The 143,682-nt window shown below is 42.3% G+C and overlaps 5 protein-coding genes, 1 non-coding gene and 2 pseudogenes across 7 annotated transcripts; 2 read left to right on the top strand and 6 right to left on the bottom strand.

Annotated features, from left to right (window-relative positions):
- Nucleotides 1–10,781: 10,781 nt before the first annotated feature.
- Trnat-agu (transfer RNA threonine (anticodon AGU)) lies at nucleotides 10,782–10,854 on the top strand. The gene has a single exon. It is a non-coding gene; the product is annotated as a tRNA-Thr (tRNA).
- Nucleotides 10,855–15,651: 4,797 nt separating this feature from the next.
- On the bottom strand, nucleotides 15,652–45,835 carry Ppm1f (protein phosphatase, Mg2+/Mn2+ dependent 1F). The gene is made up of 8 exons (XM_076864052.1): nucleotides 45,758–45,835; nucleotides 39,872–40,143; nucleotides 35,005–35,147; nucleotides 30,650–30,852; nucleotides 29,412–29,600; nucleotides 27,067–27,210; nucleotides 21,905–21,998; nucleotides 15,652–19,930 (listed from the first exon to the last, which is right to left on the bottom strand). Exons 2-8 carry the CDS (start codon nucleotides 40,072–40,074, stop codon nucleotides 19,551–19,553), a joined length of 1,356 nt encoding a protein of 451 aa, XP_076720167.1. The 5' UTR covers nucleotides 40,075–40,143; nucleotides 45,758–45,835; the 3' UTR covers nucleotides 15,652–19,550.
- A 4,164-nt stretch (nucleotides 45,836–49,999) lies between these two features.
- Top3b (DNA topoisomerase III beta) lies at nucleotides 50,000–75,394 on the bottom strand. 2 transcript variants are annotated; one of them, XM_076867198.1, is made up of 18 exons: nucleotides 75,324–75,394; nucleotides 68,081–68,259; nucleotides 66,818–66,949; nucleotides 64,814–64,920; nucleotides 64,098–64,172; nucleotides 62,520–62,716; nucleotides 61,687–61,843; nucleotides 60,588–60,701; nucleotides 58,769–58,859; nucleotides 56,914–57,068; nucleotides 56,680–56,785; nucleotides 55,865–56,011; nucleotides 55,568–55,741; nucleotides 53,665–53,793; nucleotides 52,954–53,103; nucleotides 52,421–52,521; nucleotides 51,562–51,763; nucleotides 50,000–50,547 (listed from the first exon to the last, which is right to left on the bottom strand). In XM_076867198.1, exons 2-18 carry the CDS (start codon nucleotides 68,148–68,150, stop codon nucleotides 50,066–50,068), a joined length of 2,589 nt encoding a protein of 862 aa, XP_076723313.1. In that variant the 5' UTR covers nucleotides 68,151–68,259; nucleotides 75,324–75,394; the 3' UTR covers nucleotides 50,000–50,065. The 2 variants fall into 2 exon arrangements, with proteins under 2 accessions (XP_076723313.1, XP_076723321.1); XM_076867206.1 differs by having other exon boundaries at nucleotides 68,081–68,180; nucleotides 75,324–75,367.
- A 4,993-nt stretch (nucleotides 75,395–80,387) lies between these two features.
- Nucleotides 80,388–83,827, bottom strand: LOC143398961 (melanoma antigen preferentially expressed in tumors-like). The gene is made up of 3 exons (XM_076855660.1): nucleotides 83,538–83,827; nucleotides 82,551–83,165; nucleotides 80,388–80,919 (listed from the first exon to the last, which is right to left on the bottom strand). Exons 1-3 carry the CDS (start codon nucleotides 83,825–83,827, stop codon nucleotides 80,388–80,390), a joined length of 1,437 nt encoding a protein of 478 aa, XP_076711775.1.
- A 20,561-nt stretch (nucleotides 83,828–104,388) lies between these two features.
- On the bottom strand, nucleotides 104,389–108,014 carry LOC143398972 (transcription initiation factor TFIID subunit 2 pseudogene; annotated as a pseudogene).
- Nucleotides 108,015–108,715: 701 nt separating this feature from the next.
- LOC143398982 (clathrin light chain A-like) lies at nucleotides 108,716–109,305 on the bottom strand (annotated as a pseudogene).
- A 13,493-nt stretch (nucleotides 109,306–122,798) lies between these two features.
- On the bottom strand, nucleotides 122,799–126,030 carry LOC143398989 (melanoma antigen preferentially expressed in tumors-like). Its single transcript, XM_076855692.1, has 3 exons — nucleotides 125,744–126,030; nucleotides 124,729–125,319; nucleotides 122,799–123,114 (listed from the first exon to the last, which is right to left on the bottom strand). The coding sequence occupies exons 1-3, from the start codon at nucleotides 126,028–126,030 to the stop codon at nucleotides 122,799–122,801; spliced, it is 1,194 nt and encodes a 397-aa protein (XP_076711807.1).
- Nucleotides 126,031–140,437: 14,407 nt separating this feature from the next.
- Vpreb1 (V-set pre-B cell surrogate light chain 1) lies at nucleotides 140,438–140,992 on the top strand. The gene is made up of 2 exons (XM_076855705.1): nucleotides 140,438–140,494; nucleotides 140,586–140,992. The coding sequence occupies exons 1-2, from the start codon at nucleotides 140,449–140,451 to the stop codon at nucleotides 140,990–140,992; spliced, it is 453 nt and encodes a 150-aa protein (XP_076711820.1). The 5' UTR covers nucleotides 140,438–140,448.
- Nucleotides 140,993–143,682: the final 2,690 nt, after the last annotated feature.

Below are 143,682 nucleotides of genomic sequence, written 5' to 3' on the forward strand. Positions count from 1 at the left end.
TGTTTAAATAGAATTTCCATTCTTGTAATGTATTTGTTCTTTTGGGAGCTAATGTAAGATTCTTGAAGTCAGCATATTAGTTGGATTGTTTTTTAAATTCAATCTGTCAATTTATCTTTAGTTATAAATATTTTTATTTATATTTAATTACTGAAAGGAAGGGACTTACTTGTGTTATTTTGCCTTTTTTTTTTTTTTTTTCTGTTCCAGGGATGGAAACCAGAGGTGCTTAAACACTGAGCCACATTCCCAGCCCTTTTTTATTTTTTATTTTGAGACAGAGTCTCATTAGATTGCTTTTGAATCGGCAACCCTCCTGCCTGAACTTCCTGAGGTGCTGGAGTTACAAGTGTGTGCCATGGTGCCTGGATTATGTGGCTCAGTGGTAGAATGCTTGCCTTGCATGTATAAGGCACTGGGTTTAATTCTCAGCACCCATATAAATAAATAAAATAAAGGTCCACTGACAAGTAAAAAAACATGTATTTAAAAACAAACAAACAAATAAATAAATAAGTCTTATAACGTTTTTGGCCCGAATTATTGTATTCTTTTGTTTTTAGTTGATTGTTTCTGTAGTGAGATATTTATATGCCTTTCTTATTTCTTTTTATGTATTGTCTTTAGCTATTTTATGTGTGGTTACCATAGGATTACACTTAACATCCAAAGTTATAATATTGTAATTTAAAATGATACCAGATCAATCACAATAACATAAAAAAATGGTTCCTTTAAGAGTTACATCCCACCCTTTTCAATTTTTTTTCACAAAATGACTCTTTTATAATATTATGTTTCCCAAAACACAAACTAATACTCTTAAATGTATTAACCTCTAAGATTATGCAGAAAATGAAACATGGAGTTATAAACCAGTTATAATGATGCTAGTTTATAGGTGAATAATTTTAAAAATGTATTACCTTTTTTTTTTTTTGGTACTGGAATTTGAACCCAGGGGCACTTTAACACTGAGCTCCATCCCCAGCCCTTTTTATTTTTTGAGACAGAATCTCACCAAGTTGCTAAGGCTGGCCCTAAACTTAGTGATCCTCCTGACTTAGCCTCCCAAGTTGCTGGGATTATAGGTGTGTGCCACTGTGCCTGGCTCTACTGTATTATTTTACTATACTTATTTATGTGGTTTTTTTAATTGGCCTCTGTGAGGATTACAACATACATACTTAACTTTTCACGGTCTATTTATAATAAATATTTGATTGCTTAAATGAACTGTAGAAACTCATCATTATATCCAGATCTCTTTATACGCCCATCTTCATATTGTATTGTTTTATATATTATGTCTATGAAATTGAAAGTCTCTTTAGACATTATTTTATATATATATATTATGTTACATAAATATTATACATTATATATTATATAAAATATTATACATATATTATGTATATATTGCTTTCAACCATCAAACTGATTTTTTTTTTTTTTTTTTTTTTTAGTTTTCGGGGGACACGACATCTTTGCTTTGTATGTGGTGCTGAGGATCGAACCCGGGCCGCACGCATGCCAGGCGAGCGCGCTACCACTTGAGCCACATCCCCAGCCCCCATCAAACTGATTTTAAAGAAGTGTCACAAGAGGAAAATTATCTACAGTATTATTTTGTTATTCCTTTCTTCCTGATGTTCCAAGTTTCCTTCTGACATTAAATCCCTTCTATATGAAGAACTAGTTTTTTTTTTTTTTTTTTTTTTTTTTTGCGTTTGGCTGGTGGCTAGGGGATACATTTCTAAAATGACTTCTGGTCTGGGGTGGCTGAAAGACAGGTGCAGTTGGGATTATTAACTAGAGCCAACAACACGTAGCCTTCCCTTGGGGCTTGTGATTTTTTTTCAGCATAGTTGCTGGTTCTGAGAGGGAATGTTCCCAGAGAGAGAGAGGGAGTTCCAAGAGATGAGGCCAAACACTATAAAGCCTTCTGACCTGGCCTTGGAAGTCTACGGTGTCTCAAGAAGAGAGGAACTAGGCTCACTTCCTGATGGGGAGGGGCAGGAGAGAGTGTGTGTGTAGTAGCGATTTTGTTGAAACAAATTTTGGTTTATATTTTGTAATATTCTGTTCCTTATCAAACCTTTATCCATTAGCTTTAGAATCCATGAATCCATGATTCTCCTGCCTGAATCAATCCACCACTATGATGCTTACCAAATTATGGTTTCTCCAATTCCATCACCCCTTCTACATTTATGAGTTGGCTTTGTATGTAAGGAAGAGCCTTTCCATCTCTATAATTAATATGGATTTGTGGATGCCTATATTATTTGTAGTTCATAGTATTTTATTATGTTTTATTTTGTGGCATTACAATTTTATCTGTATATATAGTTTTTATATATGTATATAAAAGTTCTCTCCTCATCTGTTTCTGCCTCTCTTTCTCTATCTCTGTCTATATATGTACATATACACATAACACATACATATATTTATGGGTTGCATCTGAAATGTCCCCCGAAGACCATGTGTTAGAGGCTTGGTGGCTAGTCTATGTTGATAATGGGAGGTAGTTGAGACTTTACAAGGTGGGGCAGAGTAGAAAGAAGCTAGGTATTGGGGGTGTGCCTTTCAAGGGGATATTGAGAGGATGGGGCCTCCTCTCTGTCTTTGTTTCTTGGCTGCCAGGAAGTAAGCACAGTTCCTATCACAATGTTCTGCCTTGCTATGGAACTAAAAGCAATGGATCCAAATGAGCATGAACTAAAATCTTGGAAACTGTGAGCCAAAATAAAATTTTCCTTCTTTTAAGTTGATTATCCCAGGTATTTTGTTGCAACAATGGAAAGTTAACACAGGAAAGAGAGAGAGAGAGAGAGAGAGAGAGAATTCATCTCCATTTTTCCCAGTGTTCTTTATAGTCTTTCTCCTTCCTGTATTTGTAATTCTGTTCTTTGATAGTGAGAATCCTGACTCCCATTATGCTCAATATATTTGCTCAATTTCCCTACCGTACCAGCTGCCTTCTTGGCTTCTAGCCATGTTGCCATCTCCAAGGGAGAAGAGAGAGGAGAAGGATCTGCAATGTTTCACAGCCTGGTCCTCCACTGCATCCTACTGTCCCTGCCATGCTTAGTTCTGACCCCTAACTGCCTGGCCTCTCTCTGTCAAGCAGCTCTTGTAGCTCTCCCGGCCTCGTTCTCTTCCTCAGCCTATTCACTCCTTCTGGCTTCCAAAATTTCTTTACTTTTATATTCTACTTTTTTTTAATTGGAAAAATATGTCATGCTCATTTTTACAAATTCAAATAATGCCACACATATAAAGCATGACGTGAATATCCACAGCTACCTCATCCACATCACCTCCAAGAGGCAACCAGACATCTTATGCTTTACAGAACACGTGCATGTGTTATTTATATAATTCTTAATGTTAAAATAGGATGGTTTTTATATATTTTCATTGCTTTCTCACGCAGACTGAGTATAATAAATCTACCATGATATTTTAAACAGACACATGGAATCCACTAAGAGAATGCACCTTAATTTATCCTTTTACATAGAGATCATATTGTTAAAGGTCACTTTTATCTATGCCAATGCCCTTCATAGCCAATACCCCCTGAACCCTGCTCTGCACCCTCTGGCTGGCTCTCACTTGACTTAGCAATGAGAGGTAGGGAGGAGACTGATGAGTGGAAGGAAAATGAGTTCAGGACATTTATTCCCTCACTGTCTCCTTGCAGGGTTGTGGTTGGCTGCTTAGTATTCTCTAGAAGATTGAAGATTGAAGGCTGCAGTTCCTGTAGATGGCCCTGTTCATACAACCCTCCTCTTGTACCTCCGTGCCTAGGTAGGGCAACAGTCTCCAGCTCTCTCTTGTTGGCCCCAATGGTACTGCATTATACCTTTGGGTTCCTGACACTTTCAACCCCTTAGTACATCAGTACCTGTGCACTTGCCATGGTTTGATTTCTGCAGTTTCAGTTATCTTCAGTCAATCGTGGTTTGAAAATATTAAGTGGGAAATTCTAGAAATCAACAACTAGTAAGTGTTAAATTGTGTGCTGTTCTGAGTAGGGTGATGAAGACTTGCGCTATCCTGCTCCATCCCACTCAGGATTTGAATCATTTCTTTGTCCAGCATATCCACACTGTATATACTACCCACCTATTAGTCACAGTAGCCATTTTGGGCATCAAATTAACTGTCTTAGTATTGCAGGGCTCTTGTTCAAGCAACTCACATTTTACTTAGTAATGGCCCCAAAGCACAAGAATAAAAAGGTGAAAATTCTTGACATAATAAGGAAAGAAAAAAAATCATATGCCAAATTTGTTATGATCTACAGTAAGAACAAATCTATCCATGAAATTGTGAAGGAAAGACAAACTCATGCTAGTTTCTGTCATATCTCAAACTGCAAAAGTTTTGGCCACAGTATGTGGTAAGTGCTTAGTCAAAATGGAAAAAGCATTAACTTTGTGGTTTGGGTACTAGCTTCAGTTTCAGACATCTACTGAGGGTCTTGGTATGCATCCATTGTAGATAAGAGGGGATTACAGTAAATAGTCCCTATTAAACTCAGATAATCTTATTTGCATGTGCCTTGTGTTTGTATACAGTGCAAGTGCAGTACAGATCATGTTTAAAGCATTCTCACAAGCACCATCTCAGGCATTTTCACATACTACAGAGGGTTTTTCTAACTTATGAATGCACTTACTTCCCCTGCTCCTCTTGCAGAGCCAAGGGGAGCTTATTATTCTTGCCTAGCAGAGAACAAACCCTCAATTGCTGCATTCAAGGTCCCTGGTCCTCCACACACCATATGCTCTGCTGCAGCCACAGCAGGAGAACCTCCGCACACTCTCTGTGCTGATTGAATATTTGCTTTCTAAACTGAGCAACTGATCATCTCTGGAGATGTAAGATTTCAATAAAGCATCCTGAAGACTAACTGCTGACACAAGTCTGATTTCTAAGAGATTTGTTCTATTTAAATCTACTTGGCTACATGGCCAACCATGCAGCAGCACTCCCCCAACCCCACCTCTCTCTCTCTCTCTCTCTCTCTCATAAACATAAACACACACACACACACACACACACACACACACTCACTCACTCATTTACCTGCTATCCTGTCCTTTCTACACTACAGCAGGTGATGACCAGAGGTGGGAACATTCAGTTCTGACTCTCAGGAAGGAGGCATCCTGGGGTCTACTGTATGCTACACTCACTCACTCATTTACCTGCTATCCTGTCCTTTCTACACTACAGCAGGTGATGACCAGAGGTGGGAACATTACTCTCAGGAAGGAGGCATCCTGGGGTCTACTGTATGCTGACCATGACCTTAAGTTTCCTCTGCCCAGCGCTCTCATAATGTCTGTTAGGTCTGCAGAGATAACTGAATAAATTGCAGGCTGTCTAGCCCAGGGTCTGGCTCATAGTAAGCCTCAGTGCTAACTCCTGTCCCGACTCCATGAGGATTTACCCAGGGCCACTAGTGACTGTCTCAGATAAGTGATCATCAGTGCAGGCATCTGATTGATCAGTGGATACAACCTCTAACATCACCTCTCTTGGCCATTGGCCTACTGACCACTCACAAGTGTGGCTGTCTCATAGCTCCTCCTGGGGTGTTGCTCTCTCTACAGTGAGGAGGTCTACAGATCCTATTGCTTGAGATTACCAGAGTCTGGCCTGAGTCTTTTTTTTTTTTTTTCATAAGGAAAAGAAATTTATTACAGTTCTGGAGCCTGTGAAATCCAAGATATAAGGGTTATACCTAGTCAGGGTCTTATGTGCTGCATCACGAGAAAAGGCAACAGAGGATCCAAGAAAGAGCAAGAAGCAAAAGAGGGCTGAACTGGCTTTATAACAAGGCCTCTCTTGCAATAACTAACCCACTCCATGGCATCAATCCATCCTTGAGGACAGAAGTCCTCATGACCTAATTATCTGGTATTAGGCCTCAACCCCCAACAACATTGCATTGGTTAATTATGCATCCAACACATGAACTTTGAGAGTACAAAATCAAACCAAAGCACCCACCTAACAGGGAAAGAATATTTGTTTTAGTTTATAAGCCTTAAACTGGCTAGGTAAATTTTTCAATTCAAAAGTAGACAAGAAGGGGGGGGCACTTTTTCAAAAGGAAAAGTTTACTTGAGCATTGTCAGGTTCTTCTTTAATTTTGTCCAGAAGCCCCTGTTGAGGTATCATTGCTTTGACACATCCACCATCCAAAGATTCTTTCATTCTACTTTTTTATGTAGAGGCGTTCTAGTTTTATAACCAATAGATTTCTTCTTGGCAATGGATAGTTGGACTCCTTTCAGCGTCTCCATAGGGGTCAGGCCCCTCTGAATGCAGGCAACGCCATCCTTCAGGTGCCTCCCGGTTCCCGGAGGAGTCCCTAGCGGAGAACGCAGAACAGGAGCTAAGGCCTCGCGCTGGCAGGAACAGTATTTTCTCCTGCTGGAATTCTGCGGGATCCAGCTTAACGCAATATTCGGCCAAGGGCGCGTGTGCAACCCTGGTCTCCGCCCTTCTTTCCCGTCATACCCGAGACTTGAGCCCAGTGGACCTGTCCAACCCTGGTCTCCTGGCCTGAGTCTTTTTATTTTTTATTGAGGTGTAATTCACATACTGTGCCAATTTTAAGTCATTATCTAAGGAGTTTAGACGAATGTACTTATCTGTGTTTCCAAGTTCGAAATTAAGACAGAATGTTTCGATCATCCTAAATTGCTGGGATGACAGGCATGCACCACCGTGCCTGGCTATCCTTTCAAGTTTTTTGCCTGGATGCCTCCTTTGCATCATTACTTTTTCACTTTGGACTATTATTAGTAAAAAATAAGGGTTACAAGCACTGCAATACTGAGGTAGTCAATCTGATAAATGAGACAGCTAAATGAGACAGGTAAGGAAAGGCTAGCATGTACAGTGTGGAAACACTGGACAAAAGGATGATTCATGCCTCAGATGGGCAGGGACAGCACAAGATTTCATCATTACACAGAGCATGCAATTTAAAAGTTATAAATCGTTTATTTCTGCAATTTTCCATTTAACATTTTTGGATTGCTGTTGACAGCGGGTAACTGAAACTGTGGAAAATGAAATGGTGGTAAAGGAAGAACATACTTTAATTCCTTCTACACTTTTCTGTGAGTATAGAATTGGTACATTTCTACCAAAATTTGTGTATATATATATATATATATATATATATATATATATATATATATATTATACATATACTTTCATATACTTTGCATTTGTTTTTGAAATTTAAAATAATTTATTTTCAGTTTTCTTACTTATTTTTCCTTATCTTCAAATTATTTAAATTTCCTACTTGTTTTATTTTTTTCTACTTAAATTTCCTAAAATTATTTAGAGAGAGCATTTTCAAATGTGGAATGAGATTCCATCCTCTGGCTCCAATTTGTGGACATGTAAAGTGGTGTTGTATTTTTGGCTATTATAGCAGTGCCTGGTAGTTATCATTATTCATTGTCTTTGTCTCTTGTGCACCATGGCCAGATGTACTGGTATTTTCCTGTTGTTCTAGCTCATTTATTAATAGTGCCCTTGCTCAGGCTCAAAGGTGTCATGGCTTGGATGATAAATTATTCAGATCTTTAAAAGTTCTCAGAGGGATACAGAGAAGATGAGGGATGGTCAGGGTCTGGGGAGATAGGAGGAGGTGGCTCCCAGGCTTCTGCCATGGGTGTATGGGTAGAGGAAGGTGATGCTAATCGCTGGGATGATATGGAACCTGGTGTCAGGGCAGTGAATTTTGGACCTGTGTAGTCATAGGTGTCTACATAGCTTGCAAGAGACATTATCCAGGAGGCAGGTGGAGATGTGGTCTTCACCCACTAGAGGTCATTGGTGTGGGGGATAGAATTAGCAACCCTGACCCCTGCTTCATGTGGGTCACTCAGCAGCTGAAAGGATGAAGCCATCCCAAGTGTTTCAACAATTCTTCTGTTAGAGCATCAGTGGACTGTGGAAAAGGGGGAGGAACATTGCAATTTCTCCCCTAAGCCTATTACACATACACAGGTCTCAGATGGTTAATATCAAAATATAGTATTGTGTAAATTGCAACTGAGTCCAAAACAAAAGCAAAACCAAAAAAACTTGGGTGTGTGTGTGTTGACCATCTCAGGCAGATTTCTAGCTTAATGGAATTTAATCTTTTCCTCCTGCAAATCCATCTTGGAAACTCTGTGACCCAGGGTGGACAGTCAGTGGTAGGTTCACCCCGCTCACTGACAACAAAAAGACTTGAGCCCAGAGAGAGAGAGGCGTGATCCCCAAGGTTTGGTCTGTGGAATGTCTCTTACAACTTCAGAGGCAGAGTGAAAAGAACAGTCACTGCTTCTACCACTAATTTAATCCTTGCTCTAACCCTGGGAAGGGGATGTCATCATTCCCATTTGCAGAGGAGAAAATAGGGGCATAGAGAGGTGAAGGTACATTGCTCACAGTGGTGGAAATGGGCTGAGCTCAACTTGAGCCACGTTTCTGCACATCTCTCTGCCATACTTCCAGCTTCTAGATGGAGGCTCCCATCCCTGTCCTACCTTGGTTGATTTCTATTGACTGACCTGGTGTATTACATGCTTCATTCAGTAGAAGCAATGAACTCATGTGAACACCATTTCTTAAGCCCTTGGCTAATTACCCAAAGATGAAAAGAACATATCCCCTGGCCTGAAGGGACTATACTACCAACGCTACATGAACTATGACATAGCTGGGTGCAGTAGTTCATGCCTATAATTTTAGAGTCTCAGGAGACTGAGGCAGGATGATCCCAAGTTCAAAGCCAGTCTTGATAACTTAGTGAGACCCTGTTTCAAAAAGCAAAAACAAGAGCTGGGGGTGTAGCTCAGTGTTAAAGCATCCACTGGGTTCAATCAGTACCAAATAAAATAAAATAACTACAAAACATATTTCTTTAAATTTTTTTTAAAGTTGTACATGGACACAATACTTTTATTTGTATGTGGGGCTGAGGATGTGCCTCACACAGGCTAGGCAAGCACTCCACCACTGAGCCATAACCTCAGACCCAAAACAACATATTTCTATTGTTCAAATGAGAAAAATGAGACCTCAGGATGGGAGTGATCTATCCAAGTCCACAAGGTTTTCAAGGAGTAAGAACAGAACTAAACATGTATAACTAAAAATACAGAATAAAAAATAATATTAAAAAAAGAACAGAACTAGAAAGAAACAACTCTGCCCATAGTCTTAAAAAACAAAACTTGGGGTTGGAGTTGTAGCTTAGCAATAGAGCACTTGTCTCACACATATTATGAGGCACTGGGTTAGATTCTCAGCACCTCATATAAATAAGTAAATAAAATAAAGGTCCATCAACAACTAAAAAACATTAAAAAAAAAAAAAACTCACCCAACAGTCAATGCACACCCAAGTTGCTCACCCTCTTCTGTGGTTTGAATGTGGTTTGTCTTCATAAAAACTCATGCTGAGGCTTACTTTCCCAAGGTAGTGGTCTTGAGGTGATGGGGCCTTTACGGGAGATAATTAGGTCATGGAGAAACTGCCCTTAGAAGGGATAATATGCACCTCAAGGGAGTGTGTTTCTCAGTCCTGGATTGGTTACCACAAGAAAAGATTGTTATTATAAAGCAAGTCCCCTCCATATGCTCAGTCTCTTTTGCATAAGCTTGCTTGTCTTTCTGCTTCTCTGCCACATTATGATGCAGACAGGGGGCCCTTGCCAGATGCTGGCACAATGCTGTTGGACTGTGAACCAAATAAACCTCTTTTCCTAATAAGCTTCAGGAATTTTGTTATAGCAACACAAAATGGATGCAGATACCCTCTTAGGTAACTAAGGTAATGCAAATTGAAACCACAACAAAATGCCATTTTACCCTTATTACATGGACAAAAATGTTAAAAAGTCTGATGGTATCAAGTGATGGTGAGGTTGGGAAACAGCAGGTGTGCTACATACTGACATCAGGCTGCCTCTTGTATTAGGCACAAACCATTGTATGACCTTGTTGAGTGGGGATGAAGACTGAGGGAGGGTGGCCTCATAGCTGTGCACCTGGGCAGTCACGTGGGGCTCACACCTGGTCTGATTCTCTGCTGCTGCTGTCATCTTGAAATCCCTAATAATTTATCAAGAGTACATGTTTTCATTTGCACTGGAGTCTGCAAATTACACATGAAGCAAGCCCTACCCAGTAGGTTCACTTCTTGGTATAAACCTTAGAAAAACTCATGTTTATGGGTACCAGAAGACTTGTCAAGAATGTTTATAACAGCTCTGTCAGAAACCCACACAGCATGAATAGATCCACAAGCATATGCTGAATGACAAAAATATGAAATATAAGAATACATACAGGCCAGATGTGGTGGTGCACACCTGTAATCCCAGCAACTCAGGAAGCCTGAGGCAGGAAGATCGAAAGTTAGTGAGGCCCTGAGCAACTTAGTGAGGCCCTGAGCAACTCAGTGAGACCCTGTTTCTAAATAAAATACAAAAAAGGGCTGGGGATATGGCTCAGTGGTTGAATGCCCTTGGGTTCAACCCCTGGTACCAAAAAACCAAACCAAACCCAAACAAAATGGACAACAAAACAAAAAGGATAACATGAAAGCAGAAAGGGGACAATATATATATAATATCTAATTTTCAGAAAGTTAAAAGACAAGCAAAACTAAATGTCAGGATGTAAGGATATATGCATCAAGGTAAATCTATAAAGAAATCCTCCTTAAATGAATCTAGGGCTGGGGTTGTGGCTCAGTGGTAGAGCACTTGCCTAGTACGTGAGAGGCCCTGGGTTCGATCCTCAGCACCACATAAAAATAAATAAATAAAATAAAGATATTTTTTTTTTTAAAAAAGATGAATCTAAACATTTAGGATATTGGTCACTGGGGTGAAGAGGATGGACAAGCAAGTGGGTGAGCGCTTGAGAAACTTCAATATTATTGGTAACATTGTTTTGTTGTTGACTGGTGGATCTGTTTCATTATTATATATTATAGGACATTGATTCTTTCTGTCTTTCTTTTTTTTTTTTTTTTTTTTTTTGAGTGTGGCTGGTGACTGAATCTGTGGCCTCATGCAAGCATCTACCAACCAGACCCAAAGCAGTTCTCCCTTCCCCTCCCCAACACCTCTGATGAGATAGGGTTTCACTACCATAGCCCAGGCTGTCCTTGAACTCCTGGGCTTGAGAGATCCTTCTGCTGGGGCTATAAATATGTGCCACCATACTCAGCACTAAATTGTACATTTTATTTTATCTGGTATTGGAGGTTGAACACAGGGGTGCTTTACCACTGAGTTCCATCCCCAACACTTTATTTTTTATTTATTTAGAGACAGGGTTTTGCTAAGTTGCTTAGGGCCTTGCTAAGTTGCTAGGCTGGCCTTGAATTTGTGATCCTTCTCCCTCAGCCTCTCGAGTTGCTGGGATTATAGACATGTGCCATGGCATCCAGCTTTATATTGCATTTTTAAACACCATGACCTTTTTTGTTTTGTTTTTGGTGCTGGGGATTGACCACAGTATTACCATACATCTACCACTGAGCTATACCCCCAGCCCTGACCTCGATTATTTTGTCCTAAGCTCAAAACTAAATCTTGTCTTTCCTCTTTTCCAAGGTTTGTCCTATTGTAATATTATTTTTATAATTTCATAAATGCAGAAATATAGTGGAATCTAAAAAAACAAAAAGGACAACATGAAAGCAGAAAGGGGACGATCAGGGAAGGGGAACAGGACTGGGGGAGAAGAAAAGAGTGAAAGTGAAATAGAGCGGGTGGATGTGATCAAAGTACATCATGTGCTCATATGAAACTGTCACAATGAAACCCAGTTTTGTATAACTAATATGTACTAATAATTATAGTAAAAAAGAAATAACACACACACATACAACTTCATATATGGCCCTGGTTACGATCTCTGGCATTGCTGAGAAGAAAGTAGAACATACTTTAATCATTTGAAATACTTGCCAGGCACGACAGTGCACGCCTGTAATTCCAGTGACTCAGGAGGCTGAGGTAGGAGGATCGAAAGTTCAAAGTTAGCCTCATCAACTTAGTGAGTCCCTGTCTCAAAAAACAAAAGAACCTGGAGATGTGACTCAGTGGTTAAGTGCCCCAGGGTTCAATCCCTGGTACAAAAAAAATTCATGTAATGGCATCTGTCTAGATAATGCTTTGAAGCAATACTGCATGGTGCTGGAGTGCATGTAGTTTTCTTTTTTCTTTTTTTTTTTTTTTTTTTTTTTTCGGGTACTGGGCATTGATCAGGGGCACTTGACCACTGAGCCACATCCCTAACCTTATTTTGTATTTTATTTAGAGATAGGGTCTCACTGAGTTGCTTACCTCCTCGCCATTGCTGAGGCTGGCTCTGAATTCTCAATCCTCCTGCCTCAGCCTCCTGAGCAGCTGGGATTACAGGTGTGAACCACTGTGCCCACACAACTGCATGTGGTTTTCATAAGGGTGTGGACATAAATCATCAAATCCTTGGGATGAGAAGTGACCTAGATAAGATCTGGGTAAAGGGAGGGAGTGGGCCTGAGGTAGGCATTTTGAGCCTGCTGGGATTGTAGGATGAGTGAGGAGTAGGTCTCTTCCACTGTGGTGAGAATGACTAAACAGGACAGTGGTTTGAACAGGGGCCTGCCTGGATGGGCAGGGCCACCAGTGCCCCCTGTGATGCTTCTAGGCCTGGCACCTGTCCTGGATACTCTACTGGGGTTGAGCAAATCCTCAGAACTGGCTCCCAGGGGGCTGTACCTAGTCCTTTCCCTGTAGCCCCTCATAAATCTAGGACTCCAGTGATTGAAGTTCTAGAAGAAAAACTAAGTTTTCATGTGCTCTAGTTGAGAGCTCTAGTTGAGGATCTCTCTTTGACCTGTCTTTGGTTCAGAGCTAGGTTCTGCCCCAGGCAAGCCAGCTGGGTCTCTTGAGGAAACTCTGGAGGCAGGTTAGGCATCAGCCCTTCCAGTAGGGATTCCTGCCTCTTTCCCTTGTTTTGCCCCAACCTTGCCATAGTCCGGTGGACTTGGATTTCAGGTTCCTTTCCCCAGGCTGAAGCCCCAATTCGGTGGATGTGAATCCCAGTCCTGACCACCCTGACTCTGTGGCTTAATCTCTCTGTGGACTTAGCTGTCCCCCTCCTGACAGAAAACCTAATTCATGCCTCCCCAACCCCATCTGCCATCACAATGGCCTGGATTTATGGGTGAATCACATTCAGCTACCAGGCAGCTTCAGGCCCCGACTGCTCAATGTACCCTTGGTGGTTCCTCAGGCTTCTTTTACCCAGACCCAGTGGCCCTGAGAAAGGGCTTCAAGCTCCATGAAAGTGAGGGGTGGGAGGAGAATAGAGCCACCATCTGGAGATTCAGAAACATGAGACAATTCATTAAGGAATAATAAGACAGCATATACTTAAGAAGGAGACTTTGCAGGAGCTGAGTGGGTGGAGGAGTGGGAGGACAGATGGATGAGTGGGTGGTGCTGGGTGGGAGCAGAGCCTGGTTGGAAACCCCAGGCCTGTATCCTGGCAGAATTTCCTTCTGGGCTAGTTTCCCCGCGTTTCCAAGGATTGCCCCCACCCCTCTCTGAGACACAATGGAGGTAGGTAAAACTGCCTTCCTTGCAGTGTGGTCTGAAGCATCAGAGGCTTCAGCTGTGGGCAGAAGGTGCTACTTGGAGCAGAAGAGGACACTCCAGAGTAATTTGGGAAGGGATAGGAGAAATCAAACAGACAAGGCTGGGAGGCCCATAGGCAAAGACAGAGTCCAGGACGGGGTTGAGGAGAGGAAGGAACACAGCAGGCCTAGGAGAGCTTTCTCCAATGAACTGGAAGGCACATGTGCTCCATTTTGGGGAGCAGTTCAAAGCAATTTTGGGGCTGTGATACCATGGAGGCATTTTTGATATTTTCCGTGTCCTTTTGAGGGCCAAGCTTGGCCAGGAGCACAGGAAGAGATCTCCTTGCTGACTGCTCATCTGCTTTCTGTGGTTCTTGCTGGAGAAAGGAAAGAAAGACTAAATGGCAGGAGCTACAGAGTCAGGGACTCTGAAAAGTTCAACTTTTGAAGACTTCAGGCTCAGACTCCATAGTGGCCCTGCAGCCGGGGAGCACTTGGTGGACCACTCGGTGGACTACTCAGTGGTCTGCCTTGTCATTCCTCATTCCAAGGCTGGGAACAGTATAGCAGATATCAGACCGAAGTCTGCCAAAGGGGTGGATGACAAAGTCCTATGAGTGGTTACATCTCAGAGTCATTTGGATTTGAAATGACAGTATTGATCCCCTGAAGGCACTGAGAAGCAACTGAAGTTGGTCTCAAAGAGCAGTTTCATGCACTCTGAGGGCCACAGCCTTGGACTCTGCACATGTGCACTGCACTGGGGGCCTTTGTGGGAGTCAGCCCTTCAGGGTCTCTAGCGTACTAAATCTAGCTGTGGTGCATTTGGCTGTTTGCTGACTGGGAGGTGAGGGAGGTGATTGAAGTCTGTGCTGGATGGTTGGGGACCACATATCTGGAGCAAACTGTGGCAAGCTGGTGGACCCTGTGATTCCCTTAAAGTCTAACAGCCTACCACCTAAAGCCTCCTGTGGGGAGGGGGCTGCCCAGGTTATATCTCCAAATCAGCCCAGCTCTCCCAAATCACTGGAGCTGCCTGGCCATTCCCCGTTCCTTACCAAAACCCTGGGTCTTAGCATCACCCTCCTTTTTGCTGCTGGTTGATCTTCCTGGATCTTTTCGTAAAAGCATTTTTTTGGGGCGGGGGGATTGAACTCAAGGGCACTTGACTACTGAGTCACATACCCAGCCCTTTTTTGTATTTTATTTAGAGACAGGGTCTCACTGAGGCTGGCTTTGAACTCTTGGATCCTCCTGCCTCAGCCTCCAGAAACACTGGGATTACAGGTGTGTGCCACTGCACGCAGCTATAAAAACATTCTTGAAGTATATTCACTGAATTGAGAGAGAGAATCTTGCCCCTCAGGAACCATTAGTAGTAAAGTCTTCATGTGACTTCCTTCTGGGCTTTTTCTCTTTAGCCCCAGCTGCAAACCTGGCTCCCTACTAAGTAACCCAAGTCTGTTGACTATGCTTCTATCCTTGCCCTACGTGGGAGGTCCTGCTGCAGGCATGCAGCTAGTCCTGGTGGGAGTGGTGAGGGCAGCCCTGCGATACAAAGGGTAGAGTGGCAGGCAGGCAATAGTAATGGAGGCAGAAGAAATGCTTAGTGCTTTGATTTTTCCCCTGAGTATTTAAGGAGGTATTATGAAGGCATATAGCCACCTGTGAGTCCAAGTCTGACATGCTGGAATGGTCTCATCCTTGGTAGCGAAGTGCGGTTCCTGGAGTCACCAGGTGCTTCTGGGACTCCCCAATGTCCTGGGCCTCAACCCTTTCCCATAACCCTTCTGCTGCTGGTGGGAGTGGTCTTGAAGCCTCTGGGATGAAAAGCAGGCTGAGTTGGCTAAAAGGGATGCTTCCCAAGATTTGTAGACTATTCCCCAACACCTCAGGAACTTTTAAACATACCCTGGATATTAATGGTATTAAGAGGTGAGAAAAGAAAGCACAACTCAGGAGACAAAGAGTCTCAGAATTCATAGTTTATTGACACTTCAGCATGGTGAGTCCCTGGGACGAGACCACCCTTCTGGCCTTTTCACCTTGGGACTTGTCCCTAAGACCAGGGGAAACAGTCATTATGTCTTGGAACAAGACTCCCTGTCACACAAGAACACTACTCCCAGGAAGCCCCCTGAGGTGTGCACAGATAAACCCTTGGCAAGGCCCACATGGCACGTGAATGGCAAAGCTCGGCGCATTTGGCAAAGCTATGGAGTCTCGGCAAAAGCACAGGACTCCAGGGGCTGCCCCCTTTGGACTACGGAGGCAGAATCAAATCAGAAACAGCTTATTTTACACAGGCCTACCTGGCTTCCATATAGTTTGGGTCAGGACCAGGCCTAGGAAAGGCCAGAGCTGTCCTTCCAGCCCTGGGAATACTGCTGAGGTAGCAGGGATGCCAAAACTTGCCACAGCAGGGGAGAGGGTGAGGACTGGGGCTGCATGCTGACCCCAGGGAGGGCAGGAGGAGCCAGACCATGGTCAATGGCAGGGGCTCATCCAAGGCTGACCTCAAATCTCAGGAAGACTGTTACTCTCTCAGGGGGCCTGAGACTCCATTGGCTGCCCTGCCCACACTGTGTCCCTATGCTCCCTAAAATATACCCACTTCCTATCTTGGATTTTGACCAGAACATCCTTGAGAGTGTAGCTGTGGCCTCCTGCCCTTCCTACACCTACAACCCCTGCAGGCCTCAGCTGGGAGTCAGCCTTACCTGTAAAAGCAGGGTTTGGTTTCTCCAGCTTTTGTATTCCATATAAGGCGCTGGCATCTATAACTCGATTCTTTTTCAACCCACTTAATTTTAAGAATAGACACTAATAATACTTAATCTGGTTCCTGCTGGCTGTGGGGGAGGGGTCCTCTGCACTGGTATCAGTGCATCTTCCCCAGGCCCACTAGGCTCACCTTGAGTAGCCCCTGAGCTTCCAGGATTCCAAAAGGTTGAAGTCATTCCAGACACTGTGCAACCCTTGTGTCTTACAAAAGGGAAACTGAGGCCCAGAGAGATGCAACAACTTGTTCAGCTCATAGAGTGAGCTGGTGGTAAAGCTGAAACTTGAGAAGGATTTGGATTTTTCAGACCAGCATCCCTCTTGGGACTAAGGCCCAAAAGGAGGTGGCCCAGGAATCTAGGAAGCTAAAGATACCTGGTGACTCCTGGTCCAGCCCCAGTCAAGATGGAAGGGCCTTCCATTGCCTAGGAGTTGGTGTAAGGCCAGTCCCTGACAGGAGAACAAAGCCTCCCTTGGTCCCAAGGTAAGGATGGAGCAGCTCTGAATGTTTACTCCAGACTTCTGCCAGGCAGGGGCTTGGACATTCCCATGGCAGGACAGCCTGGCTCAGGGTAGTGGGAGGTGCTTAGACAATCCTGGGGAAGGGGTTTCCTCTCTGTTGAGCTAAGAGGATATCTAGTAGAGACTCAGACCACAGTATGAATCATACCACCAAATGGTTGTGGCCTAAACCCCTCAAGGGAGAAACTCCACTCTTGGCAAAATGAACAGAATAAGATTATCAAAAGAATAGGGAAAAACAGAACCAATAGCTCCCTCTTTCTGTCAAGGTCACCGCCAGGGCAGGATGCTAGCATGGATGTGGGATGCTACATCCCAGCATCTTGTTCAGCCTTGAGCTGAGAGGGCACAAGGGGTTCTGGTTTCTGGCCCTCAGAAGGCAACAGGGCCTTCAAGTTAAGCAATACCTGATCATTGTTGGTCACCAACCATTCTCTGAATAACAATGTTTAAGATGCTTTCTATCAGGGGACCTTGAGCAAGGCTCTGACCGCATAGTTTAAGACCTTCATCCCTGCTCTGGGACTAGGGGTGAACACTGAGTATGCAGCCGCATGCTCTACCAAGGTTGGCTCTCTTCCTTCCTGTGGATAGTAGACCTGTCTTGGGTTGGGCGACTCTTGAACCCATTCTGTGAACTGAGAGAAGGGCCAAGGCAATCTGAGCACAGCTGTGCAGACATTTCTGGGGCCCTGCTGTCTTCAGGTGGACAATGATTATTACTGAAGGGATCTCACAGCCAAACCTCCTATTGCCACTTCTATAAGCATTGGCTGAACCATCCATTGCTCCTTGGACCTGCTAGCCTCTGCTGGAGCAGCCCTGCTCATCACTATTCCTTCCCACTGAGGCTACTTCTGAAGGGCCTAAGTTGTTCAACCCACTCTGTCCCCCTAGCGTCCCTGCCCTCTGCCTGGCTTCCTTACCAGTCCTGCCACTTTTGCCCCTACACACACTATGTGAGCTCTTTTAGGCACCTAAGTATCATCGCTTATGAGCCTCACTTTCCAGATGATCTAGGGAATGTGGGAATCTCTCATGGCTGTTCAGGCTATAGGGCAGAGCCCAGCAGGGGAGGGTACCAGTCACAGAAGCCAGATGAGGAACTGTGGCTGGTGCTGTCAGAGTGCCAGCAGCATTCCCACTGCCTTTAGTCAAAGCTGGAGACCCTGGGCTGTCTCCAGGCTTGCCAGACCCTCTTAATTGTTTATACCAAAGAAACCTATGTGATTACAAATACACAAAGATATTCTGGAACATTCCAGTCAAATAGCAATAAGGTTCCTCTGCCTGTGATTGGGGCCAGGGGGTAAGAGACAGATGTCACCCGGGATCCCAGAGCCCTGTGGTCTAGGAGTGGTCCCACAGTAGCCGTGGCTCCTGCCAGTCACCTCAGGGAGGCTCCTAAGGGTGCTTGGCATTACAAAGAGGCAAAAGAACTCTTCCAGAAGGATGTCTAGCTAAAAATCATGACTCCCTAACAAAACAAATGCTGCTTTTGTGAGAACTTCAAATCACCTATCAAGATCCATGGCGGGATGAGCAGTTCTCATCTACCCCCAAAGCTGTTTAAGGCACTTGAATGGCTTATTAACACCACCTGGAAAAGTTTCTATTTCAATCCTGATTTAGAAAAAAATTCAGTAATACTGCAACAAAAAAGTTTCCACAAAAAAATGGTTTAAAAAAAAAAAAGAGTAAATACTTAAGTTTTCTAAGAAGTAAAATAAACACCAATCTCTGCTTAAATTATATGACACTGTGGGTCATCTTGGCACTGAAAAAACAAAGATAAACCTGAAATACTGCTTCTGGATCAGACTTTTCCCTGGAATAAAATCTGAACTTACACAAAAGACAAGTGTGTCATGTCGAAGGTTTTGAACTCCACCTCCTCAGGGTGCTCAAGGGAAGAGAGAGGACCTGGAAGGCCTTGGCACATCACAGGCTGCCTAATGGCTGCTGTGAACCAGAGCCCTGGTGTCCCCTTTCTTTCCAGCAAGGCCACTTTCTCTTCTTTTGGAAGCTGGCATGACCTGTGGACCTGTCATACCCAGCCACAGCCAAGGCCATAGCCATAGCGAGAAGCCATGAGAAACCTGGGCTGGACACCCTGCCTACTGGGCCTGACCCAGGATGCTTGAAGATGTCTGAGGCTCCTGGATCTGTCTGAGGGTCCCAGGCACAGGTGCAGCTTGCTGTTCCACATACACACCCTGTGTCTTTGATTGGGCTGTCACCAGGTGCTTATGGCCTCTGGTCTTACCCCTGCTCTGATGGGAGGTGGGATAAAGAGCTGACTCACTTCCAGGGCCATCTTCTCTTTGGTGAGGTCTTTCCCCTATGTTTCCTTCTGAGACATACCAGCTGCTTGATGCAGTTCTATGGGTGCCACCAGGACAGGCTGCAACACGCACCATGAGCGGCTCGGGGTACCGGGGGAAGCGCTGTATGGGTGGGCACCCTCTGACCACTACCGCCTGTTGGGTCCTAAGGCCTCTAAGGGGGAGAATCACAAGGATGGAGGGGGAGGGGTCAGGATGGGATGATGGGGGCCCTAGACCACCTAACTTCTCTGTGGAGTGTTGGTCTCAGGCTCTGAGAAGCCAGAGAGCAAGTTCTGGCTTCTCACATCTGCCAGGGAGTCCCCTGCACCCTGGATCTTGCTCTTCAGCAGCTCTTGGGGGTCTCTGAGGAAGACCACCATGACTGTGATGTTGTCATGGGAGCCTCGCTCCCGGGCTGCAGCCACCAGATCCTCAGCGACATGAAGCCCGCATCCCTGCTGCCTCACCAGGTGGTTGTGGACAAGGCTGGTGACTTCCTGGTGGGAGACGACATCGAAGAAGCCATCACAGGCAAGCAGCAGGTAGTCCTCAGAGCCTGTCAGCTCCCAGGAGGCTGCATCTGCCTCCCCAGACACATAGGGCTTCTGGAAGATATCTCCTGGGCAAGGGAGGAAGAGCTTTTTGTCAGAGGACCTTACTTCTTTCCTTCTGCCTAGGCCCCAACCTCAGTGCTGGTTACTGCCCCCAAGCCCTGAGAGTACAGAGCCCACCTGTTCTCACAAAATCTATAGCCCCCATATGCAAACTATCCCAATGTTTCTAGCCCTCCTTGAAATCCCCTGACCATGACCTAGCCCAATCTTCCCAATTTCCACTCAGATAGGGCTTTTGTTGCTTCCTTTACCCCTGCTGGCCCTCTCCTGGTATGTCCAGAGATACAATGGCGTCAGCAGTATGAAGATGGGCTATTACCTCATCTGCCAAGGATAGGACATTTCAGGAGGGTGAGATGGGCCAGTGGCAAATTCCAGAGAATAAGCTGGGAAGGGAATGATTCTTAAGTACTTGGAAGGGCCAGGTGTGGTCTCCAGACTGAGACCTAGCAGTGATGGGATACTGAGAAAATGGGATGAGAAACTGCTGTGTTTTTCTTTCTTTCTTTTTTTTTTAAATTTTTTTTTTTTAAAGAGAGAGAGAGAGAGAGAGAGAGAGAGAGAGAGAGAGAGAGAGAGAGAGAACTTTAATATTTATTTTTTAGTTATCGGCGGACACAACATCTTTGTTTGTATGTGGTGCTGAGAATTGAACCTGGGCGGCACACATGCCAGGTGAGCGCGCTACTGCTTGAGCCACATCCTCAGCCCCCTGCTGTGTTTTTCAAAAAGATAAACAGGAATCATTAGCATGAATGTGTGTGTGTGTAACCTTACTTAAGAATTATTTAGAGACCCTGTCTCTAAATAAAATACAAAATAGGACTGGGGATGTGGCTCAGTTGTCGAGTGCCTCTGAGTTCAATCACCAGTTCCAAAAAAAAAAAAAAAAAAAAAAAAAAGGAATATTTAAAGGTTTCCTACTAGACTTTGGGGGGACCTGTTTTAATTAAGATTTAACAATATAGGGCTGGGGTTGTGGCTCATGTGAGGCACTTGGTTTGATCCTCAGCACCACATAAAAATAAATAAATAAAATAAAGGTATTGTATCCATCTATAGCTAAAACATAAATATTTTATTTTTATATATATATATACAAATACACACACACAAAAGAATTAACAATACATAACTTAAAATGCAATTATGGTGGGAGATGAAAATTTCTTAGGTGTTTAGTTGTAGTTTTTAAATGTTTCCTATACCTGTCACAATCTGATAACATAAACACAGTATGGATGATCCCTGATGTATGATGGTTAAACTTATGATTTTTTTGGCTTTACAATGATGTGAAAGCAATACAAATTTAAAAAAAAACCTGCAGTTTGAATTTTTTAAATATATATTTTTTAGTTGTAGTTGAACACAATACCTTTATCTCATTTATTTATTTTTATGTGGTACAGAGGATTGAACCCAGCACCTCGCACATGCTAGATGAGCGAGCACTCTACCGCTGAATCACAACCCCAGCCCTCACAGTTTGAATTTTGCTCCTTTCGTGGGTTAGTGATCTGTAGTCTGATTCTTTTGGTACTGCTGGCAGCAGTGAACTGCAGCTTCCAGTCAGCCCCATAATCGACAGAAAACAACTGAAATCCAACAGTAGATTGTATTGCTAAGCTAGGATGCTTGCTAAGGTAGCTGCATTAAACACATTTTTGACTTAAGATATTGTCAACTTACTAGGGACTTATTGGCAGTAAATTCTACCATAAGTCAAGGAGAATCCTTGCAAACCCTTTTTGGCATCCTCAGGCTTTCCCTTAAGAGGGGTGGTGAGCCCACCCTTAGCTTGTGCCCATGGGAAGATTAGTTGAGAATTGTTAGCCTTTCTCTGCTTTTAGCTCCTACATGGTTCAGCCCTCCCCAAATCCTTAATGCCACTCTATCCTAAACCACTGGGCCATAGTTTCAGGTCTGGGCATCCAGCAACCTCCCTCTGCCTGTGCCTACTTCTGTATCACCCTTACCTATGGCTCTGGAGACGGCCAGGGTCCCATTGACTCTCCAGCAGTCCATGAAAGACACGAAGCCGCCCAGTGCTTCAATGCGTGCCTTCTCATCCTATAGGGAGACAAGAGTTTGAGGCCTCAGTGAGTCCTTGGGACAGGGCCCCCCCCAATGCCAATGCCTAAGCAGAGAGACTGAGCTGGTTTCTAAGACATGTTCAAAGACCTATCTCTTAAACCAAGTCAGGAGGTTCATACATGCATGCAAATTAGACATCATTAAAAAGTGAGAACTATAAATAACATGCAAGTCCTTCAATTGCAGGAATGACTAAGTATAAGGAATGGTGTAAACATAACTGGATCACCTGAGGCCAATAAGCCATGACTCTGTCCCTGAGCAGTGTTTTGGGACCAGGGAAGTGCTTAAAGCATCAGAAAGACACGAGTCCCAGATTTAAATGATAGATCTTTCAACTTAGGCCTACTGTCCTTACTTTGAAAGTTGCTGGGACAAGATGAAGCATGTGATACATATATGCAGCTATAGGGAGGGCCCATGAAACCTAAGCCGGGCCCTGGCTGGCAGTCCTGCGCCTGCTTTGTTCTTGTCCTTTTCCCTCCACCTAAGCTCATTTCTAGGTACTCTCTCTGTTCACCAGAGGACCATGATGCTCCAGTCCAACTTCTTTCCACAAGTCTCTCAAAAACTTTCTTTGGTCCTATTAGTTCCCCCAAAGAAGAGAGGTTTTCCAGATGTGGATCTGTTGCCTGAAGGCAGGTGACAATAGTTGAGTGCATCCCATGTGCCTTACTGGGAGCAAGGTATCTCACACGTCTACTGCAGGAGGGAGGATGTCCTTTATCCCTAATTTAATTGTTGGGTAAGCTGCCTGACTTTGCAACATGCTCACATAGTCTCTGGGGCACAGCACTAGCTGAACAGGCTGGGAGACTGTCCTGATGCAGACACATTACAGGAGGCTGGAGGACAGAGTCTTTCATGTGGCTGACAGCACTGAAGACTGGGCTTTTGTGTACAGTTCCCCCATAGAGGATATCACAGTAGGGATGATAGGAACTCACTTTGTAGGCACTCTGACCCAACAGAGTGAGCTGCTATGGCCCTGTACAGTGAATGGATGGGTGCCTGGTAGGCTGAGACTCTTGGTCACTAGAAGCAGTCACCTAGTCCAGCCTAGCGTGGAATTCTTAAAACTGTGAAGGAGGCAGGATTAAGGGACCTCCAAGGCTCCCAAAGTTGCCCTTGGGTCTAGGCAGGGCCAGAGAAAATCATGAAGGCCAGAAGGAGCATATGGACAGACATACTATACAGGCAAATTCACAAGTGTTCATGCATACGTGTGTTCACATATACACCCACAAGGAACCTGAAGACCAGCTAGGAGCTGCAGATGGGAGCAGACCCCTTATCCCCTCAGGCTTTCCCCTAAGAGGGGTGGTAAGCCCACCCTTAGCCTATGCCCATGGGAAGATGTTGAGAATTGTTAGCCTTTCTCTGCTTTTAGCTCCTACATGGTTCAGCTCTCCCCAAATCCTTAATGCCAGGAGGTGGGGACAGTAAGTGGGGGTTACCAAAGGAGAACTATGAGATTCTCTCAGGGTTCCCCATAGGTAGGGCACATAGCCCACATTCATCCACCTTCAACCTTGGGATGGGTGGTGCCAAAGGACCTGGGCTTACCTACTATAGTCCCTCTTGGGAGCAGGATTTTCCCAAGGAGTCTGAAAAGCAGGGAGCCTAGGCCTTCCAAATAGCAGGACCCTCCTTCCTGAAGCCCCAGACCCCTGAGGTGGCTGTGGGGACAGGGCTGGGTTGGAGGCTGGGAGGGTCCCTGGGCCATGCTGCTCTCCTGGGCCTGTGACCCCCTCATCCTGACAGCCATGCAGTTTGGAAACTAACAGGGTCCCCTGGGCCAACAGACACACTCTGTCCATGCAGGCTTCCTAGGCTTTGGGACCTAGAGCACTGTAACTGAAGCAGACCTGCCTCATCACCCTTGGTCCTGTAACCCTGGTCTTGTGTCCAGATCTCCTTCCCCTTCCATGTCTTCCACTTCCATTTGTACTAGCCACAGCAGCCTCACCACAGCCACAGGCTGGACCAGCTTGGCTTGGTTCAGGCCCACAGTGTCTTCTATCTCCTTGGATACCTACCCTCTCAGCTCTCCTTTGTTCCTTCTGCCTCATCTTTCTCTCTCTCTCTCTCTCTTTTTTTTTTTTTAATATTTGTTTATTTTTTTTTTAGTTCTCGGCGGACACAACATCTTTGTTTGTATGTGGTGCTGAGGATCGAACCCGGGCCGCACACATGCCAGGCAAGCGCGCTACCGCTTGAGCCACATCCCCAGCCCATTCCTCATCTTTCTGATCTCCCAGCTCAAACCCCATGCTGTTGGCCCAGCAGTTCCATTAACAGTCATGTTCTCCAGGGTTTACAAGGCCCTAGTGATAGCTGTCCACAGCATCATTATTTTCTTGGATGCCTATGCCCTCTCATGTCTCCATCCTTAAACCTGAGCTTTTCCTTCTGTCTCTCCTAAAGTAGATCCTTGCTGCAGCTTGTCTGCCATGACCTGTGACTGCAGATGATTCTTAAAACTCTCCTGGCTTTAGTTTTTTTGTGACCTAGCCCTTTGGTGGTCTGAACATTTTAGAAGCTTCTAGTGATTTCTTACAGAATTCTTCTTTGCCCAGGGCAGTCCTGCAGGTCAGTGTTCTTTGAGTCTGGTTCTTGCTTAATCTCTCTCTCTCATTTCCTGGACATTGTCACTGGCCTGCTGAGGTGGCCTGCCTTCAAGATGTGGCCCCATGGTCCACTCCCATTCCTCTCTGCCTTGTCTTCTCCAGCACTCTGTCCATGTCCTGTACCCTCACCAGTAATTCTTTGCTTTTTCATTAGACAGGGAGTTACTGGGAGATAGGTCATGGGTTCTGTGTTGTCATCTTGCCACCTCAGCAAGGTACCTTGAACAGAGTAGGTGACAAACGCCTGCTGGCATGAACTGACTCCAGTGGTAGAAGAGGCTCTGTTTAGACAGTTACGGTTAAGGCAGCAACATAGGTCCCCACACAATCCTCAGGACCAAGCAACGACACCTTTCTGTGCTCTGTCATGGCACCACAATGTAGGGACTAAATGATGCTTTACATGCTGATGTAAGATGGCTTACCAGGTGCATGGTAGAGAGAAATGGGAATAGGGCACTATTTGGAAAAGGTCCCCACTGGGCTTCAGAGGAAGTGCTGGACATTGGGTCTGCAGAGATGTGCCCAAGTGCTCTAAGCAGAGGTTTGCACCTAATCCAAACCTGGTTACATTTTACCTGTCTTGGGGAGAAGGGCCCATCAGGGAGCAGGTAACAACTCCCCTCCCATGGTTATGGTGGCAGCAGGCTGTCAGAGACTATCTACCACTTTGGCTATATGCTTTAGAAAAATGACTAAGCCTATCTAAGCCTCAGTTCTCTCTGTACAATGGGGAGAGTACATGTGTGGCCCATGTCAGAGCCTTGGTGGTTATCAATACCTGATAGTCTGTCCTATTTTCCTAATCTAGAAGCCACAAAAAGAAAAGATTGTTCAACCCCACTGCAGGAAACCCAAAACTCTTACATGGAAAAAGCCTATAAACAGAGACAAGGGAGAAACGACAAATGCAGGAAAACTTTGCAAATCATCAGACAAGAGCCAAACTCTGCAACATGTCTAAGGTGCCTACAAACTGTAACAAATAGGCAAAGGACGGGAACAGAGCACACACAGGAAAGGCAATGAAAATGACCTTGAACTTTTGAAAAAAGTTTAAACTTGCTCTGTAAGATGAAAAAGCAAACTAAACAACTGCCCTTAGATATCTTTCTGATCTCTCAGATGGGTGGAATCCCACAGGTTGGTGGGACTAGTGGGTAATGGAGCCTCTCAAATGATTTGCTTAAGCATCCACCAACTGGCTTAGCCCAAAGAGGGCAGTTGAGCAAAATCTATTAAGACTGTAGATTCTTCTATTCTGACAGAGCAATTCTACTTGTAGAAATCTGTTTTAAAAATTTACAGGGGGTGGGGTTGTGGCTCAGTGGTAGAGCACTTGCCTAGCATGCATGAGGCACTGGGTTCGATTCTCAGCACCACATATAAAGAAACAAAATAAAGATTCATCAACAATTAAAAAAATATTAAAAAAACTATATATACACTCAACAATGTGAAGTACAAAGCTATTCATTGCTGCAATGTTTTTAGCACTGGAAGATTCAAGATCTTAATACCTATCCTAAAGGGACTAAATGATGAATGAAATGCCATAGGTTTCTATGAAAGGATGGAGTGCTTTACATGCTGATGTGAGATGGCTCACCAGGTATATGGCTAAGTGAAAAAAGCCAGTGCAGAGCAGTGTGTGGAAAAAACAGGGTTTGGAGTGGGACATACAGGCATTCCTTGATATCCAACATTTCCACTTTGACCTTTGGGGACAGACAGACATTTGTGAAATATGGTCTGGGGCCGGGGTGGTGGCTCAGTGGTAGAGTGCTGGCCTTGTATGTGTGAGGCACTGAGTTCGATTCTCAGTACCACATATAAATAAATAAAATGAAAGTCCACTGACAAACTAAAAAAATATATTTAAAAAAAAAATATGGTCTGAGCAGGAGCATGATCCTAATGTCCAGGTAATGACCTTGAGGTTCAAATAGGTGAGTGATCTCAGAATCCCAGGATCCCAGTGTAGCCTGTAACTAATACAGTCCTATGCCCGTTCCTCCTAGTCCCAGTACAGCGTCACCTCTTTGCCCCTAGCCCATGGTCAGCCACTCCTTGTTCATGTGCTTTACAGGACTCTATAATAGGATAAGTTGATCCCACTTGTTGTTGAGGGAGAGGGCCCAGCTCTTGCCGGGACCTCTGGGCTCCATGTCACTGTGACCTACAGAACTTGGGGCTCCCTGGCCACTCAAGTGAGGGAGGAGAGTCCTCCCTCTGCAGGAGAGCCAGTAGTTTCTAGGGCCCTTTATACTTTATTATCTGCCCCAACAATACCTTGCTGTTCTTCTGGAATTCTGTTTCCCTTTGAGGTTCCCTACACAGGGAACTTGAGTCCCCTACACAGACACAAGCATGATGGGTATTTGGAAATGTCCTGGGCTTAGACATTAGCTTACCTGTCGCTCAGGTTTGTGTGGTTCCATCAGCTTCACCACTTGTCCCTGTTGCACCAGGATGACCTGGGAGTCCCCGAGCCATGCGATGTGTAAAGTCGTTCCTGTGATAAGTGCACACACGCCTGTGGTGCCACTCTGCAGCCGCTGCAAGAGAGGGGACCCAACTGGGTGAGGTGTGACCTGGAGCCTGCATGGCAAGCGCATGCTGAATGAGACAGAACTGCTGCTGGAACAGTACCTGGTGAAAAAGAGGACTACAGAATCCACAGTAGCAAAGATGAATTGAATTGTGTAATGATTACACCACATGGAAGGAGAGCACACCTTATGGAACCCCAGTGATAACAAACTCTGGAACACCAAGCTTGTCTGTAGCAGCAGGATACAGAAGAGCAAGTCTGATGAGTGGGCAGAGAGGGCAGAAAGAGGACAGGGATGACATAGGGCAAGAAAAATTTGGGGGTGTGATGAATATGTCCATTACTGAGGTGGGGATTTTATGGGTATACATATAAGCCAAAGTTTATCCAATTGCATACTTTAAATATATGTGATTTATTATTGTCAGTTATATTTCAATAAAGCTGTTTAAAGAAAATAATGGAGGCTGGAGGTATAGTACGTGTGAGGCCCTGGGTTCCCTCTGAGCACTGCCAAAAAACAAAAAAGAAAAATAAAATAAACACCTGCTTCAGAGACTCTGTTCTGTACGCTAAGAAACAGTACTAAGCTCAGAGGCCTATTTTACCTACTGAAGGTAGAGTGGCCAGGAGAAAAGAATTATCAGTTTCCCATTAGGCTCCCCCTTATGATTTTAGGTGCTCTATAGTTATTTGTTAGGATGCAAAATCCAGCTCAGCTCCACTGAATTTCACTAAGGTATGTGGTCAGAGTGTGATGACAGAGTGGCTCCTCAATGAGGCAGGACTTTTAAGCAATCTGAATCTTAGTTTCCCATTGTCTAAAATAGGCCCAATAGTAGAATGGCCCTCACAGGGTGGGGAGAGCACAGTGAAGTTAGGGCCAGTGGGGATACTGCGCTGTTTCTTCTTTCGAACCAACGGCCTCATTCACACACACACTTGAGAGCAAAGTGTGCTCTAGGTAGACATCAGCAGCCTATTGAGACCTTGCCCAGAAGAGCAAGGGGAGGTAGGATGTTTATTGTTTTACATTTTCTGTATTTTATGATGGGCTGATATCTTAGAGCTTTTTGATCCTAGAGAGACTGCCCTCACAGCTAGCTAATTCCTAGAGACAGCATACACCTGGCCTGTAAGTGCACCTTTCATGGGCAAGCCAGCTGATATTGAGTTCATGTTCCCCTAAACCTCCTTCCTTACCTACCAAGCAAAGTTCACCCTGCCCTGGATGACTTCAGAGCCTGATACTGGAAGGCTGAGGGCCAACCTATGTATAAAACTGATTGAGGTTATTCAAACCATCCAATTCTGAGCTTGCTGGAACTTGCCTGCCTGGCCTCATTGGTGTCTTCCTTGGAGGCCATATTGGCCTCACTCCCTATGCTTCCTGACCCACCCTGGTGCTTCCCTGGGTGGTCCTTATGACATGGTATGCCTCCTCCTTTTGGAAGCTGGAAGTAATAAACTCTTCTGCCAAGTCACTTGTTGCCTTACCATGTTTGATTAAAACAAAACCCTGAGTACATCTGAAAACAGTCTGCCTTTCCTCTCATGGTCTATAGACCACTTCAGGCTTACATTGTTGAGGGCTGAGCAAGCTGAGTCAGGGGTAGTATGGCTTGGAGACTGCTCTAGTGTTTCACAAAGCTTCAGGTGTTCAAATTTAATCCCCTTCTCAGGTATTAAGGGGGCAGAAACTTAACTATAGTGTTTATAGGTGGGGCCTTTGGGAGGCAATGGCTTAGATAAGGTCATCGGTGGTGGGGTCACAATGGTTGAATCCTGGTAACAAGGAAAGGGAGGAAGGCTGGAAGATACAGCCTTGACATCCTGTCTCTTGACATCTGATGCTCTGAGGGAATTTGACAGCAAGACTATTAACAAATGAAGTTTCTTGACCTTGTACTTCCAGAATCATAAGTCAAAATAAATCTCTTATCTTCATAAAGTTATATAGCCCCAGGTTATTTTGTTAGAATAATGAAAAATAGCCTAATACAAGGGGCAAGCTTTGTGCTGCTTCCACTCAAATGAGCAATGATGCCCTGTCCTACAAGAATGAAATGACATGACTACCAGCAGTATTCAGGGAGGATCTTCCTGTACCATCAATCACTTTGGTTTCTTTGCCTCTGAAGAGGCAGGACTCTTTGATGTTATTATCCCCCAAACCACAATTGAGATCCAGTTGCTGGTTCCTACCTCTCGCTTGGCTTTCCAGAGAAACATTTCATCTGTGCGCCGGAAAGCTTCTTTGAGGGCTCCTGCAGGGTCTGTGGGCAGCTCTGGCTGGTGAGCAGCATTAGCATGCACATGAACAGCAGCATACCTTGCGGCATCCACACCTCCATGACCATCAAACACAGCAAAGTAGGCGCGGTCTACGGGGTCCTGGTGGTGAATGCAGTGGGAGTCACAGACTTGCTGGCCTTGCGCCTGGCTGGGGCCCCTGGCCAGCTGCTCTCATCTGGGGAGAATGCAGCCCAGGCAGTGACTAGTAGCGCTAAGGTTTCAATGTTTGCTACTTCCCCCACCCCCAGAATTCATGTGTTGGAAATGTAATCCCCCAAATCTTGTTTATTTTGTGGTACTAGGGATTGAACTCAGGGCCTTGCACATGTTAAGCACTCTACCATTGAGCTATATCCCCATTCCCAAAGTCTTATGGTATTTGGAGATAGGACCTTTCGGAGGTAATTGGAATTAATCCATTCGGGGATTAATGGATAAATGGTTTTCAAGGGAGTGGCTTTGTTATAAAGCAAGTCATTTTTGGCAAACTTGTTCCATCTCACCATGTGTTTCCCTATGCTGCCCCAGGACTCTGCAGAAGACCTTCATCAAATGTAGCCCTTGACCTTGTACCTCCCAGTCTGCAGAACTATAAGAAATAAATCTCCTTTATTTATAAATTACCCAGTCTTGAGTATTGTATTGTTGAAATAGAAAACAGACTGAGACAGGCAGTATCTGGAAGAATCAACATGATCTTTACCATCAGAAGGATAAACCTGTCTCATGCACTTATGAATTGGGAGATTTGGAAGAGGGAAGCGTTTGAAGCCTTAGTTTCACCATCTGTACTGGGCTGCTAAGATGTACCAGGGTGTTCTTAGTGCAAGGGTAAATGTGGCACTGGGGCCTACTCTTACAATAGATATAGGCCAACTGTTGCCTTTTTTGGTTCTTCCCTGGGAAAGCAGGGTACCTGGCAACTTGGCCCAAAGTTGCTGGTACTATTAATTAGGGCTTCTAGATTCTCCCTAGGAAGTGCTTTTAGAGCTGCCCAGCACTTCAGTCTTGAGATTACAGCCAAGAGATGTTCTTCCTGGCTTAACTGGCATCTCTTCTTAGTAGGCAAGGTCCCCACCTCTGCTCTAGTTTTTCTATGCTGGTGTAGGATACCACCTGCCCCTGGACCCTGCAGGTGGAACACTTACAGAGAAACCAAAGAGCTGGTTGAAGGTGGGAAGGAACACATGCCGGTCCTCCATCTTGCGGCGAGTGTTTCGGATGGCATGGATGGAGACCAGCCACTGTCGCTGCGGGGTCCAGGCAGTCAACGGCACCTGCTTCTGCCACTGGCCACATACTTCCCAGAGCTGGTTAAAGAAACTCCGTGCCAGGCCTTTGGCATCTAGCACTGATGGGCATGATGAAGGAATTGTTAGGGAAGCACAAACCATGCCTACTGAGGCTTTACTGGCTCTCTATTCCCCTTTCTTGTCATTTCCCTTGGTATTCCAGATAGTACCCACCACTAGTCTTCATGGACCCCACAAGCCAATCACCTATCAGGACATGCTGAGAACACCAATCTAATAACCTATGCAGTGTGTTGTCAGCAATCAGAAATGTCCATTAACTACCAAAAAGTCTCTGAACCCATGATGGGGTAACTCCACTCATTGGAACTTGCCATAAGTAAATATGGGACATGCAAAAATAATTTAAGGGCAAAGTACAGAATCATTTTATAATTGTCCATTAATTAGAAACAATATATATCTACTGACAGATGAATGATCAAGTAAATTCTGGTCTATTTTCTCTTTTTGTTTTGTTTTTGAGACAGGATCTCATTAAGTTGCTCAAGCTGGTTCTAAACTCATAATCCTTCTGCTCTACCCTCCTGAATAGCTGGGATTACAGGCACATACCACCACAACCAGGCATTGGCTTATTCTCTTGATGAAGAATTAAGTTGCTATTTATTAAAAATTATTTTCATGACTAAAGCATACAACTATCATATGACCCAGCAATTGTATTCCTGAGCACTTACTCCAGAAAAATAAAGATTGTTCACACAAAAACTTATACACAAATGTTCATAGTAACTTTAATTATAATAGCCCAAATCTGGAATTAGCCTAGTTGTTCAACATGTAAATGTTGCTGAGTGTGGTGGCACAAGCCTGTAATCCCAGTGACTTGGGAGGCTGAGGCAGGAGGATTGCAAGTTTGAGCCTGGCCTTAGCAACTAATGAGGCCCTAAGCAGCTTAGCAAGACTCTGTCTCAAAATAAAAAATAAAAGGCTGGGGATATGTCTTAGTGGTTAGGCACCCCTGGGTTTAATATCCTACCCAGTACCAAAACCAAACCAAAAAACCCAAAAAACCAAAATAAAAAACCCAAACCAAAAAACATGTAAATGGTTAAGCAAACTGTGGTTCATCCATACCTTGGGATACTACTCAGTAAAAGGAAAGAATGAATTACCAACATATGGAACAATCTGGGTTGATCTCCAGTGAAATAAGCCAATCCCCCAAAGCTATACACTGTATGATCCCATTGTGTAGATTCTTAAAAATCACAATTTGTATCATTTAATCACGAATACATGAAAAAACACCTGGACCCAGAAAAAAAAGGGCGGAAATGGCACACAACCAAGATGTCACAGGGTAGGTGCCTACTGAGGCAGGTTCTATGGGTGATTTTTTTCCCTCCTTATTTACACTTGTTTTAATATTTTCTCAATTTTCTTTTAAAGTGTTTGCTTCATGTGATGACTTTAAAATACATTCATCAACTCTTTGAAGTTGGTGATTTGTTTCTGATAAATGGATTAATATGGAAGAGATCATGTGTGGTTTCTAAGAGGTACTATGGCTTCCAGCTTGCATGCATGCTTTCTTCTCTGTGACTGAATCATTTTGGAAGTGGATTCCCCAGTGCAGTGGCACTGTATGACCACAACCTCATGAAAACCTGGGCAAAATCACTTTCCTAAGCTTCTCCCAAATTCCAGGCCCATGGAAACTATGGGAAGATAAGTACCAATAAATAATACAACTTATAATACTCATTTTAAAAGGAAAAAGGGAAAAAAAAAACACACTTAAGGGTCAATGTCTTCAGGGACTCACTTCAGTTTAGTGTACAAACCCCTCCCAGGACTCCTGCCAGTCCAGGTGAATATGATAAATAAAGATGAGTCAGAGCTGATCACCTAAGAGGAGAGTTCAAGGTCAAGTAACTGAAAACAGGCCACACTCAAATGACCTGAGGAATTGGGGAAAAAACAAAAACAAAAACAAAACAAAACTCTCCCAGCCAGAGAAGGAACCATGAGCTGGCAGACCTGCAAGCACAGAGAGCCATAGAAGGATAAGTTTGAGGGAAATCATATAACAAGGCAGGGATGTGTATATGTGTAGTGGGCTCTAGTGGGCTGCTACCACCCCACCCAGGACAGAACTCCAATCAAACATTTGACAAGAACTGTGGGACTAGCAGGGCCAGGTTGAGGGTCATGAGCTGGAGAATCATCATGGGAGGGCCTATAAAGACAGTAGCTCTATGTGCATTTGGCCTAGCAGCTCTCCTGCTGACCAAGGGAGACTTCCTCCTTCAGCCAGTCCTCATGGTGCCACCTCCCTTGTCTTCCCCTTTCTCCTCTGTAGAATATTGTAGTCAGAAAACCACTTGGAAAACTGCTACAGGTTCCTTCTCACTCTTGGAAACTGCTGGTGCTCATCAGGCCTAAAGCACACAGGAGGAACCCAGGCCTAAGCTGCCTGTTTCTTTCTTGCATTAGGCATAATGCAGCTATTTCCACCCACGTGTGCTGTCTTGAATCTTGCTCAAGCAAAAGGCACTAACAGAAGAGGGCAAAAAGCCACAACAGTGATGCCCAGCCTGCAGGCTCCTGATGCCTTGGCCTACTCCTCTGGTCAAGGACTGTATCCCAGTGCCTTCAGAAATTGCTCCAGTTTTGTTTTAAGAACAATCACTGGGGAGAGTTGGCTGCTTTAGTCACATCTTTGCCCTTCAGTGGTGATTCTCACAATGCCTGCCCTGACGTAATTTTGCAAGAATGGCTGAGAGATGACAGACTTTTTGATGTTCTGCTGCCATGAGTGATAAAAGCCTCTAGCCCAGGCCCCATGAAATTGCTCTGGGGCCTTCAGGGAAGGCAGAGGCAGTTTGCTATTTCCTTCTGGTTAGGCAGGGTCCCTCATTTCCAGATGCCAGGTATAGGGTTCCGCCTTGCTAGCTATAGCAGTTCTCCTAGCCACCAGCAGGTGACGCTGTATTCTGCCTGAAAGGGCAGAGAAACCAGCAGGGGGTGGGGGGTGGGGGTGCTCCCTTCATGGAGCTGTGCAGTGGCAGCTGCTACCAGCAGGAAGCCTGCTGGCTTTGCAGAGAACAATGGCTGCCTGTCACTGAGGACAGCTGTCTCCCAGGCAGGAACACAAGGCTGTGCTCTGTGCTCTGATGGAAGGTGGGCAAAGAGCCAAGGAAAAGAGGACTAGAAAGAGGAGGAGAGAAATAGCCTGGCAATCACTGATGCTAGAGACTTATGTATTTTTTTTCTCTTTCCCTCCACATTGTTCCTTCCTTTTCCTTCCATGTATGCACTAATGTTGAATTTAAAATAACACAGAAAGGAAATGGCAAAGGAAGGGAAAATCTGCTTTCCATTGCCTGTACAGAGAGGAAATTCTAGCTAGTAAATGGACCACAGAGGCCCCAGGTGGCACCTCCCCAGCATCCTGCCATCCTTCCTCTCTCTACTTCTCTGGTCCAACATGAACCAACACTGATGAAAAATAATAAAAAGTAATTACTAGGAAGAAGAAAGTCAGAATAAGAGCTCTCTATTTTTAGTAGATTATTTATCAAATGGCTCTCAAACGTCCCAATTTCTGGGTTCCTCTGGCTGTACCATGCTGTCTGTAGCCTGGATCCATTGATGGCTGTCTTAGGGCAGGCTGATAGAGAAGCCTCCATCACCACCTCCCCAGAAAGCTCAGGGACAGGCAGGAAAAGGTATTTCCATCTTGAGGCAAGGGGCCCATGCTCTGCCTTGCTACCATCTGGACCATGATGCCTCCAACAGAGCAATGTTGCTTGGTTTGCTCATGCAACACCCTGCTGACCTTGACTTCATGTTGCTGAGAGTGGGAGGGGCAAATGCATTTGAAGTTAGCCACCTGACTTTGGCACTTTGAATTCCTCAAGTGTAAAATGTGACAAGCATCATTTATTTCCAAGGGCTTTCCTGAAACTTCAGGGAGATGGGACACAGAAGGGTGCCTGGTTTCCACTGAACACTTTGTCTTGGCTGACTTTGAGCAGGACCCTGATGGCCATACTCCCCTTGCTGGGTTTGTGCTGCAGTGTTACATTTTGTCTGCACCTGGATCCTGCCACCTTATCATGGATGAGTGACCCAGTGCCAACCCTTTTGCAGCTCTGATCAATACGTTTCTAACAATATCAACCTAAATTCTGTCACCTGCTAAGCAGCTCTGGGGTCACCTGAGAGGAAAGAGAACTCACAGGTCATCGGAGTCTTCTCTTCTTCCTCCTCCTCATCTTCTTCCTCCTGGCTGGGCACTTTCTTAAATTCGGAAAGGTCTGTCTTTAGCAGATGGGAAATTGCCTCATGGGTCAGAGCTGCAGCAAGTGATGGTGGAGCATTCCTTGGGACAAGAAATAAAAGGTAAAGCTAAGGCAGCTCACCAACAGAAGCCCATGAACTTGCACTCCCCAACCCAGAGCTTCCAGAGGTAGAGATGATGGCTTGCACCCTGCTGTGGGGTCACAATAAGCATAGGGACCTGTGTCCTTGGGGAGTTGGGAAGGGATGTTCACAAAACAAGCAGATCATCTACTGGAACCTGTGTGAACCAAATGCAGTGCTGAGGCTGGTGAGGAAAAGGTGTCACTGAGATGTGTGGCCTTGATGGTGGGGAAAACTTTCTGACATTCAAGCAGATGATGGCTCCTGGTCTATATACCACAGGAGGGGAGAGGGAGTAACCAAAACCAGCTGAGGACACCAGGGGTTAGGGCATGTTATGAGTTGAATTTGGTCCCCTTCTCCATTCATATGTTGAAATCCTAACCCCCAGTAACTCAGAATGGGACTTTATTTGAAAATAGGACCTTATTTGCAAATGGAATTAGTTAACATGAGGTCATATAGGATTAGAACGGGCTCTTACTTCAATATAGTTGATGTCTTATAAAAAAGAAAAACTTTGATATGCACACATGAATAAAGCTGTGTGAACATGAACCAGAGATACAGATAATAAAACTATAAGTTAAGGAATTCTAGGGATTCTTCACAAATCACCAGAAGGAACCAGCCCTGCTGTTACCTTCATCTCAGACTCCTAGCCTCCAGAATTGTTTAGACAATAAATCTCCATTGTTTAGACAGCATTCTGTGGTGCTTTGTTTTTTTTTTTTTTTTTACAAGCAGCTCAGGAAGCTGATTGAGGAGTGTGGGACCCGGGTGCTGCATTTGAAAGATGAGTCTGGTGGAAGCAGTGGCTATGCATAGCTCACCCGGTCCCTGGACGGATGGGGTAGGACACAGACAAATGGGGATGATCACAGAGGTGTCTCCTCCTGGGGCCATGGAGGAATAATTCTGAGAAGCAAGTCTTGGGTTGACTGCTTTGAAGGTCACAGAACAGAGCCGGAGTCAAGTAGGTGTAGGTGGGATGGAAAGGGAAGTCACGGCAGGCTGAAGGCAAGTGGAGGGGAGGAAATGTCAACCTCAAGCCAGGGGCCTTTAATAGGAGGCAGTACATAAGGGGGACGAATGGCAAACCAAGGGAGGAGTTTTGGGGAGGGAGACTGAAGCCAGCTATGGCCAAGGAAGAGGGCAGTGGGGAAGACAGCCTGAAATTCTGCATTAGTGCACCTTTCCATGCCTGCCACACTTCCCTATGTGGGCTCTGCATCTTGGGGACCCTGTTCAAACTCCATGTCTATTGAAGCCCTCCCTGGTTTTCTAGGCAGAAGAAGTCACTCCTCCTGGTTCCCCTACAGCCTCTAGGATGCATTCTGACTCCCAGAATTTGCCTTACACCTAGTGGGAGTCCTGGAAGCTGAATGATGTACACTTTGCTCTTATGTGATGTCCCTGAGGGTTGGGGGAGGGGGGCATGCCTGGGACAGTGGGTGATTGTTTGCTGGGCTAACACTCCAGCTCTCTTTCCTTTTATTTGGCGGGAGTGGGGGGTTAACCAGGGAATGAACCCAGGGCCTTAGACATGCTAGGCAAGTGCTTTACCACTGAGTTACATATTTAGCCCTTTTAATTTTATTTTTTAGTGGTACTAGGGAGTAAATTCAGGGGCACTCTTCCATTGAGCTACTTTCTTAGCCTTTTAGAAATTTTTAAGTAGCTGAGATTGGCCTCAAGCTTGCAATTATTTATCTCCAAAGTAGCTGGGATTACAGACACACACTACTGTGCCTGGCTGCCACTCCAGCTTTAGCCAGAGAACAAGGACCTTCTAATACCCTGACTGATGTATCACATCCTGTGGGGGCTGGGTGCATTTACTGCTGGTCTCTGTAAACTAGTGGGATGAATTCTTGATTTAAGAAAAAAAAAAAAAAAAAAAGAGAGAGAGAGCATGAATCAGGGCAAAGCCTCTGAAACTACCTTTGATAAACAATCAGCTTGGTTAGGGGTATAGTTCAGTGATAGAGCACTTGCCTAGCATGTATGAAGCCTGGTTTTGATCCCTAACATGTTAAAAAAAAAAAAAAGAAGACAAGGAAAACAAACAAACAAACAAACAAACCAGTCAAGATATGAGAAATGAATTCCTCCACCATTTGGGGATTTCCTGCCAACTTCTGGATTTTCCCTTTTCAAGGCAGGCAGGAGGGCGTGGGTTCTCCTTGGTCCTGGTGAGGTCATGCTTCAGCTTCCTGCCTGCCCACTGCTGTTGCTGCTGGGGGCAGGAAGGCAGCTTCCGGCTATGGGGACCCAGACAATGCCTGGCCAAGGGCCACCAGCATCCCCTTCCTGGACACCCCTCCCACCTCATCCAACGGTCCCACCCATATGCCCTGGAAGCCCTCAGTCCTAAGTCTGTTACAACATGAAAGTCAACCCTAATTCTGGTCCCTGCGGGGTGGGATTCCTAATCTAGGTTGGAAGATGCTTCAGAGAATGGACCCAGATATCAAGAAACCCTAGTCCCACCACTTTGGGTGGTTACAAGTAGTTTCCAGTCTAGCAGCAGAGATGTGTTTCTAAATAACTAAAGTATAAGGTATGTATTGCTTGGGGCCCCAAATATGTGACAATGAAATTGCTACTAATAAGAAGGGAAGACAGGACATAAAATTAGCACACCCAAGTGCTCAGGGATCTGACTTCTGGATGGTCTCAGAAAGGATGTCATTTACAATCTGAAAAACAGTCTGTTGACTAATATATTGGAACCCTTTCATGCCCAAGAGACTAAACTTTGGCTGTGGAGATGGGAAACAGAGCACAAAGGAGGTCTATGAGGTATGAGTAAATTTGTGTGTAATGACTACACCTAAGAACATTCATGTCTGTATATGAGAAAATACTAGAGAAGAACAAAGAATAACTTAAACTTATGAAGGTGTATGGAAAATATATGATTTTACAATACTACATTTTATGATATGCTTTAAGGTATATTAAGGTGAATATATGGTTGGGGGGGGGTGGTTTCTAAGAGGCCCCCAGGGAACTGTGTGCCACCAGACCTGAGGGGCCTTTGGTTCCTTACCCCATCAGTAGCCATTAACATCCACCTCAAACAAGTCCTGATCCTTTCTCCTCATATCTGAAACCCTCTGACCCAAAATTCTGCACCCCAACTCAGCCATTCCCTGGCCAGGCCACTTGCTGCCTGCTGGTTGCTGCCACTGTCCACCTCACTGTGGTAAGCAAAATCAGTCTCCTCTATCTAGATTCCCCCTGCTCCACTAGTCCCTCCTCTGTACTCTATTAACTCTCACTTGGGAATCATAGGCTCTTCTAGGCCCTGCTGCTGTGGTTTGGCCCTCTCCTGCACCTGTGCCCCAGCTTGAAGAGACCCTGTGAGCCCTGGGGTCCTACCTTATCACCAGCTCAGGCCATGTGGCAGCAGGCACCATGCTGAGTTCAATGCCCCTGGGCCTGGCTTCCTCCCTGCCATCCCCGAGCCTCCCAAGAAAGCAAAGTTTCCTTGTTATCTCCACAGAAGGCCCAGTGGCTCTTGTCCCTCAGAACTCTCTCTACTACCCTGCTCCTGAGTGCTGCTGCTGTGCTCCTACCTCTCCTCTTGAGGAGGCAGAACTTAGGGGCCCTTCCCTCACCTCCTACATTCAGCTCCACCCCTGGGGGCTCATTCACTTTATGCCACCTGTCTCTAAAATACTTCCCCCAAACCAGCCAACAACAGACTGCACATGCTTCACCCCTTGTGGAACATGGTCATGAACAATTGCCTCCTAAGCTATGGGGCTGTGGATTTGCAGGGTAGGTGTGGCCCTGGTGTATATATGCTCAGCAACACCTACTACCATACTGCACAGGGTAAGCATGTCATCTACTGTGCTGGAATCCTAGCAAACAGGCTATCATAGGTGGGCAGGGATGAATGTGTAGCAAGGAAGCAAAGGTCTGAAAATATTAAATAAAAAATTCCAGAAATAAATGAACTCATAACTTTCAAACTATGTACTACTTTGAGTAGCATGATGAAATCTTCCCATCCTGCTCTGTTGCTCCCTGGAATGCAAATTATCCCTTTTTTTCAGTGTACCCACTACCTGCTAGTTACTTGGTGGCTGTATTGGTTATGAGATCGACTGTCTTGGTATTGCAGTGCAATTGTTCAAATAATCCTTATTTTACTTAACAATAGCCCCAAAGCAAAGAGTAGTGATGCTGGCAATTTTAAAACACCAAAGATAATCCATAAAGTGCCATATGTGAAAAGGTAGAAGTTCCTAAATTAAAAGAAAAAAAAATCACCTGCTGAGATTGCTAAAATATATATATGTGTGTGTGTTTATATATGTATATATATGTGTGTATATATATATAGGAAAAAATCTTCTACCTATGGAACTGTGAAAGAGGAAAAATAAATTTATGCTAGTTTTGTTGTTGCATCTCAAATTGTAAGTTATAGTCACAGTATGTGATAAGTGCTTAGTTAAAAGGAGACGGCATTAAATCATAGAATTCAGTATTATCTGTGGGTTTCAGGCATTTACTGAGGGTCTTGGAATGTATCCCCTGTGGATAAGGGGGGAAAACCCTGCACTGCTGTCATAGGGTTTAGGTAGGGTTAAGGTCAGCATATAGCAGACATGCTGTGCCCCTCTTCCTTGTCCTGACCAGTCTCCTGAGGTCACATAGGCCTACCTGCTGCCCAGGAAGCCCATGGCCAGCTCAGCCAGCTCGGCCTCCACCTCCTCCTGGCTGAGTGTTGTCCCTGGGGCCTTCCATGGCAAAGGGCTCTCTGGGCTCAGTGGGGCTGGGAAGTCTTGGAGGAGTGCGTCCAGGAAGCCCAGGATCTCTGCACCACAGGCCATCTGGCTGTTGTTCTGTGGGGCTCCAGAGGCCATGCCCAGAGCATCCCGGGTGGGTGCTTAGAGCTAGGTGCGGAGTGAGATGGTCTCCAGTCAGTCTTCACTCTGGGGAGAGATGTCAGAGTCAGCAAAATTACAGGACAACAGGTGCCTTACAATGCAGAGTGCAAGTGTCCTGCTGTGTCTCCTCTACTTGTGACCAATGTGTGGCAGGGATCTCATCAAGCCCTGTGCCTCACAGTTCAGAAACACAAGTGGAACAAACAAACCCAACTGGCATTCTGATGTGGGTGAGGACACATGGGTGCCCAGAGAAGGGGACTCAGGAGTTTGATGCCAGCTGATGCTGTATGGACACCTTGAAGAAGTGACAGAGAAAGAAGGCATGTTCCCAGCAGAGTGTGCCTGGCAATGGCCAGAGTAGGCAAAAGAGGGATGCCAAGCTTAGGCTATCTAGGCAGGTAAATGGGGTTAACCTGATCCTGGGACCCCAGCAGCTGGAGGGATCTGAGGTAAGGAAAGTGATATCATCAGGTCCATGTGCTTGAAGTGGTGAACTGCTAGGGCTACAGAGATGAACTGGGGAAGGGAAGAGCCAACAAGTAGGAGAAGTCAGTCCAGTGCTATTTGGGAAATGGACCATGGTAGGAGCAGGAAGGAGCTGCTCTTCAGAGGCTACTGGGCTTGTCCAAGGTGTGGGCAGGAGAGAAGCAGAGAGTTAATAACTCAGGACAGATGAGGGTACTTTGGGAGGTGGTTAAATCTATTCAATGATATCTAATAGGCTCAGGCCTCCGAATCCCTAGCTAGGAGAGGCACACAAAAAGATGGGTGGATTGTGGGTGAGGGGCCCTAAAACCAGGTTAAATATCTGATCAATTCAGGATCTGGGATGCAAAGGATGAAGTGAGGGGCTGGGGTTGTGGCTTAGTTGTAGAGCACTTGCCTAGCATGTGTGAGGCACTAGGTTTGATCCTCAGCACCACATGGAAATAAAATGGGGGTATTGTGTCTATCTACAACTAAAAAATAAATGTTAAAAAATAATAAAAAAAAGTAAAATAGAAAAAGGGTGAAGCAAGGTAAATTAAAATAACATAAAACCAAGCCAGGCAGTGGTACACATATGTAATCTCAGCTTACTAGGGAGGCTGAGGTAGGAGAATTGCTAGTTGGAAGCTACCCTATGCAACTTAGTGAGAGCCTGCTTTAAAAAACAAAACAGGTTGGGGATGTAGCTCAATAGTACAGTGTTTACCCATCATGCTTGAGGCTCTGGCTTCACTGCAATACTGCAGAAAACAAACAAAAAACACAACCAGAAAAAAAAAAAATAAAAACAAAACAAAACAAACAAAAACCAAATACCCCCTACCACAACAAAACAAAAACCCCATAAATCTTCTCGCTTCTTTTAGAGATAGGAATTGAAAGTTAATTTGTTTTGAATACATAGAAAGAATGTAGAAATAGGGGTACTTATTGAAAGTTATGAGAATAGACTTAAATTCACTGTCAATCTTCATAGTTACACACAATAAAATGTAGTCCAGGTTACAAAAGGCAAGCAGATAAAAAGAAAAAGAATGTAAAGCAAAGAAAGAAAAATCAGGATGGGAATAGGATATTTTCATTCTAACCACAAAGGTAAGGTTTTGTGAAATGGAGAACTGAGTGCAGGTTGGGAGCTCTGGTAGGGGTAAAGAAGAGGGTGGAATTAAGAGGGTCTGTGGGGGTCTGCCAGCTGGGTTCAGCGGAGCTGCAGGAAAGCCTAGAAGACAAGATGATAGGAATTTCCCAGCAAGCTTAGCATCCTTGAGCAGAAGAGGCCAAGTCCCCCTCCTCTGCCTGTGAATTGCTCTGGCCTCCCGGGAGAGAATGTGCAAAATGCAGAGCTGCCCCCAAGCAACTGCCAGTGTTGTTATAGGCCTGGCTCCCTTGAAATGCTTAGTGATCTAGGGGCCCTGAAATCTCCAGCTAAGTTAAATGTGCTTATGTAAATTTATGATTAGCATCAAAATGAAAGGACAGCATGATCATACCCCATAAATTCAGGAGGCCCCAGATGGAAAAATCCTGTGGACAAAAAGAACAGAATTCAAGACCCCTCCACCTTCCACCTCAAATGCAGGTGATAAGTCTGCCGGACATTCTGGAATGCAGGTACCTTTCTAGCCTCCAGGCCTTAAAATGTTTCCCGTGCCTAGCCTATAGCCCCCCCCCCCCATTTTCCTGGAGGATAGAGGCCCCTCCTCTCTGCACTGCAGCACTACAGCTTCCAACTCCACCAAGTTCATCATATGCCTGGCCACCTGCCTGCTCTTTGTGCCCATGTGCCCACTGTCCTGAGCACAGGGCCTAGCATGAACCTCAACAACCATGCATGCTGAGTGGGGCTTGGGGAAGGGGACAGCAGAGTGTGACAAGATGATGCTCATGTATAAAGCTCTGCCAGTATGTGCACAGGATGGGCTGGCTTACTCTCAGGCCCCGCACTAATGACCTACTTTTGCTAGAAAGATAGAGTGCCCAAAGTCATCCTGCTTGCTGGGACCACCCAGGTTTGTTTCTGTATTGTTGGATTTTGGAAGTAAGGATAACAACCAGGCCACAGTTTGCCTTCCCTGGGCCCACCTGGAATAAAGGACAAGAAGAAATTTCCTTCCTTGTCCTTCCTTTTCCCAATAAATCTCAAATCTGATGGATGCCATATGGTTAGGTGCAATAAATATATCCCTGCCCTCGAAGCCCACAACCTAGAAAGAAGGCACAGACAGTGATGGGAGGGAGAAATTGTTAACTCAAAGGGGAAAGTCACCAGACAGGCAGGAGACAGTGCCAGGGCTCCAAGCTCCTTCAGGATCACTGGAGGAGACAGTCTCAGGAGAAGGGTGGTGGCCAGCTGGCAGGCAGCAGCAGGATAACAGGGGAGAAGGTGGGACTGGGGATAGGCCCAAGAGATTTTGGGCGGAGTGTGATTGTCCTGACTTCACGGGTATCCTCACAATTCACAAATTGCAAATAGTAAAGGGCTCACAGTGAGAGGGATATGTTTAGAGTCTGTGCAAGTCACCAAGGACCTTTGGTGGGCATGAGAGGGACACTGAGCTCCCAACCCCCCCAGTGCCATCTACCTCAATCAGTCTGGCCAGACATAACTCTCTGGCTCCAGATCAGAATCTTCTGCACTTCTCATCAGGTGGCAGCCACACTGATGAGCCTGAAGGGTGTTCCTAACTGACATCCACCAGCACTCTGGGGCACTGTGTCTCTGAGTGTTGTATTATCCCTTCTAAACTCCTAACAACCTTGCTGTGATTATCTCTACTTTACAGGTGTGGGCAAAAAGGTCTGTGACGTGCCCAAACTCTCTGGTTGAGATTCATGCTGGGTAACCTGGTCCCCAATCACTGTAATTAAAATGCTAGGAAATTGTTCTGACTCCTTTCTGACCCTGGTCCACTCCTCATTGGTCACCAACCCTGGAATTAAGTTCTCTGTGGCTCCTCCTTTCATTTCTGTGTCTACATCCCTAAGGTAGCCCCCCACCTCCTTGCCCTAAATCAGTAACAGTCTCTTTGCTCTTTGTGTTGGTTTGCCCCCACTCTGCCAAGATCTGTCTGACTTTACAAAGCTCTGCTGACATCTTCCCCACCCAGGGGTCTGGCATGTTGTCTTCCATGGCTCTGACTTATACAAGTATTTTTTATTTTAAATTTGAAGTTTTCCTCTTGCCAGTTTTGACTCATAGGCTCAACTAATGTATATTTGTACAAATGCATTTTTTTTCTAGGTGGTACAGACAAAGTACTTGTTGAGTCTTGCTTAATTTCTGAACCCAGGTTAAGGGAAAAAATAGTGACACTTAGAAAAGGAAATTGCACCACTATTGTTACGACAGTGTTGTTGGTATTCTTCTCTGACAATGAAGAATCTTATTTCTTTATTCATAAATAACCATTGAGAATAGTTTGATGTAAATCCTTCCACATCTTTTCCTACATATATATTTTATTGTGATAAAATAAACATAATGTAAAATTTATCATTTATCATTATAACATTTTTTTTCTGGTGCTGGGGATTGAATCCAGGGCTTAAGTACAGCTCTCCTGCTGAGCTACACTCCAGTTCCTATTTTAACCATTTTTGATTATACTTTTGTGGCATTAAGCACATTCATGTTATTGTGCAACCATCACTTTTCTTTTAAACTTGACTTTCTTGTTAGATAAACTCCGTATGGTCAGGGAGCCCACCCTGGTCCTTTCTGCTCAGCAGGAGATGTGATGGTAGAGAGAAGAGTGAACAGCCATCCTGGCCTGAGATATGCATGCAGCCTTAGGCTTGGTACCTTTAAAGAGGAAACTAAAATACTCCCAGCACAGTGGGCATCAGAGGAGTCTTAAAGACAGGGTTGGTATCGGGTTACATCACAAAAGAATTCTACAAATGAACCTGTGTGGAGCTTTCAAAGTAGTATTTAAATTGGGACTCATTTTGTTTACCCTCTTATAACTATGCTGACAAGTACATACTGTCAGGTCATGCTGCATAAAACAAAATAGGCTCTCGGAGAGTAAGCACCCATCTAAGGTCACACAGGTGGGAAGTTGCATTGCAGGACTCAATTTGGGCCTTCTCATGCCTGGTGACTTTGCCATTTCCACCTCAATGAGTTACAAGAGGAAAAGAGTAAAATTTGATAATAGGATGGATATGGACATAAAAGCCAGAATGAGCTAAATGGCCTGAGGGTCAGGCAGCCTCACATTTTATTCCCCATAGTGGGAGCACAGCTTAGCCCACAGAAGTTGCTTCAGGGAATGCCAAGAGGGGACACACACACACACCATACATCTATATATCTATATATATCTACCTACCTATCTACCTCTCTATCTGTCTATCTCACTCAGAGGACTGTAGGGCAAAAGGCTTTGGTGGAGTCCATTCTCATCCACTGGGCCTCATTATGTATCAGATCCTGTGCAAAAATCCCTACAGTCAGGTGCCATTTCTCTCTATTGCATAGAGAGGTTAAGGGGCTTGCCTGAGATCATCCAGCTGCAGCGGTGGAGCTCAAAGCCTCCATGCCTGAAGTTGTATCTTCACAAATCAGGTTAGAGCGGCTGCAGCCCAAGCAATACATCAACTGAAACACTCACCTTAAATACACTTGGGGAGCCGGGGGTGGGGGCCTTCAGGCAGAAAAGTGGTCCAAGGAAGGTGTCTGAGCTGGTGGGGTAGGGGCAGGGCAGTAGGCCTGGCCCTCAAGTTCCTGGTGGGTGGGATGGGCTGGGGGAAGGGCTGGAGCCTTAAAAATGGGGGCGTGCCTTCTTTTTGCACCTCATTCTGCCTCACAGCCCGGGATCACCACCTGGCCCTTGACTTGGCCACACCTCCGCCGCCCCAAAGGGCCCCCAGTTCCAAGCCTTTGGCTCCCCAGCCCCCTGATTCCTCGCCTCGGGTTCTTCAGGTCCCCAGCTTCTCCCGTTACTCTGTATCCCATTTCACTCCTATATACCTCTTGAGTCCCTCCATTCGATCCTCATCTTGGCCTCCTTGTCTTCCCAGACCCCGTATTCCTCCCCTCATATTCCTCAGCCCCAATTCACCCTTGTGCACCTTGGGCGCCCACCTGACCCTCATTTCTTCTCTGTCGGGCCCCAAATCGCACCCTTGGGCTTTCTCACCCCTAGGTCCCCGCCAGCCTCACCTGCCATCCTGCGGATCCGCGCCCAGGGCCCAGCGTCCCGCGAGCTGCTTTGGGCCGGCCCCGCCCACTTCCCGTCCCGGGCCGCCTCGGGCTCCGCGCAGGCGCAATCGGGCCTATGGGCGGGCGGGGTCAGGCCTCTGCCGCCCCCTGGCGGTATTGCGCCCAGTGACTGCGGCTTTTTCACCCTAGGCAAGCACCTGCGCCTCACTCACAGCGGAGTTGCAACACTTTTCTAGCCTTGTGTGGACGACACGGGAAAGTAATCCTTACTTTTTAGTGTCCAGAAGTTAATCCATTTATATGATCAATTAGTGGTATGTGGCAGAGCAGGGATGCAAACCCAGACTGCCCAGGACTGACCCAACCATGAGAGGCAGGAGCACAATGCCCGAGAGCCACTGTCCTTTTAGAGGCTTAAGCTTAAAACAGCACAGATTTATTATCTTACAGTTCTGGTAGTCAGAAGTCCCCATGGTCTCAAATGAACTGAGAGCAGGTGTTAACAGTGTATGTTCCTTTCTGGGGGCTCTTGGGAGAGTCACTTCCATTGCCTTTTCTAGCTTTTTAGACTACCCACATTCCTTGGCTTGGGGTCCTTTCCCCCATCTTCAAAGCCACTCAAGCCCTTATCTTGCTGCCATCTCTCTGATGATTTCCTCTGCTACTTCTAAAGACCCTTGTGCCCATCCAGATAATTCAGGATAATTTCCCTATTTCATTTCAGGACTGGGGACAGAATCCAGGGGTGCTTTACGACTAAGCACCATCCCAACTCCTTTAAAAAAATTTTAAATTTTGGTACAAGTCTTTGCTCAGTGCCCAGTTGGCTTGAACTTGTGATCCTTCCTGCTTCAGCCTCATGAGATGCTGGGATTACAGGTATGCACCACTGTGCTCGGCCTGAGCTACCTCTTTTAACCTGTGACTTCAGGCATATTTCTTAGCTCAACTGATCCCATTTTCTTACCATAAAAATGGGGACAACAGCAACCAACCTATTATCATAGGGTTGTTCTGAGACCCTGGGCCAGTATTGATCAGTATGCCCAAGTTACCGATGTCAGAATAGCTGTAGTGTGAAGTTTGAAAATCTTAGGCAAGGCAGTGTGTGAGACAGGCCTTCCCACACTGTAAAGTGTGGTGCCTGTGAAAGCTGATATATCTGCAGGCTTCCTTAGTGGGTGCCGTATTGGTCTCTTGGGCACTGATTCCACTTGAGGTTGGCAGATAAGAGAGGATGGCAAAGCTACACCTCAGAAACTTGCTCCATTGGGCACTAGGCCAGGAACATGCTTGTGAGATTACTTGTGCCCTGTGGCTTCTGTCAACGCCTCACTGTCTGCATCCCATCACGCCTCAGCTCCTGGCTCTTGGCTTTCATCCTTGTGAACGGAATCTCTCAATATCACCCACCCCAACTGGATACCAAGGTCATAATTTTCTGCTTTTTGAGCAAGGCTATACCCCTGGCTAGGTGGGTTAGATAGGGGCTCCTGGAATGCTCAGCCCTGGGTCTTCCTCCCACTTCTGCCTGAACTCTTTCCTAGTTTCCCCTGTGCTGAATGCCTGCTCTGAATACTTTGCTCCTGCCACATGAGGATTTCAGCCATCTACAAGCACCTCCCTTCATCTCTTCACACCACACATAAGGCAAGACTCATTTTAGAGACAGGATTAGGTCACTTGTAGACTTTCAAATTATGGGTGATACACATAACCTCAGGAGAGTCCTCATTTCTGACTTTGCAGGCTATTTGCAATGGGATGCTCACCTGGTGCTTTTTTTTTTTTGGTACCAGGAATTGAACTCAGAGGCACTCAACACTGAGCCACATCCCCCACCTCTATTTTGTATTTTATTTAGAGACAGGGTCTCATCGAGTTGCTTAGTGCCTCACCATTGCTGAGGCTGGCTTTGAGCTCATGATCCTACTGTTTCAGCCTCCTGAGCTGCTGGTATTACAGGTGTGCACCAACCTGTGCCCGGGTGATGCTGCCTTTGAAAGGGGGCCTTTGGATCTCCCTTAGCTGATGGTTTCTTCATGGGGAATGAAACAAGAGAGGCTTTGTAGTTGCAGGTCAGTGGTGTCTTCTGCCCCATAGCCTTGGAAGGATGCTACACTCAATGAAAAACACATGCATAGGGCACTTAGTGCCAATGTGAACCGTGATCTCAATGGGACAAAGATGGGGTCTACAAAGGGCAATAGTCTTTGACAAGACAAATCAGCTGGACAACCAGGCCCAGTTACTGTAAGCCAGGTGCAAAGACAGAGAAGCCTGGTATGCAAGATCCTGCCTCTTTCAGAAAGGCTGCCCTGCAGCTACTGACCTCTGTGGTGGTCTCACAGAACAGGGCTACTTAGAAGACAGTTCTGACCTTAAACAGGTCTCATTCTTTCCTTGTGTCCATTGTTCCTAGAGACCAGGTTTGCAGTGATAGTAGGGTTGGATGTCACTCTGTGATATAAGGTGAAGGAAACAGGAATGCAGAATCCAGCTTCAAAAGCCAAGCGATCCCCTTGATGGAGATTCATGCACAGGGACAATTGCAGAGAAAAAAAAAAAAAAAATAGAGACACTTCATCAGCCCTGTTTGTGACTGAAATGTTAGTTGCACAACTATGGTAAGGATGGCAAGGGAGGTTTGGGTTTAAGGACTACAGAACAGTTCCCTCTCAAAGTCCAAGCTAATCCTATGACAGAGCTTTTGGAGGGGTCTCCCTGGAAGGGTCCTAGGTTGCTCTCCTATAGAGAAAAGGCCCTGGATTATGTGACAGGGACATGTAGGTGGAAACACAATCAAAACTGCAAGTTAGGGACCCTGCCCACCAAGAGATGTGGCCTTTTCAGGGCTCTGGAATCTGACTGCAGTGGATGGGGACAAAAGCAGAGGCTTTGAGTGTAGATGTATCATCCCCACCATTGCTGCACAGCTTCCCAGGGAGCTGCCCCATGGGGCAGCCTTCCCAAAGTGACATCTCTCCCTCTCATTGCATATTTTCTTTCATCTTTTCAAGTGTTTTTTCAAACTATCTTCCAGGGAGCCAAAATATTGGCTCATTGGGGCCTGGGGTGGAGGTGTCCCAGTAGGGGTTGTGACTATGTGGACTGTTGAGCAAACTATGGATTTTTTTTTTTTTCTTTTAGTACAGGGGATTGAACCCAGGGGCATGCTACCACTAAGGTATATCCCTAGTACCCCCACCTCTTTTGAATTTTGAAATAGGTTCTCATTAGATTGTGGAAGCAGACCTGAAACTAGTGATCATCCTGTCTCAACCTCCTGAGTAGCTGGGTTACAGGCATGTGCCACCTGTGCCTGGTTGAACTATGGGTTCTTAAAGAGTTTTTTCAGTCTTATCTATTCTAGTATGACTATGAATCTACTACAGAGGAAGGTGGTTCACATGGGAAGCATTTCTGGCCTGTCCCTTGAACAAATATTCCAGATTAGTCTGGAAAGCCATTTAGGCTAAGTTTTTGCTATTACATGGTGAGGCATAATCAAGAGGGTGGAAGGTTTCCCCACACAACAAAACTAATATAGGAGCCCCTCCTTGTGGCTGGACAGGAGAGCACAGGAAGGAGCCACAGTCAAGAGAGCTGTCTGGCCTGAAGCCCACACCTGTCTGCCACGAGGTACTGTGACTTGCAGGGTATTTTTTAAGCCTGGTATGCAATTAGTTTCAATGGAGTGCCCAGTTGCTTCTGAGACAACAAAGGCTCATTATCAGAATGAACAGGAATCAGAACAGGCCCCAAGAAGCTGGTGGAGTCACACAAAAAATGTGCTGAACTTGGGAGTCACAAGCATATAAGTGTGTGGGGGCTGGAGCCAAGGCCAAGGGGATTTGTGAGCTAGGCCCAGAGAGGATGTCTATTAGGCCTGCCTGCTCCATCAAGCCTTTTGCCTAGGACACCTGCAGGACTGATGGGTTGTTGATCTCATCTTCTTCATGGCATCAGGCTATCTCCTGCTTGTGTACATAGCTTATTATACATATACTTGTGCATAGCTTATTATACATATACTGAGATGGGATGTGAATTCCGACTGGGTCTATTCTCTGCAGCTCCAGTCTTGGAGGCACAGCCAGGGTAGGGGCAAAGTGGGGAACACTTTGGCATACATAAGAGGAAGAGGTAGGTGTGGGGAGAGGAAGGAAGCCCCACTGGTTCCTAGGGCACAGTAATCCTCTGATGTCGCTGCAACAGCAAAAGGCCCCAGGCCTCTTGCTCTGGAGAAGGCAAAATGCATTTTAATGGTTTCAGTGACTGGAGTCTGGGTAAGGGAGGATGGGGATGTCATACAAAGTAGGCAGCCAGGGCTGACATCTTGTCCTTTGGACGCTTGGGATTGGGCTTCCCTGGGGGTCGCCGGCCCCTGCCCCGCCCTCGGCCCTGCCTCCTCCCAGGCCCGCCTCGGTGCATGGGGTGGCAAGAGGCTGCATGCTTCAGCTCCACCAGCTCCTGGAATATGGGGTCGCAGAAGACACAGCCTGTGTGCTGTGTCTCATCGCCTGGGAGTGGGGACTTGGCTTTGTTGAAGTCCACGTCGAGCAGGGCAGCCTCGCAGGTATTGCAGGTGTCGGCAGACACTCGAACACGGTGGGCGTTCTCAAAGCAGTGAGCTACCACGTTGCACTTGTTGCAGGCCACTTTCCACTTAGGGCCTGAGGTGGGGTCCAGTACCAGGACCCCACTCTCACACTCTACACACTGGCCGATGCCCAACATGCTCAGTGAGTGCTGGCAGGTGGGGTGTGTGCACTCATTGCAGCCCATGCCTGTGGGTAGAGGGGAAGCTTGTGATGCACCTCTGCTGTGCTCACCTATCCCTACAGCCCTCTGGGCCTGCTCTCAGTGTCTCAAATTCCTGGACCCCTTGTCCTGGCACAAAGTGCTCCTTTTGATCTTGCTCATGGGGGCAATCTTGCTTTTATAGATCCTGGATTCCTGAATTTTCCCAGCTGCCATCACTCCCTGTTTTCTGCTTATTTAAAAGCTCCTCAATCTTGAAGGCCCTCCAGCCCAGTGTCTTTTTGGCAGATCCTAGCCAAATCCATCCCTAACCTTCTCTTTGCTTTCACAGCTCATCACTGGCAACTCCATGTGGTCCTTGTATCACTGGGCCACATAGGACTGTCTTTTGGACAGCCGGAGGGATAAGATGGGGCCTCATTACTCTAGCAGTCTGGATGCAGGTGGGGATGAATCTGGATGAGTCTGTGAGGGCTCCTTCCAGATCCCCAGGTTAACATGGGTAGACGTCTCACTCCCACTGGTTCCTAGTCTGTAGTAGGGGATGGTGACACCTGAGAGGCTGTGCAGGATGTAAAGAACACAGCATGGGTGAGTGTGATGGTTTCTGGGTCCCCTCTGACTCTTGACTCAGTTCTCTCTACCCTGCCTGGATGCATGCTCTCCTTTTTCTAGTAACAAGTGTATGAGAACAGAGTATAGCAGTGGGTATTGCTTGCTAAGTGGCCTCCATATGCTGCAGATTCTCATTCCCCCAGCCCAGGAGGAATCATAGCTCACCCCTTGCCCAGATCCCCAGTGACCAAGCAGCATAGAGTAGCCTGCCCACTCAGGCAGAGTGGCAGATAGACTGACTGGTGGCTGAGCAGTGCCCCAGATATACTCCAGATCTTCCATCTTAGCACCAGTCAGTGTGGGAAGGGCTGGGGTGAGGGATCTCCTTGGAGCCTGGTGTGATGAGGCTGGGACTGGTGCTAAAAAGAGACTATAGCTACCCAGTGGGGACAAAGGGTAGCCAGGACTTGGGGTGCTTTACTCACCTTTCTTCATGTCTCGGAAGGGTGGGTGGTTGTAACAGTAGGGACATAGTGGGTAGCTCTTGCCCCGGGAACCTGATGACCACAGAACCAGCTCGAAGTCATCCAGTGGGCACCGCAGTTCCTTGTAGAGTTTGATGGTGCCATTCTGAGGGAGGGTGTAGGTCTCATCACAGTGGGAGCAGTGCAAGCGGCTTGGCTTGGCCTACAGCAATGCCAAGAGGGAATACAAGGGCTTCCAGGGCCATTGACTTTCCTGCCCGCCCTCCTTTCTCTCAAAATATAGAATACACAACAAGTACGTAATATAGAATACATAACATGTTAATATAGAATATAATACATTGTCATCAAGGACCTTCAGCCAAAAACCATAAGCCTTAGTACATTCCACACACGAATGAAGGTAGTTCTAAAGTCCTGGCATAGGGCTACAGTTGTAGCTCAGTGGAAGAGTGCTTGCCTAGCATGCGTGAGGCACTGGGTTTAATTCTCAGCACCATATAAAAATAAATTTTAAAAAATAAAGGTATTGTCCATCTACAACTAAAAAAAAAAAGTCCTGGCATGTAGGTTAATACCCACCCATGATAGCAAGAAACATGTGTTAGGAAATAATGGACAATGTGTGTTCGCATGGCTTAATGGCTGATGGGTTTATGGGGTCTGGGGGACATTGGAGGTATTTGTTGGTACTGACTTATGTCTTTCAATTATTCTGTGTGAAACCCAAAGCAAAATACATTATTTCTGTATGACTAATGATAAAGCAGAGGCCTAAGAAGTGACATGATTTGCCTGAATTAGTGCAGAAGGGTGCTATGGGCAGGAAGGGCAGTCACAGCTCCTCAACCCTACTTACTTGGATGTACTTCATGAACCGGTGACACTTCCCGCAGCGTGAGAGGGGCTTGCCTGTGGCTGCCAGGGGTGAAAAAGACACCTCCATCAACTCATCCATACCTGAAAGCAAGCATAGTATAGGACAGAGTCACATCCTTTCTAGTCTCTGGCAGCCTACCCTCCAGTATGTGGCTTGGTGTAAATGGGTGGGCTGGAGTGGGGGTTACCACACATGGTTGAGGTCCTTAGTGTGAACACATCCTTGCAGGTGGTAGGGTTTCTTCTGTCGGTGATGGAATGGCAGAGCAGTAGCCCCATTTGTCAGGTGTGTGTGTTCCTGTCAATGTGTGTGTTGTTAATCCATCTGCTATTTAATCTCAATAATAACCAGTGAGGAGGCATCATTTCCTTAGCCTGCAGAGGCCTGGAGTTCAGATCTGGTAATGGGCCTCATATGGGTGCCCTCAGTTCTCTGAGTACTGCCAGCCCTGATTGGTGGTGGTGATGGTGGGTATCCTCTGGTGGCGGGGGCAGGGAAAAGGTGGAGCTTACCAGCGATGGAGTCAACAAAGTAGTGGAACTTCCTCTTGAAGACATCCAAGGTGTGGCCTAGGACCTGGCGGTAGTCGGCCTTGCCTTGGGCAATCAGGTTCAACTGCTTCTCCACAGCACTTCGGATGGTGGGAAGCACAAGCTCTGCATCTGTGAGCAGATGGTTGGAAACTGCTACAAGCACTTGTACCCAAGGCCCTGCCACCCCCACTGCCTGCTTGTCCCTCCAAATCCAGCTTGCCTCCTGGTCTCTCCCTGGGCTGTTCAGCCAGTTTGATGGCACCAGGCTGATTCCTATACCCATAGGCCTTTCCCAATTTCCCACAGGGAAATATTGCAGAGTGGGTGAGAACATCTTGTCTAGGATCATATTACAGATATGGCTGTCCTCAGGCCACATCTGTGCTGTGGTTCTGCAATCCCAGAGGCCTAGGACATCTCTACAGGAGAGAGCTGATGGGTTCCTTAGCGAGGACCCCACACCTATCCAAGGGCTTGTCTGTGGAAAAGAGCCCCTTACTTTCCATTTTAGATCTTTCAAGCATGCCTGTAGGTCCTGGGCAGCACTCCTGCAGTGGGAGTTGGGGGAGTACATGAGGGGGTAGGGGCTCAATGCAGGGCCAGGACCCATCTTGAGGAGACAGCAGAGTCACCACTCAGGGAGAAGCTGGGGAGTCCACAGGCTCTAGGATACAGGACCAGGGGACTCACCAATCTTATAGTAGCCATGCACCAGGACAATGCCAAGGTTGGTGGGCTTGAGTCGGCGGCCACTCTCCACAGTGACATAGTTGCGCTGACAGATATTGTTGATGTGCACAGGGATGCTGGCATCAGTCCCTAAAACACATAGTAAGGCCCTGGGTTTTCCTTAGCCTGCAGCCAACAGTACCCACTGGACTGTGCACTTGAGCTTTATCCCCACCAGTTGTTGGGACCCTCCATCTCAGTGCCTCCCAACCACCAACAGGAGGGAGGACTGCATGCCTGTGGTTCCCTCTACATGGGGCTGGGCACCACACTAAGTGCCTTTCCTATTTTGTCTTGTGAATCCAAGGACAACCACTCATAGGGTACTTATTTTAGCTTTATAATTGAGGACAGAGGCTCAGAGAGGTTAAGTGACTCTGTCAAGGTCACAGAATTTACTCTGCAACCATTAAATGTAACCTCCTTGGCTTCTATTACCTGGAAACTGTAGCAAGCAACCTTTCCTGGAGGAAGAGCCCCAGTACCTTCCAAGGGGAGCTTACAAGTTCACTGTTGAACCCAGCTGGTTTTACCCATTTCCTATCTCCCACTTTCTCCATCTTTCTAGAATTCTTCATGATCCCCAAGGCAAGTTCCCAGGTCCAGGGATGTAACTCCCTCAGCCTTGAGGACCCTACTTGGTAGAGAAGGCGGCTGAAAGTAAGGCATTCTGAGTGTGGTGTGTGTTGGTCAAGAGAAGGAAAAAGAAAATTCATGCTGACGGCACACCTGCCAGTGCTAGTGGGTGACAGGCAACTCAATGAAGGAGAATTTTCCATATGAAGAAATGGGTACCTGGAGTCTAAGAAGCATGCTGAAGTCTCAGAGCTCACAGACCCTGTGGATTAGGACAGGAGTGGTTCTGTGCCCACGTGGGGCTCTGAATCCCCAGTATGTTCTTGCCGTAGCCTTGAGTGGCAGCTCTGCTCAGGCTCCCAGGCCCATTTTCCTTTTGACAGTACTGGGGACTGAATTCAGGTCCTCATGTATGCTAGGCAAATGCTTTACCACTGAGTTATACCCTTAGCCCTTTAAAAAATTTTGTTTTGAGATAGGGTCTTGCTAAACTGCCCAGGCTGGCCTCAAACTTGGGATCCTCCTACCTCAGCCTCCAGAGTAGCTGGGATTACAGGTGTATGCTGCTGGGCATACAGTGGGCTTGATCAGACACTTTTTACACAGCCCTGTGGGCCTCCACCAACAAGGCTACCCTTGCCCACTTTCCTGTTTTGAAGGTCACCTAAAAGCCCTCTTTGCTGTAACAAATGTAGCTTGTTTTAGTCACTGGGTCCAGATCCCTTTTTCATGTATGGCTGCTAGAAGTCATGACTTGAAAAGGGTTCCTAAGCCAGAGAGGGGCCGTTCTGTTAATGGGAAGGAGCTAAGAGTACTTGGGGAGCAGCACCCATACTCCATAGCAGGCTGAGGGCTGCTCCATTGGGACTTACCACAGGTGCCCCAGGCCCCTAAGAGAAGCAAGACCAGAACCTGATTCCAGGAAAGGCATGATCAGCTATGTAGACTTGGGAGGCTGCTGATCTGACTTATGAATCTTTTGGCATTGTGGGTCAACTCCCAGTGCTGTGTGTGCTAGTTAGTACATGACCCCACAGTGCATGAGAATGTATCCTGGCCGTCACAAAGAAGGCTAGGTCCTGATGTGACAGTGTTGTGAGTTGCTTCCCACTGTGGATCTGCCAGGATCAACCATTCTACAGGGTGCCACCAGTTATCAGATACTGGTCCACAGATTGGTGCTGGGCTGGGTGTGTAGGGGTTACTGGGCAGCTTTGCTGGTATATCCTTTTGGCCCCAGTCCTGGGGAAGGGAACCCTGGGTCTAGTAACTGGGTAGATGCACCCACCGATGCCATGCTTCTCCATGAGTGTGATGAGCTCAGCCTCAGTAAGGTAATCAGGTGGGCTTGTCTGTTTCTCCAGCATCTTTACCTCACCCACAGCAAAGGTATCACCCCTCTGGCAGGTGGGTAGGCTCTCTTCCAGGGGCACGCTCTGCCAGGGCATAATCTCTGTGAAGCCTAAAGAGAGACAACACCACCATTTAGGGTCCCCATCCTGGGCAACCCAGGCCTCAGACCCTAGGCCTACCATCTCTGGATCCAAAATCTGTGAAGGAGGATTCCTAGGACTCACAGTTTTACCTGGTGAGATGACAGTCTTCCCTGAGCAGGTAAAGAGCTCAGGACCAATCCTGAAGGAGATGGTGCTCTGGAGGTACTTGCAGTCATGGCTAACGGTGGCAATGAAGTGCCTGGTGATATACTCATAGAGCCGCCATGCATCACCCCCTGCAAAAGGCCCACAGTCAGTCACTCTGGTGGTCTGGCCAGGTTTTAAGGACCCCTAGCACTTTCCCTCCAGCCTTGGCGTGGATGCCAGGAATGGCCTGCTCCAAAGTCCAAAAAAGAAGGAAGGAAAACACACAGCAAGGGAAAGCCAGTCTCCTATGCTTAGTGGTATCTTCATAGCCATGGCTCCCACCTCTCTACACAGCCTCTACCTGCTTCTCTGGGGCTGCTCTTTAGGCTCCAGCCTGTCCTACTGTCTAGTGACATGCCACCTCACTTCAAACTCCAGTGTGTGTAGTAGCTCCTGTTTCCACTTGGACTGTTTTCTCTTCCCCATCTGCCTTTTCCTGGCATGAGATCCATGTAGGAGGTGCAGCCCATCATTGAGCCCTGTCACTCTCTGCCTGGATCTCATCTCATTTCCTCTGATGTTGTCTGCCCACTGACTTCTCCCTGATCAGTTGCCACAACTTCACTACTAACCTCAGTCCATGGTAATGAAGCAAAGTTTTCAGGTGAACCCCTCACCAAGCCAGGGAAAGAGGAGCATATTACCAATAGGGCCCGGCTCTGTGTAATGGTGCTGTGTAGCTATGGTGTCTTGCCCTTTTCCCTGCCCCGCCGGAAGCTTGAGAAGTGTGTGGGGAAGTGGGCGGGGCATCTGATACCTAATTCTGCTTCTGTGGCAGACCTCATGGGTGTAATAGGAGGATGATCTCCAGCATCGTGGCCTTTCCGTGGGCGGTTGATACCTTCTGATAACAATCGCTTCACCTGAGGAAGAGAGCACAGAGTGGAACTGACTCTGGGCATGGCTGCCTCCTACTAGTCCTGGGTTTGACCAAAGTGCCTGAGCCTGTTCTGAGACCTGAGTGAGCAAAAGCAAGGTCCACTCCACTTACCGTGTCTGCCCAGTAGGGGTGGTTGGCCTGCTGCCGCAGAGAACCCTTCAGGTCAAAGTTCTCAGGATAGTGGGTGGTCTCTGTCCGTGGGTAGCTGATGTAACCCTGTGTATACAGCCGCTCAGCTGTTTGCATGGCATGCTGTGGTCCCATGCCTGTGAGAGACAGGAGACTCAGGAGCCTGGAATGTGGGGATAGCCAGTGTGCTGACCTTCACATGCTTTATTGTCCAAGAAGAAATTTACCTGTAGCCCTGTCTGGCTTAAGTGGACAGGATATCTTACATTCCTCAGCAAACTACCTGTTATCTGCAGGAGAAATACAGGCCTGAAGTAATGTTGATAAGAGGAACTCCAGTTATGCTGAAGGAAGAAGGGAAACTTTTGTGACCCTTTAAACAGACTACACCCCAAAACTCAGGGAGATAAGGATAATTCCTATTAACCATAAAATCTGTAAGAATTTATGGTTAAGAATACAATTAGAACTGGTCAGCATGGGCCAAGGTAACCTAGAGTTGTCATGGCAGTGGAGACTTGAAAGTTTGATGTCATCCTGCTATCAGTCAAAAGTCAAGAGGTAGACCTGAGTGAGACTTTCTAGAAACTTCTCTGGGATCCCAATAAAACTGGAGTGCAGGGGCTGGGACTATAGCTCAGTAGAAGAGTACTTGCTTAGCACATACAAGGCACTGGGTTTGATCCTTAGCACCACATAAAAATAAATATAATAAAGGCATTCTGTCCATCTACAATTACAAAAAAAAAATTTAAAAACAAAACAAAACTGGAGTGCAGGAGAGGCATACTGTCCTCCTCTCTGAGAGGACCCACTTTCTCCCCTGAGAGTGTCTCCTTTCCCTTTTCCTATCCCTTCAATAAACTCATCCCTGTTATTCTCAGTAATATGTCTTTAATATTTCTAATTTGATCACAAGAATGGGGCTTAAAGGGGGGGATATCTTTATGAGGCTTCAGTTTCCCAGAAAGCCTAGCTCTGTAACAGTATCACATGCATGTTACTCATGGCTATGGTGATGATGGAGCACCTCTCTTATACCCATATAGCTATAGGGCTATAACCATAGTGGCTATTGAGCCTACTATGATAACAAAGAACACAATCACAGTTCTGAGCCTTTGTGGTGTTTTATCCTTCTCAATATACTGAGGTAGGGTTCATCCTGCTGCTCCCTGACCAACAGAGGCCAGCACTCAGCTAATGATCACTTAATGATACCACTGTCCTCCTGGGACTCTGGAGGCACTGATCCGCAAGGACATAGCCCATGGCTCCCCATGGCTGGGCCACCAAAGCCTAGAGACTGCTAGCTGTTAGAAACTGCCAGGTTTCCAGCCCAACCCCTTTATGATTGAGTAGGAAGCTCAGAGATGAAGTTTACATCTATTTCTAGTTGGCTGAGGCCTCTCCCTTGTGCTAGTGAAGCTGCTTGAGAATTCTAATGTTAGGCTGTTCCTCTCAAGTAGTGGCCAACATTATCATTGCTATTTTAAAAGATGCTATTTCCCATAATTTAGTCTTTACAGCAAACCAAAGACACAGGTAATATTGTTGCTCCATTTTTCTCAGGGGATAAGAAACTGAGGCTTGGGATAAGAAAGGAAGTGGTTAAGTTGAGTTTGGACCAGAGTTTGGCTCTGGAGCTGGATCTCCAGAGTATAAGGCCTCTGAGGGACTCTGCTGACCCAGGACCCTGCACCGAAGGTAGCCTCCATGTGTTTTATCCTGATAGCAACTACTGAATCACTGAATACTATGAGACACTATTCTCTCATTTTCATTGACTTATTTCTACTCTGGAACTTAAAGAGAAATGAAATTGGCCCCCACATACCCAGAGCAGAGCTAGCCACACGCAGCATTTCCACAGTGTTCAGGGCCAGTGGCCTCTGCTTGGCCTTTTCTTTCTTACTTGTGGTCTCCACCTAAAAGAAGGGACATTTTGAGTAATTTTTGGAAGGGAGAAGAGCCCATAACAGAGGGAATCCAGATGTGTGGGCAATGGATTTGGTTTCATTCATTTGGTCTTCCTGCTTCTGATTTCACTCTTTCCAGTAGTCTGAAGACTGGATTGAATATTCAGGACCGGGAAAGGAAAAATAATGAAAATTCTTTTCTAGAAAAAGAGAAAACTTGGAGGTATGGGGAGGAGTCAGGGTAAGGGACAGCAAGTACAAATCCCATAGAGACCAATGTTACGGGATGGTACACGGGTCTGTCCTAGGGACAGTGGCTGTTGTTTGCTGTGCATGGGAATTGCTGACTGGGCCACAAGCACTGCTACAAAATTTTCTAATTTTTCAAGGGAAGCTGCAAGTCCATAATGTTATGTGATTTTTTGTAAAAGGCCATGCAGGTTAAATGGAAACATCAGTGGGTTGTGCTTGGTTGGTGAGCTACAACTTCCCACCTCTGGACCACACACTTGTTGGAAGAGATGATTCTTTGTTTTGTCTTCTGCAAATACAACCAGAACAACTCAAACTCTGCCCTTTGCCCTTGCCAATCCCTTGTAGACTGGCTAGGGTGGCACATTCTGAATTCTAGACTGACAAATGTGGGTGCTAATGCTGACGCCAATTGTTTATGTGTAGCAAAGGAGACTAGGGTCACTCAGGGTGAGACCTGGAGGTGGAGATGGCGTCTCCGTAGGAATGTCATTGGTGCTACAGGCATGGAACAGCTCTAAAAGAAGTCTAAGAAATCTGAGACAACAGAAGCCTGGGCAAAATGGCATGCAAGGAAACCTTAAGAAAGACAAGAAGAAGGCAACTGAAGAAAGCCAAGTTGTATTTCACTGACTTTGGGAGTTATCGGAGCTGCAGGGCATTGATCTGCTGTGATGGCAGTGACTTTCCCCCACTTCATGTAGCCAGCCCCTTGCCAGGCTGCTCTTCCTAACAGCCAAGCAGTGTGTCTTTCTTTCTTTCTCTCTATCTATCTGTCTGTCTATCTATCTATCTATCTATCTATCTATCTATCTATCCATCCATCCATCCATCCATCCATCCATCCATCCATCCAACTATAAGTAAGAAATACAACTCTACAGAGTTGTGAAAGTTGACTGAGGATCCCAGATTTATATCCTACTAGCTGAATGATCTTGGGCAAGTGTGTCCATGTGCACATAGGTCCCTCTATAGTTGTTAGCTTTCAATATCATAAAAAAGGGACATCTGTGTGAAATGAAGTCCTGACAAAGGAGATCAGTTATGTATGGTGGAAAGGGGAGAATTAAGAGGTCTGGCAGGGCCACAGGTGTGTGTAGTGTCTGGTAGGGAGTAGATACTCAGAACTTTGGAGCTACCACACTGGCAGAAGTATCTTAGGAGTGTATGTGTGAGTAACTATTCCTCTTTCCAAAAAGATATCTGTTTCAGAAAGGGGAAGAAAAATGTGACCCATGGTTATAGACTGTTCCTCTGGCCAGAGGTTTCTTTTTTCTCTTTCTTTTAAAAAAATTTTTTAGCTGTAGATGGACACAATACCTCTATCTTATTTATTTACTTCAATATGGTGCTGAGGATTGAACCCAGTGCCCCACACATGCCAGGCAAGCACTCTACCACTGAGCTATAACCACAGCCCCTGGCCAGAGTTTTCTGGAGTTCTACATCCACAAAAGGCAAATATGGGAGTAGGAGGCATACCTGAGCTTCCTTCTCCAGTTTTGTCATGTTTAAAAACATTTGTGCAATCTCCCTGTCAAATACTCTCACTCGGTCCCAGTCCAAAAGGAGAGATTTGTCTTTATCTGTGTTAACCTGTAGAAAGGACAAAAAGTGAACAGGCAAGAAGTATCCAGGTGAGCTTTCTCAGGGAAGGGAATCAGGGGAAGTTGGTCTTTGTATGGGAGCAAAATGGTCTCCACTCTGATTTCTCCTAACTGTAGTTGTTTAGCTTACAGATAGATATGCAGGCTGGCATCTAATCCTCCCTACTCCCCTGCCAGCAACTGGGTGGGTGGTCTCAAGAGGGTGGCCTGGAATTCAGGCTGATGTCTAATTAAGAAGTGTCTGAGCCTTTACCTCTCACTCTATCCCTGCCTAGCCCCAATGCCTGGCTAGTCTAGGTGTCTAGGTATGCCTGTACCAAAGATCACCAGCCCTGTGTCAATCAGAACAACTCTGCTATGCTTTTTTTTTTGGGTACTGGAGATTGAACTCAAAGGCACTCGACCACTGAGACATATCCCAAGCCCTATTTTGTATTTTGTTTAGAGACAGGGTCTCACTGAGTTGCTTAGTGCCTCGCTTTTGCTGAAGCTGGCTATGAACTTGCAATCTTCCAGCCTCAGCGTCCCAAGCCACTTGGATTACAGGTGTGTGCCACTGCGCTCAGCTTTGTTATGCTTTAAATCAAGCTCAAAGAGGCTTTTATTCAAAGAAAAGTTCTAAGCACTTTCAAAAAGTTTGAAAGCCCACGGCCTCAATCCAGTTCTTGAATCTGACCACCACAGTTGCTGGTCCCTTAGGGGGTTGACTTCACCCTGTACCACTAGAGTGAAATTCATTCTTACTTATCCAAATTCAATATATTCAAGTCCAACCCAGCCCCACTACCCCCATGAAGGCAGGGAACCTCTTTTCTGGGGCACAGAAAACCATTCTCATTTATAGCTATTCACATTTGTGTCCTTAGCCAGGGGACTGTAGGATAATAAAAATGGTGGTGGTGGAGGAAAACTCTGAGAATCCACTCACCAAACCTGGAACAACAGAAAAGGAATACAGAAGGGGGGAAAAATACCTTGGCCTGCAGCACCCAGTAGGTCTCTGGTTTGAAGGACTGAATTTTATCATGTCTCTCCACGCAAAATCCCAGGGTAGGAGTCTGACATGGCCCAAAGGAGATGAGAGAGCTATCTAAATCACCGTATTTCCCTTGGAAATATTTTGTCTGGAACCTAGGGGGAGTGGTGGGGTAAAGAGAAAGACAGTTGATTAAGAATTCATTTAAGACATTATCATTAAACCCCTGTGTGAGTCTAGCCTGGGGCTTGGGGTGTATGTTGGGAAGTGGTACAAGTAAGCTGCTATTAGTTTGAAGTCAGTGTAACAGAGTGTGTCATGCAGGAATCATGTGTGCATATGATGGACAAGTGAGTGAGACTCAGGGAGTCTCCTATTATTTTGGGTGAGGGGTCCTTCTATTATACTCTATCCATCCATTGCATTCTTCTTAGGACTCTTGAGTAAGGATACCCTCTGTTTATCAAGTGGCAGTTTGTGTAATGAGTATGCCAGCCATATATGTAATTTTCTTCAAGGTTTTTTTTTTTTTTTTTTTTTTTTTTTGATGTAGATGGACACAATACCTTATTTTATTTATTCATTTTTATGTGGTGCTGAGGATCAAACCCAGTGCCTCACATGTGCCAGGCAAGTGCTCTCCACTGAGCCACAACCCCAGACCTTTCTTCAAGATTTTTAAAATGTGAAAATTTCCTGTTGCTGATCTGGGCTCCAAGAGGCCCTGCGGTTGCAGATGGGGACCAGCAAAGGCAGTTACCTAGGGTAAAGGGAGGGAAGGGGTATGCTTGGGCCCAAAGCACATGTGTATGTCTGGGTGGGGGACAGCACCTGGTGAAAGCACAGCCAATACGCAGGTCCAGTTCCTGGCGGGCATCCACTGAGAGTGCCTCATTGTGGTCTGGCTCACCCAGACGGGCCATGGCGTTACAGATGTCTGTGTCAGTAATGGAGCTGAACCTAGCCCGGAACACGGTCTTCTCATTGCTGTGGGCTTTATTCATGACAGGCAGAACAGCATCAAGGACCTGGGGGGAAGGAGGCCTGGCTGTGATTGTCCCCAGGCTATCTACCTTCACACCTCTGCAGTTGGGCCTGGCTCTTTCCAGTGCTGAACCTTTTGTGTGGGACACCTTCTTTCACCCCTGCCAAACCCTTCTCCATCTCTCTGCCTTTTCAGAAGCTTTGGTCTCTCCACAAAACCTTCACCACATGGCTCCCTTTCCTTCCAACTATAAATATGCCTGGACACTCCCCTACTTACTATTACCCTGCAACTGCCACCTTTCTTGTCTTCTGCTCCCAGTTAGTAAATGCTACTGCCAAGCATACAAGGGACACCAAATCTACTCCACTTGATCTGTTTCCCCTCTTCCTGGAGGAGAGTGTGCTTAGAAGGATAAGTGAAACTTTCAGATGACTGGAGGAAAGATGGGGAAAGAAAAAGGAAGGAAGAGGAAATGGGCAAAAGTGGCAAGATCACAGGTGGGTTCAGCTTGTGGGTGGGGATTGGGCACAGCAGGTCCTAGAGTTGAGATGTACTATGAAGGCTATGCAGAGTGATGGGAGTGTCCTTATTGGGGAGAAGTGGTTTTATTTCTGAAGTAAGAAAGCTAATGAGCTGCTATCATTCTCCACCCCCAGATGCAAAGGTCCCTGGAAGTGGGTGGGGAGGGGATAGAAGGATATCTAAGAAGGGAGTATGCAATTGGGTTGGCTGAGGGTACTGCACTAGAATGCCAGGTGCCCTGAGCATCCCATCTCACTGGAATCATCTCCTGAACCCTAAGGCATATCAGACCATAGGTGAAAACTGAGGGTACAGGGACACAGGGTGACTTGTATGGAGCTACAGCCTGAGAGACATGAGTGAGACTGGCAGTTATAATAAGCATGAGGGTACTATGACTTAAGTAAACACAAGAAAGGGATACATGGGAAGAGAGGGAAGCCCTCCCTCTCTACAGGGAGGGCTGTGTGACTGGGGGTGACTGGGAGGTGGAAGGGCATTCTGAATGAAGCAGAGGATGTGTAAAAGTGGGAGATGAGAAGAATGAGGTCTCAGAAAGGTGTGTGGTGCTGAGGTGATCAATCACATCAACTGAAGGTCCCAAGGCACTGAGCTGGGTCTGGGACCCTGAAAACTAACTTACTACATTTTGAAATCTGCATCTCCCTAGATAATTCTGCCCCCTTTTAAGCTAGTTCCTACCATGAGTCATTAGAAAGCAAAGTAACACTAGGGTCTATTCATTTTAAAGTTTTTCTAGAATTTCCCAAATAAAGGATGGGGAAGGCATTTTAAAGCTGCTGTAGATAACCCCTTACTTCAGCTTCAGGAATAATGGGACTGAGGGTGTTAGATTATTGGAAAAGTTAAAAGTGAACCAAAGTGGGCACCATACTTACCTCAAAGCAAATGTTCTCCCCTTCCTTGTCACAGTCTAGCCATAGCACAATGTAATCGCAGCCTCTGCCCTCCACCTGTCCAAAAGCACACATTAACATGCATCTGTCATAGGCCCAGGCCCTGTGATACTCCCCTCTGGGGACAACAGGTAGAGCCTGGGCCCTGGGGGCTGAGTCTTGGTTATGAGGACTAATGCCTAAGCTGAGCAAGGAGCTGGCTACAGTGAGGCTGGCTCAGCTTCTCAGAAAAGAATTTATCTCAGAAGGGTTGTTTTTTGGATCAAAAAATGATAATTACAATATGGTCTTTATCCCCAAAATTGAAATGTTAAAAGTCCTGAAATGAAATAACCCTAATTAGTAATGGTGGTTGTCATGGGTCATGTGGTTAGAAATAATTTTTATTCTTTCTGCTCATCTATAATTTCCAAAATAAATATGTATTTATTTTAATATTGGAGGGAAAAAACCTCAACTAAACCAAAAGCAGAATGTCTGCTCTTCAGGATTGAGTGATAGGAATGACTAGGATGGGGCAACAAGGCCTGAAGGTGCCTTGTGGGCCAGCAGGAGATGCCTACAGAAAGGGCAGAAAGGCAGGCCCAGGGCAGCCAGCAAAGGTTTCTGTGTCTAAGATGAAGATGAGGATGAGGACTCAACTAATGGCAGGCAAAGACAGCTGGAGTCACCTGGTGAGTTCCTGTCCCTGTACATACCTGCAAGAACTTCACCATGTTCAGCTTGGGATTAGCTTCCTTCTTCTCTGTTGGAGCTTGGCTGAACAGCTCTGCAGGGTCCACCTTGTCCCACTTGTTGTACTTTCCTACAAACCACAGTCACGGTGAAACTGAGTCACACTGCACAGCTCACAAAGGCTTGGCCTCCACAACTTTCATAACTCCAGGGAGACAGTCTCTTCTCATTAATGAAGAGGAGGAGGCTTGGATGAAGACTGGCCCGAGGTCACTTGACAGTCAGAGGCAGCAGGGCTGATATGTGGATTCAGGTCTTTGGGTAACCCCACCCACCAGGCCTTCCTTCCCCTGGGCTGTTAAGCTGATGATAACCTGACCTGGCCACCCTTGGGAACCAAACAAGCAAACTCTCAGCAGGGTTGATATTCTAGCCTTTCTTCTGGTATTTTCCCTGTAGTAGAAAGCACCATTTCTGGGTTGGTTCACTTTGCCAGGGACCTGAACTCATGTGTCATCTTCTCTTCAAAATCAAAGGATTTTGTAAACCTTTCCCACCACACAGCATTTCATAGGGTATACAACAGGGGCCCAGTTGTTCCCTATGGAAGGTCAACCTCTCTTGGCCTCATGTATGGTACCTCCACCTACTTCTCTACCTATGGTCTGGCTCTTGCAAGCTTGGACTTCTGGCTTTATTTTAGGCCCCATTCTTGCTGCCTTGGGAGTACATGGTCAGATGGAGTTCTAATCCTTGCTCTCTATGTGCCTTTTGAAGAATAAAGCCTGGGGCCCCAAAGCTTGGCTACACCACTTCATCACCTTTGTTATTATTGGTATGGTCATGGAACAAGAAAAACTACTGAGGCTTTAGTGCTTTTGATACCTTCACTATCACATAACAATGAGTCCATCTTGGGAATGGGAGGAGGATATTGTTGTACATTTCACAAATGAGAAATGGCAACTTAGTCTGAGGAAGTAGCTCAGTGGTGCAGCGCTTGCTTAGCAAACCTGGGTTTGTTCCCTGGCCAAAAAAAAAGGCAGGGTGAGAGGGAGAAGGAGAGAGGAGAGAGAGGGAGGGAGGGAGGGAGGGAGGGAAAGAGAGAGAGAGAGAGAAAGAGAGAGAAAGAGAAATGGCAACTCAGAGATATCTAATCATTGCCCTACTCCAGCTGATGGCATAGTACAGAAGCTATGGTTTGAATATGGTCTGAGAGTCCCCCAAGGGTTCATGTGCTAGAAGCTTGATTCCTAGTGTGGCAGTATTGGAGGTATAAAACTTTTAAGAGGCTGGGCCTAATGAGAAATCTTTAGGTCACTTAGGGCACTGCTGTCAGAAAGGATTAAGGTAGCAAGTTGTTATAAGAACAAGCCTGACCCTAAATCTTTCTCTGGTTTCCTGCTTTACCATGTGATCTTTTCCTCTTGCATATGACACTGTGATATGCCATGATGTCTTTGCTAGAACTGGCACTATGCTGTTTGGACTTTCAGCCTCCAAAACTATTGAATTAAATAAACTTCTTTTCTTTAGAAAGTTAGCTTACCTCATGCATTCTGTTGTTGTATAAAATAGACTAATATGGCAGGTCAGAGCTTGGGTTGGACTTATGTTAACCACATGGTTCTGCACATAGACCCAGGTGGTCACTAATTCTGGCCTTATCAAGGAAATGGATAACAGTAATGATACAAGACAATGGCAGTCACCCAATGACCAACAGATAATAGTCAACTCAGCAGGAGCAGCAGCCCTCTCTCAAACATGTGCAAGGGCCAGGCACTTCATGAGATAGATATCACCACCTCATCTGCACAGGAAGGTGTATAGGGCATATAATGCCTAAAGGGAACTACTGGGACAGGAACTCTGAGATGCTGAGCTCTACAGCCTGAGTTCTGGGCATCTCACTTAGTGGCCCCTAGTCACTAGTCCATGACCTCTGGATGTAGGCTGTAACTGGACCTTTAGTAGTGCTGTGCCGGGCTCCCCTCAACAGGATGAAGGTGGGTGGGGGTGCTCACCCAGGAAATCCAGGGTCATCACATGACCACAGACAGATGTCATCTTGAAGCGGACTGGTTGGCCAGCAAAGGTTCCTGTGTATTCATGGACTGAGCAGGCCCCATTCAGCCCTTTGTGTGAGGCCATGTTTCCTGAAAAGAAGAAGCAGAGATAGATAGAGCTGTGGATACTATGAAGACCCTGGGCCCAGATGTCATCTCTTGGAAGGCCAGAGTCCTCCTTCCCCAGAGAGGTCAGTTTTAATATTCTTTAGGCCATTGTGGGTAATTTGGTACTGGGAGATTTAATAATACTCAGAGACAATAGCATCTGTAAATGACCTAGTACAATGCACTCACAACACAGAACTCATTGACTGGGAGCAAGAGGCAGACCCTCTCGGGCTTTTTATCTGCATTTCTGTTTCCACTTTTCAATTTGATTTTTGCCTTACTATATTTGAACTTTAAGTTCACCAGGGATTAGGTCAAATTATCAAATTCTATATTGTCTTTTTCATCCTGTCTATTGATGGTTCTGCAGGCCAACTTTCTCAGCCTCTGAGGGTGAGATGCCATTTCTTGAACCCTTTTAGACTACAAATGCTCAGGTGTACTATGACCTCTTCTTTCCTAAACTGCTGGATCAAGGGTAGATTCCTGCCACTGCTGGGTACCCAGCATCCAAATATCCTTCATATTTAGAGGGAATTAAAAGAAGGAAGGGAAATGGCACTCCACCAGGCAGCCACCCAAGTGTGTTCAGAGGTAGGCATGAGAGGCAGACGTTATCTTTCTAGTTCCCTGGTCTCAGGAAAACTGGAACTTGGCCCATGGTCAAGGCTCCCCCATAGGCTCCTCTTGAATGATGTGAAGTGCAAAGGATATGAGGCATTGGTGAATTTCCAGAGATGACAATGGCCATGGCATAGTCTTGTCAAACACAGATATGGGAGGGTGTCCTGGCTGTCTTGTGTACCTCCTTCCAGTTTACTACTTGTGTCCAATGCCCCTGACTGGCTCAGAACTCTAACAACGACTGCACTTTCCACCTGACTGTGAACTATGTCTTTTTCTTTCTTAAGAGTCCCAACCCTGGTACACACCAGATGTGGAAGTAAACACATCCAGGGTGACTACTATCCAGATGCTTCATTAATGCCTTCTGATCTGAACCAAATCTACCCTGACAGAGGTAGAATCACACTTTGGAAAAAAGAGAAACATTCTGAATAATGCTTACAGACCAAAGCAATAAAGAAAATTAATGTTGGTCTTTCCTACCTCGAGAAAGGATTTTGGCGATGGACTGTGCCAGGGATGGCTTCTCTGCAACCATGAGAACAGTCTTCATTTTGGCTCAGGGCTGTCAGGGTCCTCAGCCCTAAACACCCCAGGTTCAGAACAACAGTAATGCAAAAGTTCAGAAATTGCTCTTCTGTGGCAATTGTCAATGCTAATGCCTAAGGAGAAGAAAAGAAACTCAAGAAATAGCAATTCTTTCAAGGGAACTATGTAACTAACAAGAAAATTCACTTAAAAACAAAACAAAACAAACAAAAAACCCAAGACAAGAGAAAGAAAAATTAGGGAAACTGGAAGGCATTTGGCATATAGATAATGCCCAGGTCAACTGAAGTGGGAATTTGGCTTCATTTGGGGGAAGATGAGGTGACCTGAATGATATCAGATCAATTTTGTCACTAAATCTGTGCCTAGGAAGAAGCTGGGGTATACAGACCTGGATTCAGAGGCTGGGGCAGTGTGGTGCCCGGCTCTTCCCCCTGGGCTAGCTCTTTCATTTGTCAGTGGATTCATCTCTTGGAGGGGAGAGGAACAATCACAGCCTTTCCTGCACATCAATTCTGTTTGCTCCCAGGCTGAGTGGCATAGCCATCTCGGCTCAGCACTGGGTTACCATGGGATGCTTTACAGAATGCATATGGTCGGCCAGTGCTCCCTAGGTCCTACAATTGGGTCTGAGGCCCATTGGTCCAGTCCCCAGAGGAGCTCAGAAAGCCCTTCATAACTACCTACCTTACTCTACCTGTTGCTTTGCAGGCCATCCTCCGGCCAAATTAAATTGAATACCATCATTTAAAGTAAAAAAAAAAAAAAAAAAAAAAATCCATTTGAAGCCTACTTTCTTGCCTGGCAACATCCATCAAACCTGGAGAATGCAGCTTGGCTAACTGCAGGCCCAGCTCAAAGTAAACTCTTCTTTATTTATTTATTTTTTTTCTTCTTTATTTTTTAGTACTAGAGATTTAACCCATGATAAGCAGTGCTCTATTACCCCCACCTCACTGAACTTTTCTTTACGGAGTTCTCCTAGCACCCACTAGCAGGATGAATGACTTCCTCCTGTGTCCAATGTCTCTTGGGCTAGGTCTCTATCTCAGCCCACTGCACATAGTGCCATTGTCAGTTACTGCCTCATCTCCCCAAGAGGAAACACTGTTGGCATTTGCTACAGCTTTCTGGGCCTCCTACATCACTTAACAACTGCTGCTGAGAAGAAAAAAACCTCATACAAACCCATTACTATCTTTTTTTTTTTTTTTTTTGCAGTGCTGGGGATTGAATCCAGGGTTTCATGCATACTGGGGAGCTCTATTCCCAGCTCCCTTTCTGTATTTTTATTGTATGTATAACATTTTATTAAAAAAAAAAAAAAACCACAAAGACCTGTATTGAGACAATTGGATAACCATCTGGAGAAAAAAATATAAAATCACACTTCTACTTCTTAACCTCCACCAAAACAGATAACAGAGCCAGCAAGATTTAAGTAAAAAATTAACCCAGAAAAATACCAGAAGATAACATGAACTTAGTAATATGAAATGATGTCCAAACATTCAACAAAGAAAATTACAGCTAAAATGAGTCTGTACTTATCTCATTAACAAAGACCCAAAGTCCAAGCATGCAATCCACAGGGGTAATGGGGGAAGTAAAATTGAATTGACATCTATATGAAGTGATTTGACAATACTTTTGAAAATTACAAGTGCACAGCCTCAGCAATTCCACTTCTAGGAGAGAATTCAATTATTTCAGTTTTTTACTGAGCACCTACTATAAGCTTAGCCTAGTTTTAGTGCAGGGAATATGGTATGGAGCAACACCAGGTCCTGTCCTGGAGCTCACATAGCAGGGCTGAGGAGTTCATAGTTGGGAGGGGACTGGGTGGCATCTGGAGAACAGTTCAGACAGAAGGACAAGGCCTTAAGAGAGATGGCTTGGTGGAGAATTAGGGGGTTAATGAGGAGATCAGTGGGCTGAGGAGTTGGGTTTGCTCTGGGGGAGCTGAAAGCAAGAGGAAGGTTTGCACAGGAATGGGATGATCTGACCTCAAGTGTAAAAAGGGACTCTGTTTGCCATGCAGAAGGGAGTGGGCCCTGGTGGTGGTGGGGGAGAGGAGTCAGTCTGTTAAAGACTGAGATGGGCAGGACATGATATGGGGAAGAGCAAGGATGACTCCCAGGTTTTTGGTTCATACAACTAAAGGAAGAGTGGGGGAAATACCCAGGAGGGAGCAGGTCAGGGCTGGAACTCAGGAGCAGCATTTCAGGTGTGTTAAATGTGTTCCATTAACTAGATAGCCAAAGTGACTGTGGAGAAGGCAGCAGTTGTGAGAAATTTTGGTGCATGGAAGGAGCCCAGGATGGGGGTCAGGGAGATGAGGAGGAGCTAGCAGACTGTGGTAGAAGAGGTGGGGCCCCAAAAGCCAAGAGAAAAAGCATTTCAGGGGGGAGCCATTGACATGTCAAAGACAGGCTGTGCAATGTGGCAGCAGAGACCTGACCATGGGGTATGATAATTTGAATGACGCCAGTAACCCTGATGGGAGCTATCAGGGTTCCCTGATTGTTGAATGACAGAGGCAAAAGCTGAGCAGTGTAAGCTCAAGAAAGCTGAGAAAAGGGGAGCGGATGTTGTACTTTTTCCATTTGAAGATGAACAACATATCAGCATGTTTGTACACTGATGTACTTCAGGAGAGAAGGAAAGAGAGGAGATGCAATCGAGAGTAGGGAATTGCTGGAGTGATGCTGGGGTGGATGAAGGGCTCAGGCAGCAGGCAGCTAAGACCATGGAGAGGAGGAGGAGTCCAGTCAGTCATCTGTTAGTGGAGGAGGAAGCCAAAAAAAGATAGGTGGTAGTGCTGGGGTAGGCTCCTAGAAGGGGAGCCTGGGATTTAGACAGGATCTTCCAAATGAGTATGAGGCAAAGACATGCCAGGGTTTGAGGGATGTGATCATGATGACAGACTTGATTCCAAGAAGGATGATGAGAGAGATAAGGGGATGGGAAGGTTCCACACAGCCTACACTCAGTGGCCTCCAAGAACTGTAGGAAATGAGGCATTAGGGTAGAGAGGGAGTCAGAGGAATAAAATTCTCAGGGGGCAGAAATGCTTGAATGGGAATTACTCAGGAGCTTGGCAGTGAAAAGTTGACTCGGGGAGGGAAAGGGGCCTGAAGTGGGTGAAGGGTGAAGCTGCCAGGAAAGAAGTGACAGAAGTAAGTGGTGGGCACTACTGAAGACTGCTCATGGGAGTTCCTGAGAGGCAGGATAGGACTGGGGTGGAGTGACTAATAAAGGTGGACATGGCACCACCTATGACAAAACACACCACTTGAGGAATTCTCTGCAGCATTATCATTCATGAGAGTTTAGAAATGACCTAGAGTATGTTAACAGGGAATTGGTTAAGTAAGTATGACATATCTATACAATGGAATACCCACAGAAGTTAAAAAGGAATCAATCTGCTTGCTAAACATAAAAGTGAATCAGATTACAGACAAATTTCATCAAGAAAGGTAGGCATTTGGGCTGGGTTGTGGCTCAGTGGTAGAGCGGTCGCCTAACACTTCTGAGGCCCTGGATTCGATTCTCAGTACCACATAAAAATAAGTAAATAAAATCAATGTATTGTGCCCAAATACAACTAAAAAATAAATATATATATATTTTTAAAAGAAAGGTAGGCATTTAACTGGTGTGTAAAGAGTGCTGCCATCTGGGGTCAAACACACGTGAGCATGCATGTGCTTTACTCGTTTACAAAGAGCAGATGTGTCTGGGTAGAACTCAGAAGCAGTTGCTCTGAGTGGGATGTTAGTGCTGAGGGCCTGTTTTCTGGCTACCATCCCTTCTGTACCTTTTGCATTTGATGCCATGGATGTATGTGACCGGTCAAAAATAACAAAGATAATAAATTTAAAAGTAAAGAAGAAATAAAATAAAATCAGAAAACTGAAAGACAAAAAGATGTTGACAAAACCCCCTTCACTAACGGGGTCTGTTTCCTAATAATGCCCAGGAGAAGTGGTCCAAGGATTGACCTGGGCTGTCAATTCTGGCCCTTACTGTAGGACAAAAATGAAGCTAAGAGTATTCATGAGAAAGTTTCCCCAAATAAAAAAACAATTTAATTTGGTCCCTTCAATTAAGTACTTGGATGTTCCTCCTAAATATACAATCCTCTGCGAGGGGTAGAATTCAAGATCTCTGGGAGTGATGACCTTGGCAGTTCGCAGGTGAGCTCACCAGCTGATATCCTACCAATCTCTCACTGCCCTGCTGTAACCCCCACCCTGTAATTATGGCTGTTTTTGCCTTCAGGCCTCCACCTAGGTCACCTTTCCCCATTAGTCCCTGGGACTAATGCTCTGATCCCCTGCCTCTCCCCTACTGAAAACTGCACCTGGTGTTGCAGTATTTCTCCCATAGACTGAGTCATTTGCTGCTATATTTCTGGCATCCCGTGCACACCGAATGTTTGGTGGATGAATAAATGAATGAACAACTGTAGCTCTGCTCTCTGCTCTGGGGGAGTTTTGGTTCTAGCAAAGGCTGAAGCTCAGAGTGAGGTTTAAGAGACCCAAAGACTCCCCTTTTCCCACCCAGAGAAGTCAGAAGCCAGAAGGGAAAACTGGCAGCAAAGGGAGACTGTTCCCAGTCTATTCCAAAACAGAAAAACGTTTGGTCCTAAAACATTCCTTCAGACTTTTTCATTTCTGTTAGAGTAGCCAGCAGTTATGGTGTAGTGACAATATGCCAGGTACTAGGCAGTCTTGCCATTGTACTGTTGTCCTACAGTGGGAATGTAGGGACAGAGACTAGAAACCCAGTTGCAGGACTTGGATTTGAACCTGGATTAGTTTGTCTCTAGGGATTAGTTTGTCTCTAGAACCTGCACTCTAAACCTTTAATCTTGTCCTGCTTCTATGAGGATCCTGAAATACAACAGCAGCCCTGTTTTACTTCCCTATAGTGTTAACTAAACCTGATATGGTTTCCATTTATTTATTTGGTTCTTGTTTTGTAGCCCCTAGAACAAAAGTATGTGCCAAGAGAGTAGGGGTTTTGTCTTGTTCATTTTAATGATAAGTATTAGATGGTAAGAAAATATATATGACTGAATATATAAAGCAGTAATTTTACCTGTAAAATGAATAATAAAAATGCTGCATCTCTAAATTTAAAAAACTGATTTTAAGAGCATTGTAAACCCTTCTGCTTCTTAATGTTCTTTTATTCCTATGGTGTCAAAGTTCCAGAAATTTCGCCTCCCTACTACTTCTCTTTCCACATAAGATCCTAGGTTTTCAATACATAATTAACAGTTTGAGAAGTCCCTTCAGAGAGAAACATTTTTCCTCAGCATCTTAAAGGGGAATACCTCATTTACCTAGCAAAAGGGATAAAATTGGGCAGTATGCACAAAGGCATGTGATTTCAGACTGCTTGTCCACCTGGCAGAAAGTGTAATTGCTATTTGTGTTTGATATTCATCTGTCTTCTGTAGCTTTGGCATTAAAGAAATACAAGTTCTAGTTCAACATTTTAAACTTAAGTACTATATGAGGACTTCGTAACATTCTTAGTGTCACTATTTTGTTGAAAAAAAAAAAACAAACACAACAACACTGCTTCCTTTAAGGGGATGGAATCATGGACTTCTGGGGTAAGGGTCCTTGGTGGTCATATGGTACAACTATAGCAAAGAAGAACCAACTAAGTCTCAGATAGAGTGATTTACCAAAGTTCACCTGGGAATAGTGTCAAGTTGGGCCTGCCTCTTTACTTTCAGTCCAGTACACTTTTCTTTAATTATACTTCTGCAGTCTTAATGGTGATTAATTTTCTGTGATTAATCTTGGGGCCTCTCTAGTTTCCCATTATGGGACATCTCTCATGGAAACCAAAGAGAAAATCTGAGAGCAATGGTTTGCAAACTTAAACATCATCTTCACACTTTTGCCTTACAAACATCATTACTCATTCTAGTTTTTACTTTTTAAAAGGCTTAAGTATATAAAAATGGCCAGAAATAGGTTCTTTATGATATACCTACATGGTATATCAATTCAATCTTATTGACCATCAAAGCTCTAAGCCTGAAATTTGTATTATTCCAGAAAGAGACAAGCAAGTGCTTAACCGGGTGGTTGATAGCAAACACCTGAACTAGGATTGTACAGTAGGACTGAGGTGAATTAATAAGAGTAGCAGGTTAGTTTGTTAGTACCCTGTCAACTCTCACCAGCAATACCATCACTGGTATGTGTCCTTTAGAAGATACTAAACACAGAAATTTCTTTCCATGTGTTTATGAACCAGTGGATTTTAGCTCGGGAGTGAGAGTGGAGATCTAACAGAATTGAGAGTCTAGGATTTCCCATTTCAGCAACTTTAGCACATACCTACTAAATCAGGAAAAGAAATCTACGTTTCTTAAGCTCTTCCATTGCACTAAATATTCCATAACTATAAACACTATTTAGTCTACCAACAATATAAAAGACAGGCATTGTAACTTTTAAAACCACGAGTAAACTTAAGTTCAGAACAAGTCAGACTATCATCAGTTGACCTCGGTAAAGGGATCCCAGTGCTCTCTGGCCATCAAGTCCAAGATGAGCTGGTTTCTCACAACCCTGTTCCCAAAGGCGAGAGGGACACAGGCAAGACAAGGCCATCATTTTCCCTTTCACCTCTGTAAGAAATTACTGTCCCTGGATTCTAAGTAATTTATTCACAAAAGTTTGCTCCCTCGATTACCGAGATCGCGTCTGAGAGCCAGGGTACCCTCAAGACCGAGCCAGGGCCCAAAAGGCTAAGTGTGCAGACTGCACGGACCTGGACCTCTGACGGTCACACTGCCTCCCGGAGCCTGTTTCCCTATCTCTGAGACATGGGAAACAGACCTCACCTCAAAGAGTTGTGAGAGGGTTTGGTGAAGAAGAGTACTAATCGCAGCGCGTCCTCCCTTCAGACAAGGGGGCTACGCGCTGACCCACACCACTTCCCTGAACTCCCACAGCAAGCTCGGGAAAAGGATCACCGACAGCGAAAAAAGAGGAGAGAAGGTAGAGCCCGCCCGGGACCCTCTCCCAAGTCCGCGCCCCAGCCCGAGGTGTGCGCTCAGCTAGCACTCAGGAAACAAAAAATTCCCAAGCTTTCCGCTTCCCTGCGCAGCCCGCCACGGCGATCGCCGCCCACCGCTCACCGGTAGCCCTATCGCGGCTCTTGCTCTGGCCGCAGCTCCCGGGGCGCCACCGGCCACCCCTACTTCCGGTCCGGCCGCTTCGGGAGTCGCCGGGTCTGGGGTATCACTGTATATCTTCCGATGCCCGCACGTCCGTGTTCGCGAGTACCGAAACTTGTGCGTTCCGGGAGCGGGTCCCGGAGTTGCTCTTTTAATTTGCAATAGGCTGGGATCCCAGACTTTCTCTACTGAGCCCTGTGTTTCTTACCGTTCGGGGGCGGTCCCTAAGCCTTAGGCATGACCCTTCCTCTCTACAGTCCGTAAGCAATCCCCAAGCCTTCCTTCTAGATTATTCCCTGGCCAGAGAGAAAATAATTACAATTAGCATTGCAACGATTATGAAAACACGCAGGAAAACATATATGCTTTTAATTAAAATAAAAAACTACAGATCTGTGAACAACAGGCTTCTTTCAATGCTATAAACATTGCAGAATGTGTTGTTATATCTGGAATATGAATCAAAAATTTTTTTTGTGTTAGAGCATTAGGATTATGGAAGGTTTAAAATAATTTCATGACTTTATTTGAATATATAATACATATTTTTATTTTTATTTTTTAGACTGCTTTCACTGTGTTATTCAGGGTGACCTCAAACTCATGGGCTCAAATGATCCTTCCCAAGTAGCTTAGCCTTAGCCTCCCAAGCAGCTGGATATCTGGCTTTGGATACCTTTTAAATAATACCACATACACATTTCCTTGGTCTCCTGTAGACACTTTTCCTAAACTGTCTTTACTGGAATACCATTCTCGAAAAATGGAAAAAGAACATTTCTATTAGCAAATTAAGGTTGAGAAAGGCCACAAATTAAGAGTCTCAGTTAGATTTCACTTTCAAAACAGGACTCCTGATTACAAATCTACTCCTTGGCAGGTGTTATGGTTTGGATGTGAGGTGTCCCCTCAAAAGCTCATGTGTGAGACAATGCAAGAATGTTTGGAGGAGAAATGATTGGGTTGTGAGAGTCTTAACCCAATCCCCTGATAGGAATTAACTGAGTGGTAACTGAAAGGGGGTAGAATGTGGCAGGAAAAGGTGGGCTTTGGGACCAGTGGCTTTGGGGACCAATGACTTTGGGGGTATATATTTTGTATCGGGCAAGTGGAGTCTTTCTCTTTGCTGCTTGATCATCACGTGAGCTGCCTCCCTCTGCTACATTCTTCTGCCATGATGTTTGCCTTACTTCAAGCCCCAAGGAATGGAGCTGTCTGTCTACCAACTGAGACCTCCAAAACTGTAAGCCCCCAAATAACCTTTTTCTCTTCTATAGTTGTTCTGGTTGGCTCTTTTAGTCACAGCAGTGAAAAAAGCTGAATAAAACAACAGGTTCTCTATCTTCAGAATGGCAACTCCATCTTCCTGGATCATCAAGCCCAATGCCTCAGAAGCATCCTTGACGCTTCTTTTTCATTATTTATTCACAGATCCTGTATTCAAAATATTCTAGAGATCTACTCAATCCTCCCTGCCTGTGATGCCTGATTTAAGCCTTGCCATCTCCCTCCAAGGTCTACTGGCTTCCATCTTGGAGCCCTATAGTCTTTTTTCCACTCAGTTCTCTGTTGCAGCATCAGAGCTACAAGGTTGGATCTGAGGGATGTGATTAGTTGGTAGAAAGGCAGGCAAAACCTGAGTTTCTGTTCATTTAATCCAGCTCCAAGGTTCATCCCAGAGCTGGGGAAAGGATTTGAAGCCTGGATCCACCAGGGGGCGCTGAGTGATCAGCTCTGGAGGCTGAATGTCTAAGGATGTTCTTTGTTTCACCCCAGAAACTGTGCTGCTGACCTGGGAGAGCCCAGCATCTGAGCCTTCTCCCAAGACCTCCTGGTCAGGCCCTTAGGTAGACAGATCACCCCAATTTAGAGGAATACTCCCAGTGTGGATCATATCCACTGCCCCTCCACCCCCCCACCTTCAGCTACATTTTGACCAGTGGCCTTTTTTTTTTTCTCCTGGTTGTATACAAAGTATAGTCACACCATTTGTGTCTTTATATATGTACTTTAGGGTAATGATGTCCATCTCATTCCACCATCTTTTTCACCCCCTTGCCTCCTCTCTTCCCCTCCCTGTCTGATTCATTCTACTATCTTTCCTATTCCCATCCCCCTCCCTTCTGTCATTTCCCTTTGTCTAATCCAATGAACTTCTACTCTTCCCCCCTGCCATTATTGTGTGATAGCATCCACATATCAGAAGGAACGTTCTTTTTTTGGGATTGGCTTTTTTCATTAGCATGCTAGTCTCCAGTTCCATCCATTTACTGGCAAATCTCGTAATTGCCTTCTTCTTTATGGCTGAGGAATATGCCATAGTGTATATATACCACATTTATTTATCCATTCATCTGTTTAAAGGACACCTAGGCTGAATCCATAGCCTAGCTATTGCGAATTAAGCTGCTATAAACATTGATGTGGCTGCATCACAGTAGTATGATGATTTTAAGTCCTTTGGGCATAAACTGAGGAGTGGGATAAGTGGGTCAAATGGTAGTTCCATTCCAAGTTTTCTGAGGAATCTCCATACTGCTTTCTGGAGTGGTTGCACCAATTTGCAGTCCCACTACTGGCTTCTTTTTGTATGTGGGCAGCACCAATGCCCTGACACACTGTTGGAAAGCCATGACACCAGAAGGAACCTTCAGCAGATGGAGAGAATTTATCTCTTATACTCTTGATAATAACATGTAGAACAGCTACAATTATGAGCCTGAGTGTCTACATCAGAGAAGTTGTGAGGGATCAGAGGCTCTTTCCCTTACACTATAAATTATCAGTTTTTTTTCCCATCCTTGTTGACTGTGTGCCCAACTGGGAGCTGCAACTCACTGCTGCTGCCCCGTCTCTACAGGGAGGTATTATCTTGCATATTGTGCTATGGAAAAAAATCAAACTTCAAAATTCAAAATATGGTTTCTACTAAAAGCATATTTCTTTCATTTTAAAACTGTGGTGAAGTTAAAAAATTAAACCATCATAAATTGGGGATTGTCTGTGTAATTGAGGTTTGGGGAAGCATTTGAATTCTCAGCACTGGAAGGAATTCCAACAGTGTCACGTCCCCCATCTGTTTTTTTTTTTTTTCTGTTCCTCCTTTGCCTGGAGGTTTGCCCATTCAGGCTTCTGCCCAAATGCCCATGCAGGACAGGTTCTTGCCACCCAGATTCGGCTTCTCCATTCAGAAAGATGTTTGATCACAAGCCTTTCCTTTTCCCTTTCTTTTTTTTTTCTTCTCATCAGCAAGCCCTACTCCCTAAGACTTGACCCTCTCCTCATCCTGAAATAATACCATTTGTTTGCCACCCAGGGCAAGGACTTGGTATTATTTTTAGCTTTATCCTCTACCCTTGCAAAAGTACTCGTCAGGGCTGGAGATGTAGCTCAGTGGAGATAACTTGTCTAGCATGTGCAAATAGACAAACAAAAATAAAAACAGATGTACCTTGTCATTTGCAGGCATTTGGCAGGCACTTATTAAATAAATGAATAATGTGAAAACCATATTCCACTTGGAGGCCTTTGGAGATGAATGCTGGCACACAAAAACAGGGTGGGTACACAAGGACTGCCACTAATATGTCTCAAGCATAGTGTCTCTCTTACCCTGTATAGGATTCCTGTGAGGAAGTTACCAGGCATTATTAACAACCTGGGGTCAGGAAGCCAGGGAAGCGCTAAGCCTGCTACAAGATGGCTCATGAAAGGAGGAGTGCTTCCTCCTCCAGGCAGAACATTTACTGAGAACCTTTGTAAAAATGTGTCTTTCTTATCTATCTTTGGTTTGAAAGTGGGGGTTGCATGGATGGGGTCAGAACACCTAAGATGGGTCTTAAACAAGGACAGGATGTAGAAGGTAACAAGCAGGCTAGCAGAGCAGACTGACAATCCGTTCCTTTCCAGCTTACTGGGAACAGGCCATGTAGTCCTCTGGATGTTCTGTAAATCTTCTGCACTTGTGATCAAACACCTTTCTGAATGGAGAATCTGGATCTGGGTAGCAAGAATCTGTCCTGCATGGGCCATCATCCTCTGGCTTTCTCTGGCCCTGCATGTCCGTTTGATCTAGATTTTCCAGTGCAGCCTTTGCATGTATCTTGGCCATTTGTAGGTTTTCTGGCCTCCTCATTTTTCTATCTTTATCAGTCTTGACTACATTCTACACATGTGATGCTAGGGACCTGGGCCTATGGATCTCCAATCTCATTTCATGACCCTCACCCTCAGTCCTTTTGATCAAGCTCAGGTCTGTAGCTCAGCAATTGTGCTTTTCTGCTTTTTCCCCAGGGAGGCTTGCTCCATGTCTCTTCATTAGATGCAGGTCATGGCCCATATGTCTCCTTCCAGAGGTAACTTCTGTAACCTGCTTAGATAGTCACTCCTGGTTCCTCTCTGACTTTGCCCTATTGCAGGGACTTCCTTAAGGGTCATGGCCTTGATCTTAGTGTGAGTTGTGTCCTGGGCCTTCTGTATGCCCAGACTGAGAACAGCAGTGACACATGTGCTCCAGGAAGCCCAGTTAATTAGTTGTGTGTTCTGTGAATGCAAGAGTGCTTGTGTGAATTTCCTTCCAGTCTCCCAATGTCCCCTGAGGTTCTCAGATCTCCAGAAGGAGATGATGACCAGAAGATGGAGAAGTCAACTAAGGCCCCATTTCATTTTATCCAGAAGCAAAAGACAAGAAAGAAAAACAGAGGGAGTAGTCAGAAGAGTGACCCAAGTTAAGTGAGTTCCTGCTCAGGAAGGCCAAACTTCTGATATCTTTCCATCCCTGGAAGCTGATCATAAAGCCACCTTGATAACATGTGTGGACTGAATGAACATTTGAAGGAGTCTAGGCTTTGGACCGAGGAAGGGAGTGATGTAGAAGAGAAGAAAGCACTGGACAGTTCTTGTGGAAGTTTCCTTTATATTCCTTGCTAAAAACATGTGCCTGTCAGGAAGTTGTTGGCCCTGGATGTTTTTCCTGCTGCCCATTCTGATCACAGTCTCCATTCCCTCACTTGAGCTGCACCAGCCTCATGGGCAAGGGCTAGGGCAGTGGGGCCTCCATTGCATGTCGGCTCTCTGCACAGCCTGCAACAGATTCTGTATCTCAGCCTGCACCTGGTACATCTTGTCTTTGTTGACAGGACCCCAGGAGAGGCCATGCAGGTATGTGCAGCACTCAACTGGGATGGGGTAGAGCACCTGCTTCAACTCCATCAGCCCTGCTGTGTGTTCCAGCAGGCTCAGGAGGCTGGCTTGGGATATGGGATTGTCAGACAGGCCCAAGTAATGGAGCCAGGAGCAGTGGCGCAGGGCTGGCAGGATGGCACTGAGGTGGGCATCCTTTAGCTGGCAGTGGTTCAGGTTCAGGTGCTGGAGTGTCCCTGAGATCTTCTCTAGCAGGGTCTCTAAGGAACCAGGGACCATGTAGGAAAGGTTGTTGCCACTCAGATCCAACTTCTTCAGGCAGGTGACATGAAGGCTCTGGGATAAGTAGATGATGTCGGTGTTCAGAAGTGTGCAGGAACAAATCTCCAGAGCATGCAGTGGGGACTGCAGGCAGCTGAGGAGAGAAGGTGCAATAACTCAGGTGAGGGCCCAGTGCCTCCTCCCTGGGTATCTGCTTGCCCACAGAGGAGGCTAGCCCTAAGGCTACTTCCTCATCTGGGAAGACATTTACCAGGAGGTTTAGAATCATATGTCTTTTGATGTCCCAAGGCCTGGCTGTGTCTCAAAACATAACTATGAGGTCCCTCCACCAACCCCTTTATTATGGTTTGGATCTTAAGTGCCCTTCCCCCTCTAAAGCCCATATGCTAAAGGTTTGGGACCAGCCTGTGGACCCAAATGGAAGTGGTAGAACCTTTGGAATGGGGGAACAAGTGGAAGGAAATTAGGTCATTGGGGGCATGACCTTAAAGGGGATATTGGGGCCCTGGCTCATTCCCCTCTCTCTCTTTGCTTCTCAGCAGCTGAGGTGAGCAGGTTTGCTACCCCACATACTCTCTGCCATAATGGACTGCCTCACTACAGGCCCCAAAGTCATAGGAACAATACGTTGTAGACTGAAACATCCAAAACTGTGAACCAAAATAAATCTTTCCTTTAAGTTGATTATCAGATATTTTGTCACAACAGTGGAAAGCTAACATACTCTCCAACTCTTTCTTTTTGGTGAAATCGTGACCTACGTGTTACATGTGTCCAACATGACTGCTGAGAGGAGTGGTTTGGAAAGAGCTTCTTTGATGATTAGGAATTCATTGGATGGGCCATTAGTACTCTGGTTTGGGTCTGGGGAAGCTGCTACTCAGGCTCCTATTTAATGCCCCACTGGGAAGTTTTTAGAAAATTTTCATAGAATAAGACAATTTCCTTGCACAATTGCCCTGCAGGGCCCTGCATCTATCTGCATCTATCTCCTCTAGGAGCACATGCTCCAAGAGGAGAGCCCTGACCTGTGTTGTCTCTGGTCCTTTCCTCAAGGTCCAGTACAGCACTCAGTAGTGCCTAGAGAAGTTTGTTGAGTAGATAAACATATTGAATGAAAAATTAAAATATATAATTAATGTAGTAACAACTATTTAGGTTAATAAAGTAACTTGCCTTAAATTAAAAAAAACATTGTTAAACAAAATTCATAGGTAGTTGTTATTTGCACTGAGCTTCTGTAGTAGGCCCCAATAGATCAGATCAAACCAGAAGAATAAAGTCACTTAGTGTTATGTTTCCAAGTTGAATTTTGGAATAGGTCAGCTTTATAAATTATAAGAGATTCACAGCAACTAATCAGAAAGGATCTAATTTACCTGAGCCTGTATGATGAGGAAATCCTCCTCTTAACCCTATAAGGAAAGGAACATTGAAAGGATCTTTGTTTTCTTCAGTCCTTTTTTGCCTATACATCCAAACTCCTCTGCTTAGCTCACTGGAGACCTTATCTTATGGTATTCTATTTTATTCAATTCAAGAATCAATAATGTCTTTAAACTAGATTTATTGTATTTCTTTTTAGCAATATACATCTCTCCCCACTATTTCTGTCTTCCAAAGCAGATCCTAGTCATCAGCTGCATAGGAACACCCAGGTTCCCAGGTTGTGCCCAGTATTTCATGAGCACATGAGAATGGGCCCTATTTTCTGACTTGATCCCTGTCCTGGCTTGACTTGGAGGCCCCTGCCCACCTGTTCACCTGAGCACTTGATGTAGGTTGCCTGAGAGGTAGGAGTAGGAGAGGTGGAGCTTCTGGAGGTGGCCCAGCTTGCTGAGCTGTGAAAGAAAGTAGCTGGAGGACTGCTCACTCACTGGGGAGAAGGCCCAGTGGTAGTAGGCCAGTTTGAGGCTGCGCAGGTTGCAGATCTTCCCCAGCTGTGTTGCAAACAGCCTCTGCTCAGACAGTGCCCGGAACCAGTCAAACACCTCTAGCTCCTGCATGAAATCCAGCTCAAGTGTCTTCAAGATCCCTACCAGGCTGTTAAAGGGCATTTCCTCAATATGCAGCTTCCTACAGCAGAGGCGCAGGGACCCACCGCTCTGTTCCACTTTTGTCAGGAGGCCTGAAAGGAATGGATCAAACTTGAAGGGGACTCTCAGGAAAAGATCGATGTGTAATTCCACAGGTTCCCACAGCTTTTTTGGTCCTCTTCTTGTGTCCTCTTCTGGATTGCTCTTAACCATGGCCTGGGGCATTGGTGCCTTGACTGTTGATGGTAACCAAAATGGGAACATGGCCAAGGCCTCAGAAACCTTTTTACTCTGGACCTGATCAAAGTCCAGAGTCAAATCCAGCACCCTCAGTTCTGACCTCCTGTAGGGAAGAGAGTGGTGGGATGAGAGGCTGATATCTGGGGGAACACAACTGGGCTCAGGTAAGATAAGCAGCAGCATGTTGGGCCACTCTTAGAACCCAGCATGAGCCCACCCAGCCTCCCTTCTCATATGAGCTTTTCCTTGGACTCCTTCTCAGTCTCCATTCTTCATACAACCTGTACCATAATCCCTAGAAGACTGAAAATCCCACTTCTTAATGCCCTTCAATAATATCATCAACCACTTAACCCAGAAACCCATAGATGGCCCATTTGCACCCTCAGCCATATTTAATGCTCCTCTGTTCTGGGTCCCAGATCACTTCCTCTCTAACTCTGTGCCCAAGCATTGGGCCCAGCATCCCCCTTACCTGGGATAGGCCCCGTGAGCAGGGAAGTCCTCCAGCCCATCCAGCACAGCTTGCAAGCTATCTTGTTTGGGCCACTGTACTATCAGAGAGCCCAGTCGGAGAAAGGGGAAGGGCCAGGCCTGCACCAGGGCCTTTAGAGCCTTCTCATGCCCCTTGGCAAATGCAGCAGTGAGCAGTGGTGGGAAGAGGTTGACAGTGAACTCTTCCAAGGCAGATATAGCAGAGGCCTCATTGCTTAGCAGGCTGTAGGCTGCGAGTTCCAAGAGCTTGGGTAGGGATGGATTGCTCATCTCTGTGAACCTGATGCAGAGTAAAGTAGAAATCCTCAGAAGACCTTTAGCTCAACATACTTCCAGATCAGCACAAAAGATATAAGCCTTTCACATCCATCACAGGTTCAAACACCATTTCCATCTTCCATTCATGACACAAACCTTGCAAATATGAGACTCCAGAGACCCTCAGACTCTGGGAACATGGAGCCCAGAAACTCAGGGTTTTAGATCAATTCTTTGATAGACTTCAGAGGCTTTGAATTGGTCCTAACTTTCCTTCTTTGCCTTCACCAGCAAGATTACCATGAGCATTTACTAAGGACATAGTCCCTAATTCCTTATCAACTTTCCAAAATGAAGTATGACTAGTCATTACTTCCACTTTTACCAAGCCACCAATATTTCTGGTCTCTGCTAGTATAGTGGCCTTCTAACTTGTCTTCCTGTTTCTAGCCTGATGCCCACTATGGTCTGTTAGATATGTCTGTCCTTGGCTGAAAACTCTCCAATGGCTTCCCTTTTCACTCTGTATAAAACTTATCTTTTGTTACTGAACTTCTAGAATCTAGCACTTCTAGAATCTCTTAGCACTCCAGGGCTCAACTCCTGTCACCCTCTCCAGTATTTACTCTGCAACAGAAACCAATACTGACTTCCATGCCTCTTCTCCAACTCAGAGGAGAAGAGGCCCTTGACTCAGGGCCTTTGCATTTACTCCTCTCTCTGATTTTTTTCTTAGAGAAATCTTCCACATATATTCATCACTGGCTTCCTCACTTTATTCAAGTCTCTGTTAAAATTTCACCTTGTCAGGGCTGGGGCTGGAGCTCAGTGATAGAATGCTTCGCATGTGTGAGGTACTGGGTTTGATCCTCAGCACCACATAAAAATAAAGAAAGATAATGTGTCCATCTACAACTAAAAAATATTTTTAAAAAATTTCACTTTGTCCCTGATCACTCATGCAGAATAGCACTCCCATCCCTTAATTATGTTTTTATTCTAACTTGGTCTCAAGTACTTATACTATAATTTCCTTATATTTCTGCCCTTTTCTCACACATACATTCATGTGGGCATGTGAATGCACACAGTTTCTTATTGTCTGTTTCTGCTCTGCTTAATGGCAAGTGCCATGTAAAAAGAGCCATGTCTGCTTTTATCATTACTGTAGCATAGTTATGAATAGTGACTGACATATAGTACACAACCCAAGGCATATTTTAAATGCACTTAAAAGCAAGTTGAAGCACACAATATAACTCACCACATCTCACTGAATGATTTTAGGGTGATATGGAACAGAGATTTTCTTTTTCAATCTCAAAGCATCAGTTCACAGTTAATTATGGATTCTTTCAACTGTCCAAAGCAAACCCCTTATTCCTGCCCGGTGAAATACAAGGAATCATAGTCCCATCCCATCACCCTCTGTGGGCCACCCAGGCTACAGAGCAGAGCTTGGTACATTGATGGAGGATGTTCTAGACTTGTGCTGTCCAATATGGGAGCCACAAGCCACATGTGATTACTGAGCACTTGAAATTTGACTAGTATGACTGAGGAACTGACTTCTACATCTTATTAAATTTCAAATAATTTGAATAGCTGCATGTAGACAGATGCTTCAGTTTTGGACAGCTGAAGTCTAGAATCTATGGAAGTCAGAGACAAGAAACACTTATTCACATTTTCCCAAGCTATGAAATCCCATTCCAATGGGGTTATTATAGCCTTGGTAACACAACTGACCAAGGCCAATATAAGAAAGGACAACTATTGCCTGATTTCACTTGTTGAAGCTATATGCAAAAATCCAAAATAGTAAAGTACTAGGCAAATGAAATCTATAAATATCAATAAAAAGGCAATCAAACACAACAAGTACAACTAATACCAGAAATTCAAGAATGGTGAACATTAGGATTATTATTTATTAATGTAATTGTGTCAATGGATTCAGGAAAATCAAAGAAGGAAGAGAATGGAAGTTCTTAAATATTTAGTAATGACGTTTTGTAAACATTGCCTTTAAAATCAGAAATAAGATAAAGATTGTGTGGCCACCATGAGAATGCACCCTGCACCTCCAACTTGGGTATTGTAGCTCTTAGAGCCCAGGCCACCCATTCCATGTGCTGTCCCTACCAATGACTAACTGACAGATCAATTCCTAGAAAATTCCACTCTTCTAATGATCATCACTTTTGGCTTGAGGACTCTGAAGCCTTTGTTGAATCTTCCAGAGTGCTTCCTTCCACCCAGCCTCCTCTCTTGCTCTGCTTCACCCGACAGCAATGCATTTGTGCCAACTCTTCACACCTTCCCCAATTCCTCCACATTTCCCCTAGTAAAATCCTTGCAATCGTCTTGGTGTCTGCTTCTAACAGGCTCTTGATACATTTTCAGGATATGCTACCGCCAAATATGGAAACTTGGTATATTGAATTATTTTAAGATGAATTTTAATAAACAGCATGTGCAGCAAGGATTTTCTAACCTTCTCCTGTAGCAGGTCATAACACCTGCATGGGAGGAACATTTTCTATATCTGGAAGAAAGGAATACCCTTATTTCTGAAGGTATAGGACCACCAAGAGAAATATGAACACATAAGCCTTGTTCTTTCCTTCAGTTTGTTACACTTATACTTCCTCTGTCCTATCATATTTCTTTTTTTTAAATTTATTTTTGTTGTTGATAGACCTTTATTTTATTTATTTATATGTGGTGCTGAGAATCGAACCCAGCACCTCACACATGCCAGGCAAGTGTGCTACACTGAGTCACAACCCCAGCCCCTGTCCTATCATATTTCTATAGATGCTCTACTCTTCATCAAACCTAGCATAAAAACACTGAGCTTTAACCACTTTCTTGGATCTTCATTTCATTTCCTTATCAAGGTCCCTGTGTCATATAAAACCTACATTAAATAAATTTGTAATGCCTTTTCTTTGTTAATATCTCTCTCTCTCTCTCTCTCTCTCTCTCTCTCTCTCTCTCTCTCTTTGCTTTAGGGGGCTCATCCAATGAATCCAAGATATGGGGGGAAGGAAAAATATTTTTCTTCTCTTACAACATGGAATAACTCAGGTGTTATTGCTGCTTTTGTTCAACATTGTAATGGTGGTCCTTTAAATACACATTTGCAAGAAAATAGATCAAGTAAGCACTGGAAAAGAAAAAAACCACAACTGCCAATATGTACAGATCATGTGACAACATAGGAAATCTAAGCTATCATAGACAAACCAATGGAATAATGAGTTCATCAAGATTGCTAATCATAAGACCAATATACAAACATCAATGGTGCTCCTATATACTAGTGACCTACTGGCCACAATTACACTAGATTTAAAAAAATATATATTTTTTCTTCTGGTTGGACACAATATCTTTTTTATTTATTTTTATGTGGTGCTGAGGATCAAACCCAGGTCTTCACATGTGCTAGGCGAGCGCTCTACCACTGAGCTACAACTAGAATGTTCTTAAAGATAAATCTAACCAAAAAAGGTCACCAAGATGTCTAAGAATTTTAAAAAAGGTCACCATAACATATAACAGAATAAAGAATATAACTTGAGGGCTGGGGTTGTGGCTCAGTGAGCTTTAACCCTTTAGCGCTTGCCTAGCATATGTGAGGCACTGGGTTCAATCCTCAGCACCCATAAAAATAAAAGGTATTGTGTCCACCTACAACTAAAAAATAAATGTAAAAAAGTTAAAAAAAAGAACATAACTTGACAACCACTGAAACTGACATTTAATTTGCCCAGAAATGTTAGAATAACCGAACTACAACAGATGATAAAATAACAAAAGTTCATTATTAGGGAAATTAAAAATAAAATCTCCTGCCAATCCAGTACAGTCTCTCAAAAAATGTTATCAGGATTGAAACCATTTTGTTGTTGAATAAATATTAAAACAGGTTGTGATGTATACCACAGGCAATCCACTAAGAATATTGCAAGGATAGAAAAGAATCTCATCCTTTTAGGTAGGTAGATACAAACTATTACATATAAATTAATTGTCTTTCTCCAAATGAAAAAAAAAAAGAAGTTTCTCTTTTGAATACCAGTAAGTTACAACTCAGAGATAAGCGCTTGGACTAAACTACAGAGGTAGAGAGACAGGATCCCATCTTCCTCTATGTTCACATTTCATAGAGGTGGCTTTAAGAGATACTTCTGGAATGTAAAACTGGAAAGAGGCTTACCTAACTTAAAAAAAATACATACATTTGGAAGAGACAGAAAGGATTTAGGATCCACAAGTTTCTGAAGGAAATATTGAAAGAAAATATTGAAAGAAAATATTCCCTTTTGGCACCAGGGAAAATTTAAAAGATAGAATTTTTTAGATTTATATTTATCTTTAAACACATATCAAGATGTATGAAAGCAAACAAAGCGAAGCAGTTTTTTCTTAAAGAGAGAGAGAGAGAGAGAGAGAGAGAGAGAGAGAATCTTTTTAATATTTATTTTTTAGTTTTCAGTGGACACAAAATCTTTATTTTATTTTTATGTGGTGCTGAGGATTGAACCCAGCACCCCACGCATGCCAGGTGAGCGCGCTAGCGCTTGAGCCACATCCCCAGCCCCACAAAGCAGTTTTTTAAATTTAAATTTTTAAATTTTTTAAATTGGTGCATTATAATTATACATAGTAGTGGGACTCATTATGCCATATTGATACATGCACAAATAATAATTTGATCAATCTCATTCCCCAGTATTTTCCTCTCCTCCTTCCTACCCTGATCTACTTGCACTACTGATCTCCCTTCTATTATTATTAAGTAATGAACTATAATTATACATATATGTGGGATTCACTGTGTATATTCACACATGGACATAGAATAATTTGGTAGATTTTGTTCCCCAATTCTTCCCCATGCTCTCCCTTTCTTCCCTCTTGATTCCCTTCCTTTACTCTATTGTTCTCTCTCTCTCTTTTTAAATTTCCTTTCCCCCCTCTGGCTTCACACATGAGATAAAATAATTGATCTTTGACTTTCTGATTTTGGTAAAGTAAAGTTTTAATAAAAAATAAATCAGATTCTTTTCATTACTAAAGAATATTAAAAAATGCTACAATGCAGTTAGAAAGAAGAACAAAGTTGCCAGGCATGATAGTGCACACCTATAACCCCAGCTGCTTGGGAGAATGAGGCAGGAGAAATGCAAGTTCAAAGCTAGCCTCAGGAACTTAGTGAGGCCCTAAGCAACTTAGTGAGACTCTGTTTCAAAATAAGAAATGAAAAAGGGCTGGGGATGTGGCTCCATGAAGACAAGACATCATTCTGAGTGAGGACAAAATAAATGAAGTGAGATCAGAAAAGCAGTAGGTATAGAAATGAATTCCAGAATCATTTTATAGGGGAAAAGTAGGTAAGTATACGGCAGTGAAACAGACTGAATTTGGCTTCTCCACTTCTGCCTCCGTCAATTAAGAGCAAATTCCTTCTGCTGAGAATGGGACTGAAGGGCTACAATCCACTCTGACAGGCACCAGAGAAACTAAGAGTGAAGACTCAGCCTAAAGTGGGTGAACTAAATCTGCTTACGTGTGCTTCTTGCCTTTTGTCTCACTTCACTGCCTCTTCTCCTTTAAAAACCTCTGCTCACCTTCAAAGGTTTCAAAGACAGAACTTTTGAAACTTTTGATAGAAGTGTCTTCTATCTTCTTTCATAGCTGACTTTGAATAAAACCTAACAAATATTTCTCTCTCTCTCTCTCTCTCTCTCTCTCTCTCTCTTTCTCTCTCTCTCTGTGTGTATGTGTGTGTGTGTGTGTGTGTGTGTGTGTTTTGGTGCTGGAGATTGAACCCAGAGCTTCATTCATGGAAGGCAAGCACTCTACCACCAAGCCATATCCCCAGCCCTAATGGAGTATTTCTGGAGCAACGAGTGTTGTCCTCTAGCCTCTTGCTCTTTGCACTGTTATTGGTTACAGCAGTAGAAAAGAAAAGTGGGAAAACACAACTAATAAAAATTAGAAGAGTTGAGTGTGGTGACACACATGCCTAAAATCCCAGCCACTCTGGAAGCTGAGGCAAGAGAATAGCAAGTTCAAGGCCAGCCTGGGAAAATAAGACTGATCCTGTCTCAAAAAAAAAAAAAAATAATAAAAAAGGGCTGAGGATGTAGCTCAGACTTGTTTGGCTTCCATCCCCAGTACCTCAACAAAACAAAACAAGAAAAAAGTAAAAAGAAAAAAAATTACAATTATGGATACACACATACATGACAACAGAATCCACACCCATGGATATGGGAGCTGTGTTGTGGGGTATTCTTGACAACATTGAAATTAGGAACAAGCATGCCTACTTTTTGACAACATTGAACTGTCAACATCAAGGAAACTTGAAGCCAGTACAATAGTCATAACAATCAAAGTCCCTATAGCAATAAAAAGAGCAAATGATTATGTGTAGGAAAATGTGTAGGATTAGTGTAGGAAAAATGTGTTTCAATGGTGTGTTGGGCTTAGAATGTGACCCTAAAACATAATGCCTTTGGAGGTCTCTCTGACTTTACCTCTCCCTTTTGTGCAAGAGCAGGCCATGAAAGAATTCTCTGACCTATCTCTCCTGAAACTTGGTCATTGGACTTTCATGTGAGAGGTGACCTTCTATTTACAGGAATACTACACAGAGGCCAAGATGAATATGAACAGATTTTGACAAGTTCAAGTTCCCACCAGTTTATTCTCATTAGGTCATAACTCGTGTGTGTGTGTGTGTGTGTGTGTGTGTGTGTGTGTGCTTGTCTGTATATGGGGAGTACTAGGGAATGAACCAGGGGTGCTTTACCATTGAACTACATCCCCAGCCTATTTTTCAATTTTATATTGAAAGAGAGTCTTACTATTGTTGCCTTGGGTGTCCTGCCTTAGTCTCCTGAGTAGTAGGATTTCAGGAGTGCACCATCATTCCTGACTTAAGTTATAGTCTTTTTATTCAGTCATATTTCTCATAACCATGTGTCCTTTATTTAAACTAAAGATAAAAATACACAGTTCTTTGGGTCTTAATTTCTGAAGATTTCCATGTCATGTGAGTTTTTTTTCAGTACTGGGGGAATTGAATTCAGGGGCTCTCTACCACTGAATTACATCCCATCCCTTCTTATTGTATTTTAAAAATTTTGACACAAGGTCTCCCTAAGTTGTGCAGGCTGGCCTTGAACTGGGATTGTAGGTTGTGACAAAACATACAGCTAAATAAATTTGTTGTGCTTTGTCTTGTTGTCTGTCTTCTGTTATAAAGACACCATCCATAATCTTTTTTTAAAAAAATATTTATTTTTTAGTTCTGGGCGGACACAACATCTTTGTTTGTATGTGGTGCTGAGGATCGAACCCGGGCTGCACGCACGCCAGGCGAGCGCGCTACCACTTGAGCCACATCTCCAGCCCCATCCATAATCTTAATGACAGGTGAAGAAAAGTTATTACTTTTTTCCCTATATGGAGACAGCTATACATCCTTTTACAATGAATCCTTTGGGTTATTGGATTCTAATCCTGTTCATTTTTTTTGAGTTCTTTTGTAACTTTATAAGGATTGATTGAACATATTTCCCCGTGGGTCAAATTTCTAAATTTAGATTAGTTCCTGCATATTAAACTGAAATTTTAAACTTTTTTAGTGGTTTTATCTTTGGGAAAGTTTTCATTTTACTTCTCCCAATGTATAGCCATTTATTTCAAGATATGCTGCAGCCTATTAATTGTTGATGTTCCAAATGCTCCTCATATTATGAACTGAAAATGTAACTTTATCCTCTACTCTGATGGTCTATGGAAATCACAGCCCATGCTATGGCCAAAAGCTACAATATCTGTTGTAAAGTATATGAACATTACTTTGATCTGTTTCTGATACAGCTTGGTGATGTAGGTTATTACTTGCAAATCAATAAGTCCTGCTTTAACTGTAAAATAAAATATAACCAGAGGGTGAAGTGCAATTTTTTAATATTATAGATATTACCTCTCACCTTGATTTCCAACATATTATAATTAACTTTAACCAATGCACTTAAAATTTTGTGTCACCTCTTGGTGTGCATACACAAAACACTGAATCCTGTTGGAACAAATGTAAAACAAAGTTCAAGACTACCAGAGGAATTCATCATGATATGGTAGACTCATGTTTGGTTGAATGAATGTTGTGTGATTGATTTGGAAATATTGCTTTCAAGTTCCTTTTACTGCAATGTATGAGAACAATTTTCTGATAATGAATATGATATTTCCTTTTATTACACATATCAGAACAATTTTCTGTTAAGTAATGTGGTGTTTTAACTTTTGGTTTCAGTACAAATACTCAAGGACAACTTCTTCACTTGAATACCTCTGAAGTGAAAATTGATCCTGTTACAGATATATAATTGATAATTAATAGATATATAAATTTCATCTGGTCTGGTAGGATTTTCCCATAATGTCCAACTGTGGTAAAATCCATTCCATCTCCATTTGCAATTCATTTCAACATTCCTTCATGTCATATAAATCTGTGCTGTTTTGACTCTTCTTTTGGATTGGCTTTAACATCTGCATGGTACTTCATGGTATACAAGCAAAATCAATTCTTTAACATGTTTATTTTTTAAAAAGATTTTATTTATTTTATTCATTTTAGTTGTTGGACGGACTTTTACTTTTTATTTATATGTGGTGCTGAGAATTGAACTCAGTGCCTCACACATTCCAGGCAAGTGCTCTACCACTGAGCCACAAACCCAGCCCAACATGTTCATTTTTATATCTGTAAGAGAATCAGGATTATTTTTCTGAAAATTATATTTTAACATTAGAAAGGTAAAAAATATGGGGCTGGGGTTGTGGCTCAGTGGTAGAGCACTTGCCTAGCATATGTGAGGCACTGGGTTCAATCCCTGGCAACACATAAGAATAAAAACAAATAAAGGTATTGTGTTCATTTACAACTAAAAGAAAATATTTTAAAAAAAGGTACAAAAGAGGGAAAGACTACTATGACTAATAGGAGTTTATAGTTTTTATAGTGTCTTATATATAGGATATGGGACACAATGGGTTAAGCATAACAAAACATTGATGTGATAGAATAAAATTAATAAAAGGAAATACACAAATGTATTGAAAGAGCAAACACTGAAAAGATAAATATTACTGAAATGTAATTGGAATATTTTGGGTAATCTGTATAAATAATCATAACTTTAATCTAGAAGAAATAACAGAAAACTAACTGGAGAATACTGAAGAGATACTAACATTACTACATGTTTTATATTTTCAGTACTGGGGATTGAATTCAAGGGTGCTCTGTCATATATCTGCAGCCCTTTTACTCTGAGAGAAAGTCTTGCTAAATTGCCAAGGCAGGGCTTGAACTTGAGATTCCTCTGCCTCAGCCTCCCAAGTCACTGGGATTACAGGTATGTGCCACTACACCTGGCGTTACAATATATCTTATATAAAGCAATGTAATATTCCATTGCCCACCCTGAAACCTATGCCATAAATTGGCAACAACAGATCCTCTCTCTCCTCTTGCCAAATGTCAAATGACTGCAAGAAAGGCGGATTTGTAAAATGGACCACCTAGGAAATAAAAAGAAAATGCTGTTAATTAAATCTGATATCCATGAACTATGACTTATACTTATTTCTGAGTTGTTTATCTCTAATATTTCCATTATATATAATGTGTGGGATTCTGGTTGGTGGATGTATAGTGATAAAAGGTGGATTGCAGTGTTAAAAAATAATCTTCAGGCCAATAAACAGATGGGAAGATGATCATCATTGATAATTATTAGAGAGAAACAAATCAAAGCTACAACAAGATACCACCTCACAATCATTAGGATTACTACTATCAAAAGAAAAAAAAATAGTCAGGCACAATGGCACATGTCTATAATCCCAGAGATTCTGAAGGAGGTTTGCAAGTTCAAGGCCAGCTTCAGCAGTTCAGTGAGGCCCTGAACAATTTAGTAGAACTCATCTCAAAATTAAAAATGAAAGAACTGGGAATGTGGCTTAGTGGTAGAGCACCACTGGGGTCAATGCCCAGTACCAAAAAACAAAACAAAACAAAACAAAGACTGAATGGCCATTTTTAAAAAAGGATTATAAATATATCCATCAATTCCACTTCTGGGTTTGTACCCCAAAGTAGGATCTTAAAGAGACATTTATACACCCATGTTCCTACTGCATTATTCATAAAAGTCAGAAGTCAAAAGCAGCATAAGCATCCAGTGATGGATGAATGGATATACAAAATGTCATATATGCATTTGGTGGAATATTCTCAGCCTTAAAAAAATCACCCTTAAAAAAAGAAAAATGTTCTGACACAGGTTACAACACAGATGAACCTTGAGGACATTTTGACAAGTGTAATAAACCACTCACAAAAGGAAAATATTGTGTGATTCCACTTGGAGGGATCCACTAATACCCCCAAGATAAGGTATAAAGATTATTATATAAGCTTAAAATATTTGAGATACAGCAGATGCAGAAAGTAATTTTCTTAGGGGTTCCCCCCTTTTTTTTTTGACTAAAGGCAGACCCTTCTAAGAATGAAGCTGCCATGATTGGATTAAAAAGGACCCAACAATATGCTGCCTCCAAGAGACTCATCTCATAGGAATATACATCCACAGACTGAAGGTGAAAAGTTGGGAAAAATTATACCATTCACATGAACTGCAGAAGAAGCAGGGATTTCCATATTAAATAAAGTAGACTTCAAGCCAAAGTAGACTTCATATCAAATAAAGTAGACTTCAAGCCAAAGTTAATCACAAGAGATAAAGAAGATATTTCATACTGCTTAAGGAAACCATTCATCAACAAGACATAACAATAATAAATTTATATGCCCCAAACAATGGAGCATCTATATTTATCAAAAAACTCTTCTCAGGTTCAAGAGTTAAATAGACCCCAAAACAACATCTCTTTCACCACTGATAGTTTGTCCAAACAAAAGCTGAACAAAGAAACTACAGATCTCAATAATATAATCAATAACTTAGACTTCATTGACATATATAGAATATTTCATCCTTCAATGAATAAATACATTTTCTTCTCAGCAGCACATGGATCCTTCTCTAAAACAGAGCATAAATTATGCCACAAAACAACCCTTAGAAAATATAAAAAAGTTGAGATACTACCCTGCATTCTATCAGATCTTAATGGAATGAAATTAGAAATCAATGATAAAATAAAAAATAAAAGTTATTCCAACACCTGGAGACTAAATAATATGCTACTGAAAGAACAATGGGTTGCAGAAGACATCAAGGAAGAGATTAAAAAATTTTTAGAGGGGAATGAGAACACAGATACAATATATTGAAATCTCTGGGACACTATGAAATAGTTCTAAGAGGAAAGTTCATTGCACGGAGTTCATTTCTTAAAAGAAGAAAAAGTAGAAAATAAATGACTTAATATTACATCTCAAAGCCCTAGAAAAAGAAGAACAGGGCTGGGGATGTGGCTCAAGCAGTAGCGCGCTCGCCTGGCATGCGTGCGACCCGGGTTCGATCCTCAGCACCACATACAAACAAAGATGTTGTGTATGCCGATAACTAAAAAATAAATATTAAAAAAACTCTCTCTCTCTCTCTCTCTCTCTCTCTCTCCCCCTCTCTCTTTAAAAAAAATTTAAAAAAAATCTAAAAAAAAAAGAAGAACAAATCAACACCAAAAGCAGTGGAAGACAAAAAATAATTAAAATCAGAGCTGAAATCAATGAAATCGAAACAAAAGAAACAATTGAAAAAATTGACAAAACAAAAATTTAGTTCTTTGAAAAAATGAATAAAATTGACAAACCCTTAGCCATGCTAACAAAGAGTAGGAGAAAGAAAACTCAAATTACTAACATACATGATGAAAAAGGAACACAGTAGTGTAATAGTGTCACAACAGACACTACAGAAATACAGAAGATAATTATAAATTATTTTGAAAACTTGAATTCCAATAAAATAAAAATTACTGAAGGCATTGACAAATTTCTAGAGTCATATGATTTGCCTAAATTGAATTAGGATGATATACACAATTTAAACAGATCAATTTCAAGTAATGAAATAGAAGACACCATCAGAAACCTGCCAACCAAAAAAAGCCTAGGACCGTATGGATACACAGAAGAGTTCTACAAGATCTTTAAAGAAGAACTAATGCCAATAATCTTCCATTTATTTCAGGAAATAGAAAAAAGAAGCAGCACTTCTAAACTCATTTTATGAGGCCAATAACACCCTGATTCAAAACCAGGCAAAGACACATCAAAGAAAGAAAACTTCAGATCAATATGTCTAGTGAACATAGATGTAGAAATTCTCAATAAAATTCTGGCAAATCAAATACAAAAGCATATCAAAAAAATCATGCACCATGATCAAGTGGGATTAATCCCAGGGATGCAAGGTTAGTTCAATATAGTGATGTCAATAAATGTAATTAATTCATCACATCATTAGACTTAAAGATAAGAATCATATGATCATCTCAATAGATGCAGAAAAAGCATTTGACAAAATACAGCACTCCTTCATGTTCAAAACACTAGAAAAACTAGAGATAACAGGAACATATCTCAACATCATAAAGGCTATCTATGCTAAGTCCAGGCCAACATTATTCTAAATGGAGAAAAATTGAAGGCATTCCTCTAAAAACTGGAACAAGACAGAGATGCCCTTTTTTCACCACTTCTATTTAACATATAAAGTTCTTGAAACACTGGCCAGAGCAATTAGACAGATGAAAGAAACTAAAGGGATACACATAGGAAAAAGAAGAACTCAAATTGGCACTATTTGCTGATGATATGATTTTATACCTAGAAAACCCTAAAAGTTCCACCAGAAAACTTCTAGAACTAGTAAATGAATTTATCAAAGTATATAAAATCAAAACCCAAAATCAAAGGCATTTCTGTATATCAGTGACAAATCCTCTGAGAGGGAAATGAGGAAAACTACCCCATTTACAATAACCTCAAAAAAATACTTGGGAATAAATGAAAGAATTGAAAGACCTACGTAATGAAAATTACAGAACCCTAAAGAAATAAATCAAAAAGACCTTAGAAGATGGAAAGATCTACCTTGCTTTTGGATAGGCAGAATTGATGTTATCAAAATGACCATACTACCAAAAGCAATGTACAGATTTAATGCAATTCCAATCAAAATCCCAATGACATTCCTCATAGAAATAGAAAAAGCAGTCATAAAATTCATCTGGCAAAATAAGAGACCCAGGATAGCTAAAGAAATTCTTAGCAGGAACAGTGAAGCAGGTGGCATCACTATACCAGACCTTAAACTATACCACAGAGCAATAGTAATAAAAACAGCTTGTCATTGGCAACAAAAACAGACTGGTAGACCAATGGTACAGAATAGAGGACACAGAGACGAATTCACAAAATTACAATTATCTTATATCTATATCTTATCTTATTGGAGAAAAGATAGTGTCTTCAAAAAATAGTGCTGGGAAAACTGGAAATCCATATGCAACAAAATGAAATTAAAGCCCTATCTCTAAACCATGCACAATACTTAAGGATCAAGTACCTAGGAAGTAAACCAGAAACCCTGTGTCTAACAGAAGAAAAAGTAGGCCCAAATCTCCATCATATAGAATTAGGCCCCTACTTCCTTAATAAGACTCCTATAGAGCAAGAATTAAAATCAAGAATCAATAAACGGAATTATTCAAACTAAAAAAATTTTTTTCTCAGCAAAAGAAACAATCAGTGAGGTGAGCAAGTTTGGGAGCAGCTTGGGTTCAAATTTTTACCACTTGCACATCAGATGGAGCACTAATCTCTAGGTATATAAAGAACTCAAAAAGCTAAACATCAAAAACAAACAAACAAAAAAACCCCAAAAAACAAAAAACAAAAAACAAAACACAAAAAACCCTAATAACCCAATCAATAAATGGGCCAGGGGACTGAACAGACACTTTTCAGAAGATGATATACAATCAATCAACAAATATATAAAAAAGTGTTCATCATTGCTAGCAATTAGGGAAATGCAAATCAAAACTACTCTAAGATTTCATCTCACTCCAGTCAGAATGGCAGCTATTATAAATACAAACAACAATAAGTGTTGGTGAGGATGTGGGGAGAAAGGCACACTCATACATTGCTGGTGGGACTGCAGATTGGTGCAGCCAATATGGAAAACAGTATGGAGATTTCTTGGAAAATTGGGAATGGAACCACCATTTGACTCAGCTATCCCTCTCCTCGATCTATACCCAAAGGACTTAAAAAGAACATACTATAGGGACACAATCACACCAATGTTTTTAGCAGCATAATTCACAATAGCTAAACTGTGGAACCAACTTAGATGCCCTTCAATAGATGAATGGCTAAAAAAATGTGGAATATATACACAATGGAATATTACTCAGCAATAAAAGAGAATAAAATCATGGCATTTGCAGGTAAATGGATGGAATTAGAGAAGATAATGCTAAGCGAAGTTAGCCAATCCCCCCAAACGAAATGCTGAATGTTTTCTCTAATAAAGGAGATTGATTCATAGTGGGGTTGGGAGGGGTAGCATGGGAAGATTAGACAAACTCCAGATAGGGCAAAGGGGAGGGAGGGGAAGGGAGGGGACAAGGGGTGTAAAGAAGATGGTGGAATGAGATGGACATCATTATCTTAAGTACACGTATGAAGACACGAATGGTGTGAATATACTTTGTAAACAATCAGAGATATGAAAAATTATGCTCTAAATGTGTAATATGAATCCTAATGCATTATGTTGTCATATATAACAAATTAGAATAAAAAATTAAAAAAAAGAATGAAGCTGCCATAAACTCCCTCCTTGGGGGAGCTTCACTCCCAGGTAGTTACCACTTGCAATTAAATGGGAAATCATATCAGTAAATGTATCATCAACTGTTATACCTTCCATTTGTTCTCCTAAAAGCTTACTTGTCTTTTCCATAGAAATCCTTTAAGTTGGTGTATAAATCCCTACCTCTAGAAGTTCAGGGAATCTGAACATGTCTATTCTTTCATATGTATGTTAACTTTTTTTTTTTTCTGTTAATCTGCTATAATTAGCAGCTCCCTCCTCCCCTGCATCTAGCTTGGTAGAGGAAAAGTGTTTCCTTTGGGCACACTTATATAAGATATGAAAGGATATCTAGAATCAGATTCACAAATAGAAAGTAGAAAGGTGATTTTTAGGAGCTTGGAGTAGTAGAGTGTTATTTTTTAATGTGCATAGGATTTCATTTTTGTAAGAGTTTTTTTTTTGTAAGTTTTTTTTTTTGGTAAGAGTTTCATTTTTTTAAGAGAAGAGTTCTGGAGATGAGTGGTGGTGATGGTGGCATAACAATGTGACTGTACTTAATGCCTCTGAATTGTACACCTAAAAATGGCTAAGATGGTTTATTTCGTGTTTTGTGCAATTTAATGACAATTTTTAAAGTTGGATCATCTTAGTTATACATGACAGTAGAATTCATTTTGATAAATTATACAATTTTTTAAAAAGATAATTTTCCAAAAATGATTAAATTCTGACTGCCATACAGATATAAAAATGAATGCATGCTAAAGGCTTTTCCCCCCCAGTGGTTAGTGAGTAAACCAGTGTTATAATCAGTTCTAGGGAGAATCCAAATTGAGGTCAAGAATAAATATTGAAATGAATGTGTAAATGGAAGTAAAACTGGCCTTCAGTTTGAATGGGGAAAAATGAATCACTGTGCATTGCTATCAGCAGTCTTCCAAAGTAACCAACAACAAAGGAAGACTGGGGTTAACGTGAACCGTGTGATCAGAACAATGCAAAGTTTTCCACTGAAGTATAGTTTTTTTTTTTTCCTTCTAGTTCATTCATCCCAGGCCATATTAGATTCAAGGGTATATTCTATGAGACAAACTAAAACGGACAGAGATAATTTAAAAATTAAATGAAACCTTAATTAGAAATTCTAAAACATAAATTGACAATGGTGGTGTAGAAAGAAAGCTATAGTCTGACCATATAATGAAATGGCACTATTAAAATAATTAATTGGAAGTCCATTACTGAAGCAAACTAAACCCAAATCAATATGCTTAACTAACCAGAAGCTGTTAACTAACCTCTAATTTGGGACTTTCCACTTTGGTCAATCAAATATATTTTCTTTGTTTTGTTGAACACGTTATAAAACTTTTCTCTGAAAAGAACCAGAGGGAGGGAGGAGGGAAGGGAAATAGGAAATACTGAGGAATAATATTGGCCAAATTGTCATATTGTGTGCATGTACGAATATGTAACAATTCTACCACTTTGTACAGTTATAGTGCACCAATAAGAAATATGGGGTGGGGTTGCTCAGTGGTACACACTTGCCTAGCATGTGTGAGGCACTGGGTTTGATTCTCAGCACCGCATATAAATAAATAAAATAAAGGCCCATTGACAACTAAAAAAAAAAAAAAAAAAAAAAGGAAATATGGGGGAGAGCTGGGGTTGTGGCTCAATGGTACAGCACTTACCTTTTCATGTGTAAGGCACTGAGTTTAATTCTCAGCACCACTCCTATATTTCTGGGAAATCTTTAAATCTTAAAGTTAACCATAAATTTACTCATGTATGTTAATTATCTTGTGCAGCGTTAATTAGATTACACAAAGAGAGATACAATATTTTGACAAAGTCCTCTAAAATTAACTTAGGGGACTTTGCAGTGTTATCTACCTATCAGAAAACAGAGGTCACATCAGCCTAAGGATCTTGAGAAAAACCACATGACCACAAACCAACTCACAAATACCAGACAGATGTCGTCCCTACATACCTTCCTATGACTACTCTTCACTAAGTTTCCTTTAGAAGAAGAGCTGGGGATTCCCCAAATGCATCTCTTACCCTTGAGATGGCCCACATTTTGCTTTGAATCCCTTTATTTATTTGTCAGTGACTCAATTGACATGTGTTGAAATTCTTTTCCATCCGTATGTGTCAAGAATCCCACTTGTCCTGAGTTGAGATCCCCCCTTCTCTGGGAATTCCTCAAGATACTATCCCAGAGATATCACTTTTTGGTGATGGTATAACAAATGAGAAATACTAGGAATGTAAGGATTCTCTAATATGAGCAGACCATCTCATTATATATAACAACATTCATAAAACTCCAACCACATTACTAAGACAAAAAAGGGGGAAAGAATAGTCACACACACAGCTCTCTAAAGGGATGAAAAAATGCAAAGGAGTCATTATCCTTAATAATCTGAAATTCTGGTTTATTTATAGCATAGTGAAATTGAAAATAACTAAAAATTATTAAGAGAACCACAACACATTCATATAATGGAATATTTTTCAGTATTTTAAATGATGATAATTGTATTTCAAATAAAATAAGATAATTTGGACATGATGTTAATTTTTAAAAGCATAACAAGACTTACTCTGTGGTCAGTTTGACTATATTAATATACACACCTACAAAATAAAACTTAAAGTGAAAGCTGTAAGATATTATTGGTGCTGTTTTTCATTCTTTCTTCACACAGTGCAGTGAATATTTTTATTAGTGCTCATAGATTCTTTCAACAAACTTGTTTATATTTTCCTGTGGACTTAAGGGAGCTGGGCAGACTGTGGGAAATGATATGAGGCTCCTTTTCTGGTGAATTGTAAATAAGCACACATCAAGTCAGAAACCTTCCAGGAAGATAAAAGGACCACATAACCACATGGGAAAACATGGGAATTGAATGATCACAAAATCTTTACCCAGGACTATACATATTAAGTTTACAATAATGAGTTCAACAGCTAACAATAAGAAAGTGTTTAATAGTTTATAGCCACTAAATCATTTAATCTTCACACACACAAATTTGCAAGATCTATAGTACCTTGTTTCTATTTTACTGATAAAAAATACTTTGCTGTAGCCATGCAGATACGAATTGGAGTTATTAAGTATTTACACTGCACACTGGTTTCTCCCTGTGGAAGGTACTGAAGATCAAATGTGCCGAGTTATGTTCGCTTCCTTATCCCAGTGTCTGCCATATAGTAGTAATTAAATTATAGCTTTTGTTTTTAAATTACTAGGTTTAGTGTTTACCTTTGCATAGGCTGGGGTTCCATTTAGAGGTTCCCAACTGTTTTGTCCAATCCACATACTTCAGTGTTATCTGGGGTGTAGATGAATATGGGAATACCTTCAACTCTGTGGTTGCATGAGTCAATCAAATGTTAAAACTAGGAAGATAGGAGCATTCACTCCTATCTTGAAAATTTATAACTTAGCCATTAGTAAAATTGTAGGTCAGGTTGGTGAGATAAGAAAGTAAGGAGGAAATAGGGTCATCCTAGTTGCTGGACAATCTTCAGTTGTGAGCCGACATGTGGCAACACTTTGGAATGAGTACCACACTCTGGAGCCTGGCTCTACACCTATTGTTCAAAACTTTGGTTTAGTCAGGATACACAGAATTATTTTGGCTCTTGGAAATTATTAAACGTAAATAAAACGAATCAAAGAACTAATCTTTAAGTCATAGTGTCAATTATGTATATACAGCAATATGCCTCTTCTAGGGTGGGATATTTTGTGTTAATAGTTCTCTGTCATTATAACAAAATACCTGAGATAATTAATCTGTAAAGATAAAAGATTATTTTGGTTTATAGTTTTGGGATTACAGCTTAAACGATTGACCCCATTACTTTTGGGCCAGTGGGGAGGCAGCATATCATGGCAAAAGTGCATGGTTAAGCAAAACTGTTCATCTGGTCATAAGCCAGAGAACAAAAGAAAGTGAGAAGGAAACTAGAGTCCTACAGTCCCTTTCAAGGGCACACCTGTGATGACCTAAAGACCTCCCACTAGGTTCCATCTTTTAAAGACTCTACCATCTCCCAATACCCTGGGGATCCAGCCTTTAACTACTTCGGCTTAGGGGAGCATTCAAGATCCACACTACAGTATATTTCATCACCTCATTGCTCTGGCAATGAGAACTCATTATTTTTTTGCTTATTTTGTTTTGCTTTTTGAGATGGGGTCTCACTATGCTGCCCAGGCTGGTGTCTAATTCCTGAACTCAGGAAATTCTTCTGCCTATGCTTCTTGAGTAGCTGGGACTATAGGTACATGTTACTGTACCAAAAAATTCATTCTTGCTCCCAGGTTGTGCACTGGAAATCACTTATCTAATCAGAATACTTCTGAATCCTCATCCTTACCTACTACCCACTCTATTTTGTATAAAATTTATCACTATCTAAAATTATCTTATTTCCTTTTTTAAAAAAAATATTTTGTTTTAGTTGTAGTTGAGACACAATACCTTTATTTTATTTTATTTTTTTCAATTTAAAAAGTTATTTATTAAACAAGTTAAATACAACTAAAAGTATACTTAAAAGTTTAGCAATATTGGATCCCTTTTGAAATATCTGTTCAGGGAACAAGTATCTTGTCAAACTTTTTAATGACATGGGAAATGATAAAAATTGAAGATATAAAAAGCATTCTTAAACAAACAATAAAACACGTGGTAAATCCAGAAGAAAAAATAAAAACACAAAACCACACAGATTATTAAACCATGAAACCAAAACGTTTCACATGTTTGCAAATGCTTCTGTTACACTCACATGAGTACTGAACTGTCTTCATCCAAATTAATAAACAAATAAACTCACCTTAAGGTCATACGTTGTGGTATACGATTTTAAAAAGAATACATGTTGGGTGTGTAAATTGTCCACATCTAACAAAACATTTTACATATGAACCTATTCACTTATACTTAATGGAAGACAAAACGAAACTTATAATTTAAGCATCTTGATTTGAGAACAACTGTGGATTTGGTATCTCTGTTAAATTCCAACATCATAATCACCAAATGTGCTATCAAAAGATAGTTATTCCAATTTTTGCTAAAAAGAACTTCTTCCAAAAATTGTAGTATTTCAGGATAAAAGGAAACACAGGATATTCTTTGTTCATAAATTACATTGCTTAGTTTCTACTGTTAGCACAAAAAATAGTGCAAGGGGGAAGACTCCCATAGAAAAGCCTCTGTCTTTTCAGTAGTTTCAAATGGCGTTATACAATATTTCACTGGAAATAGTGGTTACACCACAGATTTGGCAGTTGCTTCTGTTTAAACCGCAACTCTGCCCCATAACATCCATCAAAGGCTTTCAAACATAATTGGTTTTGGCAGTACACATAGAGATCATGATGTGAATGGGGACTGCCCAATGGACACGAGGGCTTTCGTAAAAGAAGTTTTCTCTGTGTGTCTGCGTGTTTTAAGTAGGAAACAGGCGATGAAATAGTTTATCCAGAACCATAAAACACATCTTCCTAATTAAATCTCAATTGTATAAATAATATAAATCAAATGTCTAGAACTTAAATGGATTCTGAATTTATGTAAGAAAAGCAAATCCTTTCCTGCCTTTTATCATTCTCCACAGAGGATAAAGCTTTAGTTATATACATTCTTCTGGACACAGAGGGAAAGGGCTCTTTGTCCCTTTTTCAGTCTGAAAGAGAGGAGAACGAGCAGACCTGCCACTGGCAAGGCTGGAGTACATGAAAGGATCCTTGTCCTTTTCTTTGCTGTCATGCTTATGCTTGTGTTTATGTTTATGTTTGTGCTTCTTCTTCTTTTTCTTATGCTCATGGTGATGGTGGTCACTGTGTTTGGAGGATGTAGATTCCTTAGTAAATACTGAGAATGGAGCTGTTGCCACTGGATGCATACTCATCTCCAAAGGCGATTGTTCTTTACCTGTTCCCTTACGTGTAAGTTCCATACTCCATGGGGGTTTTGTGGTAGCTGTGCTATCACAACCTGATGAATGCTGAGGCATTAAAGCAGATTGAGAGCTAGCTGGTTGATATTTGGAAAGTCCTGGAGTTGACGGTCTTTCAAGCATGTTCAGATGATGGGAGATGAAGGCCTGACTATCATGAACAGTATCCATGTGAATCTCCTCCTCATCTTGAGAATTTGAGAAAGGATTCTGAAATCCAACTAGCTGTGCATGACTTCTTGGATTATTCGCAGCTTCTTGGTTGCCTGCTACAGCCTCTGGAATTATAGTAGGATTCAAGACAGCTTTTTTCTCCTTCAGATTAAGAACCAACCCAAGCTCTGGTAAGGGTAAACAGGAAGGTCTACTGAGGCCAAAAAGTGTGAAATACAAGTCCACAGCACCACACCGCAACCTCCAGTCATGTGAAGTACCAGAATTCATAAGTTTCCAAAGTTGATCTACCAGGGCTTCATTGCATAATGGAGACTCCATGTTCTTTGTAAATGGTGGAGTCTTCGTCAACATATTTAGAATCTTATGCCTCACATAGGGTACAGGGTCATTCTGAATCATATTAAGAAGTCACTGCAATTCTTCATAACTCTTCATAGCATAATCAACAACTGCTTCCAAAGCTGCTATCCTGATGTCTACAAAGTGACCGTATTCAGCGTAAGACTTAAAAAGAGCTGGATCACTTGGCACATGTCCATTCTTCTGAAGTACCCATACGGCTGTCAAGCAACTGACAGTGATAGTATGTCTATAACTTGGAAGGAGTTTTTCCATATTCAAAAACCTGGTGATTTCTTCAAGAATTAGTCGCACATCAGGATTTAAGTTATCCAGGGTTCTAACTTCATTATTCACACTAACTGCAGGTGTAACAGAGTTGGCCAGAGCATCAATCATTTCTGCACGATAATAGTTATCTGAAAACTTATTTTTCCTGTTGTCATTGTACTTGATTAAGTCTAAAATAAATGTTAAGACTTCTTTGGGACAAAGGTTATGAACATCCCTTAATAAAGCCATTGCAACTGGCATAGTCTTTTGTAGAAAATAACTTTGAAAGCTCATGAAGTTGTTTGTTTTCACAATATTTGGACAAATTTTACAATAAAACATTCTAGTAAAGAGTGACTTCATGGCTGGTGGTCCTGTCCACGTGCTCACCATTGAATTTGCAATCTTTGCAAGACAGAAGCAAGCTGATATCCTTGCTCAGTAGAAACACTGCTCTTGTTCTAATATGTCAGTGAGAGCAATCCAAGATGCTGGAGTAGGAAATTTTTCCAAAACCAAGATGGACTCCTGCTGTGCAACAACATCTCTCTCATAGCGGAGTTGATATTGCCACATAAAATCAGCTTGCTCAAATTCTACCTTTCTCAATACTGACATATCTGGGTCTATCCTTATCCACAGCAAAGGGGAATCAGCATCCATTGCAGAAAGATCCATGTCAACTTCTTCTCCATTCATTAATGGGATTTTTTTCTTCTTATTCCTTCTGCTTTTGGAATGGCAAGGTATATCGTGTTTAAGGCTGTTTTCTTCAATTTGCAATGTATGATTGAAGGATCCATCTAATTCCTGTACTGTCACTTTAAGTGGTCCCACATACTTCTGAGTTCCAGGAGATGTATAATCTTGTTTTATTTCCAACTCTAAGACATTTCGTTTTCTATTAAATGCAAAACTTCCATAAAATTTTACCACTCCACTTTGGTCTATCCACTGCTTTATTAAGGGCTGGATATCTTTGCCAGAGACATTTGAAATGGATTTCAAAACCCAGATGTGGAAACCAACATCTGACTCCACATATGTGACTGGAACTTCTGAGATGAAGCAATACTAGCCAGGCTTAGCAATTTATTGAAAACTTGTAGCATAAATTTCATGCTGATTCTATTTTCAATCAATCTCATCACAGGATGGGCTTTACACTGAAACATAGTGTAGTATTCCCAGGAGAGTGTATGCGGATGCTTTATGGAAAAGTGTAGATGGGATGTTGGATTATCCTTCTCTTTTCCTCCACTAAATATGGGATGTAGTAAAACTCCCCCAGTTTTTAGTTCATATGCCACTATTTTATCTACTCCTCTTTAATCCAATGGTGGTACTCATTAACACCAAAAGTTTTTTTCATCCAAAGTCTATAAATATAGCCTGAAATTCCCTTCAGCACCCATTCATCAGACCAAGACATTCTGGATATGAAACATCCAAAAAACTGCTGGACCAAGGACTAGGCTAAACACCTTCTAGTCAAAGGTGTCTCATCTATAATCGTGGCACTGTGTAGAAGATTTGTGCTAAAAATGCTCATGAAAGCATAAGCAGCCACTTCAACATAAGCCTCATCAATGAATACAGTCTTAAAACACGAGTATGGATATCGACATGTAAGAATTTCTTCATAAAATTCAAAAACTTCATGAAGGTATGACGTGGTATGTTTAAGCAATGGAAGAAGTTGGGGTAAACTAAAATGAGTAAGCTCATGCATATACGGATCTACAAGTATTTCAAAAGGTCCAATGGCCAAGGAGATGTTTGATGCTGTAGGAATGGTAAGCATGTAATGGAAGGTCTTCTTCCTCATATCATGGGTATACACTGTCTCTACCAAATCTCCATTGGATATAGCCACCATAGCAGCATCTACTGTAAATTCTAATTTCCATGTACATAATTCAGAGTATGAATCAACACATGGGAACCAAAATAAGAGAAGACATGAGCACCTCTCTCTGCCATACTCCCCTCTACACTGGGTACCACAAAATGAAGACCTCCTTTTGGCTGATCCAAAGAAAAATTAATATGTATCTTCAGAACCTTTAACTCTGCAACAAATAAATACACACATCATCAATGTGCTTCCATAGCTCTGATGGAACCTTAATGCAAAGTTCTCCATTTCCTGCATCAGGATCCACAGCACTAACTGCAGCTGCATATGCATTGGAAAAATAATTGAGATTCTGTTTTGATTCATTGTGACAAACTTCTAAGGTTGGATCATTATAAATAAAAGCAGCCTCTAAATCATTGATCCTTACTCGATAGATTCTACACTGTTTGCTGTTCAACTTGATTCTATTCAAGTTTGCAACTGTAGGAAATATAGTCAGTTCCACAAAGTCCACAACAGACTTCCTCTGGAAATTTATGTTGTTGATGCAGACAACTTGATGGGTTAATTTATACGGCCTTGGGCTTTCAAAGCCCTTGTCTCCTTTCTTCCTGTTCTTTCTGAAGGGCTCCGCACCTGTAGATGGCATGCAGCGGCCGGTGGGGCTGGGCTTCCCGGCTTCTCCGGGGGCTGCGGGGCATTACCAGTCTGGGAGCCTAGCTCTTCCCTGCCTGGACAGTCACGCCCCGCGTCCGGGACACCCTGGGCACCCAGACCGGGCTCCACCGATAGACTAGGCTCCTTTCAGCCTCCTGCGTCCAGCTTCTGTCACACGGAGGCTCCTCTCTGCAACCGCTCAAAGGGAGCGCCAGACATGCTGCCGGTCGCCTTTAACCTCTGGCGTCAGCCCTTTATTTTAATTTTATGTGGTGCTGAGGATCAAACCCACTTGTGCTAGGCAAGCGCTGTACCACTGAGCCACAACCCCAGCCCCTCTCATTTCCTTCTTGATGGCCTGTATGCCTTCCACTAGACAGATTCTTAGATGCTTATTCACTGCCATATTCCCAGCTTTTTTTTTGTTTGTTCGTTTGAAACAGAAATTTATTCACAGAATGATGCACAAAGCACAGGTTGAGGCTACTTTTGGGAACTTCCTTCCCTTACTCTTCATCCTCCCACCTCCCCTCTGAATACCAGTGGAAGGAAATGTGCAGTCACAAACAACGGTCAACTCTAAAAACAAAAGGTTTGGTTTAGAAGAACACAAGATAATTAATCCAATCACTGTGAACACTCCACTGAGTAGGATTAAGATATTGCAGATGTAGTTTTTTCACAGGTGGCTCTTTAGTGATCAGGGGCCTGCTTAATTGAGACAAGGACAGAATGTATGGGGGAGACATCTTTGGCCTGCTTGCTGAACTTGGGCCACCTGCTCAGTACCTGGAGACAACTCATTAATGTCCTTTACAAAGACTTCTGCTGCACCATTGTTTGCTTTTATTTTCTGTAGGTGCTCCTCCTGTCTTGCATACCACTCTTCTAGCTCCTTTATTGATGTTTTCTTTCCACTCTGCTTCTTGCCTCCAAGAATTGGCATCAAGGAGCCAGGCATGGTAACACATGCCTGTAATCCTTCAAAGCCAGCCTCAGCAAAAGCTGGGCACTAAGCAACTCAATGAGACCCTGTCTCTAAATAAAATACAAAATACAGCTGGGGATGTGGTTGAGTGGCCCTTGAATTCAATCCCTGGTAACCCCCACCAAAAAAAAAAAAAAAAAAAAAAAAGAATAGCATTAAGGGCTTGCAAATGTTCCATTTGCTCTTTGCTCCATTTATGGAGTCTTTCAGGCTCTGATTGCAACCGATCTACTTCTGAAATAGCTGCATAACTGTCTGTTGGTCCATTATTCTCCTCATTATATTTGCCATTCATCACTCCCTCAACAATATTTGATTGTAGAGGCTGATAAATTCAAAATCTCCAGGTTAGGCCAGCAGTCTTAAGACCCAGAGAAAAGTTGTTGTGGCATTTCAAATCCAAAGACAGTCTGCTGGCAGAATTCCTTCTTTTTTTTTTCTGCTAATGCCTTTGTCTCCTTGAATGAGGCTCACCCACAATAGGGAGGGTAATCTGCTTTTATCCTCAGTTTCTTGACAGCCTGACACATAGTAGTTCAATAGTTTGCTAAATAAGTGAATGCCATTGGGATGTTGTAAATTCAATTTAAATAAATAAAAGTCAACTCATGATCTTTTCCCTCAACAGAAAAGATTTCTCTTTTGCCTGAACTCAATCTGTTTCTAAGAGTCAGCTTGTACTCTTAGGAATCCCCTCTTGTGTATAATTTGTTAGATTTAAAATAAACTATAGGGAGTGGGATTGTGGCTCAGCAGTAGAGCACTTGCCTAGCACCAGCGGGACCCAGGTTCGATCCTTAGAACCACATAAAAATAGAGGCATTGTGTTGTGTCCATCTACACCTAAAAATAAATATTTAAAAAATAAAATAAAATATAGAGTGACTTGATTTTTGATCCCACATTAATATTTATTAAAATGAAAGCATGAGATATAGAGCAGGGTCATCTATGGAAGAAGGTGTGAAACATAATCATTTTCTTATCCTTTTAACACATATTTATTAAGTTCCCATCATGTGCCAGCTTCTTCTTAGGTGTGGGGTAAAGAGAGTTCTGTTCTGATTATTCAAGAATTAAAAAACAAAAAATCAAAATTGTAGTAGTTTTTCCAGCCAAAGGAGAATGTTCCAGTATGAAGCTCCTCTATAGATCTACTATGTTTCTGCTATAGAAATGATATTTATGTGAAAATGGATATACTTTAATGACAAAGAACTTTAGAACTCATATGAGATTGTGGGAACCCTACCCTTGAACATCTAAACAAGCCTTGGGAAGTTCAGGAATGCTTTGCAAGGGAAGTAGTACAAAAGCTCAGGCTTAATAGATATGTGGGAAGATGCCTGAACAGATGGGGACACAGGGTTTTGAAATCCAATAAACATGGAAGTCTAGGAAGCAAGGCAGAGTCAAATCTTCTTTGAGAAATAGAAAAAATTGCATCTAGTGACAGCTTAGCTTTTGAAAAGGGATTTATTTCCTTCTTGCTTAAAGTTTTATTTCAATATAAGGTTGGAAACTGCAGATAGGCTTCGTTTCTATCTGCTGGTCATTTTTTTTTCCTGTAAGACCTCTCAGCACATCTAGGTTTCAGTATATTAGAACCTGTTTGTCTTTTTGTCACTCATTCTATTCTGTATTTTCCCTGTCTCAATATTACTGTGACCCTTCTCTATCCTTATTCATTCATGATACTCAGTTATATTTTACTTGCCTTATTTAAAATATTTATTATGTTTTAATCATAAGCAAATAAAGTGTGCGTGTGTGTGTGTGTGTGTGTGTGTGTGTGTGTGTTGGTGCTGGGAACTGAACCCATAGCTTTACATTTGCTGAGCAGATGGTCTACCACTGAGGTAGACAAAAAAATAAAGCATAGTAGTCATACTTTGTCATATTTAAAAAATGAGGGAAGGAAATCAGCTCTAGATGTTATATTCTGCAGTGGGATTCTGGTTAAATAAATGAAATTTTGGAAAAAAGTTTGGCAATGGAATTTTGGCTCTACCACTTATTGGCTGAGTAATAGTGGACATTTTAAGCTAAGTTAGTTTCCTATAAAATGAAGACATTAACAGAATCTACCTCAGCAGTTGTTTTTAGGAGAAAGCTTTGTTCATTGTTAATGCTAGTTTTCTAACTCAGTAATCTTTTAGCAACTCAACTTCTCTGGTTTCAGAGATTTCTGTTAAAAATTCAACATAGTAATGTGTTTATCTGAAGGATGTTATAAGAAGGTAATGAGTTTTCATTGCCTTCCAAGGTAATTCACGAAGGAAGTTATGTTGGGGTGATCAGTCTAAACAGATCTGGGAGTACAGAAAAGGATATGAGGAGACCTTGAAACAATTCAGTGAACCCATTGGCTCAAAGAGTTCTTGAAACTTCAGAGAAGAGCCTCACTTAAGGGCCAGCTGAATCCATTTCCAGCTGCATCTAGGAACAATGGATCGCAGATGTGCCCTCCTAGGGGTTGGTGTAATGAGTTTAAAACCAAGATAGTGGGTCTTTGTTGCACATACAGTGTCCCTGGGCACATTCAGTGGAATTGAAAGTGTATCCCTTGTCTAGCTCTGAAGGCTGCTAGCCAAGTGTTGTTACTTAGTTCCTAGTGATTGAATGAAACCCGTAAGAGACGAGGTACTGCATCCCATGCCAGATCTCCATGAATAATTTCTTCAGGTTGGACTGGATTGGAACTGAAGGACCCAGAAGGTTGGGAAGCCAAGGAGTGAAATAATGGGGTTGGGTTGATAGAGATGTTTTCCTTCCTTCTAGGACAGGAGGCAGAGAATTTTCATAAAGCTCTTTACTTTCTAGAGTCCTAAAGAAAAAGATTAAAGAAAGCCCTAAAAGGGTCTAAGGGGTGGGTAACTCCATGATAGCCGTAGACTCATCCTTTCTCCTGAGGTTTTCTTACAGACATGCTTAAGAGAGCATGTTCTAAAGATGTGTTCTAAAATCATGCAGATATGTACTTAAGTCATGTCTATGTTTTGTTACCTGTGTGATTTTGAAAAATTCTCCAATCCTTATATCTCTATCTCTAAAATAAATGAAATGTGTTTGTTTTTTAGTTATTATGACAAAAATATTCACAAAGCACAAAGCTTTGTGCACAGTAAGTGCTCAATTTATTCATGCTCTATTAATATTAATGTGAATTAATGAAAACTTTTCCTTATTTTTTTTTCATTTTTTCCAGTGACCTTTGGTAATCCTCTTGAAAATTATTTTAGAAAAGTATAACTAAATCAGTTCACAATTCTTTTAAAAGACAAAATAACATTGCAAGGTGGATTATTACCATAGTTCAGGCCTTTAGGTCCACAAAGAGATGTAATCCCAATGACTTGGATTGCTGAGGCAGGAGGATAGCAAGTTTGAAGCCAGCCTCAGACATCTAGTGAGATTTTGTCTCAAAACAAAAAGATAAAAAAGGGCTGGGGATGCTACTCAGTGGTAGAATACCCTGGGTTCTGTCCCTAGTGTTGGAAAAAAAAAGATGTAAAATATTTCTAGAGGAAGAACTGTCAAGGTTCTCTGAAGGCTAAATAGGAATTAGCTCCAGTCCAAAAATGAATGAACATTGCAGGCAAGTGGAACAACATGTAAGAAGGCTATTGGGATAAACTGGAGCATGGCAGGTTTGATGGATAGAAATTAGCCCTGTTTGAACTGAGATATTGAGGAGGAGATGGAGGTAGGTGTGGATAAAGAGGAAAGCAGGATCAGACAGACATTCTATGGCCTTATTAAATTCTTTTAAGGAGTTTTCATTCAAGTTATCCATCCTGATGAGATATTCATAATATAGGAGTCAGAGTAACATACTTTTAGGATATGGACAATTTGAAATTGGTGAATTATAGCTACCTTATACAGAGGCCAGCTCTCCATGAAAATAAATCACTTGACATCAAGTAAAGTGTCACCTCAGTTCCATATATGATATGACATGAAGGAATGGCCTACTTTAAGTAATTGCGGATCTTTAGAAAGTTTACTTTCAGAAGATTATGGAGTATCTGGGAAAGAAGCCAGTCTGTAATTGTTATACTAATTCAGCTTCATTTAGCAATGGTTTTGAGGACCTACATTCCATATGCTTCACTGGAGAAGAGGAGAAGAACAGTGATTTGCAATTTTGGTTTTGTGAGAGAACCTTCCCAACATTTTATTTCAGGGATTGGCAGCAACATCTGGATTGAGATTTCCTAAGGATGAAATAGTCTATGGTTTGGGTATATGATGTCTCCCCAAAGCCTATATATATATATATATATATATATATATATATATATATATATATATCACATATATAGCCATCACATTTGCTTTATCCATTCATATGTTGAAGGGCATCTAAGTTGGTTCCATAGCTTAGCTATTGTGAATTCACCTGCTATAAACATTGATGTTTATAGCAGGTGAATTCACAATAGCTAAACTATGGATGTGTCTGTGTCACTGTAGTATGCTGATTTTTAAGTCCTTTGGGTATATAACAAGGAGTGGGATAACTGGGTCAAATGTTGGTTCCATTCCAAGTTTCCTGAGGAATCTCCATACTACTCTCCAGAGTGGTTGCCCCAATTTGCTGTCCAACCAGCAATGTATGAGTTAACATTTTCCCCCAATTCTCACCAACATTTATTGTTGCTTGTATTTTTGATAATTTCCCTACTGATGAGTGAGATGGTATCTCAGTGTAGTTTTAATTTGCATTTCTTTAACTGCTAGAGATGTTGAACATTTTTTTCATATATTTATTGACAATTGATAATTCTTCTGTTGAAGTGCCTGTTCAGTTCTTTAGCCCATTTATTGATTGTGTTGGTTGTTTTTTTTGGCATTAAGTTTTTTGAGTTCTTTGTATATCCTAGAGATTAATGCTCTATCTGAGGTGCATGTGGTAAGATTTTTTTTTCCCATTCTGTGGGCTCTCTGTTCATGTTCTTGATTCTTTCCTTTGCTATGAAGAAGCTTTTTAGTTTGATACCATCCCACTTATTGATTTTTGATTTAACTTCCAGCCAAAGCAATCCTTAGTGAGAAAAATAATGCAGGAGGCATTACAGTACCAGAGCTTAAATTACACCACAAAGGTATAGTAACAAAAACAGCATGGTATTGGCACAAAATAGAATTGAAGATAAATGGAACGGAACAAAAGACACAGAGACAAATCCATGTAAATACAGTTATTTCATGCTAGAAAAGGCACCATAAACATGCATTGGAAAAAAGATAGCCTCTTCAACAAATAGTGCTGGGAAAACTAGAAATCCATATGTAGTAGATTGAAATCTATATATTTCAATCTACTATATTTCACCCCTGAGGATATGTGTGTGTGTGTATATATATATATATATATATATATATATATATATATATATATGTATGTACACATATATATGCTGGAAAATTACTCAGCTATAAAGAAGAATAAAATTATGGCATTTGCTGGTAAATGAATGGAGCTGGAGACTATCATGCTAAGTGATATAAGCTAGTCCCCAAAGGTTGAATGTGTTCTCTGATATGTGAATTCTAACCCACAACAAGAAAGAATGGATAGGAGGGTAAGTATAGAAGTACAATGGATTATAAAAAAGGGTATGAAGGGAAGGGAGGGTATGAATGGGAATAGGTGACAGTAGAAAGAATCAATCATAACTTTCCTATTCTTATATATGAATACATGACCAGTATAACTCCACATCATGTTCAACCACAAGAATGGGATCAAAATTCTAATGGATTGCACCCCATGTATGTATAGTATGTCAAAGTACACCCTATTGTCAGTATCTAACAATAATAACAACAACAAAAGAAAACCACCAAGGCTACTAAAGAAAAAGACTAGTTATGAGTAAGGGTTTATCATGGAGTCAAATTGTTTGGGCTTGAAATCACTCCCCAAGTAAGTTATTTGGACTGTGAGTCTGTCATCTAATTTCTTTGACCCTTAATTTTGTATTTGTAATATAAAATCAGTAGTACCTTGATGTGAATTTATTAGTAGGAATAAATAAAATATGTTACAGATATCTCTACACCATTGCCTGGCACAGAGTAAAGGACCAAATAAATTCTATTCATTATGATTATTAGTATTTTGAATCTTCACATATCTTATTTTTTTTTCTTTCCACATTTTTTTTGGTGAATTATAGTTGTACATAATGATGAGATTTGTTATATATTCATTCTTCACATATTTTAAAGCATATGATTATTTGAATTTTACAACTTTGTTAGAGTACTGCAGAATCAGAAAGCTGTAGTTGATAAATTTGCTTAGCATTTGTTTTAATTTAAATTATTTATTTCATGAAGATATTCTTTTTAAAAGCTTATTTTTATAAAAAAACAGAAGTAGGAAAAAAGTGGTTCATTATATCATCCCATATACTAATAAGTATGGTCATTTCTGAAAACTAAAAAATTTAAAAATATAATTACCACATGACCCAACAATTGCATTTCTGAGTATTTGCATCAACAGATAAATGGATGAGGAAATATGGCATATACATATAATGGGATATTATTCAGCCTTAAAAAGGCATAAATTCTGACATATGCCATAACATGGGCAAACCTTGAGGACATTATGTTAAGTGAAATAAGCCAGTCACAAAAGAGAAATATTGCATGATTCCATTTATATAAGGTACTTAGGATGATAGATGCTATGATGGCAATTACCAGGAACTAGGGGGAGAGGAATGAGGAGTTATTGTTTAATGGGCATTGTTTAAATTTTCCAAGATGAAAAGAGAAAAGACTGAAATTAGAAATAAAATTGGGGGCATTATCGATTCCATAGATGTAAAAAGGATTATAAATAAAACACTATGAAAAAACTCTGTCAATAAATTAGAAGAGATGGATAAATTTCTAGACACAAAATCTATCAAGATTAAATCATGAAGAAATAGAAAATCTAAATAGACTTTACCAGTTAAGCATCCCTAATTAAAAAATAAAAAATCCAAAACTGAAACATTTTGAGCATCATTGCTTAAAAAATTTTAGATATCAAAGCATTTGGATTTTGGATTTTCAGATTATGGATGTTCATTCTGTATCATCAGGTTAAATTGAAGTTAAGCTTAATTATATAGGCCTTTAATCCCTATGATTATTGCCCTTACAAGAGGAGGAAAAATTTTTTTAAGAGGGAGGGAGGGAGGGAGGGAGAGAGAGAGAGAGAGAGAGAGAGAGAGAGAGAGAGAGAGAGAATTTTAATATTTATTTTTTTTTAGTTTTCGGCGGACACAACATCTTTGTTTGTACGTGATGCTGAGGATTGAACGGGGCCGCACGCATGCCAGGCGAGCATGCTACCGCTTGAGCCACATCCCCAGCCCTGAGGAGGAAAATTTGTACCTAAATACAGAGGAAAGACAGACATTATGATTGAAATTATGCTGCCATAAGGCAAGGAATGTCTGGAGTTATAAAAAATGTAATAGGCAAGGAGGCATCTTACACTGCTTGATTTTATGCTTTTAACTTCCAGAACTGTGAAAATATATTTCTGTTGTTTGAAAAGCCATCTATTGATGGGCACTTGGATTGTTTCCTCCTTTTGGCTACTGGTGGTACTTTGTGCATGACCCAAAGTCATTTTTATATTCGATGCAATCTCTCATAAAGTCCAAATGGTGTTCTAATCTTGAAATAGAACAACAAAGTTGAAGAATTCAAATTTCCTAGTTTCAGTACTTAGTCAAAGCCACAATAATCAAAATGGCATGATATTGGTCTAAGATAGACATTGAAATAGAAGAGAGGGCCCTGAAATAAACCTTCACATCTATGGTTGTATGATTTTTCAATAAGGGTACCAAGAGCATTCAATGGGGGAAAGAACAGACTCTTCAGCAAATTAGGAAAAATGGAATATCAACATACAAAAAAAAGTTGTATTCATGCTTTTTACCACATACAAAAAAGAACTCAAAATAAGTTGAAGATCTAAATGTAGAGATAGAATTATAAAAGCTTAAAAATAAAACATAAGGGAAACTTCATGACCTTGAATTTGGTATTGTTTTTTAAAAATGTAACACTAGAAACACAATAACACAGAAAAAATTAGGTAAGATGGATTTCATCAAAATGTAATTTTTAATGTATCAGCAAACAACATCAAAAGATTGAAAAGGCAACCCTTAGAAAGGAAAAATTTCAAATCATAAATCTAACAAGGGTTTAATATATAGAATATGTAAAGAATTCCTACAATTCAACAACAAAAAGACAAACATCCAGTTAAGATATGGGCAAAACAGACTTTTCTCAAAATGAGATATTCAAATGGCCAGTAAGCACATAAAAAGATGCTTAACATTTTGAGACATGAGGAAAGCAGAAAACCACATGATATACCTTTTCACGCCTCTTAAAATGGCTCATAGAAACAATAGAAATAAGAAGTGTTGGTGAGGGTGTGGAGTAAAACAGTTTGATGATTTCTCAAAAAGTTAAACATAGAATTAATATATGACTCAGCAATTCCACTTGTAGATATATTCAGAAGAATTGAGAACATGGATCCAAATGTTCAACACAGCATTATTCACAGTAGCCAAAAGGAGGAAACAATCCAAGTGCCCAACAACAGATGAACAGATTAAGATACATAAAAAGGAATGAAGTGGGTACATTGTACAACATGGATGAATTCTGAAAACATATTAAATGAAAGAAGAGTCATAGAAGTTTCCCAGGGCTTCCTTAAAAATTATCACTAAGCTGGTTGTCTTAGAACAACTCAAATTTATTATCTCACAGTTTTGGTGTCCAGCGTCTCAAATCAAGATGTCAACAGGGCTATGTTTTCTCTGAAGGCACTAGGGAAGGATCTATTTCAGGTCTGTCTCTAGCTTCTGGTAGCCTCAGGTGTTCCTTGGCTTATAGATGTTTATCTTCTCTAAGTCTTTTCACACCATCTTCCCTCTGTGAATATCTGTCTCTGTGTCCAAATTTTCTCTTTTTATAAGACAGCAGTCATAATGGATTAGGGCCCACCCTATAATGACCTCATTTAAACTTGATTATTTCAGAAAAGTTCCTGTTTCCACCTAAGGTCACATTCTGAGATATTGGGGATTAGGACTTTCATCACATATCCTTTTCATATTTCCCTTACATGAAATATCTAGAACATGCAGATTTACAGAGACAAAAAGTAGATGAGAGAGAGAGAGAGAGAGAGAGAGAGAGAGAGAGAGGTGTTAATGGGGAGGGTTTTTTTTTTTATATTGGGGATTGAACCCAGGGGCATTTAACCACTAAACTGCATCCCTAATCCTTTTGTTTATTTATTTTATTGTTTCTTTTTAGTTATACATGATAGTAGAATCCATTTTGATATAATTATACAAGCATGAAATATATCGTATTCTAATTAGGACTCCAGACTTGTGGATGTACACTGTGGTGAGATTCGCTGTGGTGTATTCATATATATATATGTAGGAAAGTTATGTCAGATGCATTCCACTATTGTTCCTTTCCTATACCTGCTCCCTTCCCTTTATTCCCCTTTGTCTAACCCACTGACCTTCTATTCTTCCCCTCCCCTCATATTGTGGGTTAGCTTCCACATATCAGAGAAGACATTTGACTTTTAGTTTCTGGGGATTGGCTTATTTTACTAAGCATATGTATGCATATGTATCCATTTACTGGCAAATGTCAGAAAGTCATTCTTCTTAATGGCTGAGTAATTCTCCATTGTGTATTTATAAGTATATACCATATATTCTTTACACATTCCTCTGATGAAAGGCACTTAGTCCAAACCTTTTTATTTTTTAATTTTGAGGCATGGTTTCACTAAGTTGCTTAGGACCTCACTAACTTGCTAAGGACCTGACTAAGTTCCTGAGGCTGGCTTTGAACTTGCAATCCTCCTTCCTCAGCCTCCAGCTGCTGGGATTATAGATATGTGCAACTGCACCCAGCTAATGGGGAGTTTTTGCTTAAGAGTTCAGTTTCTAGGCCAAACTCTCCATCATGTTAGCTTAGGAACTGATTTCCTCAACAAGACTCTTGAAGTGCAAGAAGTAATATCAACATCAATAAATGGGATGGTATCAAACTAGAAAGCTTCGTCACAATAAAGGAAAAAATAAAAAAATGTGAACAGAGAGCCTACAGAATGGGAGAAAATCTTTGCCACCTGTACCTCAAATAAAGCATTAATCTCCAGGATATACAAAGAACTCAAAAAACTTAATGCCAAGAAATCAAATAACCCAATCAATAACTTGGCCAAGGAACTGAACAGACACTTCTCAGAAGACGATATACATTCGATCAACAAATATATGAAAAAGTATTCAACATCTCTAGCAGTTAGAGAAATGCAAATTAAAACTACTCATCTCATTTGAGGCAGAATGGCAGCTATTGTGAAGACGAACAACAATAAGTATGCCTTTTTCCCCACATCAAGGAAAAAGGGAAAAAGGCATACTCATACATTGCTGGTGGGACTGCAAATTGGTGCAGCCAATATGAAAAGCATTATGGAGATTCTTTGGAAAACTGGGAATGGAATCACCATTTGACCCAGTTATCCCACTCCTCAGTCTATACCCAAAGAACTTAAAAACAACATACTATAGGGACACAGCCACATCAATGTTTACAGCAGCGCAATTCATAATAGCTAAATTGTGGAACCAACCTAGATGCCCTTCAGTAGATGCATTTTCAGGTAAATGGATGGAGTTGGAGAATATAATGCTAAGTGAAGTTAGTCAATCAAAAAAAACCAAACAAATGCTGAATGTTTTCTTTGATATGAAGATGCTGATTCATAATGGGGATGGGGTGTGGAGCATGGGAGAAAAAGACAAAATTTAGTTAGGGCAAAGGGGAGGGAGGGAAAGAGAGAAGGCATGGGGGTAGGAAAGATGGTGAAATGAGATGGATACCATTATCCTAAGTACATGTCTGAAGACATTAATGGTTTGACTTTACTTTGAATGCAACTAGAGACATGAAAAATTGTGCTCTATATGTGTAATATGAATTGAATCACATTCTGCCATCAAATATAACAAATTAGAATAAAAAAAACTCAACACCAAAAAAACCCCAATCAATAAATGGGCAAAGGAATGGATCAGGCACTTCACAGAAGAAGAAATACAAATGGTCAACAAATACATAAAAAAATGTTCAACATCTCTAGCAGTTAAAAAAATGCAAATTAAAACCCCACTGAGATTCTATTTTACTCTAGTCAGAATGACAATTATTAAGAATATAAGTAACAATAAATATTAATGAGGATGTGGGGAAAATGTTACACTCATACATTGCTGATGGGACTGCAAATTGGTGCAACTATCTGGAAAGCAGTATGGAGATTTCTCAGAAAATATGGAATGGAACCACCATTTGACCCAGTTATCTCACTCCTTGGTACATACCCAAAGGACTTAAAATCAGCATGCTACAATGATGCAGCCGCATGGATGTTTATAGCAGCTCAATTCACAATAGCTAAGCTATGGAACCAACCTATGGGCCCTTCAACAGATGAATGGATAAAGAAAATGTTGTATATATACACAAAGAAACCATAAAGAAGAATGAAATTATGGCATTTTCTAGTAAATGGATGGAGCTGGAGACGATCATACTAAGTGATATAAGCCAGCCCCCAAATCCAGAGGTTGAATGTGCTCTCTGATATGTGAATGCTAACCCATAATAAGGGGGAGTTGGTAGGAAGGGGAAGTATAAAAGTACACTGGATTAGAAAAAGGGGAATGAAGGGAAGGAAGGGAATAGGAGACAGTAGAAAGAATCGAATATAACTTTCCTATTCTCATGTATAGGAATGCACAACCATTGAAAATCCACATCATGTACAAACACAAGAATGGATCCTAATTAGAATAAGTTATAGTCCACATATAAATAATATGCCAAAATACACTATATCGTCATGTATATCTAAAAAGAACAAATAAAAAAGTTCAGAGTTTTTGTTTGGTGAAGTTTTTGAAATAGATGAAGTAACAGTTGCAGAACATTGTGAATGAATTAATGACATGAAATTGTACAATTAAAGTGATTTAAATGACTTATGTTTTTATCACAATTTAAAAATGGGTTAGTTTTGGGCTGGGGTTGTGGCTCAGTGGCAGAGTACTTTCCTTGTACATGTGAGGCACTGGGGATTGATCCTCAGCACCACATGAAAATAAATAAACCAAATAAAGATATTGTGTCCATCTACAACTAAAAAAATTTAAAAAATGAATTAATTTCCATAGAATAGAGAAAGTGATCAAAAACTATCCTGCAGGAAGTATCAAACCCAGATAATTTTATAAGGAAATGCACATAAACTTTCAGGGACTATCTAGAGGTAAAAAGCAAGGCAAAAGAGGGATAAATTGAAACACTGTCCTGAATAGTAAGCATCATTCTAAATAAGCAGGTGTATCTTGCAAAATCTGGAGAAGACAAGGACGTCTACCCTCACTCCTTCTAGCCAGTGTACAGAGTTCCTAACCAGGCCACTACATGAAAATTGTTTAATAGACATAGAATCATAAATGAGTGAATAGAACTTCTGCTATTGCCAATGATCCACAAAACAAATTATTAAAGAATCCACAGACAAATTATTAGAAAGAAAGGAAGGAAGTACCCTGTCTCCTTAATCACCTTTGTCCCATTCCCTCTTATCCTTAGAGTTGACTCCACATGAAAAGTCAAGGGTCCTGTGATTCTCTTCTTTCATCATCAAAAGATTTGATGCATTCTCATCCTCTATCTCCCTGGATCCTTTTCATGGCACCTCTCATCTCTCTCCTCTGCTTTCCTGATATCTGGCTGCTTCTCAACACTTACCTATTAGTAATTGGTTTCATTGATGGAGAAACCTTTATTCCTGACCTCTACACCACAACTTCAGTAAACTTCCATATTGGTATATTATGGCAATTCTCTGAAATCGGCTTTCTTATTGGTTTTCTGACTTGTTTAGTGTTTCCCAATCCCTTCAAAGTTATGTTCTACGAAAGCAGAAACTTTGAAGATTTTATTTCTGTATTCCCTAGAGAAAGAGAATAAAGCGGGAAGTCAATAACGTGGAATAAATGAATGAATGAAAGCTCTGTGCTGAGTTTACTTCTCAATTTTCTTGACTGAACATTTCAATGATTCCATTTAATAACGGAGTGTTTTGAAGAGAAACTCACCCAACTGCTTGCTGCTCAAAGTGGAAATACTGATACAAAATGAAAGGGAAATTGGGTAAATAGACCAGAAGGACAAGTGCTAGGAGAGCAAGTCTTTTTCATTATCAGCATTATAATGTCACCCCTTGCACAATGTAGATTGCCATCACTGCCTATTTTATGAACAACAGAGCTCCAGCTCCATCCAGAATAGTGGTCACCATCAGAGTGTTCATCTTTATGTTTCTTTTAAAAATAATTTTTCTAGTTATACCACTTGTTCAGGAACTTCACTGGCACAGCTACAAGACCCAAAGCTGTTCCCCTTTCCCATTGTATTTTTTCTAAGTGAAACTATGGAAGTAGAATTAGTCAACTCCATGTCATCCTGCTGTAGTGTTTGCAACATCTCCTGCAACTTGATGTGCATGCGGTCAAGTTCCACTCTATTGAGGTTCTCCCATCTGAATTGATCCAAGTACACAATGCATTCAGCAGGGACAGGGTACTGTACACACTTTAGCTCCTTCAGCTAAGTGCTGAAGCACATTCATTATGCCCGACATGGAAATGACATTATCATAGGAGACAAGGGAGTGGAGTTTGGTGCAGTAGCATGGGTGGGCAGAAGGGCTCTGAGCTGGGCTTCCTTCAACCTGCAGCTTCTCAAATTCAGGTGTTGCAGGGTGCCTGATGTCTCACTCAGCAGGATCTCTAGGGGTCCAGGAGCCATTTGGGACAGGTTATTGCTACACAGGGCCAACTCCTTGAGGCGTGTGGCATGAATGCTCTGGGATAAGTAGGTGATGTCATCCTCAGTAAGCCTACATCCATTAATCACCAGGGTCTCCAATGGTTTCTGCAGGCCACTGTGAAAAGACAGATAAAGTTACTCCTTGGATATTGGGGTGAACCCTAGATACATTTGAGAAAAGACAGAAATCTAGCTTAGGAAATTTTCATTTTTGCTAAATCAACTACATCAAAGCTGGGAATTTTGATGTCAGCTTTGATTTTCAGGTTGTTTATACTGCTCAGGATCAAGAGTTTAGAGTGAAACAGTTTCCTGTTCCCAAAAGAATCATCCTTATATTTCAGAGAATGGTATCAGGTGCACTGACCTCTCACAGTCTCAGCTTCCTAATAAGCTATATAAGCACAGTCATCACTCTTGCTCCATAAATTGTTGCAGGAATTATTGAAATTTATATATAGCCCTTAACACATGGAGAGAACTAGGATTTTACGTGGTGGAAGGGTTGGTAAGTTATTTTCCATGTTTTTATTTGCCCAATTACTGGACTCTAGGAGAAAAAAAACCCTATTCCAGGACAGGGCATGGAGAAGTCTATGAGACATAAATTAGAGGAACAAAAATATCAGCTGTGCTTAGATGTTGTGGGGGCAATTAATTCCTTTCAATGCTACCCTCACAATTTACTATCCCTATTCATACTTCTCTATGTAAGCTCCAAGGAGCTGAGACCTGTCTGACTTCATTTATTTATTTATTTTAGTTGTAATTGAACACAATACTTTTTAAAAAAATTTATATGTGGTGCTGAGGATCTAACCCAGGGCCTCGCACATGCTAGGTGAGCACTCTATCGCTGACTCACAACTCCAGCCTCTGACTATTAAAGATATATTTTAATTTTTAACTAACATGTAGTAATTATACATATTTATAGGTATATGGTGATATTTCAAAACATGTATACCATGTTTACTGATCAGATCAGGGTGAGTGGCATATCTATCACTTTCTTTATGTTGGAAACATTCAAAATCTTCTCTACTAGCTATTTAAAAATATTTAATGAATTGTCATCAACCATAATTATCCTGCTGTGTCATAGAATGTTAGAAGTTATTCCTCTTATATACCCATTAACCATACTCTCTCCATCCCTCCCTCCTCCACACCTTACCAGCCTCTTCCCACTATTCTATTCTCCATTTCTTTTTTAAAAAATATATTTATTGTTTAGTTGTAGATGGGAAATACCTTTATTTATCTTTATGTGGTGATGAGGTTTGAAACCAGTGCCTCACATATGCTAGGTGAGTGCTCTACCCCTGAGCCACAGTTCCAGCTCCCTATTCTCTATTTCTTTAAGGTTAATTTTGAGCCTCCACATATAGATGAGAACGGGGAGTATTTGTGTTTTTGTGCCTGACTTATTTCACTTGATTGCTTTCTTTTGAGTTTTATCTCCCATTCTTATCCATATGTTTGATGTGGACCAAGTGCATGAATGGATGCATGGACAAAGTGCCAATTTCAGACAAGTATTTTTTCTTCTATAAAATCACCAGCCACTGGTTGGTCCAGGACACCAACCTTAAAGTCTGTGCCCATCAGTGACTCTGTAGGTATTCAGGGAAGGGAAGGTCAAGCTTGTTTGGTCTCTGATGTGACATTGCAGGAGTGTTCAGGAATCCTGGCCTTATCTCTCCAGTGGGATTTAATGTACACTCACTTGAGCATCTTGTTTAGCTGGCCTGAGAGACAACCAAAGATGAGGTGTAGCTTTTGAAGGTGGTACAGGGGATTCATCAGGGAGAAACAATCAGCAGGGAAGTTCCAGGGGATGCCACTCATGATGAGATTGCCCAGATTGCACATTTGTCCTACCTGGGTGAAAAACTGGATCAGGTCTGACAGGAAGCAAAACCTGCTCCAATGATGCAGCCGTACCTCTCGAATGGCCTCCAGTTCTGGCATTCCTAGAATTTTGACCAGACTGCGGAATGGCACTTGGTTAATGAACAGTGTCCGACAGCAGAGGCGCAGATAGCTATGGCTCCTCTCAGCTCTCTGCAATGTGTAAGAAGGGAACCCTGACAGGTGGAAGAAACCAAATAAGCTACCTAGGAGAAGGTCTGTGTGTATTTCCATAGGTTCCTGGTAATGCCGAGGCTGTTCTCTGCAACTGGGCATGAGCTGGTCTGCTTCTTGCTCTTCCAGTGTGTGCATGATGTCAAAGGGTGCTGGTGAGATTTCAGAGCATTCCTCCCAGTTGGAGTGCTCAAGGTCATGGGTAAAATCCAGCACCTTTAGCTTTGATCTCCTGTGGGGGAATGGGGAACAGATCTAGGATACTGATTTGCAGGTCAGTGTTGGAATAAGACCCACAGTAGCAAACTTTAGGAGGAAGCTTCCCTGCCAGCTAGCAGCCTTGCTCATCTGTCTACCATGCCTTTAAAAAGGCACTTCTCCATCCTCATTTCTCCTTTAGTTTTCTCCTCATTTCTCTCTCAGTCTTTACTCCTGGGATATCACTCAGGAGCTTCAACTACACTCTCAGCTGCCTCAGCTCTGAACCATACCAGCTTCCTTCTTTTCTGAGGAACTCTGAGCAGTGATCTCAAGGCCTCCCGATGATTGATGCTGTGCCACCTGCCGACTCTGGAATATCTTCTGAACACATATCCCTGAATCCAGCTCCTTCTTCCTTAACTCGGTGATCCTCTACCAGCACCCGCTATAATTACCTTGGGCAAACAGTGTTGGGAGAAACAAAATTGAGTCCCTCTAGCACAGCTTCCAGCAGGTCTTGTGTTATTGACTGATCCCTTAATGCTCCCAGATGGAGGCAGTGGAAGGGACAGGCTTGTACCATCACTGTCACAGTCTTTGTGTGGCCTCCATGGAAGGCTGCCATGGACAGTTTTGGGAAGAGGCCCATGGGAAGCTCTCTCAGGGCACACACAGCTGAGTGTTCATCACTCAGCAGGCTTTGTGCTGCAAGATCCAAAAGTGTGAAAGGGTCTTTGCTCATCTCCAATAATCTGGTGCAAGGCAAGGGAAAATCCCAAGCAGATTTCATGGTACTTAGCCTCCTTCTTTCCAGGCAGCACAACCCAGGCCTCAAACACAACAGTTGCCTTCCATCCCTTATCCTTCCATCCTGCAATTTCTGGCATAAATCTCCAGTTTTTTCTCGGCCCGTGTCAGCCCAGTGTTGTGACTAGCCCTGATGTCAGTTGGGTAATAAGTAATCAGCATTTCATCTCTGTTCCTTATTTATAAGTGTTTCAGTCCAAACTCAATTTCTTGGCCTTTCCACCAAGATCACTGTCACTTCCAAAGTGATTTTAAGAAAAACATCTGAACAACAAATAACTTACCCTGGTAATGTTAAGAGTTTATGTCTTAAGTTTGTCTTTGACTTCTCCGGAAAGCAGGGTTTCTAAAATATTTAATGACAGCTATTGTTAATATACATGAAGATCTTCCCTCCCTCCCACTCTGTGTGGGTGTATCCTTACCCACAGTCCACCAGGCTTCATTGCAATTCAGAGATGATAACACAATTTAAAAAAAATCAATAAGATGTAAATTTTTATTTTTTTTATGATTTTTTAAAAAATAAATGAGAGCAGAATGCACTACAATTCTTATTACCTGTATACAGCACAATTTTTTCATATCTCTGGTTATATATAAAGTATGTTGACACCAATTTGTGTCTTCATACATGTACTTTGGATGATGATGTTTATCACATTCCACCATCATTTTTACCCCACACACATCAGATAGAGCACTAATCTCTAGGATATATAAAGAACTCAAAAAGCTAAGCACCAAAAAAAAAAAAAAATACAAAACAAAACAAAAAACCCCAAATAGCCCAATCAACAAATGGGCCAAGGTCATGGGTAAAATTCAGCACCTTTAGCCTTGATCTCCTGTGGGGAAATGAGGAACAGATCTGAGATACTGATTTGCAAGACAGTGTTGGAATAAGACCCACAGTAGCAAACTTTAGGAGACAACTTCCCTGCCAGCTAGCAGCCTTGCTCATCAGTCTGCCATGCCTTTAAAAAGGCACTTATCCATTCTCATTTCTCCTTTAGAAACCCCTCAGTCTTCACTCCTAGGATATCACTCAGGAGCTTCAACTATAATCTCAGTCACCGTAGCAGCATGGTCAGCTCTGAACCATACCAGCTTCTTTCTTTTCTGAGGAACTCTGAACAGTGATTTCAAGGCCTCCCGATGATTGATGCTGGGCCACCTGCAGACTCTAGAATATCTTCTGAACACATATCCCTGAATCCCAGCTCCTTCTTCCTTAACTCAGTGATTCCCCTACCAGCACCCCTTTATAATTACCTTGGGCAAACAGTGTAGGGACACTTCTCAGAAGAGAATATACAATCAATCAACAAATATATGAAAAAATGTTCATCATTGCTAGCAATTAGAGAAATGCAAATCAAAACTACTCTAAGATATAATCTCACTATAGTCAGAATGGCAGCTATTATGAATAAAAACAATAATAAGTGTTGGCAAAGATGTGGGGAAAAAGGTACACACCATACATTGCTGATGGGACTGCAAATTGGTGCAGCCAATATGGAAAGCAGTATGGAGATTCCTTGGAAATCTGGGAATGGAACGACCATTTGATCCAGCTATTCCTCTCCTTGGACTATACCCAAAGGACTTAACAGCATATCATAGGGACATAGGCACATCAATGGTTATAGCAACACAATTCACAATAGCTAAACTGTGGAGCCAACCTAGATGCCCTTCAGTGGATGAATGAATTAAAAAAATGTGGCATAAATACACAATTGAATATTACTCAGCAATAAAAGAGAATAAAATCATGGCATTTGCAGGTAAATGGATGGCATTGGAGAAGTTAATGCTAAGTGAAGTTATCCAATCCCAAAAAAACAAATGCCGAATGTTTTCTCTGATATAAAGAGGCTGACTCATTGTGGGGTAGGGAGGGGGAACATGGGAGGAATGGATTAGCAAGGATGGAACTAATTAATTTTTGACAAAAAGAAAGAGATGAGAAAGGAAATTATAGTAAGTTTCATGTATGAAATCCTTAGTAAAGTATTATCAACGGGAACATAACAGTGTCTTAATAAACATTTTAACAATTAAAATGCTAGATTTGACCTGACTTTCTCCACAGGAGAGTATGTCCACATACATGTGACTGAGAAGGGACTCAGGCCTGGATGGTAACCTAGGGATCAGGTGGGGTCACAGAGGGAAGCCTCTGTTATAATCCACCAGTTGTTCTGAAGGCAGAGCTCCTCTGCATCAGTTGGAGTCCTTGCTGCAGAGGTGGCTGTGATAAATTTGAATCTTCATCTCCGTGCTTCTATTAGTATCCCAAATAGTATCTATTTCTAAAGGAGCAGCCCATAGGAAGTGGACCTCTTTAGAGGTAATATTCAGAGTCTGTGGGCAGTTCATAGTCACAGTGAATAGCCCTGGAGCCTCAGGGTCAGCTCTGCTCTTGTAAGCTGACAGTTTCATGTCCTTCTAATTTAACAAAAACAAGTCTAACTACCAAACTCTTCAGGAGCAATGTGTAACTTTATTCATTTCTCTGTTGGGGCAGAGTGGAGGTTCCTTGGGACGTGGCGAGAAATCTCAATCTATTTCTTCATGTGACAATTTCCCTGCCTCTCCTCAGCCTGTCTGGCTGAAGAGGTGTCTTCAGTATTCTTTGCCTGGACAGTCTTCTTCCCACCAAAGACACCTTCATTTGCACCTCTCAATGTCTCTCTGCTCAGTCCCTGAAGGTCCTCTTTGATCCCATCCCTCTGGTTGAGGTGGGTATTGGAATTAGCCCATATTTTAATTGTCATACTGATTTTCTCAAGTTTTCTACTAACTATTATAGATTTTCTCCTCACTAGGATTTTCAGCCCAAGCCATAGGTCTTTTATTTATCAGGATATAGATAGAAATGGGGCCTCTGGTTCTTGCAAGTAGCCACAATTTCAGTTACTACTTTTCTTGTCCATTAAATATTAGGGTTGCTTATTGCTGCCTATTCTTGGCCTAGGTCAGCCTGATTATCTAGTAAGACTAAACAGATACCATCTCTTTTTCGGAGGTTTGTGGTTTGACTGTGTCTTCTGGAGCCTTAATGCCCCAAACTAAGGTTGGAAATGTAGAACAAATGGGCTTGTCTCTTTGGTGTGGCGGCAAAGCCAATAAGCACAACCAGGAGATAAAAGAATGATGCAAGCTTTATTACTTGGAGCAAGTAAGGAGAGCACTAGCTATAATTCCTAAAGCAGTATCTCTCTGAAAAAAGGAAGCAAAGGACTTTTATTGGGGGAAACGAATATATATATATATTTTCATACTGGAAAGACCCAGCATCATATATAGAGGCAGGCACATTCCTGAGCAGTCTCATTTGGAGATCATGCTTCTTCATACATGCAATGTCCAAAAATGATGAATGGGAATGTCTCCTGGGAGGAGAATTTAGCATTATGAGATTATTATTATTATTTTTTAATGTTTATTTTTCAGTTGTAGTTGGACACAATACCTTCATTTCACTTATTTATTTTTATGTGGTGCTGAGCATTGAACCCGGGTCTTGCACATGTGAAGCTAGCGCTCTACTGCTTAGCCAAAACCCCAGCCCAGAATTATGAGATTATAAAGAGTAAAATTCATGCTAGGTCATCTGGAAGAGTGACTTAGACTGACTCAGCAATTTTGGCTGGTTTCTTGTGTGTGTGTGTGTGTGTGTGTGTGTGTTTTGTGGGGGAAGGCCTTATTTGAAAGAAACAACAATATAATGGGATTTTTACAGTCATTTTAAAGGGCAGCAGTTATTTCCTTCATAAGCATAGAAACTATGCTAAAGTTCCTACCTAGTATCTAACAAAAAGAGGTCTGCTCTGTACCTGAAGCCCATCATTAGAATCCCAAGATAGTGAATGCAGAGAGTGGGGTGCAAGATTTGGAACAAGAGAATATGCATTTGAGGTAGATTTGTGGGGATCAGTCACCCTAGAGTTTGGGTTTATTCACTTATTCAGTGAGTAATTATTTGACTTCTCTGATGGTTCAGCTATTATTTAAGGTGTTGAAAATCTGTGGTAGGGACTTTCTCAGAACAAAAAGAAGATAACATGGCACCATCAGTATCATTCCACAATTATACTGCAACACTGAAGCACATCTAGAGTATAGAAATAGAACACCCAATCAGAATGTGCATTATCATATGTGGGCGACAAAGAGTTGGCAAATGAAAGATGAACTAGCAAGGGGTATGCCTCCTGCCTTTGGTGCTCATCCTTTGGATATGAATCCACTGGGCCAGCCAGTGCTAGCACTAATAAATGCTGCTTTCTGCTGAATGCCCCAATGCCCTGTCTCTCTGTGCAGGAATCCACCAACAAACCTAGAACTGAACAAAGTAGAATACCTGATCCCAGAGGATCAGGCCTGCTGGAGTATTGACTTCTCCTGGAAGCAGGATATGAGATGGAGTTCAGTGTGTAGGCATTTACTAGGGAGTTTCCTTGGGATTGGTACCTGTGGAGTGTGAGAAACATATTCACCTCTCAAACTCAAAGAATGGACTTGAAGACACAAGCTGCAGTGGAAGTAGGGTTTGTTGTTGTTGTTTTTTAGATTATTTGTTCTTTTTTGATATACATACAGCATAGTGTATTTTGACATATTTTATGTACATGGAGTATATCTTATTCTAATTTGGATCCCGTTTTTGTGGTTGTACATATGTGGAGTTTCACTGGTCGTGTGTTGTGAATTGAGCTGCTATGTTATATGAACATATGAAATTTATGTGTGATTCATTCTATTGTCTTTTCTACTCCAATCTTCCCTCACTTCCCTTCATTCCCCTTTTTCTAATCCAATAAACTTCTATTCTATGCCCTCCTTATTGTGTGTTAGCATCTGCATATCAGAAAGAACATTCAGTCTTTGGGTTTTTGGGGACTTGCTTATTTCACTTAGCATGATAGTCTCCAGTTTCATCTGTTAACTGGCAAATTCCATAATTTTATTCTTCTTTATGGCTGAGTAATATTTCATTGTGTATATATACAACATTTTCTTTATTCATTCATCTGTTGAAGGGCACCTAGGTTGGTTCCATAGCTTAGCTATTGTGCATTGAGCTGCTATAACCATTCATGTGGCTGTGTCACTGTAGTATGCTGATATTAAGTTCTTTGGGTATATACCAAGGAATGGGATAATTGGGTCAAATAGTGGTTCCATTCCAAGTTTTCTGAGGAATCTCCACACTGTTTTCTAGAGTGGTTGCATCAATTTGCAGTCCTACCAGCAATGTATGAGTGTACCATTTCCCCCACATCCTTGCCAACTCTTACTGTTGCTTATATTCTTGATAATTGCCATTCTGACTGGAGTGAGATGGAATCTCAGTGAAGTTTTAATTTGCATTTCTCTAATTGCTAGAGATGTTGAACATTTTTTTCATATATTTGTTGGTTGATTGTGTATCTTCTTCTGTGAAGTGTTCGTTCAGTTTCTTAGCCCATTTATTGACTAGGTTATCTGTTTTTTTTGGGTGTTAAGTTTTTTGAGTTCTTTATATATCCTGGAGATTAATGCTTTATCTGAGGTGCAGGTGGTAAAGATTTTCTCCATTCTGTAGTCACTCTATTCATGTTCTTGATTGTTTCTTTGCTGTGAAGAAGCTTTTTAGTTTGATACCATCCCATTTAGTGATGTTTGATTTTCTTGCACTTTAGGATTCTTGTTGAGGAAGTAAGTTCCTAAGCTGATATGATGAAGAGTTGGGCCTACTTTCTCTTCCAGTAGGCACAGGGTCTCTGGCTAATATCTAGGTCTTTGATCCACTTTGAGTTGAGTTTTGTGCGGGGTGAGAGATAGGAGTTGTATTTCATTCTACTACATGAGAATTTTCAGTTTTCCCAGAATCATTTATTGAAGAGGTTATCTTTTCTCCAATGCATGTTTTTTTTATGCCTTTGTCTAGGATGAGGTAACTGTATTTATGTGGGTTTGTCTCTCTCTCTCTTCTATTCTGTTCCATCAGTCTTCATGTCTGTTTTTGTGCCAATATCATGCTATTTTTGTTACTATAGCTATAGTATAATTTAAGGTCTGGTATTATGATGCCTTATGGTAAGCAAGGTTTTAATGAGGGTCTTGCAAGATCAGGTGTCTGGTGGTCAGATACACCCAAAGCAGTTACAATCAGTATTTTATACCCTTGTGCACAAGGTCCCTCCCTCAATTCCTCACTGGCTGAATACCATGGGGTGTACAGTCTTTCTTGACATTGCCTAAGTTTTAATGTCTACTATTCAGTTATTTAAAGAAATGCATCTTTATTTGTCTCCACTTCCTTTTTTTCTCTTGTGGTGAAAATATTGTCTTGGGGTGAGTACATTTTGGCATTATGCAGTTCTTGGGTTCTATTTTTTAATTAATTAATTTACTTTAATTAGATATATATGACAACATAATGTATTTTGATTCATTGTATACAATTGCAGTACACTTTTAATTTCTCTGGTTGTACACGATGTAGCATCTCACCATATTGCAGTCATACGTGTACCTAGGGTAATGATGTCCATCTCATTCCACCATCTTTCCTGCCCCCATTCTCTCACCCCACCCCTCCCTCCCTTTTGCCTCATCAAAGTTCCTCCATTTTCCCCATGCCTCCCCCCAGTATGAATTGGCATCCACTTATCTGAGAGAACATTTGGTCTTTGGTTTTTTGGAATTGACTTATTTCACTTACATAATATTCTACAACTCCATCCATTTACCTGCAAAAGCCATAATTTTATTCTCTTTCAATGTTAAGTAATATTCCATATCTATATATCTATATATCACAGTTTGTTTACCCATTCATCTATTGAAGGGCATCTAGTTTGGTTTCATAGTTTAGCAATTGTGAATTAAACTGTTATAAACATTGGTATGGCTGCATTATTATAGTATGCTGATTTGAAGTCCTTTTGGTATATACTGAGAAGTGGGATAACTGGGTCAAATGGTGGTTCCATATTTTTCCAAATGAATTTCATGATTGATTCTGAGGAATCTTCATACTGCTTTCCAGAGTGGTTGCACCAATTTGCAGTCCTACCAGTAATGTATGAGTGTGTCTTTTCCCCTACATCCTTGTCAACATTTATTCTTGTCTGTAGTCTTGATAACTGCTATTCTGACTGGTGAGAGATGAAATCTTAGTTTTGATTCACATTGCTCTAATTATTAGAGATGTTGAACATTTTTTCATATATTTGTTGATCAAATGTATTATTTCTTCTGAGAAATGTCTGTTCATCTCCTTAGCCCATTTGTTGTTTAGGATAGTTTTTTTTTTGGTGTTAAGTTTTTTGAGTTCTTTATATATCCTGGAGATTAGTGCTCCATCTGATATGCGTGGCAAAAATGTTCTCCCCAAAATGTAGGCTCTCTCTTCACCTCCTTGATTATTTCTTTTGCTGAGAAAAACCTTTTCATTATAATATGACTTGGTGTAAATTTATTGTAATTTTGTACATTTGGTGTCCTCTAAGCCTCTTGTATTTGATTTTTCCCACTCATGGTTCATGTTTGGGAAATTTTCTGATATTATTTCATTGAAGAGATTGTGCATTCCTTTGGTTTGAATCTCAGTGCCTTCCTCTATTCCAACAATCCTTATATTTGATCATTTGATCCTATCTTCTAATTCTTGGACATTCTGCTCATGGTTTCTTACCATCTTCACTGTGTGGTCAACTATATTTTCAAGATTATATACTTTGTCTTCATTATCTTACATTCTGTCTTCTAAGTGATCTAGTGTTTTGGTAACACTTTCTATTGAGTTTTTTATTTGTTTTATTGTTTTATTTATTTCAAGGATTTCTGATTTTTTTTCAGAATCTCTATTTCTTTCTTGAAGTAATCTTTTGCTACCTGTATTTGCTCCCTTATCTTTTTGTTGGTGTAATCAATGGTTGCCTGTATTTTCTCTCCTATCTCTTTGTTGGAGTGATCATTTTTTTTGCTTGTATTTGCTCATTTAGATCATTCATGAATTCATAGATTATTTTAATTATGTACATTCTGAACTCCTTTTCTGACATTTCATCAATTTCGCTGTCCATGGATTCTATTATTTTAGTATGCTGGTTTGTTTGGGGCCCTTTCTTCCCCCTTTTTTTCATGTTGTCTTTGTGTCTTCTTTTCTTGCAGTGTGGATCTGAGGTATTTCAGTTTCTATCCTATAATTTTATAGTACCCATGCAGATTATCTGTACCTCACCTTGGTGTTGGGCTTCCAGACCCTGTTGTGATCCCATAATGGATGCTACTGCATCTAAAGGAGGTGGTGGCAATAGTAGAGGTAACTCAAGATAGCAGTGGGGGTGTCCCAAGATGAATGCCACCACTTTTGGAGATGGGGCTGAATGAGTGGACCTTACAATGGCTTCGTGCTGCCTGTTCCGAGATGCAACTGCTTCTAGACCCTGTCTGTTGTCCCAGTGTGGAGGCTACTGTGTGGGGAGGGCTATGGTGATGGCTGCAGTGCCCCAAGATGGAGGTGGGCTAGGCCTGAGCTCCCAGGTGGGCCCAGGACCTGGGCTGGAACTCCAGCGTGGGTCTGCCAGTCGGCAGGTTGGACCTGGGTATAACCTGGGCCTTGGCTCCCTAATGGGTGGTGGGGGTGGTCCTCGGCATGGGCCTGGGAAGTTCTATTTCTTAACAGAGATATATCTATCTGTGTTTGTCCAGGCAACCCCTTCTCCCACCTCCTGTTTGTCAAGGGGCTGTTCAGGGGCATGGATTTTGAATCTACCACATCCACAGGCTATCGTGCCATGGTGTGAGTTAACTGCAGGTAATCACTCTGCTTTATTTCTCCTCTGATTGTTTTTCTTCATTCTCAGTAATTTTACATTTAAAATTAAAACACGATTCTGAAAATGGGCCACTGGTCAAGTCTCCCCTTTTTAATTTCATGCCTTTTGGTCTCCTTTTTAGTTTTGTTCCTATATCCTCTGGTCCTCAAACTAAGATCTGCTGTTTTTTCTCCTAATAGGAAAATGCATATAATTTAATCTCCAATACCTGTAGTTATTCTGTTGAGAAGTCATGGGAATTTATTAATTAACAGCTGTTTCAGTTAATCGTTATGTTAATTACCTACACAAGAAATAATATAACACTTTACTGCTGTGAGGACCCCAGCCACAATTATGAAGGATGTCATTATTGAAGCTACTTTGCCCTTTTATTTTCCAAATAATCCCTCTAGTCAGTCTGTAAAACTTGACAGGCATCAAACTTTATAGTCTGGAGGCAGTAGTTTTAGTCACATTAATCACCAGTTTGGGTAGTAGGAATTTCCCTGTTGTTTTCCCTTTTGATTTTCTTTTTTAAAATTTTTATAGGACAGTATAGTGCATTACAATTCTTATTACACATATATAGATCACAATTTTTCATATCTCTGGTTGTATACAAAGTATATTCACACCAATTCGTGTCTTCATGCATGTACTTTGGACAATAATGATCATTACATTCCACCATCATTTGTAATCCCATGCCCTCTCCTTTCCCCTCCAACACCTCTGCCCTATCTAGAGTTCTTCTATTCCTCCCATGCTCTCTCTATCTATCCCACTATTAATCAGCCTCATTATATCAAAGAAAACATTCAGCATTTGTTTTTTGGGGATTGGCTAACTTCACTTACCTTCTCCAACACCATCCATTTACCTGCAAATGCCCATTTTCTTTTCTTTTATTGAGTAAAATTCCATTGTGTATATGTGCCACATTTTTTTTATCCATTCATTTATTGAAGGGCACATAGGTTGGCTCCACAGTTTAGCTATTGTGAATTGTGCTGCTATAAACAGTGATGTGTCCCTGTTGTATGCTGTTTTTAAGTCCTTTGGGTATAGACCAAGGAGAGGGATAGCTGGGTCAAATGAAGGTTCCATTTTCATTTTTCCAAGAAATCTCCATACTGCTTTCCATATTGGCTGCACCAATTTGCAGTCCCACCAGCAATGTATGAGTGTACCTTTTCCCCCACATCCTTGCCAACACTTATTGATTTTTGTCTTCACAATAACTGCTATTCTGACTGGAGTGAGATGATCTCTTTGAGTAATTTTGATTTGCATTTCCCTAAATGCTAGAGATGATGAACATTTTTTCATATATTTGTTGATTGATTGTATATCCTCTTCTGAGAAGTGTCTGTTCAGGTCCCTCTCAATAGGCTGAGATCTCAATGTGGGGGAGGTGCATTAGTTGAGGTTTGGGAGCCCAACTGGTACATGAAAGAATTTCCAGTTGTCCCTGCAGAGCGAAAGACTGAAGAGAGAAGCAACACTAGCACTACAGTTGCTATGACTCACAGGTACCATTAAGCTGCATTCCACCTGTGTGCCAACCTGGGTGCTGGGTAAACACATCACTTCCAAAATAGAAGCACATTCATTCATGTAGTTCTGCAGTAGTGAATATAGAGGGGGCACTAGATCATCACCTTCAGTGATGAACTCAACAGAAATAGTCCTTGACTTCAAAAGATTGTGGTAAATAGAAACAAGCACACATGAAGTTCTAAGCTCTGACAAATACCTTAACAAGTATAATACATAGTAGAGCAAGAGTCAGTTGAGCCTACTTATGTGATAAAGTTAGGTGAGTCTGCCAAGGAGGTGAGGATGAAATGAGCACCTCAAGGAAGGAGGTTTGTTTGGAGAGAACCATGAGAAAAGGCATTGGATCATGGGCAAATGTCCTGTGGTGACAAAGAGTGTGGTGACCGTATGGCTTAGCACCATGTGAGAGGATGAGAGTGGAAAGGCATGAGATAAACATGCCTTCACATGAGAAATGAGGTAGAATGGGAAATGTTAGGAGCCAAGTGAGGGAAGAGGCAGAAACGGGGAGGAATGATGAGTAGAGGAACCATTAGATGGGGATGTGGAGGGTCTTGTTGAGATCAAAGCCATGTGCAGAAAATGAGGTGCCATATTGGCTCTCATGCTGAGTCAGCCATTATTGACCAAAACCCATTCTGTAGGCTCTCTTTTCACACTCTTGTTTCCTTTGCTGTGAAGAAGCTTTTTAGTTTGATGCCATCCTGTTTATTGATTTTTGATTTTACTTTTTGTGCTTTAGGAGTTTTGTTGAGAAGGTTGTTTCCTAAGCCGATCTATTGGAGCATTAGACCTACTTTTTTTTTTTTCTAGCATGTGCAGGGGTTCTAGTCTAAGACCCAGGTCTTTGATTCACTTTTAATTGAGTTTTGTGCAAGATGAGAGACAGAGGTTAAATTTCATTCTACTACATATATATTTCCAGTTTTCCCAGAACCATTTGTTGAAGATGCTAACTTTTCCCTAATATATGTTTTTAGCACCTTTTTCAAGTATGAGATAACTGTATTTATGTGAATTTGTCTCTGTGTCTTCTTCTGTTCTGTTCCATTGTTATTCATGCCTGTTTTGGTGCCAATACCATGTTGTTTTTGTTACTATAGCTGTAGTATAATTTAAGGTCTGGTCCTGTGATGCCTCTTGCTTCACTTTTCTTGGTAAGGATTGCTTTGGCTATTCTGGGTCTCTTATTATTCCAAATGAATTTCATGACTTTTTTTTTCTATTTCTATGAAGAACAACATTGGACTTTTAACAGGAATTGCATTAAATCTGTATAGTGCTTTTGGTAGTATGGTTATTTCGGCAATATTTTAGGTGGTTTGTCATGAAGCAGTAGATAATCAGAGTCTATAAGACATCTATAAATTAGGCAGGAGCATAGAGAAGTCTTTTGAATGTCTGTGATCCTTGAGGACCTTGAGGTCTGTCACAGAGCTCAACAACTTTCTCTTGATTGATAGTTACTTAAAAGAGTTACATATAGAAGTGAAAATGATGAAATATATCATCTCCACTAAACTGCCATATTCTGAAGATGGCCCGTGAGGCAGGATATTGAGGGCAAAGCTGAAGGAACAGAGATGGGGATAGCCGGGTAGGGCGAGGAGTTCAGAATGTGTGATCCCCATCTAGAGCCAGATGTTCTGAGGGCCAAAACTATATCCAGCAGGATCTGGAAGGGCCAAGGCATTTCCCAGCACATGTGTTGGCCACTGGGAGCCAATCTTTTCAGAAATGTGGTACAAGTGTGCTGGGATGCTGGGGTTAAGTCCACAAGAACAAAGTTGGGACCAGGGTTTCTATAAAGTTAATGGGAGGTTCTCAGCTTACTCATTGTCTCAGTAAAACTAGATGTGTATACCTAAAAGTGAAAGTGGAACTACTTACTTTCTCTGAGATTTATAAGGATCAAAAAGCTCTGGCAGTGACTATGGTGGGACCAGATTGTGGGGACTCAGTCGTTTTGATGTTCACAAGTGGCCCGGTCTCCAGCCCTGATTCTCAAGGACTGGGTGCTCTGGGAGATGCTACTTCTTTTCCATGAATACATGCACAACACATGGATGAACAACTGGATGAGGGAACGGATGCTTGAATGAGCAAAGCTTCCTTTCTCCTTTACTCTCTGGTCAGTTTCCCAGTGCCCACCATCCTATGCTGAGGAGGGAAGAGTGACAGATCATTTTTGTGGTTGCAGCCGTGACTGGACAAGGGGTGATCAAGATGTCCTATAGCTGCAGTGATTCTTCTCACCCCTCACCAGAGCCGATTTTGCTGTTGGCCAGAGAGGCAGCAGGAAGAAGGACACATCTCCTCCAGTTGCCCTAGCTGACCAATTTGAGTGTGGTCTGCTCCTTGTCAGGGAAATAAAGGACAAGGGGAAGCTCAAGGCTCTATAGAACTAATCTGAGGGAATACTAAATTTAATTAGCCAAATATTTATGAGAAAGGGGGGACTGGTGCTTTCCCAGCTGCCCAGTGCCATCTGGAGCACATAAGGTCACTTCACCCATAGTCATAGAGCTGTGCAGATTGAAGGAGAAACTTTGACTCCAGCTTTTGAATGAGCCCATGGGAAAAGAGAACTTCGGGGCCATCTTAGAATTACTTCTGGCTATGCTTTGAATGTTTGTGTCTCCCCAAATTCCCATGTTGATCCTCACCTCCAACGTGTCATTAGCAGGGCCTTTTGGAGATGATTACTTTATAGGGAAGAATCCTTATGAACAGGATTGATACTTTTACAAAAGAGGCCAACAGGGGGTCTCTTGCCTCTCCACCACATGAGATTGTAGCGAGAACCCAATCTACTCTGAACCAAGACACAGGTCCTTGCCACACACCAAATCTACCAATGTCTTGATAGTAGAGTCCCCCTACCCCACAACTTTGAGGTCTGTGAGAAATTTCTGTTATTTACAAGCTACCCAACCTATGGTATTTTGTTGTAGCAGTCCCAAATGAACTAAGAAACTTCTGTACTGGTTTCCTAGGACCTAAGTGACAAGGTTCCATTAACTAAGAGGCTTAAATAACAAAAATTAATTGTCTCACAATTCTAAAGGCCAGAAGTCCCAAATCAAGTTACGGGCAAAGTTGATTTCTTCTGAGGGTTTTGAAGGAAGATATGTTCCAGATTTTTCTCTTGGTTTGAAGATGACCTTCTCCTCTCTACATCACTTATCACCTTCCCTGTATCTGAGCTCAAATTTCTCATTTTTATAGGGACACCAGATGTACTGGATCAGGGCTCTATTCTTACGGTCTTATTTAACCATAATTACTTCCTTAAAGGTCTTCTCTCCAAATTAGTCCCACTGGGGGGTTATGGCTTCAATGTGTGAATTTGGGGGACATAGTTTAGTCTACAACAGGGCCAAAATGTGTCTCCTTAGTGAGCTGAGAGCAGGAAGAGGAATAATTCTGGGTCCCCTGGTGCTTTTCTCTTGAATCCAATCATTCCACCTTGTCCTAGGAGGGAAAAGAGCGAGGTTTAAAGGTGTTACTGAGTTTTGGAAAGGCACAGAGCATCCCACTGTTTTCAGGATCCCCAACACTTGCAGGTGTTTTAGCCTCCCTGAGGATGTGTCCTCTCCATTTTACTAGGCATTTACATTTGGAGGAGAAACTTATTTCTGTGAGGCTTAGCTTCCTCAAGGGGGAATTGATGTCACTCTCCCTCAGGGACCTGAGTTCACCAGCCAACCTCCTAGGCACTGATCTGTAAGCTTTCAGCAGGTGCTTCCTCCCAAACCCTTCCACATGGCAAGGCCAGAGCCACAAAGCCTGCCATGGGACCGTTCTTTTAACTGACAATGCAAACCCAAGAAAGTCTGGGATGGTAGTGAGTAGGAACTAGGGTTGCAATGGCTCCTCCCCTTGGAGCAGGGAGGAAGAGGCTGGCTTATCCTACAAAGGCCCCAGGAGCAGTAGCCTCGGGAAGTAGAGTTCTGCCGGTCTGCACCATGTCCTGGGTTCCTGTCCTGCTCATGCTGTTAGTCTACTGCACAGGTGAGGGAACTCCCAGTGTCCAAAGCCTTCTGCTCCTTCTCTTGCTTTGCCCTGCCTCCGTGGGGTAACCCACATGCTTCTGTGTTCCCAGGTTGTGTTCCTCAGCCTGTGCTGCATCAGCCACCATCCATGTCTTCACCTCTTGGAACCACAGTTCGCCTTACCTGCACCCTGAGCAGCAACTATAACATTGGTGTTTATAGCATCTACTGGTACCAACAGAGGCTGGGCAACTCTCCAAGGTTCTTGCTAAGATACTTCTCATACTCAGATCAGCACTGGGGTCCCAATGTCCCCCATCGCTTCTCTGGATCCAAAGATGTGGCCAGGAACCGGGGGTATTTAATCATCTCCAAACTGAAGTCTGAGGATGAGGCAATGTATTTCTGTGCTGTGGGTCCCCAAAGCATGGAGAGGGAAAAGATGGAGAGGGAGAGCAGGGAAGAAAAGGATCCTGCTGCTTCAGGATCCCAGATGCCCCAGGACATGTATACCTGAATTGAAGACGAGGTTTCACTCAGAGAGGCTGGTGTGGGAAGGGGGACGATAGAAGCATGGGGCTGCACAGAGCCCAGGAGATAGGGACTCTTAGCTCCTTCTTGTCTAGCAGTATGGCTGTAAACCTCATTGGAAGCCAGATGACAGAATTAAAGCTGTTTGTGTTTTCAGAAGTTGTTTTGCTGAGTTGGGTCTGATTGCATGATCTCATGGGATGAAACTGACTAACTTAGGGCACAGGTCCCAGGAAAGTTACCAACCACAGTCAAGGCCCCTGTGAGCAGTTTCACCTCAGCCTTTACTCAGGGTTATGGGGGCGGGTTGGGGGGAGGAGAACAAGAGACTGACACAAGTCCCTTGGAGCAGGAACATCCCTGCCGAGGACAGGACCTTCTATTGTCATCTGATTATGCCCAGGAGTTATGAGGTGAACAAGGTTAAGAAAACACTTTTTATTGGGCCCTTGGGGAGGACAATAGGAGCCAAGTGAAAGAGATATAGCAGGCTCCCCACTTTGGTACTGTTATTTAAAAAAATAAATTCAATATCCCGTGTATTCTATAACTGACATAGAATGCATTTTTTACTTTAAAGTATTTGAAGTTTTCTTTTATTAATAACAAAACCGACATACTTATTTTTATTTGTTCTAATTACTTATACATGGCAGTAGAATGTGTTTAGACACATCATACATAAATGGAGTATAACTTCTCATTCTTCTGGTTGTACATGATGTAGAATCATACTGGTCATATAATCATATATGCACATAGGGTAATTATGTCTGATTCATTCTACTATCCTCACTACCCCCATATCTGCTCCTCTCCCTTCACTTCCCTCTGTCTAATCCAAAGTATTTCTATTCTTCCTTAGAAGTATAGATACCCCCCCCGCTTTTTGTGAGTTAGCATTCACATAACAGAGGGAACATTTGGCCTTTGGTTCTTTGGGATTGGCTTATTTTGCTTAGCATGATATTCTCTAGCTTTATCTACTCACTGGCAAAAGCCATAATTTTATTCCCCTTTAAGGCTGAGTAATATTCCATTGTGTGTGTATGTATACATATAAATGTGTGTGTGTGTATATATATATATCACATTTTCTTTATATTCATAGGTTGAAGTACACTTAGGTTCCATAGTTTACCTATTGTGAATTGAGCTGCTATAAACATTGAGAGAATTTTAATATTTATTTATTTTTTAGTTTTCAGCAGACACAACATCTTTGTTTGTATGTGTTGCTGAGGATCGAACCCAGGCCACACACATGCCAGGCAAGCGCGCTACCGCTTGAGCCACATCCCCAGCCCTGTAGCATGCTGATTTAAAATCCTTTGGATATATACTGAAGAGTGGGATACCTGGGTCAAATGGTGGTTTCATTTATAGTTTTTTTTTTTTTTTTTTTTTTTTTTAGGAATCTCCATACTGCTTTCCAGAGTGGTTGCAGCAATTTGCAGTCCCAACAGCAATGAACATACTGATTTTATACATTTAAATTATTTCGAGATTTCATGACAATAATTACCTATATAGTGTGGCCCAGAAATGAAAATATACAAAATATTTTTAGAAACACATGTATTTCTACTGTATCATATAAAGATACATATTTTTATTTATTTTTTTAAAAAGTTGTTGATGGACCTTAATTTTTTTTTCATTTATTTGTATGTGGTGCTGAGAATCGAACCCAGTGCCTCATGCATGCCAGGCAAGCACACTACCACTGAGCCACAACCTCAGCCCCTATATTTATTTTTAAAATAAAGACTTGGAAAATGAAACCAGTTAATCAAATTTTTTACCAAAGTATGACAAGAAACATTTTATGCAAAAAAAAATTGGTGCAGAAATAACACTTTTGTTAACTTTTCTAGTGTCTTAAAAATCATACTAATTCTATAAATTGCTATTTCTAAATATATAATTTTAATTGTTCCCTGCCCATTTCTGTCATGCTTACAATAAAACATAAAAGTGCTCTAAATATAATAAATGAAATTGTTACATTTAAAACTTTTCTTAATATAAGAGATAACATTCACATATCAGAGAAAACATTTAGCTTTTGTTTTTTGAGGGACTGGCTTATTTCACTTAGCATTATAGTCTCTAGTTCTATTTACTGGCAAATGCCATAATTTCATTCTTCTTTATGACTGAGTAATATTCTATTATGTATATATACCATGCCGCAGTCTGGCTAAGCACAAATCACGAGCCACTGAAGCAGGAACAAACTTTATTTTTGAACTGCAAAAAGAAACCTCACACACGTTCCTCAGGAATTCTCCCGAATGCCATGCGGCTCGTCCAGGAATCCCGCAGCTGGAAATATCTCCCCTGGAAAACCCTCCTCCTGCACTTCCCCAACCAATGGGAACTCTCGGGGAATCCCTGGAAATCCCCACGAGAGCTCGAAAGTAGTGCAAGAACTCAAAAGCAGCGGCAGAAGCGGATAGTAATGCCTCGCCTATCAATCAATACTGTTGGCAAAATGCCAGGGGCCAGACAGACTCCACTGGCTCTCAACAATACCACATTTTCTTTATCCATTCATCTGTTGAAGGGCACCTAGGTTGGTCTCATAGATAGATCATATCTTATTTTTCTATTTAACTTTATATTGTACTACTTTACATGGAAGAAGTATCCTCATGACATGATACTTTACAT

This window comes from Callospermophilus lateralis, chromosome 1 (assembly GCF_048772815.1).
Source record: "Callospermophilus lateralis isolate mCalLat2 chromosome 1, mCalLat2.hap1, whole genome shotgun sequence".
In the NCBI taxonomy this organism is placed as follows: domain Eukaryota; kingdom Metazoa; phylum Chordata; class Mammalia; order Rodentia; family Sciuridae; genus Callospermophilus; species Callospermophilus lateralis.

What these genes read in the sequence shown, in the direction of transcription:
- Ppm1f (XM_076864052.1), bottom strand. Translation starts at nt 40,074, where the DNA reads ATGGCCTCTGGAGCCCCACAGAACAACAGCCAGATGGCCTGTGGTGCA. An exon ending in ATGGGCTTCCTGGGCAGCAG is followed by an intron (nt 35,148 to 39,871) that starts GTAGGCCTATGT and finishes TCTTGTCCCAAG; the next exon opens with GAATGCTCCACCATCACTTG. An exon ending in ACCAGCTCTTTGGTTTCTCT is followed by an intron (nt 29,601 to 30,649) that starts GTAAGTGTTCCA and finishes ATTCACCACCAG; the next exon opens with GACCCCGTAGACCGCGCCTA.
- Vpreb1 (XM_076855705.1), top strand. Translation starts at nt 140,449, where the DNA reads ATGTCCTGGGTTCCTGTCCTGCTCATGCTGTTAGTCTACTGCACAG. An exon ending in GCTGTTAGTCTACTGCACAG is followed by an intron (nt 140,495 to 140,585) that starts GTGAGGGAACTC and finishes CTGTGTTCCCAG; the next exon opens with GTTGTGTTCCTCAGCCTGTG.
- LOC143398961 (XM_076855660.1), bottom strand. Translation starts at nt 83,827, where the DNA reads ATGAGCAATCCATCCCTACCCAAGCTCTTGGAACTCGCAGCCTACAGC. An exon ending in GCTCACGGGGCCTATCCCAG is followed by an intron (nt 83,166 to 83,537) that starts GTAAGGGGGATG and finishes TCTTCCCTACAG; the next exon opens with GAGGTCAGAACTGAGGGTGC. An exon ending in AACCTACATCAAGTGCTCAG is followed by an intron (nt 80,920 to 82,550) that starts GTGAACAGGTGG and finishes TTCTCTCCTCAG; the next exon opens with CTGCCTGCAGTCCCCACTGC.
- LOC143398989 (XM_076855692.1), bottom strand. Translation starts at nt 126,030, where the DNA reads ATGAGCAAAGACCCTTTCACACTTTTGGATCTTGCAGCACAAAGCCTG. An exon ending in CCCAACACTGTTTGCCCAAG is followed by an intron (nt 125,320 to 125,743) that starts GTAATTATAGCG and finishes ATTCCCCCACAG; the next exon opens with GAGATCAAAGCTAAAGGTGC. An exon ending in CAGCTAAACAAGATGCTCAA is followed by an intron (nt 123,115 to 124,728) that starts GTGAGTGTACAT and finishes GTCTTTTCACAG; the next exon opens with TGGCCTGCAGAAACCATTGG.
- Top3b (XM_076867198.1), bottom strand. Translation starts at nt 68,150, where the DNA reads ATGAAGACTGTTCTCATGGTTGCAGAGAAGCCATCCCTGGCACAGTCC. An exon ending in CTTTGTTGACTCCATCGCTG is followed by an intron (nt 52,522 to 52,953) that starts GTAAGCTCCACC and finishes GCTTGCTTTCAG; the next exon opens with GTATGGATGAGTTGATGGAG. An exon ending in GGTTCATGAAGTACATCCAA is followed by an intron (nt 51,764 to 52,420) that starts GTAAGTAGGGTT and finishes GCATTGCTGTAG; the next exon opens with GCCAAGCCAAGCCGCTTGCA.